Genomic DNA, 139,882 nt, shown 5'->3' on the forward strand with positions numbered 1-139,882 from the left:
AACTCCAGCCCACCGCCCTGCATGAGACCAAGTGGTATATATATTCCTTGGAAAGAGTCAGAGACTTTATATTTCAGTGCTAGCTCTAGCATGTCTGCCCATGTGAACCTGAGGAAATCACTTAGTTTGTGTTTTGTCGTCTGTAGGAAGATGGGGTGGGATGAGATGACCTTTGAGTTTCCTTCCATGGCTAGATCTAGCTTCCTGGGATTTGTAGGTAGAACTAGCTCTCTGGGGACAGGGCCTTTTTTTGGCCTCTTTTTGTATCCAGTACTTAAACGGTACCTGGCACATAGTAGGTGCTTAATAAATGTTTATTGAATGCCTTGAATGGATGAATAAATGAACTTCCCCCTCTCTTATGTTTCTGGTATTTATTGCTTACTTTCTAGACCCTAGCTTCCTAAACTGTGGTTTGTGACCCCATATGGGGTCTCATCACTGAATGTGGGGGTCACAAAATTATGATTATTATCAGTAAATGCTTATTTTACATACCTATATACTTGAGGTCATGTGAATATTTCTGGGGCAAAAAGGGGGCTTAAAAAAATGCCCTGCTCTAAACCATATTAGGAGCACATGATTATATTCCATTTGTTCTAATTAGAATTGAGCCTCCAAAGAAAACAAAATTCTAATCCAAACCACTGACTTCTTTGCTTGTCTCCCCAGTTCACTTAGTTGTGAATTGATTGTGGCTTCAATTAATGCTTGTGGCTTGAATTCTGTAGGTTGGCTTGGGCCCTAGGATTCTGATAACAGCCTCTGAACTCAGGATAATAAACATCTCCCTCCCGTTGGTCAGGTCTGCTTCCCACTGCATCTCTGACCAGCCTTGTCTGCTGCTCCCTGGATCAAATCCATCCTTCCAAGGCAAGAAGTGTTAATTAATGTTAGGAGTAGGGTGGCTGCAAGGTTTCCATTAATCAATTAGGTTTCCTTAGACTGTGGCAACCCTTGGGTCTACAGCAAGAATTGGAAAGCACAGGGCAAGGTGAATGGGGTGGTGGATGGGAAGCAGGGAGGACCAGGCTGGGGTAGGAGAGGGCGCCCCAGTGATGTGTCGCATAGGTATGAGATTCCAGAGAAGGAGCAGATGTTGCCTCGGTGCCAGGGAGCCCACCCAGAGGTTATACCAGGCCTAGAGAAGAATTTCAGGGTTTGGAGTGTCTCTCCTGACAGCTGGAAGGGTGATAGCAGAATCAGTCATGATAGTCAGTCCCATTAGGACCACTGTTTTTTAAATCAAAAAGTCTCCAATCTGCTCAGGCAGCTTAAGGCTAGAAAGGAAATGTAGTCCTGCCATAACAGCCTCTTTAGGATCTCTACCCATCTCCTGCCTTTCCCACTCCCAGGCTATGGAGACGAGCTAAGAGAAAAGCACATCTTCCCAAATTCAGTGGATCCAGTTCAATCACTAGTCCCCCCAAATCAACACATATTTATGACAGTACTGGTCCTAGGCACTCTGGGGGGAATGACAGGAAACTGAAGACCCAAAATCTGACCTCAGGGAGCTTTTGTTCTAGTGAGAGTAGACAGAACACTCACACAAAAACATCTCAAGGGCCCTTAAAAAGCTGCCTATAATCAAGTGCCAATTAATGTTAACTGTGTTCCTACTTTAAGCAAATCTGACATAAGAAATGCAGAATTTTCAAGCGAGATTAACTGTGCAAGGGGTGGAGGGAGGAAAGGAGGGAAGAATTCTTCACTTTACAGAACGATTCACCCCAGGGTTCCTTTAAATAGCAAAATTTTCTAGTACATTTATAACATAGGTTAATTGATTAAAAATTTTAATGGACCCACTAGGGTATAAAGCTGATGGGACATAGAAAAAAAGGAGAGATCATTCTGGCGGGGTTAATCAGGGAGAGCTTCCTGGAGAAGGAAACTTTCAAAAAGATATTTCTCCCTGTTGTCAAGTCAGTTGGTCAATAAGCATTATTAAGCACCTCCTGTGTGTGCCAGGCCATGGGCTAAACCCTGAGATGCAAAGAAATGCAAAAGGCTGTCCCTGCCTTCAAAGAACTCACAGACTGTTAAATTTTTATTCTTGCCCTGGGCCTGACTTATTTGAAGAAACAGGCAATTTGGAATGAGGGCATCTGCAGCAAATTTTATCAGGCATAAGGTAGGTTAATATTGGCAGCTCCTTCTCCCCCTTTCCCTTTCTTCCCAGTATGGAAATTTCCTCTTTAGAAAGGCCATTCTGTAACTCTCAGTCTTGGAGAGTTACCAAGGGCACTGGGAGACTAACTGGCTTGCCCCTTGTCTTAGAGTTAGGGGGTGTCAGAAGCAGGATTTGAACTTCTGTCATAAAGACTTGGCATTAGGCACTAGGTCATATGACCTTCAATGCTGGGAGAAAGTTGAACCACTCTGTGATTTCTGGTACCCTTTATCAAGTCCAACCCTACTCATTAATTATCTGTGGCTCCTCTGTGCTTCCAGACTCCTCAGCTTAGCACCCCAAATCCTTCACAGTCTGACTCCAGCCTCTCTTTCCAAGCTTATCAAACATTACCACCCTTGATACATATTACATTTCAGCCAGACTGGTCTAGTGCTCTTCCATGAACTTAGCCATCTTTGTCCCACCCATGTGCCTTTACACTGATGGTCTCTGGTTCCTGAAATATGTTCCTTTTTTAGTTATATCTCATAGAATATCTAACTTTCTTTGAGTTTCTCTATTCATGGACCATTTCATGGGCAGCTTTTACTGACTCTGGTTGTTAGTGCTTTTTTCCTCCTCTTCCTTTTCCTATCAATCTATTTAGCTATCTACTTATTTATCTATCTTTTACCTATCTTCTATCTACATATCTATTCATCTGTCAACATATTTTCTATCTACATATCTACTCATCTACCCACCTACTTTCTATCTACATACTTATTCATCTTTCAATCTATTTTCTATCTACTATCTCTGTTTATTCATCCATCCACCTATCCATTCATTCATCCATCTATCTATCTATCAATCTATCTATTGATCTGTCTTTCTCTATTTATATATTTATATGGCCTCTCCCCCTAGTATTTAGCAAAATCTTTGGGGACACGAGGGATTTTCATTTGTCTTTGTGGCTTCAGGACCTAGCACAATTCCTTCCCCATAGTATCAGGTGCTTATACATGCTTGTTAAACTAATCTGACTTGTTGCCAACAGACAGTCTAAGAATTGTGTGATGGTTAGTAACTCTGATATAAATTAGTTGGGATGCACCATGTGTGATACAGGAGTCCTCTTTGAGAGTGGCTAGTGATGCCCTTTGCCTATCCCTCATTTGGATCAATATTTATGCAGGGAGTTCATTACTGACTGGGAAGGTTTTGATAAGATACTCATGATCTCCTCATTCACCCCTCTTTGCACCCTTTGTACCCAGATCTCCTTCAGAAGCCTTGGTTAGTTGGTATGAATACCTCTAAGTTATGCACACCATTTTTCTGGAAGCCTGATTGATTGATGACTGTATTCATCACGTACAAATCTCTTCACTCTCCATTAGACACTAGATTCAAATCCAGAATCTCTGATTTGGAAGGGACCTTAACTAGTATCTTAAGAATGGGTTAGCTCGTTAACCAGAACCCAAGGTGAAAGTAGACAGAGTAGGCTTGTCAGTATATTGGAGAAATAAAGCACAGGAAATAATCAGAGAACAATAGAATAATAGAACAATAGGATAAGAATGATTTTGCTCTCAGCAAAGCATTTGACAGACTCTCATGTTCTTCTTATGGGAAAGATGTAGACTAGGAAAAAAAGGCAAATAAATAGACTCAGAACCACTTGAATAGCCAAACCTAAAGAGCAGTCATTAACAGTCCCATGCTACCTTGGAAGTTGGTATTTAATGGAGTGCTCCAGGATTTAACCTGCTCCTCTGCTTCTCAATATTTTCATCAATACCTGGACATAAAAGGATGGCTTGCTTATCAGATTTTCAGATGACACAAATCTGAGAGGGATAGCTAACACACTGGCTGACAGTCAGGATTTTAAAAAGATCTTCACAGAACCAAACCATGATAAAATGCAATAGGGACAAAGTACATAATCTTATATTTATAGCTTCACAAGGAGCAGATGAAAGAGATAGCAGAATGGCTAGATAGCAGTTTAACCTGAAAAAGATCGGGGGGTTTTAGTGGACTACAAGCCTGAAATGTGACTTGAAACCCCAAAAAGGTAATACAGTCTCAGGTTAGATGGAGAGAAGCCTGGTGTCCAGCATCAGAAATGTGCAAGTCTTGACAGACTTTGCCCTGGATAGATCATGTGAGGGATATTGGCTTTACGTATGGTTCGAGCATTTTAGAAAGGGCAGATGAGCTGGGAAACATCAGTCCGGATGATGAAAATATTTGGAGGGCTGTCATGTGGACAAAGGATTTGGTTCATTCTATTTCACTCCAGCGGATGGAACTTACCACTGCTAGGTGACATTATGGATGCAGCGCTGGACCTGGAGTCAGGAAGATTTAAGAGTTCAAATCCAACTTCAGACATTTACTAGCTGTGTGGCCCACGCAAGTCATTTAACTCTTGTCTGCCTGAGTTTACTCATCTGTAAAATGGGAACAATAATAACAAAAGTCTCCCTATCTTCCTTAGTTATTGTGAGGCTCAAATGAGATATTTGTAAAGTGCTAGGTAAACCTTAAAACATTTGCTGTTATTAAGTAAGAGCAATGGATAAAAGTTTCAAGGAGATAAATTGGGTTCTTATAGTAGGAGAAATTTCCCAAAAGATCTGTGTCCAGAATCAACGGGTGTTTCTTTGAAGGCAGGCTTCCTCTCACTAGAGGTATTAAGTTGAGGCTAGACAACTACTTGTCAGGTATCATGTAGACTTGTACAGGACAGTCTTAAGATATTGACTGAGGACCCTTCCAAATCTAGAATTGTGTGATTATGACTCCAATGTTTTTATCATTGGGTTTTGGGAGAAGGGAATAGGAGTAGGAAAGAAATCTTCATGAAGGAAGTGAGAATGGAGATTTTTGACATAGAGGAGTCAAAAGTGGAAACCTAACAAACTCTGCTCCCTCGCTTTCAGGTTAGGCTGTCTGGGCAGCTCCTGATCAACCTTAAAGCACATAGAGACAGTCAAAGACTAGGGACCCTCCAAGAATTCAGAGTGACTCAGGGCTGTGACACACAAGATCATCATACAATTCCATTCAGTTCAGTTCAGTTCAACAAATAGGTGATCATCAAGTGACTGCTACATGCCAGGCACTGTATTTGGGACTTGGGATACAAAGATAAAGAGAAAAAGTCTTGCCCTCTGAGGGCTTACATTCTGTTAAAAGGGAGAATGAATAAATGTATACAAAGTATTTGAATTGGGGAAGGGAAGGGAAGCAGTAACAACTCAGGGAAAAGACTTTTTCAAGGTATTTGAGCTAGCTTTAATGGGATTCAGGGGCTTGGAGAGGAAGGGATAACGGGAAAGATCATCCATTAAAGGACTATGCCCAAAGGCTTGGAAGATATGGGCTGCCATGTCATCTAGAGAATATAGCAAGTTAGTCAATTTTACTGAAATATAGAGTATGTAAAGGGAGTATGTAAAGGGAATTAATTTGGAATCATCATGGGAAAAGATATGAACCAATTAGTCAAATCCATTAAATGCCAAAGAGGAAAGTTTGCATTTTATTATAGCGGCAAAAGGAAGCTATTGATGCTCCTTGAGCAAAGGAGTATCATGGTTTAATTTGCACTTTTGCAATATTAATTCGTCAGCTATGTGGAGGATGGACTGAAACAGCGAGAGAGTAGAGGCAAGGAGATCAATGAGGAAGCTATTGAATATAAGTAAGAAATGATGAAAGCTCAAATTATGGTGATTGTAGTAGGGATGTTGAGGAAAAATCAACAGAGTTTGGCAATTAGATATGACAATAGGGTGAAATAAATGGAAGAGTCGATGGTGACTCTTTGATTATGACCTAAAAGACTGAAAAGATTGTGATATTCTAGACAGGAATAGACAAGTTAGGAAGAGGAGCAGGTTTTGGGGGAAAAGATAATGAGTTTTAATTCAGACATGGTGAGTTTGAGATGCTTATGGATTATTCAGGTGAAGATTTGGAGGTAGGATTTAGGAGAGTGATATCAACTAAATACATAGATTTAACAATCAGATGCATAAAGATGGTTGTTGAATCTCATGGGGAATAATGAGACTTAGAGAGAGAGAGAAGAAAAGAGAGTCCATGTCAGATCTCTAGGGCATGTCCATACTTGGTGGGGTAATGATGTCTCTTTCCCAAAGAGGAAGCTGAGTAATAGACACTAGGAGGGTCAAAGAACCCCCGTGGGGCAGGGGAGTGCAGAGAGAGAGAGAGAGAGAGAGAGAGAGAGAGAGAGAGAGAGAGAAGAAATTCTGATTTCAGTCCATGTTTAGGTGACATAGTGTCTTTTAGTACATTACTAGAGCCACACATAATCCCCAAGTAGACTTGGAGTTCCCCAAGGTCAGGCTCTTTATGGTAGTATAGTTCAATTTAGAACTGGGCATATAATAATCACAAAGCCAGCACTTGTTGATGAATCAATAAGTCCAGTTGCAGATCTCTGCCCCCATCCCCACTGAGCCACCCACCCAGGTCATGGAAGCAGCAGCCTCCACATTTGATGGCATCGGTGGGGCGTGGTGCTGATAATTGGCTGCTCAATGATTTTATGTCTGTCTAAGCATTTCTCCTTGTGGGTGGATGTGTTATGTCTGTGTGAATGAGTCTTTCAGAAATGAATACATAACACAGGGGAATGGCTAATAATACATTGTCTTTTACGTCTTTGTCAGGGAGGATGCCCCAGCTCAGGAAGTCACATCCCAGCATCTCAGGAGAGAGATGCGGGGCAGAAAGCAGTAAGAAATGGCCGAGGTTCCTTGGAGGCTCACTCATTGACCTCCTACTTGGCAATGAGGAGATGAAGTCTGAGACTCTTCTTGGAGTCTGCTTCATAAAAAAAGCAACTTCCATCAGTGTGAATGTGTAGCTAAAAGCTTGGACTCTCAGAATTGTAGCTAACTTGCTCCATGACCTTGGATAGGCTCCCTAATTTTTCTGAAACTGCCTTTCCTTGCCAGCTTTCGTGTGTGTCAGTAACATTACCATTCCCCCTTGACACCTAGGCTAAAACTACATGGATCTCACATCTGACGCCTCCTCCTCCTCCTCCACTCCCCCATTCTGCCAATCACTGTCAATTCTCCTTCATGCGATCTCTCTGACCCTTTTCCTTTTCATATCTGCCACCCAGCTCCATATCCTCATTGCTCATAAGCCAGCCTCTAGCATCTTTCACAGCTCCCAGTGCCATCCATCTGGAGTACTGCAGGCGTATTTATCTTTTTGGAAATGTGCTTTTCATCATGTTACTCCTGTCCCTAAGAATCCCCCTATTCATTCCTGCCTCTGGGTCATTGTTTATACGTTTCCTTCGTCCATAAATGCCATCCTCCTCTTAAGCTGTATAGTGGAAAGATCTCAAAATTTGGAGATTGAAGCCCTGGGTTCAAATCTCCCATTTTCTACTTACTATTTGGGTAAGCTGAGGCACATTGTGTTTTGTCTCTGGGCTTTAATTTCCCACATCTGTAAAACCAGGGGGTTGGATTATATGATTTCCATGGTCTATTTTGGCTCTGAGTCAACGATCTTCTACTCTTAAAATTTTAACCATCCCTCAAGGCTTGTTCAAAGTTTCGCCTACGTCCTTCACCACGAAGCTTCTCTTGACTTTCCCAGCAGGTTTCTTTAGCACTTTGAGTCTGAACCATACAACTTAGTCCTTAATTACCATATTGGTACAAATATAGGCCTGCTTTGAATATAGGTCACATTAAGAGCTATAACTAGCACAGGGTGAATAGGGCTTTGCCTAGGTTGCCAACATGGGGGAGGGTACATTTCCTCCTCACATCAACCCATCCCTGCACATCTCCTTGTGGCCCTCTAGTGGCACATTGTGGACCACTTTGGAACTTTTACTCTTAGGGTCCTTTCCCTGAGATCCCCCTCTCCTGGGAGCCTACTCTCCGTTTTAACAAGCTCCGTGATTTGGCTGCCCCCAAGTTGGTTCAGCTGTGCCAGCAGTGGATTGCTTTCTGTGCCAGTACTATATTACCCCGCTTACACTACTACCTCAATTGAATTTAGGCACAGTCAAGGCTGATTTATGGCTCTGGACATATCCCTAAAGTAGAATCTCATATATCATAGCCCAAAGGTCATGTAGCCCATCTTACTCCCTCATTGGGTGAGGGAGGAGTAAATGATTTGTTTAGGATTACATATGCAACCCTATTTTAAAATAGGGATTAATAGATAAATGATCAACTGAAAATAGTTATATTTTATGTAACTTTTATATAATTTTATTTTATATAAATTTTACATAATAGTTATATAGAAAATAAATCTCTGCTTGCAGTGATATGGGGAAAATAGGGGCTGAGATATTTATCCCTAGTTTCTAGATGAGAAAACAATACCATTAATATTTACTGAGGGCCTTTTATGGGCCCTTTTCTGAGTAGGAGAAAATGGGAAAATTCACTCTCCTTGTTGATTTCTCAATGAGGAACCCCTTCTACAACACAAGCTGTCACTGGCTCAGTGACAAAGCCGTGTAGAAAGCTGCCTCGGCCACTGAGAGTCTCAGTGCTCAAAGGTCATACAATCCATGTCTATCAATGGCAGAATCTGAACCCAGCTCTTTCTGACTTCATTACCTCTGTATCTGTATACTTCTTCTACTAAATTATTATTATATGAGTATGTATGTGTGTATGAATATATATGTACACACATGTATTTTACATATCATTATATATGTATATATTTACACACACATATATGCATCCATATATATATATATGCATTTATTAAGCACTCACTATTTGCCAGGCACTATGCTACATATTAGGGATACAAACATAAAATGAAAATGATTCATTCACTCAAGGCATCTGTCAGAGGAAATAATCTGTTATATATAAGCAGATACAAATGTATACAAAGTAGTTATAATGTAATTTTGGGAGAGTATACATATATGTGTATATGATATATATACACACACATACACACGGTGTCCTAAAAATCTTAGTGCAATTTTAAGCTATTAAACCTACACTAATACTTTTGAAACACCCTGTATTTACGCAGACAGACAGATACGCAGACAAAGAATTAGATTGATTGCTAGATGATTGCTAGATTGAGGGCCATATAGATGATTGATAGATTATAGGTGGGCAGTTGATAGCTAGGGAGTTGGATAAACAAGTAGCTATGGTGAAATTGGGCAGGTGGGTTTCTGAGGAGAGCCCACCCCAGCTGGGACTGGTTGATAGCTGGGCAGTCAGATAAACAAATAGCTATGGTGAAATTGGGCAGGTGGGTTTCTGAGGAGAGCCCACCCCAGCTGGGACTGATTGATAGACTGAGGACCATACAGATAGATGATTGATAGATTATAGGTGGGCAGTTGATAGCTGGGCAGTCAGATAAACAAATAGCTATGGTGAAATTGGGCAGGTGGGTTTCTGAGGGGAGCTCACCCCAGCTGGGACTGAAGGGAGGAGGGGTCCCAGGCCTTGAGGTAGCAGTGTTGCTGCTGGCAGGCATTAGCATCACACTCCATGCTCTGCTCTGTCTCTTCCCCAGGGAGGTTAGAGATAGGCAAACAAAAGCCAATCGGAATGCATGGGCCACTCTCGGGTTTGCACAAGCCAGATGCTGTAGGAACATGTAGGCCACATTCAGCCCAGTACAGTTTATCCTGCCTCATGTTCCTCTCATTGTTTCCTTCTGTGATGTTTGTCCCTCTAATCAGACTCTGTCTGTGCTCGACGAGGGCAGGAAGGGTGATTTTTCCCTCTCTTGTCAGCCCGGTTCCCTGTCCAGGTACAAGCACGTAGGAGATGTTCAGTAAATACTAATGGGGTTGTTTTCTTATCTAGAAAAAAGGATCAAAGCCTGAGCTTCTGCACTCCTGACACTGAGATGGTGGGAATACTTAGGAAAACCAGCTTCAGAACAGAGAGAGGGGTAGAATTATAAGAATAATGGTATTTTGGTCGGTCCTGCCTTTCATAGACGTAGGGACTTATGATGAACAAATCCCATCTGCCCATGCAGACCAGCAATTGCTCTCTAGCATAAAGTCTGGAGAGTTCCCTGGAGCACGGAGGGCCCAAGATCACGTGGCTGATTTGTTTCCGAGGTGGGCCATCGCCTGGGGCACGTACTCTGAGGCTGGCTCCACATCTAGTAACTGTCCTGTCTCTGGGTAATAACAGCATTAAAAGTAACGACAACAGCTGATGTTTCTGTTTTTCTTTGAGATTTACATAGAAAGAGAGAGCCGGTCTCGTAATCAAGAGCTCTCGGGTCATGTTCCATCCCTGGCATCTACTGACTTGGACAAATCAATTAACCACTCAGAGATGTGGGCAGATTTCTAAGACTATAAAGCCTGTGGAAGGTGCTGGTCGGCTTCGGTGAAGAGAAAATCCTCTTCGGGGAGTTTCTTATAGGAATCAATTAATCAAGAAACAACAGCACCTAATGTAGCACTTTGCTAACTGCTAGGGATACAAAAAGAGGCAAAAGAAAGTTCCTTCCTCAAGGAATTTATAATCTAATAGAGGAATGAAGTCACGGCACTTCCAAGTACTTCCCATTCATGGTCTCATTTGATCCCCACAACAACCCCAAGAGTCTAGTATAATGGAAGGAAAGATGGTCTCTGACCTAGAATGAACTGGGTTTACATCCTGCCTCTTGTCCATATAGGGTGTGGGATCTTGGACAAGTCACTTAGCTTCTCAATGATCTAGACGATTCTCTGAAACTATAAAATATTGAGAAGATGGTGACTTGCATTGGCTCTCTCTGGGAGCTCCCTGTACAGTGAAATCAAAGATGGAGCTAATGTGATTTAGCTGAGTTTCCACAAATCGAATATTCTTTCCAGCATACATATGAGCTTGATTCTCATTACTCAGGACTATCGATCAGGACCAATGACATGAGAGAATCTCAAAACATCTTGATTTTGCAGTTCCTAGCAGTACCTTACAGCAGAACAAGGAGACTTTGAGAGACACTGAAAGGATCTGGTCTGCACTACCTTCTCCTGTTTTCTACTGCAGCATCCTGAGAGGGAAGGGAGACGCATAGGAAGCATTAGGAATGCCGTCCAAAGTGCTCTCAAAAATGTAAATGTTGGTTGACAAGGCAGGATTTTAATGGAAAGGTTAGCTTATCTTCCCTTCTGGGATTCCTGATTGAGCTTTCCCAGAGTGGGATGGCAAATCACTTTCTCCCAAATGTACAAGGGGATTATTGCAAGGGAAGCCTGGACATATGGTAGATACCTTGAAAATCCTTGATGATGGATTGATTTAAATGGACCCACATATATGGGAGCATGAGAGCTTTTGGCTGGCTATAAAGTATTCACTAAATTTCAGAGTCCTTGAAGCTTATTTCAAGGAATTTCAGGATGAGGATTCCTCATTCTGCAGATTAAGACCACTCTGAGCCAGAAATGGAACAGGGATGGAACCTGTTATTTCATTTACATAGGGAACTCCTGGATAGGGATACCTCCTCTACTGATGCTCGTTCTCACCTTCTTTGCAATGTATAGTCTCAGAGAGTTGCCTAGAACATTGAAAGAGCCACACTACCACTATGTAACAGTGACAGGACTTGAATTTGGGGGCTTCCAGACTCTGAAATCAGCTACTAGGTAGAGTAATGATAATGACATGACATTTGTAGAGAGCTTTGAAATTTCCAAAGCGCTTTTAAATACATTATATCAAAATGGATATTTTAAGATGTAGGAACAATTGCAGTTCCAAATTAGCTTCCCCCTAACGGTGCTCTCCATGTTCTTCTTTCACAACAAATCTCTAGACAAGAATCTTGTGGGCAGGCTATGGTAAGCCCAGCCAGCTGTTTCCTTTTATACTTTAGTAGAACCCTTCACATCTCTAGCAGTGACAACTGTGTCTCCAGTTTTGGCCATTCCTTGTCCTACTAACCCCCTAGTATCATAAAGTCTGGAGAAAGAATCCTTTTCTTGTTACTTCCTGCTCATATTTCCAGATCTTTCTTTTGATTCCCTTCCTTCCTCAACAGTCTCTTTTAGTCAAGCCATCCTGGTACTAACAGAAGGGGGAGATTTTCTTCCCCTGTCTTCCTCTCACCTCCTCCCTTCTCCCTGAATGCCTAGTTAGGCTTCTCAGCTGACCATATGGCTTGGATCAAATGAGAGCCAGAGGTATTCCTTCCAGAGGTATTCCAGATGGAGTACCAAACACCAGCCCTGCTATTGTCTATAGGATCATCTAGATCATAGGGTATATATTGTGCCTCTACTTCTGTGTTTCCTCCAACCCCATCCTCCACTATGTGACCTACTGATGTAACCCAAAGAGTCATGAGTCTTGTCATTGGTTCTGCTTCTGGTTCTCCATCTATTCTATAGCCAAACTTTTATATATTGTCTGTCAGTGAGTGCGTCTTGCCCTTTCTATTTATGTCTTTAACAATAACGTTGTGTCCATTCCACTTTTAAAAAGATTTTACTCTTTAGTCTATCATCGATACTAACTGTAGTAGAAAAGAAGTGACTCAGACAGTCCAGGGTGCATAGTGCTTGGCACATAGTAAGCACGTAATAAATGCTTTTTTTTCATTTTCATTCATTCATTCTCTCCTGATCCTTGTGAGGCAGTGAAGTAGAGGGCAAGAGATATTAGTGGAGCAAGGTTCAGATCCTGACTTTTAAACTTCTTCTCCAAGTTCCTTTGGAGAAGAGCCTCAGTTTCTTCACTTAGAAGAATGGCAGGGTCAGACCAAATGGCTTTTAAGGGCTCTAAATCTTTGATTCTGTGATCTAACCATCCCGTCACTCTTGTTCAGCACACAGATTATGATCTTTTTGTATTTATATTTCTTACTCCTTTCCCCTGCCAGCATTCGCAGATACTTCAGGATCCTGTTAACACACTAGCATCTCAGGTCTGTGAACTTTTCAGTTACCATGACTTCCATCTACTTCAACTTGCACCGTAGAGCTTATCATTATTTTCAAGATGCTAAAATTCTAAAGAACGCCCTCTGACCACAATTACTTGTTCTTCCCTTCCTCTCCCTCCCTTTCACTCAGACATTTTCTTTGCCTTCTTCATTTATCTTTAGTTCCCAGTTCCTCCCTATTCTCTTGTTCATTAATACGTCTCTGGCTGCACTAGCTTTTCTTTCCAGCAATTTCAATGATTCATTCTCCTTTAGACTTGGATCCCTTGCCCCCTTGACTTTCAACTATTCTAGCTAAATCTTATTAATACCTACCACTTGCCTCAGCTTACTCTCCAATGAAGTAGAACATCACCATAAGAAATTACAAAAAACACTTAAAAGAAGCCTTTCACAAATTTATGCTTTCTGACCTCATCTGGAACCTCACTGCTGTGTGGCAATCCTTTCATCCCTTATTTACTCTATAATATTCATCACAGTAATTCTCCCATACACTGACCTTTTCCCTTAAGACCCCAGCTTTCCATTCTTTCAGTTTCCCCAGATGATCCGCCCTCTCTTTACTGAGAAGATTGAGACCACTTCAAGGGACCTCTCTTAATCTTTTCTTTCTATGATAATAAACCACTCTATTCTTACCCATTTTTTCTTCTTCTTCAGTCTTAGAGGATGAGGTGGGTTTTTTGCTTCCTGAGGCTAATCCCTATATCCTTTCTATCCCCTACAACATAGAATATAAAATTTTGGGGGTTAGAGATCGTTTCATCCTTTTCCATTGTATTCCTAGCACCTAATAGGGTACCTGGCACACAATAGGTACTTAGTAAATACTTATTGATTGATGGAAGTGATCACCCCACCTCCTATTGGAAAAACTCTTTACTCCTTAGAGCAACACAATCTACTTTTTGGAAAACTGTCATGGTTAGAAAACTTTCTTTTTGATCAATATTTGACTTTCCTTTGGTGTTCAATGTTCTGATCCCCATACTTTTCTCTTTGTTTCTATGGCCCTAAAATATCTTTTCTCTATCACTCTATTTTTCTATCACTCCTCCTGCTCCTTCAGTGAAGATGATCCAAGAATTCTATTATTGTTGCCTCCTTGTCCTTTTTTAAAAACAGGAAACCAGAAAATTTAACCTTTTTTTCCCCTAATCCTTTTTAAAAATAGAATTTTATTTTTCCAAATACATGTGGAGGTAGTTTTCAATTTTGTGTTCTCAATTTTTCCCTCCCTCCCTTCCTTTAACTCCCTTTCCCCCAAGTTAGCAAGCAATCTTATAAAGGTTAAATGTGTGCAATCCTTTTAAACATATTTCCATTATTTGTCATGTTGTGTAAGAAAAATCAAACCCAAAGAGGGAAAACCTACCAGAAAGAAAACAAACAAAAAAGGTAAAAATACTGTGCTTCCATCCACATTCAGGCTTCATAGTTCTTTTTCTGGATGAAATTGGTGGTTTCCATCCCAAGTTTATTGGCGTTTCCTTGAATCACCTCATGGTTGAAAAGAGCCAAGTCCATCACAGTTGATCATCACATAATCTTTCTGTTACTGTGTATGATGTTCTCCTAGTTCTGCTCTTTGTCCTTTTAAAGATCATAGGATTTAGAGCTGGGATAGACCTTAGCTATTAACACCCATTGGCTTGGACCCCCTCATTTTACAGAGGAGAAAACTGAGACCCAGATAGGCAGACTTCTCCAAAGTCATACAGCTAGTAAATAGCAGAGCCAGATTCTAATCCAGACTCTGACTCCAAATTCAGTGTTCTTTTCACGACCCTACATTGCACCATTCTTTCTCTCCATTCAGCTTTGGTGATCTCATTCATTGTCATGGTTTAAATTATCACCTTTCTGCAGATCACTTCCAAATCTATGCCTTTCTACCCAACAATCCTCATAGAACTCCAGTCTAATATTTTGATACCCTCTGGTCTTCACCTGAGTATTTTATGGGCATCTCAAAATTATCATCTCCAACAGAATATCTTCCCCCTGAAATCTACTATTCTTCCTCACTTCTTTCTCCCTTTTTTGCCAGTGTCATCATCACCCTCCTCCCAGGCCCATGGGTTTAGAACCTTGAAGTCACCTTTTGAGTCTTCCCTCTTCTTCCTTCCTATAAACCATTATGTGCTTACGTCCTATCCATTCTACTTTAATATCTCAATATGTCCCCTCTTTGAAATTTCTACTGCAGATTCGAACTACTATAACCATGAATTCAGTTCTTTATCACCTCCTGCCTTAGAAACTAGGACGCTGACTTCCCTGACTCTAGTTACTTCCTTCTCCAATCCACATTGCTTTCCTGGTAATCTTCCTAATGTACTGTTCTGTTCACGTCTTTTATCCACTCAGAACTTTTACTGGCTTCCCATTGCCAACTGGTTTATATATCCTTATCTTGTCATTTCAATCTCTATAATATATTTCCAATCTCCTTCTCCATTTTTCTCATATTATTTAACATGTACAAAGACATTTCAGACTTATTATATACAAAACGAATTAATTTTCTTTCCCCCAAAATCCATCCTTTTATCTAGCTTCTTTCTTTCTGCCCAGGGTACCACCATTTTTCTGGTCTCCCAGATTCATAACCTAGCTGTTATTCTAGCATCCTAGATTTGAAACAAAAATGGATATAAATACAATGTGTCCAGTTCAGCAGCATGGGGAACCCTCATGAAGATACTGTGCTCTAGTGAAAGACATAAGACTTATATGAATGACAATAACAACAATAATAATAGCTAACTTTATATAGTACTTTAAGGTTTGTAATGTATTTTTCAGTATCTCTGTGGGATATGTGTTATTATTATACCTATTTTACAGAAGTGGAAATTAAGGCTGAGAAAGATTAAATGGTTTACATAGGGTTTCACAGCTATTAAGTGTCTGAGGAAGGATTCACACTCAGACCTTCCTGATTCTAAATCTGCTCCTCAATACTCAACTGTGTAGAATCCAATAATAAACGATGGATTTCACTCCAGGATATGGAAAGTTGGAAAAAGGAGCAATTACTATGGACTAGTCGGGGAAGCTTTCATAGTGAAGCTGAACTGGGAACTAAATCCTGATTGATGACTAGGATTTGCTTAGGTAGGGAAGAGAAAGAAGGATACTTTGGGGGATTTTGGAGGGGGAAATGGTAGGCGAAATAGTTGTGGCTCCTAAGCTGCTCCTTACAATGGAAGAACAGGAGCTATATAGAATTGAGGAGCCTGCTTGTAGCTTGTAATGGTATGGCCTCTCACCTTCCTAAACTTTGTTCCTTGCCATTAGCCATCTCTGACTATCTGGCATTTTGGGAATCTAATTCCCATTACTCCTGCCCCAGATCAAAGTCACTTGTAGGATCCATTCCCTGTCTAGGCCTTCCCAGGATGGGAGCACAGAGCAGATCCTAGGAGAGTCACACAGACTGAATATCCAGAGAAAGCATTGCTGCAGGTGAATAAAGATTGCCATTAAGGGCTGTGGCTACAGGGTCAATAAACAATTCACCCTGTGTTCCCAGTGAATTGTTGACATCAATTGCTTTCTGTTTATTCTTGAAACTATACAAATCCTGGGTACTTCGAGTTCTTCAGATATAGAAACCTTTCCTATAACCTTCTTTTGGAGATGGGACTTCCTATCATGCTTTAGTCCATGGTGAAGAGGGTGCTAGAGAAAGGGAGAAGGAGACAGAGATGACAATCCCTTTTACAAATTCACATATTCAGGAAGCTGGCTTCTGTATACTTTTTATAAGTGATGTTTTTGAATGTTAATTTGGAGGGGTTAAAGAACCAGGATCTTCTAGGAGAGAGGAAAAGAGTTCTCAAGAAATTCAGTTCAGCAAATAGTCACCATGAGTGTACTATTTGTCTAGAACTATACTGGGCTTTTACAAAGACAAAATTAGATCATTCCCTCTCCTCAAAAAGCTCACATTCCAATAGTGAATCCCAGCAAGTAATTCAAGGTAGAGATGTAGAATTTCAGGAGAAAGAGATCATTGGCTGCTAAAGACATCATGTGGAAGGCAGCTCTGAACTATGCCTTAAAGAAAGCTATGGAGTCCAAGAGTAATTAAGGGAACAGAGAATGTTGGCAACATGGGGGATCATCTGGGCAAACATAACCAGGGGAATCAGAATAAAAACGAGAGGGGTGTGTGTGTGTGTGTGTGTGTGTGTGTGTGTGTGTGTGTGTGTGTGTGAAAGAGAGAGAGAGAGACAGAGACAGAGAGAAACAGACACAGAGAAAAGGAGTGCAGAGAAATAGATGATGCAGAGAGAATGGGAGAGAGGCAGACAGAAAGACAGACAGAGAAACAAAGAAAAAGACAGAGAAAGTGACAGAAAGAGAGACAGAAAAAGACAGAAAGGGACAGAGAAAGCAAGCAAGACAGAAAGACAGAGACAGATAAATACAGAGAGAAAGAGATAGACAGACAGACATACACACTGAGGGAAGAAGGGAGGAGGCTAATACTGTAAAAAGACAGGAAGATAGTCTCATTGTATACATCAGAATTGGAAGCTACCTCAGAAGTGATAGGATGATTCATTTAGAAAAAGGAAAGGAAAGTTTACCCTCTCATCCACATTTTAGAAAGGGTTTTTTTCTTATAGGTAGAGAGTTGAATCCAGGTCCTCTGATTCCCAATCTATTTCTTTTCATCTAGTCCAATACGTGAACAAGAATCCTGTGGTTAAAAACCTCAAGTGGTTATCCAGACTAAACTTGAACACATGCAGTGACAGGTGATTCACTACCCCAGAGGCAGCCCATTACAATTCTGGAAATTTTCTCTCTAGGTAGCCACAAGATGACAAGAGGAAGACAGTTGAGAAGCTCCCTAGTCCCACTCATCCCAGATCAAGAATTCCCCCAACAAAATTCCTCCCACACCAATAATCCCCAATCTGACTTCCTATAACTTGCCATTGTGCCTGTTTCTATCCTCTGCAACCAAACTTGAATCTAATTCTCCTCCCATGTGACAGTACTTCAAAGGCAGCTCTAACATCCCTCCCATCATTTTCCCAAGTTTTCTTTTTCCAAAGCTAAACAGCCTTAGTCCTTTCAGTTTTCACATGGCCTAGTTTCTGGTCCCCTCACCATCTTTGCCACCCTCATCTGCACAAGCTCCAGTTTTTCAGTTCCATTCTTAAAATATTGTGCCTAGAACTGAACATGTACTCCAGATCTGGGGGAAAGAGAAGGCTGAGTATCCCAGGGGGCCATTTTGCCCGAGCCAAAAGGAATTCTTCTTCGTAGAATCTTTGAATTTCAGAATTAGAATGGATGCAAACCCCTTACCTGAAATATGAACCGCATCTATAGCATTTCTGACAAATAGTCAGACTTTCTCAGTAAACTTTGGAGTCAAGAAAGCATCCTCTAGCTTGAGGATGGAAAAGGAACTGGGGCAATGAGAATGTGAATCCAGACATCTCAGAGAGTCTGGGAGAGTTAGGCTGTCCAATTCTTTGATGTCCTAAGAGAAACTAAGCGGACCTAAGATTGTATTTTTTGGGTAAAATTTTATTGCTGTTTTCTGTTGTTTTATTCTGTTGATTGTTTTTATGTCCCAATCTAACCATATATTATTTCCCTCTGCCCATTGAACTGTGTCTTATATTACTATGTCTGAAATGATAGGTGACTTTTGATCCAAAGAGGAAGGAAGTGTATTTCATGATTCTCCTGGACCAAAACTGCTCATTACAATTAATGAGACTTCAGTTTCCTTTCAGTCTTGTTTTAGCTTACATTATTGTCAGTCTTGTGTATCCTGGGCTCTGGTTCTGCTTATTTCAGTCTATATCGGTCCACAAAAGATTTCTGGACTCTGTGAACTTCCTCTCCTTACTTTTTCCTAGCAGTCCTCTAGGATGGATGTAGCTTCTAGCATTTAGTAAGCACTTATTATATGTCAAACACTTCCCAAAGACTTCTAGAAGAAGTAAATAATGCACTGGAAATAGTAGACTAGACAGAAGGAACATAGTATTTCAGAGGTCTATTTTATAAAGCCATGCATTTTCCTCCTCCTACTTTCTTGCTAGGTTTCATCATGTCTGGTTATTCCTCCATGCCCAATTACATTGAATTGTAAGCACAAAGTCTGCTGAGTTTCCAGCTACCCCCTCACCTAGAAGGTGATGAGTAGGGAGAAGATGAGACACAGCTTGCCTTCAAGTAGCATTCCCATCACCTTTAAAATCAAGTCCACCTTTTTTAGCCCCATAGTTTCTTAAACTCCGGGTTGCGATCCTGTACTTGAATGTGAGGGCTCACAAAATTATGATTTATTATCAGTAAATGCTTAATTTGCATACCTGTTTTATATACCTATATACCTAAGGTCATGTAAAAATTTCCCTTGTGAAAAGGGATACCAAGTGGAAAAAGTTTAAAAATCCCTGTTTTAGCCTAACATTCAAAGCTTTGTAAATACTTATTCATTCTCTTAGTTAGTGGCTATTTATTAAGCATCTGCCAAGAATAAGGCACTATACCAGGTGCAGCACAGGATGTAAAGTTTTAAAGGACAATTTTTAATCTCAGGGGGTATAGAATCTGATCTTTTGGACATAACTTACTTCTCCAGCCCTATGTTCCAACACTTCTAGGGATATACTTTAATGTTCATCAAATGAACTACAAGGCACCTTAGGGAATCATTTAGCAAATCTATTTATTTCACAGATGAAGAAAACAACACAGAGAACAATGATTTACTCAAGGCACATTATTTCTTCCTTTTTATAGCATCCTTCCTGAAATTTTGAATCCAAGATTGAGGAGGGAAGAAGAAGGGGAGAGGATCAGGCTTTTTTGTGTGTTGGGGGGGTACATCATAGTTATTATTCTGCTTTTGTTTTTCCAACGTGCAGCCCAATAACTTTGGTCTCAGTGGAGTCATATACCTGGGAATCCATGTGATTCTGAATCAGAGTTCTCTACCTGAGTTATAAATAGAACTCCAAATGATTGGCCAGGGAGGTAGGGGTGGGATGAGTGGAGCACTCACACTGATGGAAGCGGGGCCATTCATCAGCTCTGGAAGTGGAGGTGACTACAGCTAAAGGGCTGCTGGGGGCTCCTAGTAGAGGGGGCAGTGGTAGAATGGGTCATTCTGAATGAAAATAGAGACTGGAGCACTGGTGAAGGGGAGGGGGAGAATGAGGATATGATTTCCCTTTTTTCCCACCACAAATTAGTGAAACAGGGCTCTTGCTAGACAGGAACACAGAGTTTTGAAATTACCTCGTCAGGAGACTGGGAGATAAATGGAAGAAAGCCTCATACTCTTATCTGCTTCCTCCCTCTGCCATTGACCTTCTGTCCCCCTTCCCATTAAAGCTGTGTAGGAAGCCCCTTGACTCTGGCTTCACTCCCATCTCTGAACTGTGCTCAAACATTCTCTCTAACAGGCAGCCAGATCCAGGGCTCTGCCCCAGAGACTCTGCCCCAGAAAATATCCAATGGAAGGAGATCATATGGGCTTGCCACATTCTTCTAGATAGCAGTTTTGTTCATAGCAGAATGAGACAGCTAAAGCTTATGTCCACGTATTTTGTTTCTCTGTGTGTCCATCTTTAGAATAGGAAGTGATTTTAGAGAGTATCTGCTCCAAATATTTCATTTGATGGAAGAGGAAACTAAGACTGAGAAAGGGAAGCCCTTAGCTTAGTCATACAGCTAACGAGCTTCAGAGTTGAGATTCTAATGTAAAATCTAATGCTTTTCCCACAAAACAATCATCTACTTCCTTTTTGCACTTATCTGTCAATGACATGATGTTATATAATAGATAGAGAACATGATCTCAGTTCAAGTCTTATTCTTGATGCATATTATCTCTGTGATCATGGTTATTAAATGTTATAGAACAGCCAGTCTGTATTAGTGGCAAGTTTCTATATCAGTGATTGCACCACACAAGTGAAATAAATCATGGGTCTGGACCAAAAATTTCTTCATTCATTCATTCCTCATGGTCTTCCCAATCTGAGGCAGCTAGGTAGCACAAAAAAATAGCCTACTACACCTGAACTCCGGAAGATCCAAGTTCAAACCCAATCTCAGGTACTTGCTAGCTAGGTGACTCTGGGCATGTCACTTAATCTCTGTTTCTTAATCTCTGTTTCTTAATCTCTTAACCTCTGCTACTTAATCCCATCAAATGTTGATAATAATAGCACATATCCTAGGGTAGTGCTGTGAGCATCAAATGAGATGCCTTTTAAAAAGTTGCTTGAAAATGTTAAAACAGCATATAAATGCAATTATTATTAAAATGCTTAAACTTCCCCTTATTTTCTCTCCTTGACTTCTCAGACTGACTCTGATTCAGTCACCCAAATCATTCCAACATACTCCAGATAATTGTTTGTAAGTTTATTCAAAAATTCAATTCAAAGAGGATTTATCAGGCATGTAATATGTTCAAGGACCTGTATTAGAAGTTAGAGGTACAAAGATAAACATAAATCCATTCTTTTCTTCAAGCTTAGATTTTTACAGAAACTACAGAAACTAGACACAGAGCAGGAAGCTCATTAATTTACAAGCATTTATTAAATACCTTCTATGTAACAAAACAACAATGTGTCAGATGCTGTTCTAGGTACTAAAAATACAAAGATAAAAGGGATGTTGTCTCTGTCCTCAAGATGCTTATAGTTTATAAGGAAAATAATGTACACAAAATAAGTACAAATGGCTGGAAGGTGTATTAGTCAAGGGATCAGGCTCAGAAAAAGTTTCATGTAAATGGTGGAGACTTGGAGTAGCAAGTAAAGGATTCTAAGAGGCAGAAGTAAGGAGGAAGGTATAACAACAGCTGGTGCAAAGACATGGAATCAGGAGATGGAGCTTGTGAGAAGAACATCCAAAAAACCAGTTAGATTGAAATGTACAGAGCATAATGAGCAGAGAGAAGGGCTAAAGCCAGGCAAGGATGGCTTAAAAGCCAAATCAAAGAGTTTATATTTGATGCTGGAGACTATAGGGAGCTGCTGGTTTTTTTTTTTAAATAGGGTGATGCAGTAGTTATCAACCTTTTTGGACTCTGCACCCATTTATTAATTGTTGACCCCAAAGAGCTTTTGTCTATGTAGGTTATATTTACTATTGGTTACCACACTGGAAATTGAAGTGTTATTATGAAAATAATAGGTTTGACCACACAGATTCCCTAAAAGGGTCTCAAGTTCCTCCCAGAATCTCTGATGCAGTGCGACATGATGAGACTTGCATTTGAGGAAAATCATTTTGTTAGTGAGAAGAGACTTGAGGAAGGGCCGCCGATTGAAAAACCATTGCAATAATCCAGGTAGTGGGTGATGAGGGCCTGAACATCAGTGATGACAATGAAGAGTGGGAAAGAAACAAATAACAAGGATGTTATGGAATAAGAACTGCCAAGAGTTGGCAATTGATTAATTAGTGAATATGCAGAGTCAAAGATTATACTGCGTTATAAGTCTGGGAGATGGTGTAGGGCATGTAGATCTAAGACTCATCTGCATAAAGTTGATCATTAAATTCATGGAAGCTAATGAGGCCATCAAGGAAGAAAGTATAGGGAAAGGAGGGAATAGGGCTCAGGGCAGAGCCCTTGAACGTAACTTCCTTTAGAGAACACAATTTGGATGATGAACCAGCAAATAAGACTGAAAAGGATCTGTCAGAAAGGTAGAAGGAAAACCTTCTTCAGCAGTGAGACAGACTGTATCACAAAAATTCAGAGAGGAAGATAGTTGAAAGTTCTGAATGTGTTGGAGAGAAATTAAGCAGGATGAAGATTGAGAAAAGATTTATCAGATTTGACAGTTAAGAACACTGGGAACTTTGGAGAGGCTGGTTTCAGTTGAACGATGAGGTCAGAAGCCAAAATGAAAAGAGCTGAGACCAAAAGAACAGAAGGTAGAGGCACTGATTGTATATGGTCTTCTCGGAGCATCTCCCCATAAAAGGGAGAAAGTTATGAGATGATAGTGTAGGGCCTAGTAAAGTGGTTTGTTTTTTTTTGTTTTTGAGGCAATCGGGGTTAAGTGATTTGCTGAGGTTCACACAGATAGTAATTGTGTGAGGCTGAGACTCAGGTCCTCCTGACTCAAGGGCCAGTACTCTATCCACTGTACTCCAGGTGACCCAAGTAGAGCTGTTGTAAGGATAGGGAACACTTGACCATGTTTATAAGCATCAGGGAAAGAACCACAAACCAGGAAAAGATAAAGATTAGAAAATGGATGTTAATCTGCTAGTAAAGACAGGCAAAGATAGAACCAAGAATACAGAGAGGAATTGGCTTTAGCAAGGAGAAATCCTCACCATCAGAGAATGTTGTAAAAAAGACAACAGAGGACAATGTGATGGAGTTTTGAGATGAGAAAAAAGAGAGAGCTTGAGACTTTATGAGGCAACTCCTGAAGAGGGAAATTATTCTTGGTCAGAGAGATCAAGAAGTAATGAGGGTTCCTTGCATAGAAACTTGAGAGTGTGGTATGAAGAGTAAGAGGGATTAGGGTGCCATGGGCTTTGTGAGAAATAAGACCCCTACTGTGGGCATACTTCAGAGCCATTCTTAGGCTAGCATCAGCTTGAGTTGGCCCACTGGTGTATACTCCCGTGAGAATGTTCCTAGGTATCATCTATATGTATTTCTATCCTATCAGATTTGGAACTCCATACTATTGGAATCCACATCTCACCAACACCATGGGGGATCCTGCACATTGGAACTTGTTCTCTCTCTCTCTCTCTCTCTCTCTCTCTCTCTCTCTCTCTCTCTCTCTCTCTCTCTCTCTCTCTCAGATGCTATTAAAAGGAATCTGATGTTTGAAATCTTGTGTTGGATTTTTTTAAACAGAGATATTGATCATAATGTCTGGAGGAACTTTAAGAGATCATTTAGCCCAACCCCTCCATTTTACTGAAATAAAAAGAAAGGGGTAATATCTGGCCCAAGGTAATAAGTACCAGAGCTAGCATTCAAACCCAAGTCCCTGGGCTTCATATATAGTGCACTTTCCACTGTACTCCATTCCTTCTACAGCAGCTAAACAAACATTAATGTCATCTCCAAATACAAGGTAGTATATAATTAAGTACTAAATTGGGTGGTTCAGACAATAACTACTGTAGGAGGCCAATGATGAAATAAAATAAATAGCTTTATTGAGGTGCCAAACCCTAACCCATCCCCCTAATCAGAGACACCAGCATTTCTGCATCTTCCTCCTCTTTCTCTTTAGAATCACAGATTCTCAGAGTTGAGAGTGAAGCCATTTAAGGCCAAACCATACCAAAACCACAGATGTGATTTATTGTGGGGAAATAGGAAAAGACACAGTTCTTGTCCCTGAGGAGCTCCCAGTCTAGCTGAAGAGACACAGTGTGCACATATGAAGCAGACGCTGAATCTCGGGCATTGTAACCGTAATGATAACTGACATTTATGTAACACCGTGAAGTTTGCCCAGCATTTTACATATATTATCTCATTTGATCTTCACAAGAGGTATTGCTATACCTATTAAGTTATATAACAGATAATGTGTTCGACCTTTTACATAAATGAGGAGACTGATGCTCTTGCTCACACAACTAGTAAGTGATGAAGATGGGTTTTGAACTCAGGTCTTTTCTAATTTTTATCTCCAATGCTCTGCTATCTCAATTCTTTACAGGTTCATTTGGGGGACAGAACTGATGTAATAAAAAGAACAATATTTATATAATCCTTTTCAGTGTACAAAATGCTTTCTTCATAGAAACTAGCAGGGTAAAACAGGAAAAACCATGGATTTGGAGTCAAGGGACCTGGATTTGAATCCTGACTCTATTGCTTATTTGTTGTGTGACCTCAGCCTAGTAACTTCCCTTTTCCGAGTGCCGGTTTCCCTGTCTAGAAAGCTGGACTAGATTATTGGCAAGGATGCTCAAAACTAATTGCTAAATCCTGTGAAATCTGTGAGGTAGGTAATATAAATACTACCATTATCTTCATTTTATAGGTAAAGAAAACTGAAGCCCAGAGTCTCCTACCTAGCAAATGTAGAACTGTGAATTAAACAAAACAAACAAACAAACAAAAACTCCTGACTTCCAGCTGAATATAAAATTCACTTGTGCTAGATCAATCTTTTTCTACTCAAGGGAGTTGTTGTATCTCAGGGGGATATGTGAGTTGAATATATGATTCACATCTGAATTATATAATAACAACCTTATTCTAACTATTCAGATCTAATGAAATTGTGAACCTTTCACTCAGAAAAGCTAACCAGCTTTACATGGATCTTACTTATAGCCTTTGTGAGCCTGAAGGTAAAAATTTGGTTCTGGACCACACGGCTGAATAAACTGAGTTAAAGCCATTTATTCTCTTGGCCTAGCCAAGTTAAGGTAAGGAACTCAGAACTTTAATTTCTATCCCTGTGACTGATCCTTAGCCTTCCCTATGGCCTCTTTTCTCGGTGCCCAAGGGGTTTGTTAAGCCCTGGGTAAGAGGAAGGGGGAAGGGGTCCTGTGGAGTGATGATGAGTAGCATGACCATTAGAATGCAAGCTCATTGCAAATTACAACTGTTTCATTCTTAGTATTTGTATCTCCAGTGCCTGATATAATCACTAGCATGTAGCAGGTATTTAATAAATACTTTTAAATTCATTGATAGAGATGTTACTATTATAGATTTAGAACTAGAAGGTATCTTTGAGGGTAACTAATCCAATCCCTTCACTTTCTTGTTGAGGAAAGTGAGAGTCCACAGGGGAACTTTACCTAACCAAGGTCATATAAGGTAATAAGTGACAGAGGTAGGTGTTGAGTCTAAGACCTCACTCTCCAATCTTGTGCTTTCTTTCATACACCTGTTCTTCTTACCTGGAGCCATTGTGCCCACTGGTTGACTACTTCTCCCCTACATTGCCTCTAGTCTCCATTTTCAGTCTTCCTCTTAACCTACAGCTTTCTTGTCCATCTGTTTTCAGTAGCTACTTGAATAAAGCATGTGGAAAAGTAAAGTTTATAGTCTGCACAGAACATTAGTCTCAGCTTATGGATCAGAAATTTATATTTATATTTAGAAAGGAAAGCTCTAGTTTATTTCCCTTGTTTTACAGATGAGGCAGTTTAAATATCTTGTCTAAGGTCACACAGATAGGAAGAGGCTGTCAAAATTTCATCTGGTTTTCCCTTCACTACACCACATTGCTATCCTTAGCAAGCGTAGTGTTTAAATTGGGCAGACATTCATAAAAATCCCCCAGTGCCTAACACCTGACAGATTTTCCTCCCACCCAGGATTTCCCTTAATTATCGTGTACATTTACAAGTGTGTGTCTTATGTGCAGTGGAGTGCTAGTGTTTACATATGAGTGCATGCAAGTATGTATTTAATTTTCCTTTAGTTAGTGGAAAGTATCCTGGATTTGGAATCAAGGCACTCGGGTTTAAGATTCATTCCTCCTACTTACTACCCACTTTAGGCAAGATACAAACTCCCTGGACTCTGGCTTCCTAATCTGTTCAAAGAATGGATTGGACAAGAGGATTTCTAAGGACCTTTTCACCTCCAAATCTCTGCTCCTGTGAACTTCTAATTAATAGATGATTCTTTCTATCCTTATTAAGACTCCCTGTCTTCTTCACACATTTTGCGTGTGTGTGTGTGTGTGTGTGTGTGTGTGTGTGTGTATGTGTGTGTTGAATATATGTGGGTTAAGAGAGTGTGTGAGCTAAAGCTGAATTTCTCAGCCTAGGTGAGTTTCTCTCTCCTTTCTCCAAAATTTGTTACTCTTTGGATCTTCTTCAGGCTGTTTGTGGAAGGAGTGAGAATTGGTCTTAGTTAGCAATCTCAGAAGTGACCTTCAGGCCTTTGAATGAGGCTAGAAGCTTCCTCTCCTTTCTTGTTCCTCCAAAACCTCAGGACCTTTCACTTGAGCCAGATCCAGAAATGTTTGGAGTCACAGATTAAAATGTCACTCTTATTTTTCATCTATTCACTACCTCCTCCCCTCTCTCCCTGGTCTCCAAGCCTATGTCCTCCCTGTTGGACCCTGCGCATGTGGGGACTGAGACAGGCCACCTGCCGACCTGCCTGCCTGGAAGACAATTTCTTGTCCTGGGCTCGGGGTTGGCACCAGGAGCCTGGATATCCACAACCCAGCTGGTGTCTCATGCTGTTTCAGGGACCCGAGGAGGAAGGATGGTGACCTGTCAGCTCTGTCTGTCTTTTCCACAGAAAGTCGATGAGCACATTGTGACCTGAATACCACAGTGAGGGGCAGGGGTTGTCTGATTTTGTCCAGAGTATGAACACGTCCCAGCCTCAGAACCCTGTTTATGGTGGGATCAGCTCAAATGGACCCATCTATGTGTCCAGGCCCTTTCCTGTCGAGATCAGTTATATGTACTCATTTCACTCTCCAGGGAAGAATCTAAAGGAAATAGAAATCCAAAGTACTGTGGGGTCAGGATGAGGAGGGAGAGGGAAAGGAGGAACATTTGACTAAGTATCTGGCTTTCTGATAATTTCCTGGTATTCCATGAATCTTTGAGATTCCTCCCCTGGGGTCTTAATTTCTCCATATGTAATAATGGGTAGTCATTGTGCTTGATTAATTTCAAAACATCTGGAGATTGGGCACTGCTAACCCCAGAACATGGCGCCTTTTCTTTCATCCTGGGAGAGAGATCTATATATTGGCAAGTAGACAAAGATCTGCTTTCCTGGAAATTGCTCGGCTTTCTTTTCCCCATCTTTTCTCTTCTAAGCAAGACTAGCTCTTTTGCATAAGCAGAAAAGGTGGGTGCTTATTTTGCATAATCTAATAGAGACACTATTTCATGACTCAAAATCTCTGTTTCTCTCTATCTCTCTCTCTCTGTCTCTCTTCTGTCTCTCTTCCTTTCTCTCTCTTTCTCTCTCTCTCCCTCTCTTCTCTCTCCCTCTGTCCCTCTCTTCAACTCCATTTCTGTCTATCTGTCTCTGTCTGTCTACTGTTTCTCTCTCTCTCTCTCTCTCTCTCTCTCTCTCTCTCTCTCTCTCACACACACACACACACACACACACACACACACACACACACACCTTCTGTCATGGTGCCTGAATCATCATCACTAGAAAGTCATTCCTTTGGCTCTTGAAGGCTTTTCAGCCTCCAGAAAGCAGATGACTTTAGGAGGAGGCAAACCATAAGCCATTATCATCCATCGATCCTTTAGGTCCCAGCTTCTTTAACTAGTTCGTAACCTCATATGGTATTTCATAATTGAATGTGAGGATCATATAATTTTTATTTATTATCAGTAAATGTTTGATTAGTATACTTATTTCATATACCCATGTACTCAAGGTCATGTAAAAATTTCTTGAGCAAAAAATGGGTCTTGAGTAGAAAAAGTTTAAGAAACCTTACTTTAGGGCATTACTTGACAACTAGATGAACATGTTGCAGGCAGCAAACTGAAACTGAATGTGTATATATATATATACATATATATATATATGTATATATACACATACACATACATATATATGTATATATGTACATATACATATATAAAATATGTATCTGTATATATAATAAGTAAAGATCAAGATAATTGATTTCATTGATCTAGGGAACTCTCTGATGAGGGGACTCTTTTTTACCAATTCAATTTGACACTTTCTCTGCAATTTGCAACTTTAAAAAGTTGCCAGAACATGGAGTGATTAAAGTCATTTGTTCAGGCTCACACAACTCGTATGTGTCTGAAGGAGTACTTGAACTTAGATTTTCCTAGCTTTATCCTCTGTGACATTCTGCCTCTTTTACACAAGTTTATAATGTTTTAAGGCATACAAACTGTTTTATATGAATTTCCTCATTCATCCCTCATAATAGACTTATGACATTGAGTTGTGCAAGGTTTTTATCCCAATTTTATTAGGTAAGGAAGCTAAATTCAATGAGTCTAAGTGGCTAGTTTGTCAAGCAAGAAATCCTTTCTCCAAATTTAAAACTTTTTCTACCAAGTTGCAAATTGAAGACAGAACACCAGAAAGTCAACCACCCCAACCCCCACCTCTCTGGAAGGAAGTAAAAGAAAAACTTGGTGGGCTTCTTGATTTCCCAGCTCTGTTCAGAACTATTACACGTGCTGAGCTTTGTGTGCTGTCCGCGGTGCTGAAACAGTGGTTGGTTAGTAAATACCTGAGCAGGCTTGCCTCCCATCCAGGGAAAGTTGTATTTGTTGAGGAAAAAGATTGTGAGATGTTCACAGGAACTGACAGCAACTCACTAAATCTTGGTTTGTTCAGTCCTGTGCTAAGATTTCTTAACAGTTAATGAATGCTTTTAGATGAAGTCAAGAAACCCTGCTGACTGGGTTCACTTCAAATTCATACTGTCTCACCTGAAATGGGCCTTTACTACTGTGCAGTAATCCCTTTATTCATTACCAACAGATTCTCCATCACACTCCCCACAGTGACTATTCCTGGTCCTTTCTCTCAGGCTCCTAAATCCTCCCCACTCTTCTCTCACTTTCAGCAGATAACCTTGCTCTCAATTTACTAAGAAGACTGAGGCTATCTGTTGTAAGCATCCTCGTTTCACATCCATACATGATGATCTCTCTATGTCTTTACTTGTCCTTTCCTCTTTTATTCTATTCTCAGGGAATGAAGTGGTTTTCCTCACCAATTCTAATGCATCTTCCTAAAACCTTGATTCTCCTTTCTCCTTTCTATTCTGAGAGTATGTTCCATTCATCATCACCCTTAACCCATCTTCAGTTTCTCCCTCTATACTCAGTCCTTCCCTGCTGCCTATAAACATGGTCAGATCTTCTCTAAGATTTAAAAATATATCATTGACCTTATTATCCCCTCCAACTATTGTTTTATATCTCTTGTATCGTTCACTGCCAGTCTCCTAGAAAAGGTTACTTTAAATTGCAGTGTCTAGTTCCTTAGAATCCATTCACTTCTTGTACTTTTTGAACCCATTACTCTACTGAAACTGTTTCTCTCTAAGGTTTTTTTTTTTTTGGGTATTAAATACAATGGAATTTTCTCTGTCCTTATCTTCCTTGACCTTTCTGTAGTACTTGACCATTGCTTCTCCTGGACACTTTCTCCTCTCTCTGTTTCCTTTACTCCTGGTTCTCCTTGTACCTTTTTGATCTTGCTTTCTCAGTGTCTTTCAATAGTTTTTCATCCTCCTCCTAATCTTTAAATGTGAGTGCTCCCTGAGAGTCTGTTATATTTTTTCCATTTTCCCAATCTCATCTGTTCTTATCTGGGTTCAATTGCTACCTCTATAAGATGACTTTCAAGATCTAGATCAAGATCTTCTGAATTCTAATCTATAATCTCATCTATAGCTGACTACTGGATATTTTCACCTGAGTGAATTGCCTCATTGTCAGATTCAACATTTCACAAACTCATCACCCTTCCAGAAATCTCAAAATTTATCTTTCTTTTTTCACTTGCATTGTCACCACCCTAGGTCAAGCCAGCATCATCTCTAGCTTGGATTGTTGTATGAGCTTCTCTGTGCTCTCCCAACATCCAGTCTCTCCCCAGACTGTTTTTCACAAAGGTTGCCAAACTAGCCATTCTCTTGCTCGAAATTCTAAGGTAGCTCCTTATTGCTTACATTAATACAAATTCCTTAGTTTGTAATTTAATTCCCTTTACAATATGGATCCAATTTGTCTTTCGAGCCTTATTACACATTACCCACATCTATAAATGCTACTTTCTAGACACATCAAGTTACTGGATGATAATGGATAAAAACAGATAAGAGCTATAAAGTACTTACTATGTGAACTATGCTAAGTGCTTTACAATTATCTCACTTCACCCTTAAAACAATCTTTTGAGGTTCTTTACATCCTCAGCATCTAGTGTGATATTTTATATGTATAATAGGAGCTGTTGAATTGAATTGGAAATTTTCATAGGCCAGAGTGCTCCCAGTGGTTTCTTAGAATCCATATTACTAAGCCTCTCTCTCTCTCTCTCTCATGTTGTATTCCCCACTTATTCCCAATTCCTCTTCTCTGGTCAGATATCTCTTCTATCCCCTGAACCTCACATACTTATCCTTTACCTTTAAGTCTTTGTTTATTCTGCCTTCCCTTTCTAGTATGTTCACTCTCCTATTCTCTATATTCACCTATCCAAATTCCTTCTGTTCTGTAAGATCCAACTAAATCACATGTCCATGAAGTTTACTGATTACCTAGTGATTTTTCCCTCCCATGAGCTCAACATCTTTACCATTCATCTGAAAACTGATCATCTCTTACCTTGTGACAATCCCTAGATTATTTCATTCTTTTGTTGTTTCGTTTTTCAGATGTGCTAATATTATCTTAACTTATTTATAATCTCCATGGGAAGAGGGACTAGGATTCCTTTAGCTTTTTATTCAAAACAGGGTTTTACATATAATAGAAAATAATAAATATTGATATGTTGATCAGATTTTTTTGGAGAAATGGTAAGCAATTGTTTTTTTTTTCTCTCTTCCTCAAAAATCTGAACATAAGACCCTTGGGGAAGACCCACAACTCTGCTCAGCAGTTGTGGCTCCACCTCCACCCCCAGTCTTTTTATCCATTCTTTAAAAATGCTGTCTTCAGCAGCAGCAGTGACAGCAGTAATACAAGTATGCTCACCCCGTGCAAAGCATATAAATTGTCACTTGGTGACCTGACTTGAATAGGTTTGAATAGAGCTATCCCATCTAGGAGTCTCTAATAATTTCTGTGAGGTGCAGGGAGCATTTGTATGGTCCTGCCTGTGTGGTGACTCATGGACTGTGCGGGAATCCTGACAGACATCCTCTGGGAGGGTAATGGTACCCGTGCATCAGCGTGCTAACCACGTTGTTTGTAAACCATCACAGGCACCCCAGCTGGGGCTAAAAATAACCCCATGGGCATTTGAGCCTCTTCATCAAAAACATTATGTGCGATGCTAGAAAATGGGTATTTTTGCATCATGTAATTTGGTTTTATGAAGACCACGAAATGCAAACATTCTCCTATTAATTACTGTATCGACTTTACTCTGTAATTGAGGGATCTGGAGCTGGGGAAAACAGAGAAACAGGATGGAGTAGCGGCCCTGCCAAATCCTGCCTGCTCTTCCTTTTTCTCTCCTTCTCTCTCCCTCCCATCCTCCCCGTTTCTCTCTCTCCCTTCCTCCCTTTGCTCCTATGTTGCTTTTCTTTCTTCTTCTCTTCCTTTCTTTCTCTTTCATGTTAATTTTAGAAGCTACCTTAATACTTTTTCTGTACTAGAGTTACGTAGATATCACAAGGCATATGTGTGGTAGCTTCTCTGAAACCTGCATTGTGGCAATGATTCTGTCTGGGATAATATAGAAAACAATCTCTCTCTCTCTCTCTCTCTCTCTCCTCTCTCTCTCTCTCTCTCTCTCTCTCTGTCTCTCTGTCTCAATTCTGTCTCTCTTTTTCTTTGTCTCTATCTCTCCCTCTGTCTCTTTCTCCCTCTCTTTCACTTAGTCTTTCTGTCTCTATTTTTGTTTCTCTCTGTCTCTCTCCGATTATTTCCCCCCTCTCCCTGTCTCTCTGTCTATCTCTCTCATTTTCTTTCTCTTTTTCCTTCTCTCTTCCTTTCTCTGTATATCTATCTATAATGTTTTGATTTGTACTGTGTGTTTGCCTTTATGTTTTGTGGATTTCTGTACACATACATATGCACTCATGTATGTATATGTGTTCTTATTGCTATATGTATGTCATCATGTTTTTTTGTATGTGGGTATGCATGAATGTCTAGTGTTTGTATGTCCCTATGTTGTATTTGAGCATATGTGTATATATTTGTATGCAATCATGTTTATGTTCCTGTTTGATGTATCTATATATTTGGGCTTATGGATGTTTGCGATTGTCTCTGTAAGTGTGTATGAGTATATGCATACGTCTGAACATGCTAGCACATCCTTTTGTATGTATTTATAGACCAGCATGTGATATTAGGGGGCTTCTTGTGGGCTGAGAACATTGCTTTGGGGTTTGCATCTCACTGACAAAAGAAGTGGGCTATGATCTTTGAATGGAGCAGAGGGGAAGTTGAGGAGAGAGAGCATTGTGGTAAAGTGGCAAGATCACTTGACTGAACAGATCAGGAGACCAGGCTGCTGTTCACAGAAGCACAGAATTTAGAATTAGAAGGGATCAGGGTTTTGCTTCTCTATCTTTCTAATTTTTTTTTCATTGTTGGGGGATTTGAAAATAGATTTTTGTTAACTAAAAAAGTAGAAAATGTAAAAACAATCTTAATAAATTTTTTTAAAAATTGAAAGGGACCCCAGAAGCCACTTAGTCTAATCCATCTCCGAAGAGGAATGTCATCTACATCTTGGCTCTGCCGATAGCTTAGTGCCAGAGCGCTGTCCCTTGAGATGGATGGAAGACTGGGTTCACAGCCCATTCTGATGTTTCCCTCCTGCCTGTGTGACCTTGTCTAAGTTATTTAATGTTCCTGGACTTCAATTTTCTCAACTGTCAAATGAGAGCTTTGGGTTGTACGGCTTCAAGACTTTTTCTAGCTCTGGATTTCAGATCCTGTGAACTATTTTCCTTCTGGGTTGCCTAAATTAGGGTGAGAGACAATGTGGCATAGCAGATACAGCTATCTGTATCTGTGGGTCTGGCCCTATGACTTACTACTTGTGAGACCCCAGGCAAATCACTGAATTCCCTAATCCACAGTTTCCTCATTTGTAAAACAAGGAAGGAGACTAGATGCTTTCTGAGGTCTCTTGCAGCTTCAAATCTCGGTTCCCATAATGTATGACCTTGAACAGCTTATTTCTTCTTTAGCTTCCTCATCTTTAGTATGAATAAATTGGACCAAATGATGTCCAAGTTCCTTTTCTAATTCTAATTCTAAGATTACCTCATATTATAAAGATGAGATTCAGGGGACCATAGGATCATAGATTTACAATGATAAGAGATCTATGAAGGCATTTGGTCCAACCCATTCATTTTACAAATGAGGAGACTAAGGCACATTGTGGTTTAATGATTTGTACAAAGTCATGCACATGTTAAGTAATGAAGGTAGGATTTGAACTTAAATCTTTTGGTTTGAAACCTATTTCTCTTTCTCAAGATTAAATTCTATAGTTTGTCTGAAGATCCTAAGCAGCACAAAGCTTGGCTTTATTTTCTGCAACCCCAGAATCTAACAAAAGATTGACAGCTATGAGCTTTATAAATGTTTAGTGAATTAAATTGAATTTTCCTTATTGGAGACTGATTCTGTTTTCTAGCTGTTAAAGAATTTTGTATACTTCCTTCTTCCCCTCCTCCAATACTTCCATTCCAGTGGTGGGAGCCTGTGGGTGAGGACTGGATCATGTCAGACTTTTTATATTTGCTGATTTATTTTCCCAGATTATTGAATTATTTTTTATAGGAAGTGGTTATCTGGAAGAGAGGAGGAAAACAGTGGAGAATGCAGGTGAAATAAAATAAAAGATATCAATAATTTTCTTAAGGAGACATATAAAATAGCATCTGAGATTCTGACTTAAAAATCAGTAATTGGAAAGAAACGTCTATGGGCCGGTTATTATTATTAGTATGTGCCAGGCATTATGCTAAGTGTCAGGGATACAAAAAAAGTCAGAACTGTGACCTCAAGAAGCTCACATTCTAATGGTGGGAAAAAACCTCTGCCAATAACTGTACATATAAGATATATGCGGAGTAAGTGGAAGGTGATCTCAGAAGGAAAGGCACTAGCTTAGAAGGAGCAGGAAGACTTAGAGGGGCAGCCTCCAGAAGATGAAACTCAACTAGGAATTGAAATCGAAGGAATCCAATAGGCAGAGGTGAAAAAAGTTCTCATTCACACATGGGAAATGTAAAGATGGAGCCTAGGGAGTTGGAACATCTTGTGGGAGCAACAACAAATAGGTGAGCATAGCTGGAGCATAGAATATGTGGAGGTGAATAAGGTACAAGAAGACTGGAAAGGTAGGAACGGACCAGGTTGTGAAGGGCTTAAAATGACAAACAGAAGGTTTAATATCTGATAGTAGAGATAATAAAGAGGCAGTGGAATGGATCGAGTTAAGGAAGAAGGGGATGACATGATCAGACTTGAACTGGTAGAAAATCACTGACAACTGAGTGGAAGGTAGACTGGAGTAGGAAGAGACTAGAGGTAATAAAGCCCCCCCAGAAGGTTATTACAATCGTCCAGGTGTGAGATGACGAAGGACTGGTTTTAGAAGCAGCCATATTATATGTTCTCTGTTCCTCATTCCCTCCTCCTACTATTGTGAGATGAAAAGGTATAGAAAACCGAACACTAGAAGTCTGGGGTTTTGCCCAACTTTGAGGATGGTGGGTGGGGTGGTGGGAGGACTTTATGTGTGTCCAGTTCCTTTCAGGGTCAGAGGTGCAGATTCTTGCTGGTTCTTCTCCAAAGTTCCTTTTTTCCTTTCTTCCTTAGTAACAGGGAGATTAAAGATGGCTGAAAGGTTATTTTTTTAGGGGGAAAGACATATTAATTTCTCTCAGGCTGAATACCTTTATATGCTATTGTGTAACTGTCCAAATTAATAGCATGAGGAAACTGCACCATCATTTCATGCCCTTCACAGCGGGGTCCTGGCCCAGAGCCACCTCGCCCTGGCAGAATCTCTAGGGCACGGTCGGGCAAGCCAAGATGCACATGGTTAGAAGTCAGTGCTTTGCCTCCCAGGTGCCCTCTCCTCACTGGGACTTGGAAGGAGCAGCATATGTCCGTGTCTGCTGGACCCAGGAGCTAGCACTTCTGACTATAAACAGGATGCTAAGAAAGCCAAGACCTATGTCTGCTTAACCAGCGTGCTTTGTGACTTTGATTAAACTACTTAATCTCTGTGCTCCTCCTCCAACATTGGCTAATAATCCATGACCATAGTCGTGGTTTTGGGTATTATAGACAAATTAGTTGAAGATAGGCTCTGTAAATGTTTTGAACTTTTGTGGTACAATGGAAAGAGCAATGGCATAGATTCAAATCTGGGTCTTCCACTTACCCGAGTAAGTGCTTTTTCCTCTATTAAGAATATAGCAAAATATAAGTGGTTATTCATAATATGAGGTCAGTCTGCAACACAGGGAGATTGCAGAGTTCTTTTCACTGATATTTGACCAAAAGTATCTCCCCTACTGATGGCCAAAATTTTCCATCAGTGCTTCATAATTCAAAGAATGGTAGGATTACTGTGCAGCAGCTTTTTAAAATATAATTTTATTTTTCCCCAGTTACATGTCAAGAAAATTTTCAGCATTCATTTTTCAAGGGTTTTAAGTTCCAAATTTTTCTCCCCTCTCCTTTTCTGAAGATATTAAACAATTTGATATAGTGTAGACATGTTATATGCTTGAGAGGTCATTATCCAATCTCTACTTAAACACTTAAAATAACAGGGAACTCATTACCTGACACAGAAGCTTGTTGTATATCTCTTTTGCAAAGTCACAGCATTTCAGAACTAGCTGGGACCTAAGATAATACAATTGTAAGAGACCTTTGAAGTTATCTACTCCAATTCTCCATTTTATAGGTAAGTAGATGAGTAAACTGAGGGACAGAGAGGTTTAAGTGATAACAGGTAATTAAGTGGAAGAGTTAGGATTTGAATCCATGTCTTGTGATTCTAAATTAACTTTCCTCTTATTAGCATGCAGCAACAGAAATCACTTAGCCTGACCTATACCTGGACAGAGAGACCTCATCTATAGCATTCCTCTCTAATTATTCAATCATAACTTGAAAGCTTCTAATGATTTGAAGTTCATTTTCTTCAGAATCAGCCCACACCAAATTTGGACACCTCCAAATGTTAAGACAGTTTTCTTTTTTCTGACATCAAGCTTAAATCTACTTTTCTCTACCTTCCATCTTTATGGTTCTGCCCTCTGGGGCCATGTAGTACAAGTCTGAATTTTCTTTCATATCACAGCCCTACTTATACTTGATTATGACTATCTTGTCCCCTCTGTGTCTTCTCTTCTTCAGTGCTTTCTTGCACTGAATCAGAATCTCTATACTCAGGCCCCAACCCCCTTTAGTACATTAGGTTTCCTTGTATCCCAGAGCCTCTGAACCTGTCAAAGTGTTATATCAACTCTACTGCCCCAAGAGTCTCATCTCCCCTCCCTTAAACCCACCCAGGGTCTTCCTGGAAGAATGACGGAATTCCATCACAGGACACAAAACCTGTCCCTCTGTTTTGTTTGTATTGAGCTCATTGGATTCCCCACAATGACCCTGCCTGACCTCCTAATGTGCTCCTGCCCATTTGGGGTTATTGTTCTCTGAGATGTTTCCTGCCCCAATAACCTATGTACAAGTTGAATTTACCAATCCAAATTTCATCTCATTGGAATTCAGCCAATTTTACCCTAGCATGACCTTTATAGATCCTAATTTTTTTTATCCTACATATTAGATGTTTAATTGACTTTGTGTCTATAGATCCTAATTTTTTTATCCTACATATTAGATGTTTAATTGACTTTGTGTCAAGTACAAATTAGAAAATCCTAGTATATGTATAGTCATCTAAATTATGGATAAGAAGGTTGAACAGACCTGGACCAGGGACAGAGCCTTGAAATACCCCACTAGAGACTTACTTCCAAGTCAGCTCTGCCTCGAGGCTGTTCCATCTAAGTCTTTAGTATATTTTTATTCCACTTCACCCTTTTGATCTAGGGTGGGATGACATGGCCCCAGGATCCTTAGCATCTTCTCCCTCGGCCAAATGAGCTTTTTATTTACCAGCACAACTCTGAGAATATGCTGCTCAGAACAGAGATACTGTGCTCTTATACTGCCTTCATTTTTTTGGCATGTGCCTTTCCATAGTCCAGCCGACATTCAAAGAAATCCTAAATTGTATTTTTTTCACGTGAAAAACTGACAAACCAGGTCTTCTTAGATCAGTCATGAGGATGATGCAGTGGAAAGAATGCTAAACTAAGATCTAGAACTACTATTACTGATGTGACTTTGGAGCACTTAATCCCCCTGGGTTTTGTCCCCTACTCTCTCAAATGCAGATGATCTCTAAGGTAAAAGAGAATAGTGACAGATTGCAGAACTTGGATTCTGGGTGATCTGTCTTCATAGCCTTACTTACTACTTACTAATTATGAATTTCCTTCAGTCACTTTCCTCTGGATTTTTTCCAGTTTGTCAATTCCCCATGCCAGATTAAGTGCAAGTCACTTAATCCTTCTGTACCCCATTTCTTCTTCTGTAAAATGAAGCCATTAGACTCAGTGATCACTAAGGTTTTTTCCCCCGGCTCTAAATCTATTATCTATTTTGTACTTATCTGATTTTTTTGTCCTCACTAATTTGCTATGTAATCCTGACCAAGTTAATTTAGAACTGTTTCCTTATCTATTAGATCAAACTAGAAAATGCTAATATTTTTTCCTGATCTATAATTTAGGATTATGTCCTGCCGCATACCACTAAACCCATCTCCAAATTAGATATTGATCATTTAATCAACATTCTGTGGGTATGGCTGTTCCAGCAACTCTGATTCCACCTTGCTCTACTGTTATGCAGCCTACCATTCTCCATATTGTCCATAAGGCTGTCAAAGCATCATAGAAGTCTAGAGCTGGGACCTCAAATGTCCAACCCCTACCTGAAGCATGTATCCCTTAAATATCATCCCTAATAGCTGACTATCCAGCTTTACCTCAAAGACTTCCACTGATGAAGAATGCACTCAGCTGAGCCAATCTGGGCAGCTATCACTATTAGATTCTTCTTTCTTATGTGTGTGAAATCTTCTTCTTGGCATCTTTTATCCCCATTGGCCCTAGTTCAATCTTCTTGGATCAAACAGAACATGTCGGTTCTACATGACCACCCTAAAGTGACTTGAAAGCATAGGTCATGGAGTCTTTAGCTTTCTTATTTCCAACATTAACATTCCAGATTTTATCAGTGAATCCTCTTATTATGAATTTCCTTCAGTCACTTTCCTCTGGATTTTTTCCAGTTTGTCAATTCCCCATGCCAGAATTACAATCGATACCATGGTTAGGTTTTAACCAAGGTAAGTATGCAGAATCTCACCTCCCTTCCTCTAGATGTCAAACTTGGGTTAATGAAACCTAAGATTGTATGAAGGTTTTGCTTTGCTGCCTCATGTGGGTGATTCACTGACCTTTCAATCCTTTGCAACACCTACGTCTTTATCACACTAACTGCTTTCTAGACATGTCTTGTCCATCTTGTATTTGTGCAAGTGATTTTCCTTTAACTCAAGTTCAAGACTTTTCATTTCTTCCTATTAAATTTCATCTAAAGTCCTCTTCTGATGTTTTATTATAGCATGGATTCTGGAAGATTAAGCTGTGAACATTCTTGCCAAACTGGAAGGAAGCAGCTAGATCGTGTAGTAGATAGGGTGCTGGGTCCAGAGTCTATCCTCAGCTAGCTTTGTGACCAAGGGCAAGCCACTTAACCTCTGTAAACTGAGGATAATAATAGCACCTACTTCCCTGGGATGATGTGAGACTCAAATGAGATAATAATTGTAAAATATTTAGCATACAATAAGTACTACAGAAATGTTAATTATTGTTATTCTGGATATGTTAATGAACTTTTTTTCTGAGGATTAGCCTAGCTAAGTTTAGAAATACTTACAACTCGAAGGGTAGCCATCAAATCTTGAATTATTTTGGCTGTATCAATTCATAAAGCCATCCACGAACTCTAGAGGGACTGCAGTCTGCATCAGTAAGAGGGAGCACCTGTATCAGTTAAATTGCCAATCTTTGATGTATTCGATTAAACTTCATCTTTTTGGATTCAGCCCATTTCCCAATCTATCAAAGTCTTTTCAAATTCTGATTCTTTTACCCAACATATTTGCAACTTCACTAAACTTCATTTCATCTACAACTTTGAAAAACTCTCCATCTACACTATTATCCAAATCATTGATGAGAATATTAAATAGACTTGGGCCAAGGCTAGAGCCCTGTAGCTCTCCACCAGAGACCTCTCTGTAAGTTAATGTCACGTGATTAATGACCATTCTTTAGGTCCAGTTGTCTTACCCGTTCGGAATTCACATAACTGTGAAATCATATAGTTTGTAACTTTTTATCCTGCTCAAGTATTTGAAAGATTTTTGCCAAATTTTTGCTGAAATCAGGGTATACGATATCTGTGACATTTCCCTGACCTAAGGAAATGAAGTTGATATGGAGTGAGTTGTCCCTAATGAACCCCTAGTGCATTGTGGTGATCACTGCATCCATTTCTAAGGCTCACAAATATCCCATTCATAATCCGTTTGAGACATTTTACCAGCCATTTACCAGGATAGAACTCACTGTTCTACCAATCAGGAAGCATTTATTAAGTGCTTTCTAAGTGCCAGACATTGTCCTAGGTCCCTTTGGTTTACAAATAAAGTAAAATGCTTCCTGCCATCAAGGAATTTTTATTCTATTAGAATGTAGACTTTAATATACTCTGAGGACTTTTGAAAATGGCTGCCATCAATCACAGATTTAGAGCAAGAAGGGAACTTAGAAATTATTTAGTCTTATTTCCCAATTTTACAGATAATGAAACTATGTCCCAGAGAAGTTAAAGCACCTAGTTCAAGACCATATGTCTTCACATTCTAGGTACAATGCTCATTCTATTAAACTACCTTCTTTCTAGTTGGTTCCTACTCACTAGTACCTTCCCTCTGAAACTACTTCCCATTTAGAGCATGTATCTTGTACACATGTAAGTGTTTGCTTATAGTCCCTCTCATTATCAGTAAGCTTTGAGGGCAGGGACTGTGATTTTGCCCATCTTTATAGTCCCAGTGCTTAGCACAGGTCTGGCACATAGTAGGTACTTAATAAGTGCTTGTTGACTAACTTCTATGGAATATCTTCTGTGCTACTTGATACCTCAGAAATAGTGATTCTGCAGTTTTATCCAAGTTTTTCTGGTTCGGAAACTCCATGGTCTGTTATCAATGGCTCACTTGCCAGTAGTTTAGATGATCTGTTGGCCGGTTTTTATTACAGCCTTCCCTTTTTGAGAATCATTCACAAGGGAGAATTCATTGAAATGGAGACAGTGATCACTGCAATGCACCAGGGGTTCATTAGTACCGACTCATTCCATATCTTGATCTGGAATGGAGCATAGAGGCCAACTAATCATTTCACAGATGAGAAAACCAAGGCCCAGGGAATTGAAGGGAATTACCCAAATTCACGTAGGTAGTGAGAATAAGACCTGGGATTTGAGCCCGAGTTCTCTGGCTGTAGAATCGATACTCTCCACCACATCACTCCAACAAACATTCTCCTTGACAGATGAAAGAGTGACTCTCTCAAATGCTTTTCTAAAAGTGAGACACACAATGTCTGCAACATTTGCCCAACCTACGAGGCTACTTACCTATCACTGAAGTAAATAAAATTAATTTGACTTGACTTCTATTTTTGTGCTTATTTTTTTTGTAGTGGCAAAGAAATGGCTTCTAATTTAACCTATACTAGTTCCCACTGATTGCCCTAAGTGCTCACAAGCCATCTGTTTAATCATTTCTAGAATCTTGCTTGGGACCAGTGTCAAATTCACCAACCTATAATTTCTGTAATTCCCCTTCTACCCTTTTAGAAAATTGAAACATTTGTTCATCTCTAGTTGGATATGTCCCTTGCTCCCCATAATTCTTCAGAGATTACTGAAAGTGGTTCAGAGTTCACATTTGCAAATGTTTTCATTTTTTCTAGGATGCAATTTCTTTGACTTATTGAGAGAAGCTGGTTGAACTTTTAGTACCTCATCATCTATCTTACAGTCGGATTTTCCCTCAGTTTTATTTGCTCTGCCCCTTCCTAATCAGAAGAGTCTTTTTCTTGATAAGGGAACATGAAGTAGGGCAGGGGAAATGAAGGTTGAACAGTTCCTCTTTTTCAGCATCACTGTTAACATTATCATGCCCTGAGTAGTGTTAGAACCAGCTCCAACTGGATACACTTATTAAACTTTCAGTGTGAGCACTTGGACACCTCAGAAATCAGCAAATGCCACAAATCAAGACTTGCTTTATTGCTGCGTTGATTGTCCAGATTTAAAGAGATGGTAGGAAAATGTTAATACAGTATATTCAAAGTGTGTCTTTCTGTACATTCTTTTTAAGCAAGTTGTTAAACATTTCCCAGAACAATGCTGATTGTATCTGCCTCCGAGCAGTGTTCTCTGTTGTTTTTCTCCTTTTTATTAATAATAACTCAATTTATGTAGCACTTAAAATTGAGTAAATCACATCTCTCTCAATCATCCTTTGAGGTATATGATTCAAGTATTACTTCCATTTTACAGATAAGGAAAGTATGGTGTAGAAAGGTTAAGGACTTGCCTGTGATCACATAGCTAGAAGCATCAAAGCTGGGACTGTGTCCCCTTCTTCCCATCGCTGTGCTGGTTATTCCTAGAATTTTTTTATTTCCTAAACCATCCTGTACTTTACTCTGTGCTTTGTGCCTCTCCCTGTTCCATACTACTCTTGACTTTGCCCTGGGTTACATGCACCTTCTTCCATTTTATATACATTCCAAGTTAAATCGAATCTCCTTGGAGCGCTCCCTTTGTTGTCACATCTCAGTGGCTTTCTTCTGTTATTGCTCAGCAGGCTCAGTCTCCATGTGCTGTCTTTCCTATGGGTAAGCATTGCCCTCTCCAGATTGATAATTTAAAATTATGTCCACTTAACTGATTTCACACACATATACACAATCTCTCCCACCTGCGTAGAGAGGAGGAAAGTATTTCACTGGAAGGACCAATTTTGCAATGAGAACCTTGGGCAAGGGCATGAAAGAAGCACTCAGAAGGAGAGAGAAAAAACATAAAAAAGAGTCTTCAGGTATATTCCTGATCTGTGGTAGAGCACTCCGAGCTTATATTGGTCCAGTCAGCAGAATCAGATACACTGTGCTTTGGTTCTTTTGGTCCAACCAACCATTCAGGGTTGATTAAGGCAGAATCTACCTAAGGCATGTGAGGTGTTAGCTAACAGCCAGACCATATCTTGACTGACTTCTGTGCAGCAGAAACATGGCAGTGTCAACTGGACTGACTGGACTTTAAGGAACAGCCCTCTCCTCACCCCTTCCTGCTCTCTCTCCTATTTGCTCTTTCTCCAGTCCCTGCCTATGGACATCCTGTCCTCCTGGACCTTTCTCTGGGATTGGGAGCCTTGCATCTTTGAATACCCTGATATTTGACCTGATTTCCCTGTTGGTTGGGGCTGGGGTACCCAGAAATCTTTTGGGGAAGTGGCTGCCCAGTTGGGCCCCAGGGGGCCCACTTGAATCAACTGACAGTTGCAGTGTCATCCAAGTTCATGGAGGCTGTTTGGGTTAGACACTTAGTGCTGAAGTAGAAGCAAAGGGCACCGAGGGTAATAACCAGCCTAAGCCTTCACTTGTTCATATGATGATTGATGTCATAAACACCCACCCTGGGAACAGCACCCCTGGAGAAGAAGGGTCTCTGGAACCTTTGCCCACTTTCCCTTAAGTGAACTAACCCTTTCTTTCTTAGTGTCATGATTATCCTTTTCAGTTATCCCCTCCTTCCCCTGAACCCTAACTTGTACCCACCCTGAATCCCAAGCCAACCTGTCTTCTCCTGGCAATGAACACAAGACATGTTTATCCTTATCTCCAAGGGCTTTTATGTCTTTTGTTTAATCTGTCCCTTCTGCTTCTCCATATCTGTATCCTGCAAGGGACCAACTCAAGTGCTTCCTTCCCTCATCCTGCTCTCCCAGCTGCACTGAACATTGTCCCCTTCAAGTGCTGCAGCTCTCAGACCCTAAAGCCCTCATTCTAACAGCTGCTGTTTAATAAGGATGGGACTGGACTTCAGATTTCTTTGGTAAGGAATGACCCTTACCAATAAAAATTACTACTATCCCTGCAGCTTCTAGTCTTGAGATAGTTGCCTAGAAAACTGAGAGTTTAAATGGTTTTCCCAGGAACATACAACTAGCACGTATCACAGCTGGACCTTGAATCAGGTGGGTCTTGAATGTATCAAAAGTTGACTTTTCCAACTCTGAAGCCAACTTTCTATCTATTAAAGCAGGCTACTCTCTTATTTAATGTGGTTTTATAATTTTTTGTGTCTGTAACTTTCTTCTGGAGGGCAAGAGCCTCCTCTTCTCTCGTCTATTTATACAACGCTAGCACAGAACTGGGCACACAGTCCCTAGGCAACAAAGACTGGTTGATATGAGTGGAATTCATTCATTCACATATAAATACGTTCTATATTGGACACCCTACAAATTGTTCACCAAATTTGGTCAGGAAGCATGGAGTCTCCTGGGGGTTTCCTGTTCTAAAAGCCATTCATGGAGTGAGATGATTTTTCCACATTGCCTGCTCTCTCTCCCAGATGTCCCTGTTTGTTTATTTTCACACTGATTTTCTCTCTGTGGAGAGACAGACATAGCCAGTAAGGGGTCCTGTCAGCTTGGGATTGAGGGAGAAAACTGCTTTTCACTTGTACTTAATTAGGTACCTGTCTTATCTAAACTTGGAATCACAACCAGCCTAGCACAGAATTCTTCTGAGAGCAGGTACTTATTAAATTTTTTTGGATCTAATCTAATTGAATCGAATCGAATCGAACCGAATTGAATTGAAAGGTCTCCTGAAAGGGTAAGATTTAAGATTTGAGGAAATGGTAGAGTAGGATGCCCACAGTCAAGGTGAAGGCTTCTGTGATTTTCCTCCCCCTCTCATCTGCCTTGTTGATGTCTCTATTTCTATATTTCTTTATGTTTCACCCATAATTCTCTTGGTATTTTTCTCTACCTGTCTATTTCTGTCCTTTTTTTTAAAGTGAATTGCCTTGTTGTCTCTCTCACTCTCTTCTCTCTCTCTCTCTCTCTCTCTCTCTCTCTCTCTCTCTCTCTCTCTCTCTCCCCCCCCCCAGTTGTCTGAACAGCTCTGTCTTGGGGTTGCTCCCTAAGTGACCTATCTCCCACTTTCTGCACAGGTTTTACTGGGACCTGACCATGCTGCTTCTGATGGTGGGGAACCTGATTATCATCCCTGTGGGTATCACCTTCTTCAAGGATGAAAATACAACACCTTGGATTGTCTTCAATGTGGTCTCAGACACTTTCTTCCTCATTGACCTTGTCCTCAACTTCCGGACAGGCATTGTTGTGGAGGACAATACGGAGATAATACTGGACCCTCAAAGGATCAAAATGAAATACCTGAAGAGTTGGTTTGTGGTGGACTTCATCTCCTCCATCCCTGTGGACTACATCTTCCTTATTGTGGAGACACGCATAGACTCTGAGTTCTATAAGACGGCGCGGGCTCTGCGCATTGTCCGATTCACCAAGATCCTGAGTCTCCTTCGCCTCTTGCGCCTTTCTCGCCTCATCCGCTACATCCACCAGTGGGAGGAGGTGAGTCAGGGCCACCATATGGCTGTCCCCAGCCAACAGAATGAGCATTAAAGGGTTATAAGGAAAGGAAATAATGGGAGAATGTAAACTATCAGAATAAGACATACTGATTTTTATTTTTTTTCTCCTTCCTTCATTGGCTTTGAAATCACAGTACATAGATACCTGTTTAACCACAAGCAAGTCATTAGCTTTCAGTCTGACTTGGAGTGTCTAAGGGTAAGGACCTTCAGCACCTTCCTTTGGACAGCTCCGACACCTATCAGCACAGGAGATAGGAAAGATGAAGGGAGATCATTATCCCACAAGTGGAAATAAAAATACAATGTATGTTTTCCATGTGATCTGGCATCCAGGGAGGCCATTTCTCTATTCATTATGACCATATTGCCTCTTTTCACAAAGATCATTCCATTTAATCTTTATAACAGATTGTTTTCTCTTTTTTTTAATAATGAAGAAACTGAGGTTGGTTTATTTGTCCAATGTCACACATGTCACCAAGGTCTTCTGATATCCTTAGGATCAGACTTTCGTAGATTTAGAACTAGAAGGGACCTTGATGGCCATCTAATCCGATCCCCTCATTTTACAAACCAATCAATCAATCAAGAAACATTTACACCTATTCTGTGCCAGGCTCTGTGATAGACACTAAATGAGGAATCTGTGATTCTGTGACATCAAGTGACACTGTGATGACAAATAGCACCAGAGTTACCCAGGTAGAGACAGAGGTGAGATCTGAACCCAGATGCTCTGCCTCCCAAACCAATGATCTTTTCCCTGTGCCAAGTCTACTAAGAAAATACTAATAATCTATATTATTTATATAACATTTTATGGCTTACAAAGCATTTTACATTTATTATTTCATTTGATCCTTGCAACAACCTTGAGAAGAAAAGCCAGTAACTCCTTTTTATTGATAAGAAAAGTGATATCGAGAGAAGTTAATTGGTTTATCCAAAGTCAAATATCTGAGGTAGGATTTAAACTCAGCTCTTTCTGGCTTCAGGTCTAACACTATATCTACTATGTCACTTAGCTGGCCCTTCAAAAAGAAATGGCTAAGTAAAAAAGCATATAGATGTCTTTATTCATTCCTTTGCTTGATTGTCTTTGGACAATTAATCAGTAGACCCTTAGGGTCTGGTACCAGCAGTTCTCTCTTTCCTGTTAGAATAATGAAAATGCCCAAGATAATTAAGAGTGGCAGAGCATGGTACAAGCTGCCCATGCCTCTGGCTAAATTAGTAAACCAGAAAGAAAGGATGCAAAGGTTGAAGACATATTTCCTTCACCTTTGAGCCCTTGCTGATCAGAATGGCTTATTTGCTGCTGTAAAGAAGTAGTTGTTATCTATCTCTGTGAGAATGTGAGATGGTGAAGCATATTCTTGCATTTTCACAGGGTCCACAAGTCACATAAAGGGAATAATGGTACTCTCTGGGGTCTCTTATATAAATATCTCCTTACCATTATTACCCCATATTGCTTACTCTTGTCCTTACCATTATCCTCTGGACACTCTCTCCCATTCTATTCCTTATCTTATATTTCCAATCTTTTTTCCTTCCTAATTCTTTCCTCATCTTTCTAGCTTATCTCCCCACTTTTCTGTTTCTACCTCTCTCTCTGTCTTTTTCTATCTCACTCTCTCCATATATCTATCTATCCTCCTCCCACACACACACTCTGCTCCTTTGGGTTCCCCAAACAGATAAATGAATAATTGATGTTGTCACTCATGGAGGCGACACCTCATAGAGGCCCAACCCCTCCACGGTCAAGTGTTGAAGGGCTCAGCTTCCAGTTGCACCACTATCATGTACGGGACATGGTCACAGAATGTGCAAGCTAGAAAAAACCATAGAAGTCACATGATCTGATCTCATTTTTAGGTGATAAGATTGAAGTCTAGAGACATTAAATGACTTACTCAAATTCATACAGCCATTAAGTGTTAAACTTGAACCCAGGTCTTCTAATTGCAAAGTTAGCAATCTTTCCACTATATCATACTGTCTTCTTATTTATCTACACCTCCCACCCATCCTTCACTTTTCTGATTAATCTTACTTATATGATCATGAGAAAAGGTCAGAGGGAATGCAGTACAGTGCTCTCATTCAGAGATCCTGAATTATGTCGCCCTGAATAAATCAGCTGTCACTAAGAACCAGTAAGTCCTTCTAATGAAGCTCCCTGTCTCCCTCTATCAGCACCCACCCTTCCTCCCCTTCTCATCTTCTACAATTTCCATCTTCTAGTCCTTCTTTCATTTCCAGAGGAGTCTTAGGTGTTTTGTCCTGTAGTAACAGAGTGAATTAATAGCAGAGTTGGAACTCAAAGCGATGTCTTTTGTTTCATATGTGGGAATAGTTGAGAGTGGGGAGAGGGAACATGTGTGCAGTGTTACCTGTGAGGATTGACCCTCAGGAAGAGGGTTTCTGGGCTCCTGTGGGATGAGACTGGTTATTGATGTAGAAAAGAAAGTCTTTGTCTTTGTGAGATGAGGGATTAATGGGCAAATGAATAAATGAATGAATGAAAGAGCAGTATATTAAGCACTTACTCTGTGCCAAGCATTGTGCTAAACACTAGAGAAACTGATAGAAAAGTAAGATATTTCCTGCTTTTAAGGACTTCACATTCTACATATAGGAGATGTTCACTTCAGGGAAAATGAAAGAATCCAATTTCCAAAGGGTTCAGCTTTGAGGAAGATGACAACACCCAAGAGTGCATTTTTAGAGTACATTGAAAGGTTGGGCACCACCTGGGGGCCCGAAGGACAATGACAGCCCAGATGGCAGGGCTCAGTGGTCCTCTGTATTACTGGAAGGATTGAGGTTGGTTATTTCATGCTCAGCCAAGTGGCAGTAGTTGCTGTGCTGCTCAGCAAGATGGAGAGGACTTGGCTAGAAGAAATTAGCCTATTACCACCTGAAAGGGAGGTTACAAGGACCTGAGGGTTGGAGTGGAGCAAGGGTTCCCTCTCACACAGATGGGGATGGGGAGTGAGTCTAAATGTTCAGTAAGATGGGGAAAAGAAGAAAGGAGTGTTCGAAGGATGTTTAGGAGATGAGTACTCCATTGAGAAAGCAACTGTGGGTCAACTGAATTTTGATAAAGAAGAGAAAGCCAATATGTATAATATACAATATACTAACACAGATACATGTGCCTGTGTATAAACATAATATTTGATTGCGTGTATATTCCTGTGCCATAGAGTTCTTTTATACTGCCTCTTAGGACTACCATGAAGTTGACCTTGTATTTTTAACTGCAAGCCAGGAAAGTGGACAGTTCTGGCAGGTCTGCCATATTGGAAAAGTTTCAAGCATAGGCCAGTGACAGTCCATCTGCTGTCCCAAGCCTGGATAACTGTAGAGTTGTGCATCACCCATGGGCTAGTCACTTGGTGGTGGAGCCTGTTTCAGAGCAGCACATGAAACAAAGGAAAATTTAGAATGTAATCTCACAGCATCTCAGAGATGGAAGGACCTTAAGAACAAAGCATTGCAACCTGCATCTCTTTAATGTACCTGACAACAGGTCACCCAGCTTTGCTCGAAGACTTCTAGTGAAGGGAAGCTCACTACTCCCTGAGGCAGCCCTTTCCACTTCTGGGTAGTTCTAATTCAGAAGTTCTTCATCTTTTTTTTGTTTCATTTGTCCTTTGAGAAAGTCTTGTGAATTCTTTGTCTCCTTTCTCAGAATAATGTCTTAAATGTTCAAAATGCATAGTCAAATAAAAAAGGCCAGTAAAGTTGAAATATAGTTATCAATTTTTTTAAGTTTATGGACCCCAGATTAAAGACTCTTCTCCTAATTTCTAGGAAGTTCTTCTTAACCTCAGTCCCCATGACATCCTATTTTTTCTTGCAATGATAATAACAGATAAGCACCAAAGTGGGGAAACTTATTAAGAATTTCATGATTTTTAGGCTATCTATAAACATGAACTTAGCTTTTGATCTTCTAAATATGAGATCTGTACATGGTGGTCAGTGAGGTCACAGATCACCAGAAGACCTAAATCCCATGTATGTTGATGTTCTCACCATAAACAAAATACGACAAAATAAGAAGTCACTGCTAAATTGAAATATGGCTCCCAGGTTCTCCTTGGAAAGACAAATGAAAAAGTTGGATAAATTGGATTTATTAAAAGGCAAAAAAGAAATATGATTTCCTGGGACCTTTGGTCATCTTGTATTTGCAGGGCTCATGCTAAGCATTTGCAAAAAAAAAACACCCAAAAAGCAGACCATGAAAATAACTACAGTTGTGAATAAAAAAAGTTTTAATAAAAAAAAGAAAAGAACTACAGTTGATATGCAACATCTATTACAGAGGATGAGGAAGTGGAGAAGTTCTATAAAGGACTTAATAGAACCCTCCAAATTAAATCATTGTTATGTTTTAATACTCAGTGACTTCAGTGAAAAAGTGGCTATAAGGGAAGATAGCACAAAAAAAAGTTGAAAAATATGGTTTGGCAATAAGAAACAAAAGAGGCCAAGAGCCCAAAGACTATTAGATTAAATGAAAGACTTGTATGATGAATTTTTTTCTTTATAAGAGTCATGTTGCACTGGATTTTGAAAACACCAGAAAAATCACAACAAAAAGAAATCAATTCTATTTCTACAGACAAAAATGACTGATTACTGATTGATTTTCAAAGCACTTATCTGTGATCTCTTAGACTATCACCTTGTTAAAGCAAAGATAAATCAATACTAAAAGAAAAAATAAAAATGAGAGGCCATAATGCCAAATTAGGGCAACTATGACTTGGCCATCAAGATGTTAGGAAATGGATAAAAGAATAAATACTAACAGACATTTCCTAAGGATATTTATCTGTATAAATCAACACAATGAGGAGAGCCAAAAGTCCTGGATACCATCTGAGCCAATTCATGAAGGAAGTCCTTAATAAATGGCAGCCAAGAGCTAGAATAGATTAGATTAAAATATAAATTGATTTATATAATTTCATGGACAGTGATGGTGGGAGTTTATTGCTTTATTAAACAGTGAAAAGCATTTCCCAGCTAGCTCCCAAACTTGTCCACAGAACTCATCTTCATCTTTCTCATCTACCTTTCATAGGAAACTTGACCCAGCCCTGGGACCCTGGGTTCTGAGAGGTGACTTTCACCTTATTTTACAAAGAACTAAGCCTTTTTCCTATGAAACTTCCAACTATACTGCTAAATACCTATTGTCGCTCAACTTTCTGAATTCCCTTTTATGTGTTGTCTTTTCCTTTTAAAATATAGACTTCTTAAGGGAAGGGACTATTTTGTTTGCTTGTGTTGATATTCCCAGTGCTGGGCCCAGTGCCTGGCCCATGCCAGGCCTGAATGATGGACAGGTAGGTGGTACAGTAGAAAGAGTGCCAGGCCTGGGGTTAGAAATATTAGAGTTCAAATTTGGCCTCAAATAATGTTTTAGTTATATGACCCTGAGCAAGTCACTTAACATAGTTTGTCTCATGCAAAATGAGCTAAAGAAGAAAATGGCAAACTGTTCCCCGGCCTTTGCCAAGAAAACCCTAAAAGAGGTCAGAAAGAGTCAACCGTGACTGAAATGTCTGAACAAAGAAACCCTTAATAAATTATATTAGCATTCAAGTTTGCAGAAAACTTGCTGAGAGATCTATCTAATCAAAATCTTCCTAAGGGCCTTTAAATTGCAAGAAGAGCCAAGAGACAGAAAATGGAAAAGCTCTCTATGGATTTGTATAACTCTCTTTCTTCATCAATAACTATAACCACCACTTTTAGACTCCTGATTTTGCTTTTACGGGAAGAAGAGGCAGGAGGGAGAATACTAAAGGTTTATAAAGTGGCCTTATCTTGGACCTCATTATTCCCCTAAATAGGTGATAATAACTGCTGTCCCAAATTTCCCCTTTTTAATCAATTTTTGAGAAAAAAATCTATACATGCATTGAAAATATCTTTAATGAAGGTAGATGAACGCTTCTTTGTAGCTATTCACAAATGATAGAACATAAAAGACTGAAAGGTATAGAGGGTGTGGGATTAAGCTGTATTCATTGTTTGTTGACTATTAAAAAGTATTTGATTTGGTAGGAAAAACAGGTCCCTTCGAGACTCTTGTCCAATAGAATAGTTCTCATGCATGTCAAAATCATACCAGATTCCTTATAAAATATAAAAGCATAGATAATGTTATTTAGCCACCTTCTGATTATAAATGTCAAGCAAGACATAAAACAGTGGACATCTTCCTATTATGTTTGCTCCAGTCACAGAGGATGGTTTGTCCAGAATCCAAATAGGAGAGGGATTCCCTCTTAATAACGAGGTCTTCCAGAAACCCTTGTGTGTTGATTGATCGACTACCATTGTTGGCTGATTTTATCAAGCCCTGGAACACTTTAATGTCTCTTAAATGAGATCCTTAGTAAGTCAAAAATAAGTTTAATTCTTCATAGAAGAAAAGTCAAGTGGATCTGAAGAAAGCCCGTTGTGCAGATTGACAACTCTTAGAGCTATTCTCCAGATCTCTTTGCAGCATCCAACTCTGTTGACCACTTTTTCCTCCTGGATATTTTCTCCTCTCTGCTTTTTTTATGAACTCTGCTTGTAATGGGCTGAAGCTCGAGTTGATGTACTGAGGTCCCAAGCACGTGAGGGAATTGGACGATATTCTATTAAGATATGCTTGGAGAAAGAATGGCCCCGCCCACTCTCTGTGCAAGTTTTGATGTGTTATATAGGAAATGATGTAGAGACGATTTTGGTGGGTGGAGAGAGAGAGGCAGGGAGACTGCTGGTTGGGTTCGTGTCACAACCGCTCTCACTTCCTATCGCCATCCCCCTTCACCTCTGCAAGGAATAAAGATCGAGGATTTTCCCTTAACCTGAATTCCTGACTCAGGCTGATTTTAAAATACGTGGTCATCACATCTACTCATCTTTGTTTTCTGCTTTTCTGTATAACTGTCTCTCTCACATCTCTTTTGCTGGATTCCATATCCCTTAATTTCCCTGAAGACTCTCTTCTGGGTCTTCTTCTCCTTTCTGTCTGTCCTCTCACTTGGTCATCTCGTTAGGTCCCATTAGTTAAAGATCATTTCTCTTCAAGTGATAAATGATTTCCAGATCTATTCCCTGCCACACATTCTATGGTCCATCACATTGACTTATTGGCTGTTTCTCACTCCATTTCTGATCACCATGCCTTTCCAATTGCTGTCCTCCAGATTTGAGATCCTCTTCTTCCCAAACTCCAACTCTTAGAATCCTGGCTTCCTTCAAGACTTAGCTTCTTACTCCAGGAAATCTTTGCTGGTTTCCCCAGCTACTATTGCCATCTCTTTGATATTTCCTGCCCTGCATTTATCTTTAATGTTCTGATTTATGTGTTATATCCCTAATTAGTAAGGAAGTTTCTTGCAGGACAGTGTCTGATTTTGTTTTTAGTTCATATCCTCATCATTTAGTGCAATGTCTGGCACATAGTAAGCATTTCATAAATGCTCTTGTTTGATTGGTTGGGTGATAAGGAAGCAGGAGAGGATGGACTCCAAAAACAGAACTCTCTTCTCCATACCATTTCCATGAAAGGACTAGGACTAGGCTCCCATTCTTTCCTGGGCAGAAATCCCAGAGCATGTATTATTATTGGGCTGAGGACAGAGATAGGAGACGTAATGACTGAGTGGGGAGCTCCCACAGCCAGGCAGTCTGGGTGGTGAAGGGCTTGGTTCTATAGCCTTGATAAGCCATTGGGTGCTACGGAAGCTACTCAAGTCTACTGGGACTGCACAGAATTGGCAAAACTATTTCCACACTCATTTAATCCAAAGATGAATGTGGTTCCTGTTGCAATTTCCCAGGAGGCTGAAGTTCTTTCTAAACATCCCCATTTTCTTCCTTCCTCTCCTATTTAAGATATCAGCATCTCCTCAGTCCTCAGAACCCAACCAGAAAGAATCGGCAATTTAGGTATGTTAGATATGGAATAAATATGAGAGACCCACTAATTGAATCCCCTTCATTTCATGCTGGAGGAACAGGAGATAAAGTTGTTAGACCAGGTAAAAAAGGACATGAACCAGGATTTAAACATAGTCTAAGCCAAAGGCTTTGCCCGCCATTCTTTGGAGTTAGAGGCTGCTCCGTTTCATTCATACCTCTCTTTTTCTTTAAGCCTGCTGCCTGAATGTTTTCCCTTCCTAAGCAGCTGGGCTGCAATTATTTCCCCAGAAATCATCCCAACAAGAATTCTAGGACCCTTGTGTTTTAACTCTTGGGGATTGGCCCAAATAATGGCAATAATTGATGTTTATATAGCAAAGGGATTTATAAATATTTCACTTGTTCCTCATACGATCCTGTAGATGCAAGGATTATACAATTGTTGCTATTCCCTTTTTACAGATGAGGAAACTGAGGCACAAGCCATTAAGCAACCTGCCTTTGGTCATATGGTCAGTGACTGACAGAGGCTAGGTTTAAGGCGACTGAAAGGCCAGAGCTTACTCTTACCCCCATACCACATTGCTGCTTGTCCCTTCCAGTTTGGACATTGGGGGATCCTGACGGGGATCCCCTCCTCGTAGCTCTCGGAGCCCTTCCAGCCGGGCCGGTTGTATCCCCCGCTTCCACTCTGGGGCTGAGCTTTCCTTGGCATTGAAGCCTGCTTTGGAGGCTATCACGTGGCCAGGAATTGCCGGCTCACTGCAGTCCAGGCCGATTACATCTATTGCTTCTCCCTTATCTCCTCAGCGGCCAGCCACTCTTTCCTCGGCGGAAATTACATTGCCCGAGCCTGGATTGCTCTTCACAGAGTTCCTTGTCACCTCGCGCTCTGCTGGGCGATGGCCAATCACTGCTGATGCTTCTGTGATTAGCGCCGGTGTCTCACAGAGCTGCTGCCCGGCCCTCGGGGAGGGAGAGAGGGCTTCCCCTGGCTCGCTCCCTGTTACCCCCATCTCATCTGCCCTAACTTCAGCCCTGCGAGGGGGAGGCTCGGCCCTCTTTGTCTGGGGCTCCTGGAACTCCTGGGTTCCCAGGCGCCCTCCTCTGCAGCCTGCCTCTGGCTATGGACTGACTGTGTGGTCTTAATTGAGTCCTTTTTTCTCCGTGGCTGTCTCCTACGCTATACAAATCTCTCAGGCTTCTAGCACCCTACAACTTTTTTTAGCTCTGATTTTGCTTATTTGTGAGGGAAGAAACTCTTCCTCATCGAAGATCAGCACCTGTTGTGAAAACTTAGTCCTTGAAAGTTGTCTGTGGTATTGAAGGGGTCACCCGGCCAGCATGTGTCAGGGGTAGGATTGGAACACAGTTCTTCTGAAGTTGAAGGCAGATTTTTCTGTTACACTATTCTGTCTCAAAATTCTATGATAATGTATGTAAAGGTACTCCACGCCCTACAGAAATGGCAGCCTGTTTGTGGGCCTGTAGGGAGAGTCAGGACCTATGGTTTCATGGGTGGAGGGAACTCCAGGTGAGAAAACTCTCTCCCCAGATATAATTTCACAACTTTTCTGCCATTTATAGCCCTAGAGGATTGTCTGCAATTCCCATAAGGCCTTGCTCTTTTGCAGAAATTATATAGTCAGTCAATAAATACTGATTAAGCACCTCCTGTGTACCAGGCACTGGGGGTACAGAGAGACAAAAGACCATCTTCATTCTCACAGAGCTCTCGGTCTCTTGTCGGGGACAAGGAGCAAACAGATCTGAACAAGAAGCTGTGTGCAGTATGCAGGTGGGCTCAAAATAGGAAATCATTACATGAGGGAAAATGCCAGAACTCAGAGGAACGGGGAACGGCTTCGGAACAAGACGGGTTTGGGCCAGAACTCGGGGGAAGCCGGGGAAGCCAGGAGAGGAAGATGAGAAGGGATAGTGTCCGTGGCAGGAGGGAACAGCCTGAGAAAGGCCCCGACTGGAGAAGGAGAAAGCAGAAAAGCAAGGAAGCCTGTTACTGGATGAGGGTACATACAAGTGGTGTGTGTGTGTGTGTGTGTAACATATGTCTCTGTCTGTGTATAGTGTGTCTGTTGTAGTATGTCTGTCTGCATATATAATGTGTGGTTTTGTATGTAGTATGTGTATGTGTAATGTGTGTGTTGTGTGTGTAGTATGTCTGTACATATGTAATATGTGTGTGTCAATTGGTGTTGTGTATATCTGTGTCTGTGTGCTCCTGAGTGTAATGAATGTGTATAGTTTGTGTGTTTGTAATATGTGTGTCTGTGTGTATGTAATGTGTCTATGTGTAGTATGTATATGTAGTATCTGTATATACAGTGTGTCTGTTTTTATGTGTGGTCTGTGTGTATGTGTATTTGTCGGTGTGTCTGTGTGTATTGTGTGCATTATGTGTATTTGTATGTATATATATATTTGTGTGTATAGTGTGTATGTGTCTGTGTGCTCCTGAGTGTAATGAGTGTGTGTGAGTGTGTGTGTGAGCTCCTGAGTGTCCTGTGCGTGTTAAGGTGTAAGAAGACCTGAAAGATAGGGGACCGTAGGCTCTGAAGGGTTCTGAAGGTGGAGCAGGGTTTGCATTTGATGCTGGGGGTGACCAGGAGCTTCTCTGGCTCATGAAGGAGGCGGAGAGCCTGGTGGAGCCTGTGCTCCAAGAGTGACTTTGGTGAGCGATGGGCCGAGTGACCATCAGACCCACAGCAGCCGTTGTAATAGTACCAGCAAGGTCAGCTCCGCCTTCCCTGGGGTTCATGGCTAAGAATAACAGGTAAGACTGGTCCCAGAGGTATTTGACTCTTGGAGACTAAAATTTCTTCAAGAACAAAAGAAATTGATTCCTAATGGTGAAATTTGGGGTCTTACCATTGCCATTTGGAGGCAGGGAGTCCAAAGAAATTTTGAAGGTGAATTTTGGGGTCTTATCGTAGAGATTGGGAGGCAGAGGTCCTTTCTGCTGTGCTTCAAGCTCCCCTCCTGGCACTGGGCATTCCATGGGGACCTCCAGCCTCAGGCCCTCGGCTTCTGCTTTTTCTGGTGTTTCTTCTACTGGGCTTTTTGGGAATTCCAAGGCACCTGAGCTCCTCCAGAAGCCAGCTTCTCTTGGAGCAGGGAGAATCATGGAACATTTCTGGGCTTGTCTCCCTCCCTTCCCCTCTCTTCCTCACACGCCGGGCACTCCCATCTTCCTCATCTCCCCTCTCCTCCCTGCTTCTTGCCCTCCCTCTGTCTTGGCGAGCTCTCTACACTCGGGATGCTCTGTGGTTGCCTGAGGTGGGCGTGGGAGGAGGATGGAGTCTGGGATCGCACTTGCTTCTCTCTCTTTGTTCTGGAGTGATCTAGGTCAGCTTCTTTCCTTCACTGCCTATCCCCAGCAAAGCTCCCTTTCCTCCCTCCAAGGGTGTGAGCTCGTTAGAGGCTATTAATGGAAACTGCCGATTGTCCCCCTTTGGAAGTTCCTGCCACCCTTCCCCAGCAGCCTCAGTCACCCTCGCCATTCTCTCCTTCTTCCTTGTGGTGTAGTGGAAGAGGTCCTTACACAGGGAATCAGGAGGCCTGGGGCTAGTCCAGACTCTGCCACTGACACCAAGGCTTGGGCCAGTCCTTCCCCTCACTACTTCAGTACACTCCTGGATTAATGGAGAGGATGGGGCTCACTGATCTCCAGGTCACTTCCCACTGCATCTCTAATGTCTTGCGATTTTTATCAATCAGTAGTGCCCATCTCAGCTGAGTAAGTGAAGAGATCTCATGCAGGATGGGAATTTGAATGAATTCCCTCCCTTGGGAATGAATATTTGTCTGTCGGTCTCAGGGATGGTTCTCTCTATCAGAAAAAGTCAGTTGACCCCTGAAAATCCAATCGATCAATCAAGAAACCTTTATTGCATGGCTACTACTTACCAGGTCCTGGGGATGACAAAACCAAACCAGTCACTTTCCCCTCACCCCCACCCTTGGTCCCAATAGCAACAAACCAAGATCCATGATTCCAAATAAGTCTTTGGGGATTAGAAACTGAAATTTCCAGCCCATTGAGTTCAGGACTCAGTGACACATTGTATGATCGAATTCAACAAATATAGATTACATTCTACTATTAATTATACACTAGGGCTTAAAAAATATCAAACTTGTGATTTTGGGGGGTGGGGAGCTCTCAGTGAGGGACTTCTTCTATCAGTTCAGGTTGGCATCTTTCCCACAATTCAGTGTTCGAGGGATGACTGGAGGACACTGAGAGGTTTAGGTGTCTTGCACAGGTTCAAATAGACAGGATGTGTCAGAGGCTAGCTCTCTCTCCACAATGTCATTCTATCACTGGATATCTCTAGAAGACAGAGCTAATCGTGGGCAGGAGAAAAAACAGATCAAAACTTTTAAGAGTTCAAAGGTCATCTAGTTCTCCCTATATCTGAATAGGAGTTTGTATGATATAATATTATAATATATAATAATTAATATTATTATATAAATATATATAATTAACAATTATTTAATATTGTTTCTATAATATCATCATCAGGTTGTTGTCCAGCCTCTGTTTGAAGACCTTCAGTGATGGGGAATTTTGTACTTATTGAGGCAATTTTTGGATGGCTGTCATTTTTAAGAGATTTGTCCTTTTTTCAAACTGAAAGTGGCATCCCTTTAACTTTCAGTGATCTGCATTCTGTCCTTTGGAACCATCCTGAATGAATCTGATCCTTTTTCCATATAACAAGTCTTGGGAGGCAGCATTGTCTTCTCTTTCCAAGCTAAATCGACTAGTTGCTTTAGTAGATACACTAAGGTTCCCAATTCCTCACTACCCTGTTTACCGTGCTGTTGCTATAGCCCAGACTTTCATCCTTCTCAACTCCAGCTCAGGAGCCAGCATTTCTACCAGGCTCAGAGAGTAGATCCTGGGACATGGATGGGACATAGAGTCTCCAAGCCGTTCTCTATGATATGAGTTTGCCACTCATCCCCACTTGTGTCTTGAAAGTGGTTTAATATTCTTTGTGTCTTAGCAGTGGATTGCAGTAGAAAGCCCCAGATTTGGTCCTTTTGCCCAAGCATGGGCAAGGCTCTTAAATTCTTGGTACTTTAGTTTCCTTATCTGTAAAAGGGAGCTAATGGTATTCATCTTATCTCACTGGGATTTCGTGAAACTCATTCTATAAAAAGTTATATTTGCCAACTAAATGAAAGTAGGTCTTGGGGGGAAAAATTGCTTTCTCTAGAGAGTTGGCTTAGGACCAGTTCAGGCATCAGGAACTCCAGCCATCTGTCTGAAGTTTGCAGAGGGGAAGGAAATGGGGTATAACTAGATAATGATCTTCAAAAGGAAAGCTGAACTTGAAGGGAATGGGCACGAGTTCCCTCCACTCCACACTTCCCAGGCGTAGCCTTTGCTTAAAGACTTCCAATGAAATGGAACATCCTGCTTCCTGAAGGAAGTCATTTCTAAATCTTTGGGATGGGTCTATCTCTTTAGAAATTTTCTGGACATCCAGCCTGAATATGCCTTTTTTGAAATTACCCTAGTTTCTGTGGTTAGACACTGAAATGCAAGAAGGGCTGGACATGGACAAAGGTCCATGTGATCAATAGGAGAACAGTTAGGGCAGTAAGGGGGCCTGGGTCCTCCTCTAGAAGTAGTTTTGCTGTGCTCGAAACTTTGTTTCTAGCCAATCAGAGAGATGTCTCCTATCTTAACCACCGCCATAAAAAGGAGGTTTTAATAAAGTACAAAGAACAGGGCAAATATTTGCCAAGTACAGCTGATACCCAAATGTCCTGGTGCCTGGATCCACAGTGGGGGTTGCCTGAGGGTTTGCATCTTCTCCTGGCAACAAGGAGCAATGTGCTCAGCAACGGTCCCTGGCATCCTGTTGGGAAATTGCTATGAGCATCTTCTGGTCAGCCTCACCAGAGATGTATTCTTCTTAAGCTCCCATCATCCCTGTCTTTGTCTTTCCTGGAAAGACCACCTCGATAACCTAGAATTGTCTCTGATGAGCAGAAATCTGCCTTCCCATCACACTCAGGCTCACCATCATCACCCTTACCTTTATCAGTGACAATATCATCATAATCAATAACTGTCAACACTTTGATCACTTCGATCATTTACTTTTCTCTATATTGTCTACCCCAATAAAAGGTGAGCTTTTTAAGGACAGGGACTGTATATTTATCTTTATTTGTATCCCTGGCATCTAGCACAATGTTGTCATGATTGTTCAGTAATTTTTTCAGAAATGTATGACTCTTTTTGGTCCCATTTTGGATTTTCTTGGTAAAGATACTGGAGCGGTTTGTCATTTCCTTCTCCAGCTCATTTTACAGATGAGGAAACTGAGGCAAACAGGATTAAGCGAACTTCTCAGGAATGCACAGCTAGTAAGCATTGGAGGCTGGATTTCAACTTATGAAGATGAACCTTCTTGATTCTAAGTCCAGTGTGCTAGCCACTGTACCACCTAGCTGTGCTACCCACTGTACCACCTAGTAGCTGCCCCGTCTAGCACAATACTTAATTTATTGATCCTGTCACTTTCACCACATCTGGATTTTTGTCTCCTCCATTGTTTTTGTCATCTTTAGTTTCTTATTCACTGGCTCTTTCCTTGACACCTACAAACATGGCCAAGGATCCTTCATTTGCTCCTGCTATCCCTTCAAGCTTTCACCTTTTACTTCTTTTCATGAACTCCTCAAAACTCTTAGGAGAGTCATCTACACTTATCGACTCTATCTTCTCACCTCCCACTCACTTCTCAACCCCTTGCAATCTGGTATATGGCCACTTCACTAAAACCACTCTCTCCAAGGTTACCAGCCACTTAGCCGCTAAATCCCGTGGACTTTTCTCAGCCTTGATCCTCCTTGATTTCTCTGCGGCTTTTGGCACTATTGATCACACCTTCCTCTTGGATATTAAAAGGCACTTGATTTCTATAACATTGCTTTCTTTTATACCTGTCTGAAAAGTCCTCAGTTAACTATGATGCATTATGATCAATGTCTCAGCCTTTAAGTGTGGAAGTAGCTAATAGCCATGTCCCAGCCCTTCTTTCTTCCCCGCATAAACTCTTTCAATGATCTCATCAGCTCCAATAGGTTTAAATATCATCCCTCAGCAGATGACTCCCAAATCAATACCCTAGCCCTCATCATCTTCCTCAGCTTCATTCCCCATTGTCAGCTGCCTACTGGAGGGATATTTCTTCCTAGAGATTTCTTAGGCATTTTAAACTCAATTTGTTCTTAAAAGAATTCTTTATCTTTTCCCTTTATATATATGTATAAAACATACATATTACATTTATATCTTTCTCTTAAGTCCCCCTATATCTGTTTTTAGCATAAGATTTTACTGATATCTTTGTTTTTACAAAACTTTATTTTCTATAGTGTCTCCTGTTCCTCCCAGACATCCCTTGTGATGCAAAAAAGAAAGAAAAAGAAAAAAAGAAATCATTGAAAACAACCATCATATAAAAAAGTCTACCGTTATATACAGTATTCCATACCCATGATTACCTTTGAAAAGAGTGGGAGAAGTTTTTCCTCATCTTTCTTTTGGGAGTTCCAGCTTGGTCATTGTAATTGTAAAACATTTAAATTGTTGTTGCTGCTGTTCTTTTCAGTTACATTGTTGTAGTTATGGTATGTAAAGTTTTCCTGAGTTTGCTTGTTTGACTTCTCATCCATACTTATGTCTTTCCATATTACTCTATAGTCATCATATTCTTTATTTCTTTTTTAAAATAAATTTCCATAGTTATATTTTGTTCTTACATTGACATGTTTTCTCCCAGTATCTTTCTGTTACCCCTTCCCAGAGTGCCATTTCCAAAATATTAGAGAATAAAAAAGAAAAAATGAAAAAAAGGAAAAGCAATCAACAAAATTAGTTAATATATCCAAAAAGTGAAAATACATACAGTATTCCATACCTGTGGACCTTTTGTCTCTGTAAAGGCTGTTTTTTTTTTTCAGATCTCTTTTTTGGGGCCATTAAATTCACTTTTGCTCATTTTCAAGTGGTTATTCTTTTTATTTATCTGATTGCTAATCAGTTGTAATTTTTGGCTTTATTTACTCTGCATCACTTTATGTAAGTCATTTTGTGTTCCTCTATCATTTATTAAAGTATAGTAAGATTATATTAATATACTATATACTTTCTTATTATATCAACATACTATATATAACTTGTTTAGCCATTCTCTAATGTAGGATTACGCTGATTTTCCAGTTTTTTTCCACCATAAAAAGTAATATCTTCTTTTATCATTTTGGGGATATATGTATTTAGCAGTAGATTTTCTGGGTCAAAGAGTATGGACATTTTAGTCCCTTATTGCATGATTCCAAAGTCATTTCCAGTTGGAAAAATCCACAGCTCTATCAACAATGCATTGGGTGATCAGCTTTCTACAGGTCCTGTGATATTGACTATTCTTATTTTTTGATCAATTTTCTGGCTGGGAAGTAAAACCTCAGAGCTGTTTTGATGAACATTTTTTGAATTAGTGGTTTGGAACACTCCATGTAGCTGCTAATATTGTGCCTTTCTTCTTTTGAGAATTATCCATGTCCTCTAATCACTTATCTATTAAATAGATTTTGGTATATTTCTGTAAATTGATTATATGTTTTGGATTATCAGGCCCTGGTCAGAGATATAGGATGCAAAGGTTTTCATCTCGGTGAACTGTTTTTTGCTTATCTTAATAGTATTAATGTCAGTTATGCAAAAGCTCTTTAATTTCATGTAATTAAAATTATCTTGTATTTCACATAATTTGATTACAATGTAATCGAAACCTCAACCCTAGATTATCCCACCATCTGCCTCCCTCACTCCTATTCGTGTGTTGCTGAATGGGCCGGGAGGAAATCATGGAACTCTGCTTACCGGGCAAACTACAAAGCTGTGTTAGCTGCCTGAGCTGGACCCTTACTGCTGCAAGAGAAACCTTCTATTCTTCCCTCACTGATTTATTATTCCAACTCTTATCTCTTTTTAAGCCTTTCATGGCATCCTTTGCTCATACCCTCCCAGCTGAGGACATATACTGAAAAATATTGAGAGTCCCTTTTTTTCTCCTTCTCATCCCATATCCTTCAGACATTTCCTCTCATTCTACTTCAGTCTTGATAAAGAAATGGCCCTTATCCTTACCGAAGCCAATATTGCTACCTGTACCTTTGATTCCAGTTTTCCTGACTTCTTTAGCAAATTTCCCTAACACCATTCCCATCCTTTTTCTTATTTTTAATCTATCTTTACCTTTGTCTTCTTTTCTACTTCCCACAAACATGCCTATATCTCCCTTCATTAAATCCTACTCTCTCCCCATTGTATCCTATCTCCTTCCCCTTAATGGCTAAATTTCTTCAGAAAGTTGTCCTCAGAGCTTTCATGTCTGTCCCTCTCCCTGGCAAATCTAATGACCTTTTATCAAACCTGTCTTTCTTAATCTCTTTGCAATATTTACATCATTGATTCCTTTTCCCTCCTGGAAATTATGTCTTCTCTAAGTTTTTATGCTTTTCTTCTCTTCTGATTCACCCACTATCAGATGATTCCTCAACTTACTTTGCTGGTTCTTCATCCATGTCCTGTCCTAACTGTGGGCATCTTCTCCAAAGCTCTTTCTGGACTCTTTCTCTATAAATCTGTCCTATCTTTTTAGTTGTCTCATCAGTTCCAATGAGCCTCTTCATAGAAGATGATTCCCAGATCTAGAGTTCCACCCCTAGTCTCTCTCCTGAGTTCCAATCCCTCAAAATCAACTGTTTCTTGGACGCCTCTAATTAGATGTCTAATGCTCACCCCAAATTTAATGAGTTTAAAGCACAATTCATTATCTTTCTTAAAACTCTCTCTTAGAAGCTTCCCTATGATTATCTAGGGTACCCCAGTTCTACCAGGCTTGGGACATTGTCATACTTCTCACTCTCATTAACCTTACAAATCCAATGTACTCCCCAAGCTCCTTCACAACAACTCTTATATATGGTTCCCTTCTTTCTCCTTATTCAACCAATCTTAGTTGCCTTAGTTCTGACCCCCAATACTTGTTGTGTCAACTGTTCCAATAATCAGCCAACTGGTCTGTATGCCTCAGTCTCTCCATTCTTCTGTCCAGCCTCGACTCAGCTCCCAATGTAATTTTTCTAAAGCATATGTCTGCCCATATCACCTCCTGACTTAAAGAGCTTTAGAGGCTTCCTATTACATCCGAGATCAAGTATAAACTCTTTTGTTTGGCATTCAAAGCTTTTCAAAACCAAACCTCTTCTTATCTTTATTTTCCTTTTCCTTTTCCTATGCTGTGTTCTAGTCCTTCAGGCTTACATCCTGGGGGTTATCCTGAACATTTCTTATGATATCCTGGACTCTTCATTCACTCTCTTACCATATCTTGGACTCAACACTCACTCTCTTACCATGTCCTGGACTCTACCTCTCAGTCTCCATATCCAATCTGTTGCTAAGACCTGCTGATTTCACCTTTGCAATATCTCTTAAATATGCCCTTTTCTCTTCTCTGACACTGCCACTCTTTTAGAACACCTGGATCACTAAAATAGTCTGATGGAGGGTGGGGTTTTGCCTCCCTCAGATCTTCCCCTACTTCAATCTATCCTCCATTCAGCTATTAGTGATTCTCCTAAAATGCAGGTCTGATCATGTCATCCCTCTATTCAGTAAACCCCACTGACTCCTCTGATTGCCTTCAGAATCAAATACAAAATCCTCTGTTTGACCTTCAAAGCCTTTCACAACCCAGCCCCACTCCCTTGCACCTTACTACCAGCCAGTTTCACTGTCCTCCTGCCTCTTCCACAAAGGAGACCCTTCATCTGTCAGCTCCAGGAATTTTCCCTGGCTGTCCTCCAGACTTTGAAAGCTCTTCCTCCTCATCTCCACCTCCCAACTAAAAATCCCTTCTTGTACAGGAAGCCTTTCTTAACCCTCTTAATTCTAGTCTGTTTAAAAAAAAACCTATTTCTTTCTTATCCCATATATAACTTGTTTTGTGTGTTTGCTTTTCTCTCACATTAAACCATGAGCCCTTTGAAGACAGATTTTTTTTGCCTCTATTTGCATCCCCAGTGCTTAGTATAGTGGCTGACATATAGTAAAACGCTTAATAAATCCTTAAGATGTCCTTATACATCTAGTCTTCAAGGTCAATGGTTTTAGCTTGAATGAACATGATGTTTTTGTTTTCTTTTCTTCTCTTCCAGATTTTCCTCCACTGAGTATAATCCAAATTTGTTCATTTCTCTTTTGCTTCTGGGGAGAAACTCTCTCTGTGCCATTAATTCTTTTTTCCCCTGATTTCTAATTGAGTTTTTTCATCTCTCTTTTGAGAATTGTAAATTCTGACATATATTTATTCCTAATGTCTTCTCTTATGAATTTCCTTTCTATTTTGAACCATTCTGAAATTTCTTGTTTTTTTTTATGCTTCCCTGGAATCCCACAGAATTCTGTTTTTTCATATATTGGTTCTCTTTTCCTTTGTTTCATAATATTTGTTAAGAGAGCTTTCTGATCTCTTTGAGGATTTAGTATTCATCATTCTAGCTGTAGGATCTTCTGTGTGGTTTGTCTGCTCATGCTCTGAATTTTTATGCAATTTTCTTCATCTTGAAATCTTTCATATTTTAGCCTTTTCCCTTAATATTTCCCCAACAGTTTATTTTTGGTCCTTCCTCCTGTGCTGGGTTGACAAATGCTTTCCGTCCCCTATCCCACACCCTTCCTGTAAAGTTGCCTCAAACTCTTTCTAAGCTATTAGACTTAGGCTTCATTGATCTTAGTCTTAGCTCCTTATTCTAAAGAAAACAGATTGACCTCAAGTGGCATAGTGGGTAGAGTGCTAGACTGGGAGTCAGGGAGACTTGAATTTAAATCCAGTCTCAGAAACTTACTAGAGGAGTGGTCCTGGGCAAGTCAGTTGGTCTTATTTTGCCTTAGTTTCCTTTGGCCTCCTCATGACCAACTCTTTCCTTCTTTATTCTTTGGATTGACTGTAGTTGCACAAAGCCCCTTGGGAGGGAGGGTCTCAGAATTAGCAGGGACTGGGGAAAGTGTCCAGCTTGACAGTTTTTTGGTATCCTTCTCTGTGTCCCTTGAGGGCAAAGGTACCTCTAACTTTCCATTCACCCAGGTTTGCAAAAGTCATCCTGGACTCTCCCCGTTCCTCAGCCTTTGTATCCAGTGGGTTTCCAAATCTTGCCAATTTTACACTATCATCTCTCTCCCTTCTTCCTTCTTCTTTCCCTCCCTCCCTCCCTTCCTCCTTCCTCCTCCTCCTATTCCTCTTCTTCTTCTTCTTCTTCTTCTTCTTCTTCTTCTTCTTCTTCTTCTTCTTCTTCTTCTCTCTTTTCTCTTTCTCAATAGTATAGTATTTTATTTTCCCAAATACATGTAAGGATAGTTTTCAACATTCATTTTTGTAAAACTTTTTGTTCCAAATTTTTTTATATCCCTCTCTTATCTCCCCATTCCCCAAGACCACAAGCAATGTGATATAGGTTAAATATGTACATTTTTTAAAAATCTGTTTCCATAGTTGTCATGTTGTACAAAAACAAAATCAGATCAAAAAGGAAAAAACAATGAATGAAAGAAAATGAAAAAACCAATCAAATAACAAAATCTCTTTTTCTTTATTTACATGGCCACCAGCCATCTCCTATCTGAATTATTGCAATAGCTTCTTCATTAGAAAAGGAAATAAACATTTACTATTTTCCAAGTGCTGTGGTAAATGTTTTACAAATGACATCCTATTTGATCCTTGTGATAACTTTGTGAAATGGGTGCTATATTATTCCCATTTTATTTTTGAGGAAATTGAGGGAGAGAGAGGTTAAATGACCTGCTTAGGATTGCATAGCTAATAAGTATATGAGACTGGATTTGAACTCAACTTTTCCTGACCCTAGGCCTTGTGCTTTATCCATTCTGCCACCTAACTGCCCATCTCCCTTCTTCGGTTCACACAGCTGCCAAAAGAGTCTCCCTCAAGCATGAAAGATAATGTTTCTTTCCCTTGCGAAAGAGCCTTCTGGGCTTCCCAATTGCTTCTAGATGGTACTACAGGTTCCTCAAGTTGGCATTTACAATCTGGCTCCAGCCTGCATTTCTAGGCCAGATATATATTATTCCCCTTTCTCACACTCTGAATTCCAGCTAAGCTGGCCTATTTGCTATTCCCTGAACTTAGCATCCCATTTTTGCCACCATGTTTTTGCACAAGCTGTCCTCTTCTCTTCTCTTCTCTTCTCTTTTCTTCTCTTCTCTTCTCTTCTCTTCTCTTCTCTTCTCTTCTCTTCTCTTCTCTTCTCTTCTCTTCTCTTCTCTTCTCTTCTCTTCTCTTTCTGCCTCTGTCTCTGTCTCTCTGTTTCTTTCTCTCCTCTCTCTCTCTTTCTCTCCTTCTCTCTCTCTCTCTCTCTCTCTCTCTCTCTCTCTCTCTCTCTGTCTCTCTCTCTGTCTCTCTCTCTCTCTCTGTCTGTTTCTCTTCACTCTCCCTTGCCTGAACCTCCACATTCTCGAATCCCCAGCTTCCTTTGGGCCTCATCCCATGTGCTTTATCCCACTGATCTTAGTTATTAGGATTTTTTCCTTTCTCAGTTTACCTTGTATTTGACTATCTGGTTACCTATTCTTACCCCCCCCCCCCAGCCTCCCCGGTCCCCTGGTAGAATGCAAGCACCTTGACCACAGATGTTCATGCTTAAATTTTTTATAAATGGAATTTGCTGAATCACCACCATTGTATCAACAGAAAAAACCATTCAGAAGCCCTGGGTTCAAATCCTGAATCAGTCTCTTATCAGCTCCGTGTCCACAGGCCAATCTCTTTTCCTGTCCAAACCTCACTTTCTTCATCTAGAAAATGAAATGGACATTTAGAAAACACTCTGCTCTTTGTTATAATCTTCATCACCTCCAACAAAACTGACATATTGGGAGATACCATGGATGGTGAAAAGAACCCTGGATTTGGAGTCAGAGACCTGGATTCAATCCTGGCCCTCTAACTTTTATCTACACAATTTTGAGAAGGTCCTTTGACTACTCTGGACTTCAGTTTCCTCCTCTGTAAAGCAAGGAAATTGGACCTAATGGTCCCTATGGTCCCTTCCACTCCTCAAATATAGGATACTCTGATACCTCCACAATCGATAGTTGATTTTCATAGTCCTTTTATACTCTCAGTACTTGATGCAGTGGATAACAGCACCTGGCCTGGAGCCAGAATAAGATGAGTCCAAATTATTTTTGTTTGATGCTGTTTGATGCTGGACAAGTCACTTAACCCAGTTTGTCTCAATTTCCTTATATGTAAAATCAGCCAGAGCAGGAAATGGCCAACTGCTCCAGTATCTTTGCTGAGAAAATCCCCAAAAGGGACACAAAGAGTCAGTCGTGATTGAAATGAGTGGACACCAAAACTACACGTAGGCTGGGGTAAATGTAAGAGAACAATGAGAGAAGCTCCCTACGATCAGACCACTGTACATGAACTAATGAAACCAGGCCCCAAGTTTAATCTCAGTTTCCCATTGTGAGAGCAGTTTGGAGAAGGGAGTGATTGAGGTGGGCTGGAAAGGTGTCCATGACCGTGCTTGGCTTTGAGCCCTGAATGACCCATCGGATAGGTACAGAGAAGAGGGGAGGGCATTCCAGGTACAGAGAGAGCTATGGGCAGAGGCTCAGGATGTGGCCGATGTATAGGGGAGGCAGTGAAGACACCGGCTTGGACAGTCAGGGGCAATTGTTAGGTTGAAAGAAAAAAGTTTGTATGGGAAAGATGGTGCTGGATTAGGAGGGCTTTGGATGTTGCGTGAGGGTTTTGAGAGTTCAGTAAAGTAGGGCAGGTAGGTGGGGCGGTGGATAGAGCACCAGCCCTGAAGTCAGGAGGGCCTGAGTTCAAATCTGGCCTCAGACACTTAACACTTCCTAGCTGTGTGACCTGGGCAAGTCGTTTAACCCCAATTACCTCAGTCAAAAAAAAAAAAAGACCTCTGTACAGTAGGCAAAGGGAAGCCAGTGTAGGTTCTTGAGCAGAGGAATGAAGATGAAGACTATTAGGAGGATTAATATGGCTGTTGAATTCAGCATCAGTTGGAGGTATGAGACATGAGAGCAGAAAGCCAGCCTCAAGTGAGGGACCAGTGTAACTATGCCCTAGTTTCCAGCTTCTGCCTCAGTTTACTTTTCCTCGATGTTGATTGCAGGCTCCCCAAGGGTCATTTAGTCCCTCTATCCCTCCCTGCGCCATCCCCATATACGCAGTAAGATTCTGTCTTCCTTTTAAAATTAGGGTGCCCAAAGCTGCTGATGTGTATGTGCCCATCACCAAGGGGAAGTGCTCCCCCAAGAAGACCTGGCGTCCTCCCCCTTGTGTGGGTTTAGGTTTGTCAGGTGTGAAGGGGTAACAGGCGTTGTGGAGAGACATCCAAGAGACAGGGGCCGGAGAGCCCGACTGGGGAAGGGTCCTTTCGAAAGGGCTCTTGGGAAAGCTGTCCCCCCCTTTCCCCTCTCTGTTCGGGGTCGGGCATTGTGGAGCATTCACCAGGAGCACCTGGCGCTTCCCCTGAAAACACTTGTAGAGGACATACAGATGGCTGCATTCTAATGACTGACTCATTGAGGGAGGCCAGAAATAGACAAAATGAATTATTTACGTCGGCGATAAGTGAGACCCGGAGCAAAATACCAGCCCCCCCTCCACGAGGACTTTGTGCTCGAGTCTCCTCTCCTCGGTCTCCCCTTGGCCATCGGTCCCTGTGGGGGAGTTCTGTAGTTATGCTTGTGTGTGTGTGTGTGTGTGTGTGTGAAGAGAGTCTTCTGGGACTCAGTTAATAGTTAAATCCACAGAGACAACATGGCAGAGTGGAAAGAGCACTAAATATGGAGTCAGAACTCCAGGATTCAGTCCTTCTTCTGAAACTAACTCTATGTCCATGAACTCATCATTTCATTCTTCTGTGCCTCAGTTTCCCTACTAGTAAAATGAGACGATTGGAGAAGAGATCCCTAAGGTTCCTTCTCTAAACCCTGTTTATCCGATCTCATATCGAGAGCAGGGGGATGAGGAGGATGTGCAGGGGGGAATGCTAATGTCTCCTGGGCTTTGAGCTAGCAAAAATAATTGGAAGCTCAGGAGAGGGGCAGGAGGGCTGCCCCATTCCTGCTCCTTCTCTTTTTCTGCCCGTGCGCTCCCAGGGGCTCGTTGAGGTGATGGTGGGGCTGACGGGACCCTGCTGCGCTGGAGTCACCAGCCCGGTCATTAAAATGCCTTCCCACGGTGCTTCACTGGAGCTCTGCCGCCTGTCCCTTTCCCCCACCCCAGGGGGTAGCAGCTGCCCTGGAAACCCCTGGAGCGGGCTCTCCTTTCCCAGCTCGGTAAGCGGTGGCTCTGAATCCGTCTGGACTCCCCGAGCTGTCCGTCCCCTCCCCATCTTGGAAGTCAGCAGATACACACTGCAGATGCCATCACCCAAGGGCACCTTTAATTAGATCATAGGGAGTGAGGCTCCTGGGCTCTCGGAATGCCACGGGCTTCCTCAGCATCTCCCTGCCACAGACCCTCCCCTCCTGCCAGTCATGGCTCCCTAGCTCCCTTGCCCCTAAGGGAGTCACCAGTCCAGCAGGTCCTTCGGGGACTGGACAACTGATGAATGGTCTTTGGAAACCATAGGCCAGACGTCTGAGACAAGGTCCCAGAGAAGCCTGCAGGGACTGGCAGCTTGACCTTTCCTAGAGAGAGGGAGGTGCAGGGACCTCAGGCTGGAGGTTTTGCCACCAGGGGATAGGCTAGAAGGATCATTTAAGGAAAGCACATTGTTCTGTTCTCCCTCTGTCCGGCAAGGCCCCTTGGGGGCTCTGGTCATTCTGTTGTAGTTGAAAGAACACAGATTGGGACTGGGGGTGAAGAGACCTCGGTTCATAACATTCTGAACCTAGAACTTGAGGGAACATCAACTCAGAGAACCTCTAGTCCAACGCTTTCATTTTCTTGTTCCACAAGTGGAAGTCCACACATCACTTGCCCAAGGTCACACAAAGCATGGGAGGAGGGATTCTGGTCCCTGTTCTGCTCCGGCTCTTTGGGTTATTTATGTTCAGTCCCTCCTCCTCCGTGAGCTTCAGTTTTCCCATCTGAGGAGGGGGTTGAGCTAGACCATATGTATATCGTTCCAGAGATACAAAAGATTTTGATTTGATTTTTAAAAATTGATTTCCCATTCATGAGATTACAGTATTTTGGGGTATCCTTGGAGCAGGGGGGACTCATTTTGACTATTAGTTTTGAAAATTTTATTTCCCTTTTATTTTTATGTGCACACAGAGTAATCTATAGAATTTGTTTTCTTTAAATCAATTAGGAGGTACAGGAAGGTTTACTGAGGACCAAGCAGAGGGGGACCTGGGAAGTCTGGGCTTTCAGGGAGTAGGTGAGCACTAAATGTCTGTGATTCTGTAAGTCCTCACTTGACCCAGGATCCTAAAGGACTAGAGGATCCTCATTAGGGGTGTGTGTGAGAGAGAGAGAGAGAGAGAGAGAGAGAGAGAGAGAGAGAGAGAGAGAGAGAGAGAGAGAGAGAGAGAGAGAGAGACAGAGACAGAGACACAGAGAGACAGAGACAGAGACAGACAGAGAGAGAGACAGAGACAGAGAGAGAGAAAGAGAGACAGAGACAGAGATAGAGACAGAGACAAAGACAGAGACACACAGAGAGAGACAGACAGGCAGGCAGGCAGAAAGAGACAGAGAGGAGTGAAAATGAAAGAGAGAGACAAAGAGACAGAGATACAAAAAGGGAGAGGAAGGGAAGGAGAGACAGAGAGGCAGAGACTGTCAGAGACAGAGATAGACAATCAGAGAGAGACAGAGAGATAGAAAGAGAGAGACAGAGAGAGAGAGAGTTAATCCCTCCTCGGGATGCCAGGGTCTAGGTGGTTTTGGAATTCAAGAACACAGCCAATTGCCAGTGCTCCATTGGAGGATTAGCAGCTCCCCTCCCAGCCAGCCCCCCAACACAAACACATATGCGTGCCTCAAGGCTGTTCTGCAGGTGAACCCCTCCAAGCTGCAATACTGTGTGACTGGTGCCCACACAGGCCCAGATGGGCCTCCTGCCTGTGCCCAGCTGCCTTCACAGTAGCCGGGGAAGCATTGCCAGCTTGCCAGGCTGGGCAGTGAGTAAAGGAGCTTAACAGTCTGACATCTCTACATCCTAGCCTTTGATGGCTTAGGGGCCTCCCGGGGGTACCTGACCCCCTCCTTCCCTCCTGGCCATCAGTCTGGCTTCAAAGGAAGTTTTATGTTGTTTTTCCCTCTGCATTGTCAGTTCAGGAGGGAGTGTGGGACTGGGGAGAAGTTAGGCGGCATTCTGGGGACTTGGAAAAGGGATGTATTGGAATGGTCCAAGGACCATCTTGGACCTGAGCCTTTCTGCAGCTCTTTAAATTGGGGGCAGCACCATCCTTCCAAGGGTCCTGCGAGAAAAGCAGGACAAGCACTGGGGCGGGTCACTGCACCCAGATGTCACTAGTGCAGGGGATTCTGGGGGCGGGGAACTTCCTCTACCAAAGTAGAGCTGCATCTTCTTTGCAATTTTTCCTGGGACACTGAGAGATGACCTGCCCCGAGTCACACAGGGTATATTCACAAACGTTTAACAACTGGCTCTTAAGCATCATTCACCAATTTCCCCATCACTTTTCTTAATTCTAAGCAATCAACAATATAGTAAGTCAAGCCCCAATTTAAACCATAGTTGTTGATTTCCAAGGCTCACATGACATTTTAACCGTCGGCTTTCCTTTTGAGCTGGCTCCAGCCAACCCCCGTAATAGCCAATATATGTCAGAAGGGGAATTCAAATCTGCATCATCCTGTTCTGAAGCCAGTTCTTTATCCATTATCCTTGCTGCAAGTACTATTTTCATCCCAATTTTATGAGGGAAGGAACTAAAACAGAAATGAAATAACTTGCTCAGGACCACGCAGAAAGCAAATGTGACCAGCCAGATTAACATTCGTATCTTTTGCCCCCAACACCGGTGCTCTGTTCACCCCTACCCAATACCTGATTTATTTTCTCCAAGTCCTTTACATAGAGAAATCCCTAGAGCCTTAACTCTGGAGAAGCCCTGAGTCCAGTGGGAAAGATGGGGCTGCTGCCCTCACAGAGGCTCCAGTTTGATGGGATGGGCAGGATATACACTGCACTTAAGAGCTCTTACATGGCACAAATTTGCATTAATCTGGATCAGTATAAAATGTGTGAGAGTGGGAGATGCTAGGAGCTACAACAAGGACTTTGCTCAGGATCCTTCATGTTTGTGTTTCCTGGCCCACCAGGAATTCCAGAAAGAGACCCTGTGTGGCAGCTCTCCACCCGCGAGCATCATCTGCTGTGTTTGCAGATGAATGCTGTAGACCTCTCTGTGCTGATATTAGAAATCCAGAGGGACGGTTGAAAGAAAGGACCTAGATGGCTGTATGGGCCAAGGTTCGACTTCAAAAATCTAAGTTCTGTGCCCTCACCACGCAGGGCCTGATATTAGTCACTCTATTCTGGGATGTTAGGACTCATTTGGATGGAAGGAAATAGGGAAGGGAAGGGTCTTCTTCTGAAGGAATGGAGGAGGCTGGAGGGAGTAGTGGAGGAACCACTGTAGGGAGAAGGAAGACAGACACTCAGCCCTCCTTCATCTAGAACGTAAGCTCTTTGAGGGCAGGGACTCTTTCATTTTTGTCATTTTATCTCCAATTTTCAAAAAGCAGGAGAGAAAAGTGTTTGTAAGCTATAGGGCAATGAGCTAGACTTCAATTCCTGGGGAAATACTAGAAGGATTATTAAAAGGATGGATGGTCAACATTTAGAAAGGGAAGCAGTGATTTCACAAAATCAGGATGGCTTTATCAAAAGTAGGTCATGCTAGATTTTACCTTTTTCCTTTTTGACAGGATTACTAAACTAGTAGGTGAGAAAAACTCTATTGATGTTTTTAACCTAAAATTTTAGAAAGGCTTTTGGTGATTCAATTCAAAAAACATTTATTAAGCACCTGTTATGTGTCAGGTACTGTGCTGAGTACTGAAAAGTATCTCAGATATTTGTGGAGATGATGGAGAGATGTGGACTGCCACAATTAGATGGATTCAGAAATTAATGGACCAGGCTCAAGAAGTAGTTCTTAAAAGTTCAATATTATAAATGTTTAATGTGTGTGGATGGGCTTGATCTATGTTTTTTGATGTGGATAAATGCATAGATGGCATTCTCATCAAATTTGAAGGTGACACAGAACTGAGAGGGGCAGCTAACACAGTGAATGATAGAGTCAGAAACCAAAAAATCCTTGCGCAGAGAAAATTGGACTTTACTCAAATTAGGTGAAATTTAATGGGCATAAATGTAAAGCCATTCACATGGGCACAAAAAATCAACTTCACAAGTGTAAGGTCAGAGGAAGCTAAATAGCAATTTGTCCTTAAAAACCCCCAACATCTGGGGGTTTTCATGCCGGCAAGTTTTAGGTGAGTCAGCTGTGCAGTGTGGCAATCCAAATAGCTGATGAGATCTTGGGCTACCTTAAGTAGGGATAAGCTTCTAGGAATAAGGAGAAGAGCATCTTACTGTACTTGGACTTCATCAGACCTCCTCTAGAATAGTGGGTTCAGTTCTTGGATCACCAATTTAAGAAGGACATTGACATTGAGGAGGACAGCCCAGAAGATGAAATACCTTCAGTTCATGTTATTTGAAAATCTGTTAGAGCAAGTGGAAAAGAAAGTTTGAAGGGAACCTGATGGCAGTTTTTAAATGTCTGAAGGATGGTCCTAAGAAGGAAAGGTCATTCTTGTTGTTTGAGCTCAAAAGGAAGAGTCAGTGTTGAGGCAGAAACTACAAAGAGGAAATTTAGGCTGAATGACCAGAAAAACACTTTAACAGTGAGAGCTGTCCAACAGTAGAATGAATGGTTTACATAGGAAGTGGTGGGTTTCCCCTCCTTGGAGATCTTCAATCAGCCGGAGCCTCTTCTTAGCCCTTTGTTAGATTTTTCAATGTGAGCATTTGTATCTTAGAAATCAGCAATGCTATCAATCAGGACTTGATTTATCGTTTTGTTGATTGTCTAGACAAAAGAAAATGATGGAGAAAATCAGACTGGATGACCACAAGTTGGGTATTTTAAAATAAGGATTCCTTTTGTTTCTGGTCTGGACTCAATGGGCTCTGCCATCCTTCCAGTTTTCAAGTGCTGTGATTCTGTAGTCACCGCATACCTCTGTGTCTCTGCAGTTAGCTGCAGTGCTCATTTGCAGACTTTCCCATGTTGCCTGGGGTGTATTCCTAAACCATTTTCATGTGTGTGTCTTGTCACCCTCATTGGATTCATAAAGACTACATCTCCTCCCTCTGAATCCCGCATCACTCAGCTCAGAGCCAAGCATTCAAGGCATCTCAAATGATATTACAGGGTGACTAACCGATGAAAACTTGGGGAAATTGGGAACTTACATCTAAAAAATTATATGTTTTTTACATAACCTTCATTTTTAAATATATTGCTTCTCCCCTCCAAAAAAAAGCCTTTGTAATCAAGAACAAACCACCAACATATTAAACAAGTCTGACATCCATAATCCCCTGCCTCTGCAGAAAATGGAAGGAAAGTGCATTTTCTCATTTGTCTTCAAGACAAATAGTCATTATAATTACACAATGTTTAGTTTACCTTTGTTGGGTGGGGGACATGGAAATCTCACTTCAATTAAAAACTCTGCTGAGAACCTTCAGAGAACCTATCCTGAGCTTCTATCTTTCCCATTTGTGTCAACCGGGAGAGTGATCACCTGCTACCTTGGGGCACAGGGCAATAAGAAGGAGCTGGAGGTGACAGGTGAAGTTCTATAGATCATGAACCCCTTTGTCCTTTTAACATCCAGGGAGAGGGAAGAAGAATTACAAGTTTTATTCTCCTATAGATCAAGAACTCTTCCCCTTCTTCCTTATTAGCATCTAGAGAGAGGAAAGAATTACAAGTTTTATTCTCCTAGAGATCAGGAACCCTTCCTCTTCTTCCTTATTAGCATCTAGAGAGAGGGAAGAAGAACTATGAGTTTTATTCTCCTAGAAATTAGGAACCCTTCCCCTTCTTCCTTGTTAGCATCTAAAAAGAGGGAAGAAGAACTATGGATTTAGGAACCCTTCCCCTTCTTCCTTGTTAGCATCTAGAGAAAGGAAAGAATGACAAGTTTTAGTCTCCTCAAGATCACGAACACTTCCCCTTCGTCCTTGTTAGTATCTAGGGAGAGGGAAGAAGAATTACAAGTTTTATTCCCCTAGAGATCATGAATCCTTCCCCTTCTTCCTTATTAGCATCTAGAGAGAGGAAAGAATTACAAGTTTTATTCTCCTAGAGATCAGGAACCCTTCCTCTTCTTCCTTATTAGCATCTAGAGAGAGGGAAGAAAAATTACAAGTTTTATTCTCTTAGTAGTCCTGAGCAAGTAATCCTCTTTTAATTATTTGCCCTTGTTGTCCATCATCAAGCACCTATTTAATGCCTAACCTTTGCCAGCCTTTGTGCCGGGTACCAGAATTAGAAAGACAAAATAACAACCCCTGCCCTCAAAGAGTTTACACTCTGATCTACTGTCCTCATCCGACAGAGGCCCCCAGGGGTCAAACAGCTGCCCCAAGTCACCCAGAGAGCTGAGTCGAGCGTGGCCCACTTGGGTTTCTGCCAGAGCCAGAGGGATAAGGGACTGGATGACACTTCAGGGCCCAGGGCTTAGAGGCCAGTGCCTCTCACCTGCATTGCCTGCATCTTCAGTCCCTCTTAAGCATGAAGGGGATAGAGGATGGAGTGGGGACAGCCTGAGCCACTTAAGGAATGGATTCGTTCCTGAAGTTTGTGATCTAATTAATGGGAGATTAAATTAAGTGAGAAGCACTCATTCCATTCCCTCTAGAACATTAACCCGTCCAGATGCTGGTGGGGATGTGCCGAGGAGCTGGGATGCATTACTTCAGGGCTTGCCATTAACTAGGTGAAGGGGGAAGGAGAGGGAGAGATGGAGGCAGGTAATTTATTTTAGACTGTCAGAACTGGAAGGGATCTCAGAGGCTATTTCATCCAACCCTACAGTTTTACAGAGCCAAGCGAGGCTCCTCAATCTTGAGGTGATTTAAGCAAGATCACACACCACATATCAGAGCCTGGGGAGCCGAGGCTGTAATCCAGCATTCCGGACTCCTGGCTTGACACTCTGGCCCATTTTCTCCAGGATTTTTAGCCCCAAAGGGAGTGGAGCTGAAAGTGGTTTCCCAAGCTCCACTGATGAGTTCCCCAGAACTGATCTCTCAAGGTCCCTTCTAGAGGACTTCCCAGCTCTGCATTCTAAAATGGGAAAAGCAGAAAAACTGGAGGTCCAGAGTGAAAAGAAAACTGGGGTGGAGCACCAAGCCATAGCTCCTCTCTCCAGAGCTTATGGCTCTTATTCTTTGCATAGGATCCTGCATCTCCAGCCTCTTTACCTTTGCAGTATGCTCGGAATGACCTCCCTCCTCAGCTCCACCTTAAGAGTCCTTGACTTCCTTTAAGATGCCTTCTACGAAAGCTCTTTCCCAGTTTCCTAAGTTGTTCGGGCCCTCGCCTCTCCCCCACCAAAGTTCCTCTCATCTGCTCCATGAGTATCCTGTATGCACAGTATCTCCCCCATCAGAGTGTAAGCTCCTTGAGGGCAGGGGTTTAGCAGTGCCCCATATTTATAAGTGCTTAATAAATGTCTGGTGACCGACTACTTTTCCTCTCTGCTCTCCCAGTGCCTAGCGAAATGCCCGGCACGCAGTAGTGATAAATAAATGCTTGTTGGCGGATTGAACTGGTCTTTATGGAGCATTCTGGGTGCCCAGCCCTGTGCTAGGTGCTGTGGGGAACACAAAGGAAGGAAAAGCACCTACCAACTCCTACTCACCTCCATCTCCAAGGACAGATGTCTTTTGTGTCCTCAACTGCTGAACTGGACACATAAGACTTATAAACTCTTCTTGTTTTGGTATATTTATAACATATATATATATACATACATAATATATACATATCATATAATATGTATATACATAATAATATATAGTGATAATATATACATATAACATGTATATACATAATAATATACATAGTAATAATATATACACATATAATAACAATACATATAATACAAATGCAGTTTCTGCTCTCAGAGAATAACAGTCTTATGCTGAGGGTTCAATTCGTAAATATGAATTGGAACAAGGAGAGGTTTGGGGCAGGAAGATAATTTAGAAGATTGCAATAATCTGGGCAGACGGTGGTGTGAGTCTGAGCTAATGGGATGCTCATGTGAGTAGAGGACAAGTACAGAAAATATTATAAGATTGGAAAGGCAAGATTAGGCAACTGATTGCAGTTGTGGAAGGAGAGTGAGGCTTCTAGAGCAGCCAGATTCTGAATTTGGAAGACCAGAAATAGGAAAGCTGGGTAGAAAGGTGGGTTTGGGAAGGGGGAAAGAAGATGCCTTTTTTTTGTTCTTGATGAGTCTGAAATGACTTTTTGTTCGTGTTGAGTAGTATGAAAATTATTAACATTTTCTCCATCACTTTCTTTTGTCTAGATGATCAACAAAGCAATAAGCCAAGTCCTGATTTATACTATTTGCTGATTTTTAAGGTATAAATGCTCACATTGAAAAACTTAACAACGGGCCAAGAGGTGGCTCCATGGCACTCTTGGGAGATGCCTTTCAAAGTCAACGTTTTGTGATTCGGCAATTTGTCAGAGAAGGCTTTTCAGAGGAAGTGGAAATTGAGCTGGGTCTTGAATTAGAAATAGGGGTGGGGAGAGAAGGGAAGGATAATATGAGGAAAGATTTAGAAGAAGTAATGAAGAGCATATGTTGGGGTTAGGGTATGGTATATATGTGAAGAGACAAAGGGGAGAATGGTAGGGAAAGCAACCTAGCTAGAGTGTGGGGACATTGTTTCCTATGACTGGCTGGGAGGTTCATAGTTTTCCAATTGATTCTAGCCTTCAAAGACCATTGATTCAAATTCCTCATTTTTACAGATGAGAAAAACTGAGTCCCATTGACTTTCAATGACTTGCCTTAGATTACACAGGTTAATTGGTTTTGGGGGCAGGATTTGAACCCAAGCCCTCTGATTCTAGAACCAGTGCCCTTCCCACTATATCCCATTGCCTCTCTAAATCACCTACTGCGATGTAAACCTTCCTTTTTATAGATGGGAAAATTGGGGCCAAAGAAGGGATGTCACTCTCACATGGTCACACAGGTAGTGGGAAAGCTGAGATTTGAACTCAGGTACTCTCACTTCAAATTCAGTATTCTTTCCTTGCAATACACTGAAATTTGGAGTAAAATCCTCAAAGGTAGGGACCATTTTGTTTCTGACTTTATGTCCCCAGAATATGACATATAGTAGTAGGTATTTAATAAATTTAATAAAATAAAATTTAATAAATTTTTAATGGAGTTACTGTGAACCCCCCTAGCCTATTGACGATGGTGGTGGTGAGGACTAGCAAGTAAATATAACGTTTTAAGGTTTGCAAAATGCTTTACATACATTATATGTTATATCTCCCTCCCAATAGTCTTGTGAGATAAATGTTATTTTTATCCCCATTTTAAAGAAGAGGAAATAGAGGCTGAAAGAAATTAAATGACTAAGGGCCATACAACTATGTCTGAGACAAGATGAGAATCAAGACTTGCTGATTTCAAACCTAGTACTCTATTTGCTGTGGTCCCTAGCTGCTTAGGGGATTTGGGAGCAGTGGAGAAGGTCAGAGACTGGGGGAAATTGAGGGACGAGGAAGAGAGAAAAGGACTGAGTGAAGTCTTCTGGAGAGAGCTAGGGTTTCTCCTTTCCAAGCTTCATTTGGTCTTGCAAGGCTGCTCACTCTGACTTATCTCCGGCAGCCCAGGGCAAACCATTCAGTCAGCCATATTTTCAGATGTTTGATGAGCACAGTTCAGATACATGATATGCCTGTAGACACAAGACACCCAGCCAGCTTCTCATCCTCCACTGCCTTGTGAACCTGTTTGTCCGGTTCTTGAAGAGGACCATTACATCAGGGCAGTAATGCCGTGATATGCCAGTGAATTGGATTTAAGAGAGGGAGGGTTTGGCAAGGTCACCTGCCTCACTTTCCCCTTCAGAGCCTTCCGAGTCACCTCCCTGAAGGACAAACAACAACCTCTGTGAGTAAAGTGGCCCACAAACTGGAACTGATCAATTAGAAAACGAATTTCTCCCTCCCTCCCTTCTTCCTTCCCTCTCTCCTTTCCTCTCTCCCTCTTTCCCTCCATCCTTCCCTCTCTCCCTCCCTTCCTTCCTTCTTCCTTTTCTTCTTTTCTTCCTTTCTTCCTTTCTTCCTTCCTTCCTTCCTTCCTTCCTTCCTTCCTTCCTTCCTTCCTTCCTTCCTTCCTTCTTTTCTTCCTTCCTTCCTTTCTCCATCCCTTCCTCATTCCTCAAAAGCTCCACCCAGGCAGACAGCAACAAGACAAGCTGAGGAGAGAGAGAGAGGAAAAGATTTCCAAGTCCTTCACTCTGGGTAGCACCACGGACAGAGATCACAGGGACTCAAACTTTCTCATTAACGTGACTGATCTCTGGCTGAAGGTCAAATTAGATTCCACAAATATTTATTGTGTGCAAGGCGGTGTAACAGGCACTGGGGAGAGAAGGCAAAAATGAAAAATCCCTGTCCTCAGGGATCCATTATGCTACTGGTGGGGTCATTGCTAAGGCAAGAAGAAGCCAATCTATCAAGCCATGTTGGCCCAGATATCTTGGGGATATCTTGGGAACAATGGATACATCGGAGGGTTAAAGCAACTTCTTGATGTGGCCAAGGCATGGACCTTCTGCCAAGCCATCTACCTTCACTGGGTCACAGGCTGATTCCCACACCTGGAGCTCTGCCAACAGAACAAAAATGACCCCTCATGAAATTATGGGGATTGGTCAACTTTTAATGCATTAATATGACCTTGGAAAAGTCACTGAAGTATGTCTGGGTCTCAGTTTCCTCATCTGAAAAGTGGGAACAGTAAAAACAACTCTATTCATGCCTTCTACTAAAGCTAGATAATGAGGCTGTGTTAGGACATATTTCTTATTTTCTTGTTTTTTAGTCAAGTTCAATTCTTTGTGACCCCATTTGGGTTTTCTTGGCAAAGATACTAGAGTGGTTTATCATTTCCTTCACCAGCTCATTTGACAGATGAGGAGATTGAGGCAAACAGAGTTAAGTGGCTTACCCAGGGTCACGTGGATAATAAATATCTGAGGTCATATTTGACCTTAGAAAGATGAGGCTTCCTGACCCCAGACTCAGTATTCTATGTATTGTACCACCTACCTGTTCCCAAGGATGAATGTAAAGTAGAGCATTTCCTCATTTCCTTTTACTTATTTCTGTCTATCCCCTCTTCTAATTCTCTTTTCTTAAAACTGATACTAAGAAAGGACTTTGGAATCTGAAATCTAGGGAGATCTTCAAACAGGTGTGGTTCCCAGGGAGATAAACAGAGTCATCGTAACCCTTCTTAGGACTGGGTAAAGCAATGTATCATGATCCCACAGACTCTCTGGGCTTAGACTCCCTATTGGCTTAGAAAACATTAACATTGTCTATGTTCTATCACTTTTCATTTATTTTGTTAACTATTTCCCAATTACAGTTAATTTGGTTCTTCCCCCACTTCTGTGTTAACAGCCTGCCAGAGCACTGTGTTGGAAACCTTTGGTGGGAGGGAAGTGTTGGAACCAGCGCCAACAGGCCTTCGGGAAACACTTTAAGTCAGGACTTTGTTTATTATTTTGTTGAATGTCCAGACTCGAGGTGATGGAGAAAATGTGAATAGTACTGATTCAATTTAAGGATAAACTTAAGTCTATTCTTCCCCCATTCCCCCTCCCCTAGCTTTTGTTAAACATTTATGGATGGTTGCAATGTTAGTTATTTAAAATCTGAATCACTGATTAGAATGGATTTCCCATAAAGGGATAATGTTCAAGGGGGGAAGCCTGATGGAGGAGGGGATGGGGATGAGCAAGGAATATGGGCTCAGAGAATCCATCAAACTCAGTTTATTTCCTTGTCATTAGTAGTTCTGGGAAAACCTATCTCTGGAAGGATTTTGAAACTAATGGCCAAAGGTCATTCATTCATTAATTCAATAAGAATCTATTAAAACCGTAAGCCTAGGACTGTGGTAAGTGCTAAAGATACAAACATCAATGAAATCATCCTTCCTGTTAAAGATTAGACATTCTGTTGAAGGAAGCCCCATAGACACATAACTAAATGTGAAATGCACACAAAATGAGTACAAAGAATTTTGGGAGAGGCGTTAATAACTGGGGAGCGTGTGTGTGTGTGTGTGTGTGTGTGTGTGTGTGTGTAAAAGCCTTATGTGTAAGATGGAGCTTGATATCCCAAGAGACAGAACTGAGGCTACGTTCTCTACAAAGGCATTGAGGGAGAATGACAAGTAATCCAGTTTAGCTAGAGTGTCCAGTGTGGAAAGGGGAGGGATGGCAATAAGTCTGGAGAAGTGGGCTGGAGTCGGCTCACAGAGGATTTTCAATGCTAAAATGAAAAGCTTGTATTTTATCCTAGAGCCAAGGTAACTTCTGGGATTTCTTAAGCAGAGAAGTGATATGGTTATACTTAAAGTGTAGGAAAATCCCTTTGGCAGCCGTGTAGAGAATGGATTGGAGCGAGGGCAGGCTTAAGAAGAGAGATCAATTAGGAGGCATTTGGAATAATTGAGGGGCTGAGGACCTGAATTAGGGCGATAGCTATGTCAGCAGAGAGAAGGGAATGGATTAAAGTCTCATGGAGTTTGGGGATTTCTTGTTAGCTAAGAAGACCTCTCCCTTCTTCCCCTTCCCTTCCCAGAAAGGAAGCTATATAACTACCATGGGCTCACTGGGGAACCAGGATCTCTGCTTTCAGTGTATTTTCCCTGGGACAGGGGCCAGAGGGAGAGAACAGGAGCAAGTGACTCGAGTGTCTGACCTATAACCACGTGTTTTGACTCTGCAATGGGACATCCTTTTCTTCTGACTCCCAGGAATGGGATTCTCAGCCAGGTATTCCTTTAGCTTGTCTCGGGTTATTAGGGAAGCCCAGGCTATTTCACTTTCCTTAACTGGAGTTACTCAACCTTAGCTCTCACAGGCACCTGTAAGGATGCTCATAGCTAACTGATGCTTACAAAGAAACACCGTCTTCATCACTGTAAATACCAATAAGACTGGGAACAGGAGCTTTGTCTCCTCCTTTTTCTGTCTCTCTCCTAGCACGGGTTAGGATCATGAGACCAAAAATTTAGGGGCAAAGGGACACTAGAGTTCATTTGTTCACCTGATGCAATCTCCTCCCTTTAAAAATGAGGAAAACGAGTCCCCAAGAAGGAACGTTATTTGCTCGTGGTCATATAAGGTGGTAAGTGGTGGATCCTCAGGCTCTGGATCCTAGCACAGAGCTAGGCATCCAGAAGGCACAGATACTTAAGGTTATCTTCTTGCAGTGTCCCCCATGCTCCATTCTCAGCCTCCTAGCCAGTTCTTGTCCTTGGGTCCTGAGTTTCTCATTAGAGATAGTTTGCTTTATCTGAGTCATTATGGTCCCTCTACTATGGTCACACCCATGGTATCTCCACGAGACTAATCTATTCCCTTCTCTCTACTTAAGTAGCTCCCATTCTAATTGATATCATACTGGGAGTGTGACTCCAAGCCTCTTCCTTCATTTTTCTTTCACTTTTCCTCCCCTTTCTCTGGGAACAATAAACCAACATACAATTCTTGGAAATGAATACTGCATGAACCAGGAGATCATTATATACGTCAATACCAAGACTAAATAATGACCAACTCTGATGGACATGGCTTTTCAACAATGAGATGATTCAGATCAGTCCCAATGATCTTGTGTTGGAGAGAACCATCTACACTCAGAGAGAGGACTGTGGGAACTAAGTGCGGTTCACAACATAAGCATTTTCACTCTTTTTGTTGTTGTTTGCTTGCATTTTGTTTTTTTTCTCATTTTTTCTTTCTGGTCCAATTTGATTTTTCTTGGGTAGCAAGATAATTGTATAAATATGTATGCACATATTGGATTTAACATATGTTTCTATCATGTTTAACATAAAAAGAGAAATGAGTATTGCATGTGGAAAGCACATGCCAGTATATTCCTCCTTGGCCATCATCATCATCATATATATGACATCTTCTTGATATGATTCTCTTGGTTTTTGTATATGTATAACTGGTGTATTGTAAGCTTTTAATGATTTCTTTTCTTGGTTGGGTGGATGGATGGATGGATGGATAAATGGATGGATGGATGGATGGATGGATGGATGGAGGAATAGAGGGATAGTTTGACACCTTGCTAGCAAACTGAGAGCTTCACCCTCCAGTGAGATTTGCTATGTTGAAATCCTCATTCTTCTTGCCTCCTCCTTCTTCCCCTTAGTCTGGGATGATGAGCAAGAGAACTTGACATAATATTGTCAGAGCCCGAGTTTCCTTCTCCATCATATTGGTTGTATGTGTCTGTCCCATTAGCATAACTGGAAATTCCTAACTTCCCATGTCTGTGAAAAACTTTCTTTTCTGTCCTTGTTTCCCCAATACCTTGTGCTAAACTTTTAAAGAAGATTTACAAGAAAGGGGAAGTTTGGATATTATCCTTAAATCTATGGGAGTTGATTAGCTGAGCTCTCCTTGATTCAACCAGTAGAATAACATAGTGTTGGAAAGGATCAGAGGCAACTAATCCGACATTTACCTGAAAAAGGAATCCCTATCGCCATGTCTGGTAAAGGGTCTAGATCCTTCTTAAAGTCTCATTATGTTCCAAGGCAGTTCATTCTACTTTGGGATAATTTTAATTGTTAGGATGTTATTCCTTATCTAAAGCTAAAATCTGGCTTAATGTTAGTGACTGCTCTCTAAAGTGACTTCCAAGTTATCTCATATGTATGTACATTTATGTGACACACATGGGTATATATGCATAACATATACATGCGGATGATACACATGTGTATGTATTAAATATATGCACATCTTTCTTATGTGTGATTGTTTTCATGTTTTGCTTTAGCTTGTGAGTTTCTTAAGGGCAGGGACTATTTTTAGCTTTCTTTGAGGATCAATCAGAGATCAGTACAGATGTCTTGTCTGGGAATTGGATTTAGGTGAGGCAGAGTTGCAGAAAATCATCAGCCTCAGTTTTCCTGAGTTATTGAAGTCCAGTGGCAGAGCAAAAGTCAAGATGATAGGAGATAGCCCAGATGCAGGGGGTGATCCCATTGCCCTCTAGGATAGAATAGACCCGGGAGTAGAGCCCATCAGATGGACAGGCTCCTTTTTAAGTTTTCTAAACTGTAATCAAATTCCAGATCCTCCTTTTCACTTGGGAGAAGTCCATCCTTTCTGTAGCTTTCCCTAACCTGAATGTCTTCTCCAGCCTCTGGAGAGATTAAATGTCATATGTCATGTCCAGGGCATTCAACTAGTAATCTCATCACCCTACAGGAAAATAGCCTGGGTTTGGGAGGGTTAGGGCATGATGCAGAGAATATTGACCTCTGAGTTCAAGTCCCAGCTCAGACATTTTTAGCTATTTGATTATGAATAAACTAGCTAATTTCTTTGAACCTCAGTTTTTGCTTTTGTGAAAGGGGGATAATACTAAATATCAGTTATTATATGGGAAACTCTTTGTAAAGTGTAAGATTCTCCAGATACGTAAACCATGATCCTTTGGTACCAAAGATGTTTCCATCATCTCATCAATATGGATCCTTCTCTGTCAATGTGGATTGCAAACCCATCCCTGCTTTCTCATCTGTATAATTTTTATCCATGTATTTACATAAAACCTTCTGTAGAAGGTTCCCCCAGAACCCTAGAGATCTTCCTCTGGGCTCATGCTTCCTTTGAGAATACTATTGTTGGACTATCTACAAGTTATCCTTCTCTCTACACAAGAAACTCAACTCATGTTCCATTATTACCAATGGTGAAAGGGGAAGATAAAAAACTTTGAGAGACAGTCTTTGTCCTTGTACAAAATATACTCTAGGAGGAGGATGTGTCACATGCATAATTTCCTCAAAAATTTCAAATACTGTGACCTCACTGACTTGGACATTTCCCCCAGGAGTGCAGATGGTGACCAATCCGTGCCTATCCATCCTGTGTAACTCTTGTCCACATCCTCCTACAAGTCTTCCACAGGGCTCCATTCAATATGGCAGCCTTTCCCCTTTCCCCTGATATCTTGAGAAACCAAGGGAACACTTGGCTGTCCCCCTGGCAGTCCTCTCTCTCACCAGCCCATTTTTCCTTCCTGTCATATACTTTCTTTACGCCTATTTTTGAAGTTTATCTTTGGTTGTATTTTGTAGCCTTACCAACATCCACTCTGAGCCTCTCTATTGATTGCCCTCATGTGACATTCATTTTTACCTCTTTGGAGTCTGTGACCTTCCACATAGCCATATAACAACACCAGGAGAATTGTGATATTAAAAAGATGAACTCTTGTTTCCATGGGAAGCTACACAAATAACTCTATCACAAAAATAGGACAAGATAAGTACATATAAAAGGTACAAAATGTTTTGTGATGATTGAGGAAGGAAGAGTAATTTCTGACTGGGGCCAACTTCCTGATGGCCATCAGGAAGTTCTATGGGAGAGATGATAATAGATGGTAAGGATTCTTTGGGCAGAGACATTGAGAAGGAGCATCATTCCAGGTATAGAAAACATGATAAGCAAAATCACAGCTAGATGGGAGATCATGGAACTGTGTACAAGGGATGATGAACAGTCCAGTTTGGTTGGAAAGTGGAGTGTGTTGTGAGAGGACTTTGTCCCATTCTGAATCCCTTCCAACAGTCAGTTCCATTCAGTTGGCCATTTAATTGTTTGTTCATGACCCCGTGCAGAATACTGTTGTTGTTATTCAGTAGTTTCGATCACGTCCGACTCTTGGTGACCCCAGTGGGGTTTTCTTGGCAAAGATACCGGCGTGGTTGGCCATTTCCTTCTCCGGCATGTCAAATGCTGGTCTAGCCCGAATTCTTTCTCCAACAAGAAGCAACCCTGACTGCTCAAAGCCCCCAGTGACCTTTCCCTTCTCTGATGGCCTGTGTCCGAATCACACGTTATTACCCTTGCCTTCTCTAAAAGGGGATAATATAAATATCTTGTTTCTTTTCTAAACCAGGAGTTCTTGAAGGGGAAGAAATAGGTCTTCCATCTGCCCCATTCCCAGCCCTGGGACTGGACTAACGGGACAGATCAGTAAACTGTTGGAAGCTGATGGATTTCTTGTGAGCAGTGGGGATTAACCAATCATGAAAGTTACACAATAAGACATCCTAATGGCTCACGTTTCCAGATGCTTTAAGATTTACAAAGCACCTTCCCTCACCAAGGAAGAGAAGAAGCAAGTTTTAAGGGGCTACTCTGTGCCACGCACTGTGCTAAGCACTTTTTATACTCATTAACTCATTTGATCCTCACAACAACTTGGAAGATCGGTGCCATTATTATTATTATTATCCCCATTTGAAGATTGAGGAAAATGAGAGATGTTAAGTGTCATTCAGCTTCTAATTACCTGAGGCTGGTGCTACATAACTGTATTTGAATCACAGCTTTACAGATGAGGAAACTGAGGTTTAGAAGGGTGAAGGTGGAAAGGTCTTTGGATCGGGAACAAGACATAAGTTTGAATCCTGGCTGTTACTTAACTACCTCTGTGATTCTAGGTTATGACTTACTCAAAGTCATATAGAGTAAGCATAGAAGGACACACTTACTGTGTGATCTGAGCAAGTCACTTAACATTTGTCTGCCTCAGTTTCCTCAGCTGTAAAATGGGGATAATAATAGAATCTACCTCACAGCATTGTTGTAAGAATCAAATGAGATGCTATTTGTAAAATGCTTAACACAGTATCTTGCATTTAGTAGCTATTCAATAAATGCTTGTTCCCCTTCTTCCCAAAACTTGAATGATGATGTCTCTCAATACTTCTGTTTCTCCTCTTCATACCAGTAATCTCTGGGGGATGAGAGTTGGAGGGGACCTTAGACTTTTCTCCCCTCATTTCACCCTTAAGGAAGCTGAGGCAAAGTGAGTTGAGTCGGATAACTAGAATGGTTTGTAACTCATTGTGACTTCAAAAACTGATCGTTCCGACGCCCCATGTCATCATGCTACAATTCCTGACTCATCTCCCTACAGCTTGACTCCATCTTCTTTCTTTTCCTCCTTCAAAGCAAGAAGGAAGGTCATATCCATTCCTTCTGTCCTCAACCTTTATTGACATTGCCTGATCCCTCACTCTCATTCCCTTGGACTGCCTGCTGGTCTGAGCATTGACAGACGCTTCCTTCCTCTGGCTCATCCAATATTGAAGCAAAGCTGTTTTTCTTTCCAAAGAGCCTTCATGATACTTTTTTCCCAGTTAAAATCAATTCCGTGAACATTTATTACCGATCCACTCTTTACAAGACTTAACTAGACATAAGGAATCCAAAGGGGGAAAACATCTTGAAAAATACAACTCTACTGTGGAGGAATTGTCGGGCTGGTTGGAAGGGAGGAATATGCCCCCATATCCATGGGGGGTATAAGGAAAGCTTCTTGAAAGAATTGATATTAAGCTGAAACTTGAAAGAAGCTAAGGAGTATGAGGAAGTGGAGGTCTTGAGGGTATTTACTAAGCCTTCCAGAAGACATTGTTCCAAGACAGGGAGATATAATGAATAGTTTGAGGGATAAAAAAGAGACTATTTTGGATGGAATATGAAAAGTATGAAAGGGAACCAAATACTTCCCCCATAATCATGGTCGTAGCATTAGAATTGAGAGTAAAAGAGAGGACCTAAGGGATCATCTAGTCTACCCTGATTCGATTTTACAGAAGAGTAAACTGAGGCCCAGAGAGAGAATGAGTTGCCTAATTTCACATACCTAGTAAGTACCAGAGGCCACAGCCCTATACTATATTATATATTAAGAAGGAAAAAGTATGTACAATGAGGCAACCTCATTTCTCATTTCATTAAGTGTAGGAAGGTAGGGAAAAGAATAAGCATGTATTAAGCACTTAAGATGTGCCAGTCACTGTGTTAAGCAGTTTATTAATATTATCTCATTTGATCCTTACAATAATCCTGTGAAATAATCCTATTTTTTTCTTTTTAAAAACAATTTATTAAATCTTTTTATTTTTAAACATATGCATGGAGCGCCAGCCCTGAATTCAGGAGGATCTGAGTTCAAATATGACCTCAGATACTTAACACTTCCTAACTGTGTGACCCTAAGCAAGTCACTTAACCCTAATCGCCAAAAAAAAAAAAAAAACCCACATGCATGGATAATTTTTCAACAATGACCCTTGCAAACCTTGTGTTCCAAATTCCCCTCCTTACCTCTTCCCTAGACGGCAAGTAATTCAATATATGTTAAACATGTGCAATTCTTTTATATATATTTCCACAGTTATTACACTGCACAAAAAGAAGATCAAAAAAGAAAAAAATTGAGAAAGACAATAAAATGCAAGCAAACACTACAAAAGAAGTGAAATACCATGTTGTGATCCACACTCAGTCCCCACGGTCCTCTCTCTGGGGGTAGATGGCTCTCTTCATCACAAGACCATTAGAACTGGCCTGGACCATCTCATTGTTGAAGAGATCCACATCCATCAGAATTGATCATCATATGGTCTTCTTGTTGCCATGTTCAATAATCTCCTGGTGCTGCTCATTTCACTCAACATCAGTTCATGTAAATCTCCCCAGGCCTTTCTGAAATCATCCTGCTGATTGTTTCTTATAGAACAATAATATTCCATAACATTCATATACGATAACTCACTCAGCCATTCTCCAACTGATGAGCTCAGTTTCTTGCTTAATTTCCAGTTTCTTGGGTGCTATTTTAAAATTCATTTTATAGTTGAGGAAACTGAGGCAGGCAGAGATTCAGTGATTTGCTCAGTCACACAGTATCTGATGCTGAATTTGAATTCAGTTCTTTTGGACTCCAGGAACAGCGCTCTCTCCACTGTATTGTCTAGCTTTCTAGAATTATCGACTTAGCAACTATGTGGAAAATGAATTAGCGAGGAGAGAGGTTGGATGTGGGCAGATCAATTAGGGAAAAGGAAAATGGGCTTCCGTTCCAGGAGCAGGAGTTATGATTCATTCATTCATTCATTGTATTAGAGCATGGTTTCTCCCTGATAATGTGATTTCTATGAAACTGGATGCTTTATATCAAGAGGGTTTTGCAAAAGTCCAAGGGGGAGGAAATGAGGTCCTGAAGTAAGGTGGCGACTATGTGAGACAAGAGAAGTGAATGGATAGGAGAGGTATTTGTGCAGATAGATTGACTGAGCTTTCGTTGTCAAGTGAATAGGGAGGGGAGTGTTGGAGATAATTCCTAAATTTGCAATCTAGGTAAAGGGGAGGACGATTGTGTCCCAGACAAAAAAAGGGAAGACAGGAAGAGGAGAAGGTGATTCAGGAGGAAACATGAGTTCTGTTTTAGGCTGTTGAGTTTGTGATGCTTATGGGATGCCTACATGGAGATATTTTCTCCACTAGCTGTCAAATCAATAGTCCTAAACCACACTGTTTAAGAAATGAGATGTTTACTCTGAGGTACCACTAGATTGGTTAAGATGACAGGAAAAGATAATGATGAATGTTGAGGGGAATGTGGGAAAATTGGGACACTGATACATTGTTAGTGGAGTTGTGAACTTATCCAACCATTCTGGAGAGCAGTCTGGAGCTATCCCCACAAAGATATCAAACTGTGCACATCCTTTCTACTGGACTTGTATCCTAAAGAGATCATAAAAGAGGGAAAGAAACTCACATGTACAAAAATGTTTGTGGCAATCCTTTTTGTAATGGCAAAAAACTGGAAATTGAGTGGATGCCCATCAATTGGGGAACGGTTGGGTAAATTGTGATATATGAATGTTATGGAATATTATTGTTCTGTAAGAAATGACCAGCAGGAGGAATACAGAGAGGCTTGGAGAGACACAGCAACTGATGGTAAGGGAAGTGAGTAGAAGCAACAAGAAGATTAAGCAATGATCAATTCTGACGGACGTGGCTCTTTTCAACAATGAAGTGATTCAGGCCAGTTCCAATGGTCATGTGATGGAGAGAGCCATCTGCACCCAGAGAGGGAACCATGGGAACTGAGTGGGGACCACAACATAGCATTTCACCATTTTTCTTGTTGTTTGCTTGCTTTTTGTTTTCTTTCTCATTTTTCTTTTTTGATCTGATTTTTCTTGTGCAACATGATAAATATGGAAAGATGTATAGAAGAATTTCACATTGTATTACTTGCCATCTAGGAGTTTTGCAGGAGTGAATGTTGAAAACTATCTTTGCATATATTTTTAAAATAAAAAGCTATTATTTAAAAAAGCAGAAAAGGAAATGAAATGCTCAGAACCTCATGACCTCTATTTTTCTCCTTACTACAATCCAATCTAAGGCTGTGGTCTCTGCTATTTAGAAAGTGTATGACCTTAAGCAATTCATTTCTCTGAGACTCAAGGAGAGGGATTGATGCTTAGAAAAGAGATCTATGGATTTGCAAGTCACCTACCTGCGATTTGAACTTACAGATGTTGGCTAGATCCCCAAAAGACAGGATCTAGAGAATGTCTAGAACAAATCCATGAAATATAGCGGAACATCAGGGCTGGGACTTGATGGTCCTATGATGGACCAATTGGACAGGTAGGAAGAGAAGCAAGAGAGCAGATAGTGCTAAGGACTGGAGATACAAATAGAAGAACTCACATTTGGTCCTTTTTGTTCCTTCATCTATAAAAAGAGACTGGGGATTTTAATCAGTGAGGTTTATTTCAGCTCTAAATCTGTGAAATTATGGTCCTATGGAAAATTTCGGGTTTCTTTGGTGTGGAAACTCCTCCATCAGGGCAGACCAAAGCCCATTTATAAACAGATCATTAAATGTCTGTTATTTCCCTATACCAATGAGCCATAGATCCAGCCCCCTTTTCCTCTCCTTAGCCTGGAGTTCATTTAATGACTGCTCATGATCACATAGCTAATAAGTATCAGAAATAGGCTTTAAACCCAGGTCTTCTTGGATCTGAAATGAGAACTCACCTTCTTGGACACACAGCAGACCCTTAATAATGCCTAATAAAATTGGGTGCTGAACCAGATCGAAAGCTTCTGCAAGCAGGAACTTGGGTTAATTTTTATTCAGGGACTCGTGCTCCTGTGAGTTCACCAATAATTTGCAAACAATATGAGAAAAGCCTTAAAAGTTGAAAAAGCTTGATGTATCTCTTCCCCTTGCTCCCCAGCACCCCATGCACAGAGACTCTGGGCTTCTATCTGGGGTGATAGAATCTGAGAGCTGGAAGGGACCATCTAGGTTGGGGGTTCTTGACTGGGGGTCCCTGGACCCCCGGGATAGATTTCAAGGGATCCATAAATTTGGAGGAGTTTGAGGGAGATCTCTAGTGAGGATCTATCTTGGTTCTGCCTCCCGGGATCCATAAATTTTGATGGGAAAAATTACATCTTTGTTTACATCTAACTGAAGTTTAGCATTTCATTTACTTTTAAAAAAATATTCTGAGAATATTATCTGAGAATTCTGAGAATCACAACAGATGCCAAAAAGATCCCCAATCCAAAGAACTCTTCCTGATCCTCAATTTTACAGAGGAGGAAACCTCTACCCAAAAAATAAGAATAGTAAGGGATACTCCAGAGATCGCACAGATTGTGATAGAAGAAGCAAAGCTCCCCCAGGTCTTCTGACTTTAAGCCCTCTAGGAGAGGAAAGAGTTGGAGCAAACCCATGTTTAGCCCTGGAAGGGGCTTTAGGGGCAATTTACTCCAATCTTCCATACCCGTTTTACAGATGAGGAAACTGAGATCCAGAAATGGGAAGTGATTTATCCAAAGTCACACGAGTGCTAAATGGTAGGAGAAGGACTTGAATTCAAGTACCCGAGCTGCAAGCTCAGCTGCCTTTGTCTCAATTATCTGGTCCCTGTCTCTTTGCTTGTAAACTCTTTAAGGATAAGGATCCTATGGGTTTTCTGTTTGAATCCCCGGCTCCAGCACAATGCCCAGGGCTCGGCCGATTCTCATGGAATTGAATCCTGGCTGAGGACTCTTAACTGGCCACCCTAAGTCCCAGGTCCTGACAGCTTCCTTCCCCGCCAGCCCCTGTCCCCCATCCACAGGCTGGGCAGAGCGGGCTGCAGTATATTTAGCCTTGGGAGAGCGCCCAGCCACCTCTGACAGCATCCCGAAGGCAAGGAGTTATTTTTAGAGAAACAAGCACAGCTGCTAACAAATATGTGTCCTTGTGTGACTGGCCCTGGGGCCCGGGGAGGGGAGATGAGGCGGGGAGGGGGGGACAGGTATCTTCCCACCTGTGCTTTGGGAAGAGGTGAGGGGATGCTGATGGAGTCAAACCCAGCCCTTCGGACCAGAGCAAGTTCCTGAACAATGTCCTCCACTGTCAAATGATGGACTATTAAGCACCTACTATGTGCAGGCAAGGTATAAAAGTGGGCAGCTTCTGAGGATGGAGGAACACTAAGGCTTCCCACGTTTGTGGGTCTGCCTCGGATTTCCCAGTCTCTGAAATCCCTCCTCCTTTGGATCTCAAACTAGCGTCCGGGTTCAAATCAGAGTTTTTTCCTGCTGTGTCGGAATGTTTATAAATTAGATGCAGATCACATAGAAATGAACAGTCCGTGTCCTGGGGGAGGGTCTGGCGGCCTTCCTGCCAGGGAGGGGAGGAGGAGCTGGCCAGGCCGGGCTTTAACCCCCTTCTTGTGACCCCCCTGCAGATCTTCCACATGACCTACGACCTGGCGAGCGCCGTGGTCCGGATCGTGAACCTCATCGGGATGATGCTCCTGCTCTGCCACTGGGACGGCTGCCTCCAGTTCCTGGTGCCCATGCTGCAGGACTTTCCCGGGGACTGCTGGGTGTCCCTCAACCGCATGGTGGTAAGTCGGGCCTTCCCGGCCAGAGAGCGTTTCTGGGGGCTTCTTCCTGGGGACGGGAGCCCGGCTCGCAGTCACGACATCACCAAGCTGTTTTAGGGGAGGAAGAGAACCCAGAGCCCTCTCTCTGCCTGAAAAAGGCTGGTATTCATCTAGAAATTTATAGGCATTCTCCCTCTGGATCCCGTGAGGTAGGTGCCATTATCAGATGAAGAAACCAAGGCTGAGGAGTTAAGTCACTCGCCTCCTGTCACCCAGCTAGGAAATGTCCAAGGCAAGATCTGAGCTCCGATTTTCCTGACTCCAGGTCCAGGCATTCTATCCACCGGGACACGTAGCTGCCTATGGAAGGGGGGGAACTCCCTTATAATCAGTGACACATTCAATCAATCAATCAATAAACATTTATTGCATTACACCGTCCCCAGCGAGCCGCCCTTTGCCCTGCTCTCTGAAGACATTCGATAAGGGCTGGCGACCTGTAGCCCGTCCCTTTTCGGCTCTGGAACATTGCTAATTATTAGGTTGCTTCAGTTTGCCTCTGGGATTTGGGTCCTTCCTTCTAGGGCCAAGCAGAATAAGGTGAGCCCCTCTTCCATATCCCTTTAAACCCTCAGCCGGATCCAAATAAAAATCCCCAGATCCTTCACAGGCTTCCTGGGACCTGGACTGAACTCCCCGGCAACTTCCTTTCACATTGTCCAGCTTATCAATCAGTGTGCTTCCTGCTGTGGCAATGGCCTTGCCGCCCCTTCTTTCGTGCACGTGGCATCTTCACGGAGCCCCATCCCTTTGAACCCTTCTGCCCTCCGAGCCCACAGCGGAGCCCGACGGTTCTAAAACCAGAAAGAAGCCTTAAGAGATCAGCCAGCCCCCAGCCCCTTATGTGACAGAGCAAGAAACTGAGGTTCAGCAAAGACGAGGGCCTTGTCCAGGGTCCTGAACCTGTGGCAACACGATTCCCTGATACGAAACCCAGAGCTCTCACTATTATATGTTGTTGGGCGTTGGGTCTTTTTTCCTCTGGATCTCTCTTTTGGGGGGTCCAGGATCCAAATCCAGGACCAGTTCAGGGCCACATCTACCTCTGGTCTCCGCAGACAACATTCACAGCTCCGCTCCCAAGGTGCCCAAGCCCAACACATCCCTGGCTGATAATAATAGGCTGGCCAAGCAGAGCCGGGACTAGGAACTATGATACCTCGGAGGGCTGTAGGTGGAGAATAATTGAATTATGACTGTAATGAGCTGGGGAAGGGGTACAGGGTGATTCTGTCCCTGCCCGGAGACCAACCCAAAGGGCTTGATGGAGAGAAGGCTCTTTAGGGGGTGTCAGCTTGGGGAGCACTGAGCCACAGGTCCCCGAGCGCAAGGATGGCAGTTGCCAAGGTGAAAAAGCTTCCCATCCCCAGATGGGACAAAGCCATGTTCCCGCCATGCTTATGCTGGAAAGATTTTATATTCTTCACCATACTCATTAGATTGTCATGGGACCCCTTAGAGTAGGGAATCTTCCTCCTGGGTTCCATCAACTTGTTTATTAAAATATTTTTGCTAATTACTGCCAAATAATTTGTTTCCTCAGTAATCCTTCGTGTTTTATTTTATGCATTTACATCCATTATTTGGAGAAGGGATCCATACAGGCTTCACCAGGCTTCCAAAGGGTCCTTGTCACAGAGGGAGCTGGAATGCGTTGACCCATTTCAAAGGGGAGATGATTGAGGCTTTAGAAAGGTCTGAGACTGGAGAACAAGCGTGGTGGAGTCTGGACCAGATACTGGAAGAGTTTCTGGTCTGGTGTTCGAAGCTTGATCACTCCAAGCTCCATTTTGATGCTGATGCTGATGATTTAAAATATAAATTTTGCCAGGAAAAAAAAAAGATAAATCATGAGTGTTTCAGAGACCCAGAGACTCCCTGAGGGTTCCTGGGAGCTTGGTGCTCTGAGCTGCATCTTCCATCCTGCCTTTAAGTGTGAATAAATTGGGGAGCCCATGAACCCCAACCCCAACCTTGCTTCACTACCAGGGAAAACCAGATTCCACTTGGCAAATTCCACTTTCCGGAGTCTCTGATTTGGTCTAAAGGCAAATCCCCTGTTCCAAGAGGGAGGAGAAAAACCTTTGAAAGATGGTGAAAAAGACCCGAGGCATATTCAGCATCAAACAGGCTCCTTACAAAACAGCCTTTTGATGAGCTAAGTGTAAATGAATCAGAAACATATGAATTGAATTTCCCCTGAATCCCCTTGAGGCTCTGGCAATTAAGAAAGGAAGCTGCTAGCCCTGGGGGACCAGGGGTTGGCTCGGCTTGGTGGGGACTGGGAGCAGCCCACCCTGGTGACCCAATACCACCTGTCTGCCTGATGGCGACCCCGGCGAGCCTGCGGCTGCCAGGAGAGCTGCCTCCTTCCTCAGGTCCAACCCAGACCCACTTAAATGGTCGTGAGCAAGTGACTTATGACCCCCCTCACTTGACCTCAGTTTCCCCATACGGCAAATGGACACATAGCCTGCCCCAGACACCTGCATTTTCGGCAGTGGTGATGGGCTTGGGGTTATCTACATCCTTTTACTTTGTTCTCCCCATGACCAAGATGCTGCATTTATTCAAAGTCAGTAAAGCACCTACTATGTGATATGGACCGTGATGGACACTATAGATGCAAAGATAAAAACGAAGAGGTTCTGCCCTCGAACAGTGAGGGCACATAGGTAAAACGTAAGACAGTCTGAGGAGGGAAGGTCTGCCAGCAAATGGCATTGAGGGTAGAGTCGGTGATCACCAGGTTCTAGTTTTAGAATGTTGAGACCAGCTCGTCCAACTCGCCTTACAAGGGCAGAACATAAACCTGGAAGAGGGAAGGGACGGTAAATGGCAGAGCCAAGATGTGAGTGAGGATGCGTCAGACTAGAATTGAGAATTAATGGATGCTCAGAATCAGGGACCAGTAGTTCTGGGGCTGGGACTGCTCTGACTCGGAGGTCAGTCTGTGCCAGAATTAAGAGTCAACCTTTAGCTGGGGAAGAGTCTCCGCATTAAAGCAAAGGACTCCCAGGAAAATCCGACACCGGAACCTTTGCCTCATTAATCTACTGAGCTAAAAGGCCACAAATGACACACAACAGCAAGAAAATTGGTCCCATTCAACTCCCATAAAGGAGCCATATAATGGCCCATGAGGCACAAAGGGGGATTCTAGTGGCAGAAAAGAAGCCAAATGAAAGGAAAGCTTTCTTTTCTGCCTATTTGGAAACTGTTTCCTAGAATCATTTATAGATTAATGGCCATTAATGAAGCAAATGAGAGATCTTGATACAGAGAGCTAAATGTGACATCACAGGTGCCATTGAGCCTTGGTCGGATGAAAGCCAGGGCCCGAGTACGGCATCCTCCCAAAGGAGCGTGGGTGCTACCTTGAAGTGCAAGGATAAATAAGGCACATTTGTCACAAATGCAGGGCCGAAGGGTCCCTCACAATCCATGGCTGTGGGAATCCTTTAGCATGGTTTCCACTAAGGGTAATCATGACTGATGAGTTGCTCCCCTTCTCAGCTGAGCTGGCTCCTTCCATGTCTCCATTAACTGGTCAACCCACTCGTGGGCTGGTCCTTCTGGTCCCTCAGTTACTTCACTGGTCCTTCTCCAGCCTTGGCCATTATGGCTAGCTCCATGACCTTGCTCCAAAGACCTTCACTACTGATCCGGGCTATTTCAAGGACCTCTGGTGACTTTTCAGCTTACAAGAATATAACCTGGTCAGTTCTATCTCTTAATACTGATTTATGATCAGGAAAAAAATAACAAAAAAAAAATGGGATTAATGCCTTCATGGAAGCATGGTGGCTGGGTGGGTAAATCTAGCTTGTGGCCACTCTTCTCCCACGTGGAAGCTCCTAGTTTTCCTTGTAGAAAAATCACCAGGACATGTATACATATGTTGTATTTAACTTATACTTTAACATATTTAACATGTATTGGTCAACCTGCCATCTGGGGGAGGGGTTGGGGGGAAAAAGGGGAAAAATTGGAACAAAAGGTTTTGCAATTGTCAATGCTGAAAAATTACCCATACATATATCTTGTAAATAAAAAATTATAATTTTTAAAAAGGGGGGAAAAAGAAAAATCACCAGGGAGCAGAGTAGGAGATGGTCCTTGCATATGCACTTTCTGGCCTGATTCGGCTTTCTTTGGACCACCAGAAAGTTCTGTATTATTCCCTTGTACCAGAGCTTCAGTCACACATGGCTGGTCATGTCTTGGATTAAAACCAGGCGGGAAAGACTGCAAATGCTCTGGAGTAGAGGGAAAGGCCAATCCAAGCTTCACTTTACTCACCTGCAATGCCAACTAACCAAGGAGAGTGGTTGGGAGGCTGCTCTTGGAAACTAGCAGAGCCTGGGGGCTGACCATCATTCCTCCTGCACCTTCCATCTCTCCAGTGCCATCCTTAATGCAATTTATCTAAAGGAATCCTTCATTAAACAGTACATTGTCATCTGACTTTGTCATGGGCCTCTGAATTACATACAACTATTCTTCAGAGACTGTTGTGCTTTATGACTTGAGCCCATAGCACATCATTGGAAGGCTACTGAAATAAAAAAGGTGGATCTTTCTCCACGAAGAAACTTGGGGTCATCACCATAAGGCCAGATATTTGGTGATGAATTTTTTCGCCACGGCAACCCTTCGATGAAATTCTAACTGAGGGTCGATTATTGCATAAATCTTGAAAGCCGAGGGGTGGGACAGGGTCTGGAGGTGAAATACCCAGCAAGGAGTATTTTGGTAGGGTCAAAGGAAAAAATAAACAGAAACCATGTTATGTCAAGAGCAACTGTATACCGTCGGATTAATGGAGGAATCGAATAAAGAGTTCCTGACAGATCACAAAGCTGATATAGCGAAATAAAGTTATACGTGCCTTGAGGAGACGGAGGATTGAGGAAAGGGAGCTTGACTTTCCCAATATCTGTAAAGCAGAGACAGCCAACAAATTCTTGACTCTCTTGGCTGATAATTTCATTCTTCAGAAGGTGGAGAAAGCAAAATGGGGAAGCACTATCCTTGAAGTGATTGTGAACAATGAGGACAAATTGACTGGTAAAACAGAACTGACAGGAACCTTGGGAGGCAGTGACCATGGGATATTGGAGTGAATTTGTGACTGATAATGAAGGGAACACCCTGAATACCCTAGACTTTGAGAGAGTGGATTTCACAGTTAGAGCTAAGAAAGGTCAAATTCCAATGACTGGCCTTGTCTTCCCTGGCGGGTATAATAGATGCTCCTTCCTTACCTTTTCCTTACCTTCAGTACCTTGGATTCTTTACCTCTTCCATGATTTTGCTCATCTTCTCCTCCCTAGTGAGCTTCCCTAGATCCCCCTACTCATTAATGCTCTCTGCACCTCACGTTGTTATGCTGTATATTTTTTGTTTACATGTTCTGTCTAGTAGAATGTAAGTTTGAGGGGAAGGACTTTTTCATTTATTTTTTGTCTCTGTACTCCCAGTGCCTCGCCGAGTGACTCGCCCATAGTAGGCAGTTAGTAAATGGTCACTGATTTGGATTGAACTAAAGCAGCTCTAAAGGAAAGAGAGTTATCCAAGAAAGGCATTTCCATATGGAGTCACACCCAATTCTAATATGGAAGAAAAAGAGAAGGCCCATGTAGCTGCACTGGGAGCTCATCCATAAACCCGTATGTTTGAAGGAAAACTCTAAAGCTAAAATCCATTATGACAATAGGCAATCACAAAATCATTATCACAATAGGCTTTATCATCAAAAGATAATAAGTCTTTTTTTAATAGGGGGCAAGAGAACATCTCCTGACTGACCACAGAGAAAAAGTGGAATGACTAAAGTATGATGCTGTTTTTCTTTTTCTCTATCAAGAATAACTTTCAGGCTAGCAAAGATGGGACGGGATTGAAGGTTTTCAGAGAATTGAAATATGAGATAAGGAAGGGGAAGAGAAGAAACAGCAGATGGTCCTTAGGCCTGAACAGAGTTAATCTTCAAGCACCCAAATTACCCTGAATGTTAGTGCTGAACTTCTGTCAGTGATATTTGAGGAATTGTGGAAGTGGGAAAGGTGCCCAAAGTTTGAATGAAAGCAAATATTGTTCCAGTTTTTGTTGTTCAGCTATTCCAGTGTCTGACTCTTCTGTGACACCATTTTGGCATTTTCTAAGCAAGGATGCTGGAGTGGCTTTGCCATTCCCCTCTGCAGCTCATTTTACAGACGAGAAAACCGAGGCAAACCGAGTGAAATGATTTGTCCAGAGCCAAACCATCAGTAAGTGTCTGAGGCCAGAGTTGAATTCAGGTCCTCCTGACTTTAGGCAGATATTTTAAAGGATAGGCCAGTGAACTCGACTTTAACTCCAGAAAAATTCTAGAGACTGATCAAGAGCAAATTGTTGCCTTTTAAAGATAATGTATACCTATCCAAAGAAGTCCATAGAGTCCAAAGATGCATCTTAGTAAGACTTTTGACCAGTTTATTATCATATTTCTGTGGATGAAATGGGAAGACGTGGACTGAATGCTAATAAGAAGTGGTTAAATCACCAGACCCAGAGAATGTTGATTGAAAGATTATCATCAGCTTGGAAGTCTTTAGTGGAGTGCCTCAAGGCTCTGTATTCCACCCCGGCTCTGTTCAATAGTTTAATAAATGACTCACTTTATATTAATTAAATTTAAAATTAATTTATATTAATAAATGACTTAAGTGAGCAAATATGTAGAAGACAGGGATATAGGAGACACTCCATTGCATGATAGAATTGGGGTCCAAAAAGATCTTGAGATGCTGGAACGATAAGTGGGCTAAAGATAATATGAAATTTAATACACATGATTCCATGGATTCAGCAAATAGCTGCAGCTACAGGATGGAGGAAATGGGTTAGAAAGCAGCTCATGTGAAAATGATTAAGGGCTCTGTGGACCATAGCTTAATAGGAGTCGGTCGTGGGATTCACCCTCTAGAAGAGACTGCATTAATGCAGGGAGGTACAGGGCAAGAGCAGGGGCGGGGATGGCCCTGCCTCTCTCTGTCCTGGTCAGGTCATTTATGGAGTTCTGTGTTCAGTTCAGGACACCAGCTGTTAGCGGGGATATTGAAACCTTGTCCAGAAGAGGGGAGAGACTGGAAATCATGCCCCCTGGAAGGAACTGGATGTTATATGGGAGGCAGGCTGCATAATTATTGCTTTTTGAGCATTTGAAGAACTGTTATAGAAACTGCCTTATGACCTTACTTAGCTTCAGAGGGCAAGGGAGTGACTCAGGAAGTGCCTAGAAAAAAGAGAATGTACATTTATTAATTATCAACTATGTGCTAAGCACTTTATAAATATACAGCATAAATATAAATATATGCTAAGCACTTTATGAATCTGTGGCAGCGAGGTGGTACGTGGGTACAGTGCTGGACCTGGAGTTTGGAAGGTCTGAGTTCAAATCCTACTTCAGACACTTACTAGCTGGGTGACCCTGGGCAAGTCACTTCACCCCTGCCAGTCACCTTGCAAATATTATCTCATTTGATCTTCACAGGAACTTGGAGGTAGGTGCCATTTATTATCCCCATTTTACAGTTGAGGAAATAAGGCAGACAAAAGTCAAGTGACTTACTCAGGATCACAGTTCATACGTGTCTGAGGCTGGATTTGACTCCCTACTCATCTCCACCTCCCAGAGCCCTCTCTTCCTTCAAGACACAACTCAAGTACCACATTCTACAGAATGTCTTCCACGATTCCTCCTTCCCTCTCCTTGCAGCTGCTACCTCATCTCCCTACCTTAATCTTACATTTATTCTCTTTATATTTCTTCTGTCTACCCCTAAATGTGCCCCATCCCGGCATCCAGATTGTAAACTTACAAATAAGAATGATCTCCTTCCCTAGTAGGAACTTTTTAAATGCATATTTATTGAATGATTGAAATCACAAAGAGGCAACTAGAACTGCCCCAAAAAGTAGCAGGACGTTGTTTCAGATTTTGGATGGCCACTTGTCAGGGAGGCTCCAGAGGGATGGACTAGATGACCTGGAGGTCCTTGTTTTCCAACTCTTAACAATCTGTGGCTCTGATTGAACAATGAGACGCAATGGATTTCAATTTGTAGGAGGATATTTAAAATCAATTTCCTGGAATATAAACTAAAAGATCAATGTCCTGGTGCATTACCTAGTTGATATTGATGACTTATAGATAATGACATAATCCCCTTTAAATCTGCAAGGGGGGCTTGTGATGTAATGATTTTCAGGCTGTCATTCAGCCTCCCCTCCGTCTGAGGTAGGAATTGCACATCGTTATCTACTTTTTGCAAAAGAGCAAATTGAGACTGAGTTTCCAGAGGCACAGAGCGAGTGAGATTTGAATCCAAGCCTTCTTGATATCGTTTCTGTGCCAGGAGGTCCAGGGAGTGCTACCAGGGCGGACTGAGCAAGCCCCTGGTCACTCAGGGAGGAGACCCGGCCAGAAGCCTTCCTCGGGTGACCGGCGAGCTGGGCTGGCCGCCGCCTTTCCGGAGGGATTGGCCCAGAAGTAGGTCTTGCTCCTGCCCGGTCTGCGAGTCTGTGATGGAAACCTCTGCTGGGAACAGACAATGTGGGGGAATGAAAGTGCAAAAATAAGTCATGGGACTGGCCCCATTTTGTGGTTCTGACTGAGCCAGAGGGAGCTTTGCCTCTTCCCGGGCACATGATCTCACTCGGGCAGCCGGGCTGGGACAGAACAGAAGTCTCTCGTCCTGCCATCATTACACGACAAACCACACGGTCCTTAAGACCCTTTCCTTCTCCCTTCCCAACTCCCCCCCCCCCCACACACACACACTCCTGGCCCTTTGGAAGATAATTGCTTCTCTTGTCATTTGAGAATTTGGTGACTTTTTAAGTCTTTATTGACTTTTATATTATTTATATTCATTGTAAAAGTCACTTTCCAATGGCTCTCCCCCTTTCCTTGTCCTCCGCCTGCCCACTCCCTCCCCACATAACGGACCCTGCTAGGTCTGTCTGAGGTGGCGTGGACAAGTGGGCCTCCCGGCCACCTCTGACGGGGCCTCCTGGCCAGGGAAATACTCGGTCCAGCTGGGCTCGGTCTCAGCCAGAGGAGGTTCCCGGCCCTGAGCGGCCGTCACTAACACAGGGCAGTTACCCCTCCCCACTGCAGCTCCCCAGCAGTTTCCATATGTTCCAGGTCGTCCTAGGAAGTTAACTGGGAATTTGGGGGGAAGCTTTGCAGAAGTCACACATGAGGACGCAAGGAAAGTTTAGAAAGTCGGAAATGCATAAAATAAATGTCTAGAATTGGGGAAGGGCAGCGCATTTTATCTTTTAGTGCCGTAATAATTTGGGCTACTTCCTGTTCCAAAGGGAGGGCCAACATGTTTTACATGGATTTTCCAGCTCCCCGGGGCCCGATATTCCCCATCCTCCTACTGGGGATAGAAAAGGATCTTTGGCAACAAGGAGGTAAATCTGGGACCCGCGTCCTGGTCAGACGGAGCTCACGGCTGGAATATGCGTCGGGAGGGTCCATGGAGTCCCAGCCCACCCCCTTCCCCCAGGGAGGAGGCAGAAGCCTTTAGGCTGTAGAAGTCTCAGCATCTCACCCGAGTTCTCAAACTTCCCGGATGTTTTTTAATGATAGCGTTTTATTTTCAAACCACACGCATGGGTAATTGTTCGGCATTGACCCCACAGCTGGTTTTATCCCTTTACGTTCCACAGGTTAACATATGTTGTATTTCTTTCCCTCTGCATCAGTCCCCATGACTTTTCCCGGGAGGTTTTGCGTAGTCTCCCTTTGGTTTGGCTCTGTTGCTCCAACCCTAACCCAAGCTGTCTGTCTGTCTGTCTGTCTGTCTATCCATCTGTCTGTCTGTCTGTCTGTCTGTCTGTCCGTCTGTCCGTCTGTCTGTCTGTCCGTCTGTCTGTCTCTCCGCCTGTCCGTCCGCCTGTCCGTCCGTCCGCCCGCCCGCCCGCCTGCAGAACGACTCGTGGGGGAAGCAGTACTCCTACGCCCTCTTCAAGGCCATGAGCCACATGCTCTGCATCGGCTACGGGAAGCAGGCGCCCATGGGCATGTCGGACGTCTGGCTCACCATGCTCAGCATGATCGTGGGCGCCACCTGCTACGCCATGTTCATCGGCCACGCGACCGCCCTCATCCAGTCGCTGGACTCCTCGAGGCGCCAGTACCAGGAGAAGGTAAGGGGGGGCTGGGCTCGGGGGGTCCCGGTCACTGGGGAGGAGAGGCGGTGGGGGCCGCCCGCTGCCCTGGAGCCCGGAGGACGGCGGGGATTAGCCCCATTTTTGCAAAGGTGATGGCTGGGAAAGGGGCTCTGGTCAGGGCGTCCTAAAGCGGGATTTATGTGCCCGCCTGCTTCCCTTCCTTCCGGCGGGGTTCGGTGGGACGCGGTGCCCAAGCAGTCTGGGGAAAATCTGGGGGACCCTCCCCGGCGGGCCAGGAGTCGGGCCCTCGCAAGTGTTTCCTAGACCTCCCCGGCCACGGCCGAGCTGCCCCACAGCCAAACAGTGAGCAGGGTGGGGCCTAGGACAGGATCTCGGGGTGGGGAGGGGGAGAGCAGGAACCATCCCCCCAGTGAGAACCACAAAGGACGAGTCCGGATTGTGGGAACTCGGGATCCCGAGCCAAGAAGTGAGGCCTGTGTCTGAAGGCAGAGGGTGTGGGGGCTAACCTGGTGTTAGATGAAGGTGACTGGAGGAGTGAAGGAAGCATGAAGGCCCAGGATGACCCAGACTGAGCCCCCTCCTCGGACACCGGGGGGGGGGCGGGGGAAGTGACGCTCTGCCAGGGCAGTGACATGGGGGGCGGGGGGTGAAGAAAAAGCTATGGGACCAAAAAGGGGGAAATCTGGTGACTGTGGGCGGGGGCTAAGGGGGAGCCTTCGGGCCGTGAGGGGCTGAGCCCGACGTGAGGCAGGGTCTCCGCGGGGGTGTGCCGGACCCCCGGACGTTCCACACGCACAAGTCCCTGCCTTGGGAGAGCCTGCGGCCTAACGCGGGGCGTGAGCAGCCTGCCGCGGCCTGACACAGGGCCACTAAGGCAGGGATGCTAGGAAGGGATGGGGGGGCGGAGACACAGCGGTCCTCGGCACGGGCGGTGGAGATCCCTGCGGGCCCAGGGCCGCTCTGGGGGCCAGAGGCAGTTCCTGCCCTCAGAGAGCTGCCGTGTAAGGGGGGTGGCGGCGGGCGAGCGGCCAGGAGCGAGACAGACCCGCCCGGATGGGGGGTCTCGGGAGAGGCCCTGGGAGGGAAGGGCCGGCCAGGAAAGGCTCCTCAACCAGGTCCCTTGGAACGGACCTTGAAGGAAGCCCACGGGGCATGAAGAGGGAGAGTGTGCAAATGGGAAAAGGAGGCCTGGGGGTGGGACACCTGGAGGTGAGCTCTGCCAGCCGAGCTCACAGAAGGGAGAAAAGGTATCGGAAATATTGGAAGAGACCCGATGGTGAAGGGCTTTCTGTCTGATCCTGGAGCTGGGAGGGGGTCAGGGATCGGAAAGGGAGGGACCCTGGAAGTCATCGATCCGAGCCTTTCATTTCACAGATAAGGAAACCCCTCCGGATGGTTAAGTGATGTCCAAAATCCTAGTTTGGAAGGTTTGGAAACAGAATTCAAACTCGGGCTCTTTGCCTTCAAGTCCCAGACTCCTTTGATCATAGCACCCCGACTCCAAGGCTGGAAGCCAGGTTAGAGCCGAGGCGCAGAGAGCCTTGCACACAAAGGGCCGTATTCGCAGATGTAAAGTCCTTCCTCCGTGAGGGGCCCCCATCCCTTCTGCCCCACCATGCCCTCTCCCCAAATGGAGGGACCGAGGCCGGGGAAAGCGCGGGCCCAGTAACAGGCGGCAGAGAAGGCCCCAGCTCTCTCAGCTGCCTCTCCAGAGGCCCGGGTGACTTTGTCTGCCCTGGCGGTGGCTGCATTAATATTCATGGCAAATTATTGCTCAGCTCCCTCCCCTTCCCTTGCTCAACCTTGACCTGCCCCAGCAGAATACGGAACAGCAGCCGAAGTCCTGCTGCTATAGAAGGAGGGACCCTGGTAGGGGCGGGGACCCCTCCTCAGCCCCTGTGGGCGGCCCCTCCTCAGCCCCTGTGGGCGGCCCCTCCTCAGCCCCTGTGGGCGGCCCCTCCTCAGCCCCTGTGGGCGGCCCCTCCTCAGCCCCTGTGTGCGGGGACCCATCCTCAGCCCCTGTGCGGGGACCCCTCCTCAGCCCCTGTGTGCGGCCCCTCCTCAGCCCCTGTGCGGGGACCCCTCCTCAGCCCCTGTGTGCGGCCCCTCCTCAGCCCCTGTGCGGGGACCCCTCCTCAGCCCCTGTGTGCGGCCCCTCCTCAGCCCCTGTGCGGGGACCCCTCCTCAGCCCCTGTGCGGGGACCCCTCCTCAGCCCTTGTGCGGGGACCCCTCCTCAGCCTCTGTGTGCGGCCCCTCCTCAGCCCCTGTGGGCGGCCCCTCCTCAGCCCCTGTGCGGGGACCCATCCTCAGCCCCTGTGCGGGGACCCCTCCTCAGCCCCTGTGTGCGGCCCCTCCTCAGCCCCTGTGCGGGGACCCCTCCTCAGCCCCTGTGCGGGGACCCCTCCTCAGCCCTTGTGCGGGGACCCCTCCTCAGCCTCTGTGTGCGGCCCCTCCTCAGCCCCTGTGGGCGGCCCCTCCTCAGCCCCTGTGCGGGGACCCATCCTCAGCCCCTGTGCGGGGACCCCTCCTCAGCCCCTGTGTGCGGCCCCTCCTCAGCCCCTGTGCGGGGACCCCTCCTCAGCCCCTGTGTGCGGCCCCTCCTCAGCCCCTGTGTGCGGCCCTCTTGTCCCAGCTACGTTTCCAGGAGACAGAAGTCAGAGCAGGGAGAGAGCCCTGTGGGAGGGGGCAGCCAGAGAAGCCGCCTTGGAAGGCAGAACTTGCTCAGGCAGGTCCTTGATAGGTTGAGGATGGGGCCGTCTGGTGTGCCCGTAGTGGGCTGAGAACGAGGTCATCCCGTGGGCCCTTGGGGGGTTGAGGATGGAGTTATTCAGTAGATTTTTGCGGGTTGAGAATGGGATCATCGGGTGGGCCCTTTCTGGGCTAAGGATGGGGTCACCTGGCAGGCCCTTGGGGGGTTGAGGATGGGATTATTCGTTAGATCCTTGGAGGGCTGAGGATGGGATCATCTGGAGGCCGTCTGGCTCTTGACCAGAGAGGAGGCTACTTGTAGGGTCTTTTCCTCCTGGTTCTTGGCACATGTAGGCTCTAGATAAATATTCACTCCCTTCCCTTCTCTTCTGCCCTCCTGCCGCATGGCCCACACCTGTTCGGGGGATGCCCTAAGCAGCCTTCAGCAAAACGTCTGTTAAAAGAAACCGCTTCTTATCCCACCAGTCTCCCAATGTCAATGACAAAGACCCTCTCAGACCACAGAGGCTCGTCTGTGACTGTTTGGGGGCCAGTCTGTGGCCAGGATCAGGGGACGCTGCTCAGAACCGGAGTCAGTCCGTGCAGGAATTGAGGGGGGCGGTCAGGCCGTGGCAAACTTCTGACGGTGTGAGGTTAGGTCCAAAATCCCTCTGTGACTGGGAGTGGGGAACCGTTAAATGGGCTAAGATCGAGGCTAGTCTGTGGTCCCTATAAAGGGTGTGGCGGGGTCCGCTCCAAAAGCTGGTTGTTAAATTTTCAGCGTCAACATTTACACCTAGAAATCAACAAGTACCAGGTATTTGACTCAGGCTTGGCTTATTGTTTTGTTGGTTGTCCAGATTTTAGACAAAATATTACTCTTAATGGTATGTTGTATGTCCACCCTTGCCCCAATATCTGATTGTCAAACATTTCCCAGCATTCCCCTGGGTAGGGGTCGGTCCGGCATTAGAAGTAGGGAGGGAGCGGGGGCGGCTCAGCTGGAGAAGGCTCTGTGCGAGGGGCAGGGACAGAGCTGTCATTTTCTGTGACATCATTTACCCCGAACAGGGCTCGTGCCCATGACCTTGGCCTTCTTAGCTCTGTGGGGGGAGGGTGGGGCGGTCTGGGGCGGCCGTCGGAGTGGGAGGGGCTGAGAGCCGCCGAGGGGACCCCCCCCAATGTCCCTGCGTCGTCCCCACCTCCGCAGCGTTCTCATGAGCATCCCGGACTCTCCCAGGCCGACCCCAAAGAGGGCACCAGCCGGGGCAGGGAGACTCGGCCCTGATTCCTTCTGGTGTCCGGCGGGGACCTGGCCAGAGAGAAGGCCGCGGGGCTGGCCCGGGGCTCCCGTCCGTGGCCAGGGGCTTTCTGTCTCGGAGCCTCGTGGGGAGAGCCGGGATCTGGGACAGGAGGACGCGGGCGGGACAGGACCCAGATAAGTCCTGGTTATAGAGCTGAGAACCGGCTGTGGGCCGCTGCTCTTGTAACGGTCACAATTAATTCTGGCAGTGCGGGTGTGACATCAGTGCGCCCTGCGGACAACACGCAGCTCCCTCTGCCGGGCCCCAGTTCGGCTCCGTGGCCTTCCTGGCTGCCCCTTCGGGGGGTCCGCTCTCCCACCGCACTCCTCATTCTGCCTCCACACAAGTGGCTGCCTCAGGGAACACAGAGACCCTCCAGGACCCCTCTGCAGCCCCGCCCCAACCCCCCAAAATCACCCCACCCCAGCCTCCCAAAATCACCCCGCCCTAGTCTCCCAAAATCACCCCACCCCAGCCCCCTGAAATCACCCCGCCCCAACCCCCCAAAATCACCCCGCCCTAGTCTCCCAAAATCACCCCACCCCAGCCCCCCGAAATCACCCCGCCCTAGTCTCCCAAAATCACCCCACCCCAGCCCCCCAAAATCACCCCGCCCTAGTCTCCCAAAATCACCCCACCCTAGCCCCCTGAAATCACCCCGTCCCAGCCCCCCGAAATCACCCCACCCCAGCCCCCTGAAATCACCCCGCCCCAACCCCCCAAAATCACCCCGCCCTAGTCTCCCAAAATCACCCCACCCCAGCCCCCCGAAATCACCCCGCCCTAGTCTCCCAAAATCACCCCACCCCAGCCCCCTGAAATCACCCCGTCCCAGCCCCCCGAAATCACCCCATCCCAGCCCCCTGAAATCACCCCGCCCTAGTCTCCAAAATCACCCCCCCCAGCCCCCCAAAATCACCCCGCCCTAGTCTCCCAAAATCACCCCACCCCAGCCCCCCGAAATCACCCCACCCCAGCCCCCCAAAATCACCCCACCCTAGTCTCCCGCCTCCTTTCCATTCTCTCCTTTGTCATCTCCCTCCTCGACCCTAAGGGAACGGCAGCTCCTGAAGGCAGGGACCGTTTGGGTTCTGCCTTTGTATCCACTGTTTGTTCCATGTTTGTCTAACGAACGAGAGAGTGAGTTCTTAGTTGGGCAGCGAGGAAGTAACAGACCCCGACGTTACAGCTGCGGCCATGGCGTCCGCGCTGGGACGAGGACCAACTTGAGAATTTATGGCGCTTTGCATGTGGGAGGAGACGGGCTCCTCAGGTGGAAGGGGACCAAGCAGACTCTCTCCCAAGGGGTCTCCATTTTCTTCCTTACCCACGAACTGCCTTTGGTGGAAGGGGACCCTGCAATGGTCCTTGACCCATGATCCCCGTTCATTCCCATGTCACTCTGGTTCTTTTCTCCTCTTTCCTCCTTTCTTCTCTTCTTTCTTTTCCTCTCCCCTCCTCTCTCTCTTCTCCTTTCCTCTCCTCTTTTCCTCTCTCCTCCTTTCTTCTCCTCTTCCATCCTTTCTTCTCTTCTCTCTTCTTCTCCTTTCTCCTCTTTTCCTCTTCTCTCTTCTTTCTTCTTCTCTTCTTTCCTTTCTCTTCTTCTCCCCTCTCCTTTCTTCTCCTCTCCATCCCTCTCTTCTCTCTTCTTTTCCTCTCTTCCTTTCTTCTCCTCTTTCTTCTTCTTCTTCTCCTTTCTCCTCCTTTCCTCTTCTCTCATCTCTCTTCTTCTCCCCTCTTCTCTCTTTTCTTCTCCTCTTCTTTCCTTTTTCTTCTTCTCCCCTCTCCTTTCTTCTCCTCTTCTCTCCTCCATCCCTCTCTTCTCTCTTCTTTTCCTCTTTCTTCCTTCTCACTTCTCCTTTTCCTCCTTTCCTCTTCTCTCTTCTCCTCCCCTCTCTCTCCTTTCTTCTCCTCTTCTCTCCTCCATCCCTCTCTTCTCTCTTCTTTTCCTCTCTCTTCCTTTTTTCTCACTTCTCCTCCTTTTCCTCCTTTCCTCTTCTCTCTTCTCCTCCCCTCTTCTCTCCTTTCTTCTCTCTTCTTTCCTCCATCCCTCTCTCTCTCTCTCTTCTTTTCCTCTCTCTTCCTTTCTTCTCTCTTTTCTTCTCTCTTCTTCTCCTTTCCTCTTCTCTCTTCTCCTCCTCTCTTCTCTCCTTTCTTCTCCTCTTCTCTCCTCCATCCCTTTCTTCTCTCTTCTTTTCCTCTCTCTTCCTTTCTTCTCACTTCTCCTCCTTTTCCTCCTTTCCTCTTCTCTCTTCTCTCCCCTCTTCTCTCCTTTCTTCTCCTCTTCTTTCCTCCATCCTCTCTTCTCTCTTCTTTTCCTCTCTCTTCCTTTCTTCTCCTCTTTCTTCTCTCTTCTTTCCTTTCTCTTCTCTCTTCTCCTCCTCTCTTCTCCTTTCTTCTTTTCCTCTTCTCTCCTCCATCCCTTTCTTCTCTCTTCTTTTCCTCTCTCTTCCTTTCTTCTCACTTCTCCTCCTTTTCCTCCTTTCCTCTTCTCTCTTCTCCTCCCCTCTTCTCTCCTTTCTTCTCCTCTTCTTTCCTCCATCCCTCTCTTCTCTCTTCTTTTCCTCTCTCTTCCTTTCTTCTCCTCTTTCTTCTCTCTTCTCTTTTCTTCTCTGTTTCTCTCTCCCACCTCCCTCATCCATCTCTCAGACCCGCCCCAGGGCTCCCCGCTCTCCCTTGGCTGCCCCCGTGACCTCTGCCCCCTCTCTCTCCGGCCCAGTACAAGCAGGTGGAACAGTACATGTCCTTCCACAAACTGCCCCCGGACACCCGCCAGCGCATCCACGACTACTACGAGCACCGCTACCAGGGCAAGATGTTTGACGAGGAGAGCATCCTGGGCGAGCTGAGCGAGCCGCTGCGGGAGGTGAGCCGGTCACGGAGGGAGGAGCGCTGGGAGGCAGGGGCCCGTGAGCCGCCCTCACCGACACTCCTTCCAGGGCCTACAAAGGGGAGGGGGTGGGGGGAGCTGCAGTCTCTGTTTCCCTGCGGGGCGCTCACTATTTCTCTCCCGTGTCTCCCCCTCCCCTCCTTCCCTCTCCCTTGCCTTCGCTGGCGCCCCCCTGGCCAACCCCCCGCCTGCTCCCTGACCTCTGGCCCGACCCCCTCCTCGCCTCTGACCGCGCAGGAGATTATCAACTTTAACTGCCGGAAGCTGGTGGCCTCCATGCCCCTCTTCGCCAACGCGGACCCCAACTTTGTGACGTCCATGCTGACGAAGCTGCGGTTCGAGGTCTTCCAGCCGGGCGACTACATCATCCGAGAGGGCACCATTGGCAAGAAGATGTACTTCATCCAGCACGGCGTGGTCAGCGTCCTCACCAAGGGCAACAAGGAGACCAAGCTGGCGGACGGCTCCTACTTCGGGGGTACGTGGGGCCGGTCCCTAGTGCGGGGCAGCCTTCGGGGAAGGGTTAGGACAACCCTCGGGGGTAGGGGCGGAGGGGGAGAAACGGGCAGTTACTGCCCAGCGCAGGGAGAGCCGAGGTAACCGGGGTCCCGTGAAGGCAGGGCCAGAGGGCAGAAATGGAAGGGGAGGAGGGCAGTGCCATCCTCTGGGTCAGACAGTATCAATACTCGCTATTTTTTAAATATTGTAACTCAATTGTATTTTTTCTTTTGTTTTTTCCCCTGAGGCACTTGGGGTTAAGTGACTTGCCCAGAGTCACACAGCCAGGAGATGTTAAGTGTCTGGGGGCAGATTTGAACTGGGGTCCTCCTGATTCCGGGCTGGTGCTCCATCCACTGAACCACCTAGAAATATTAATATTAATTTTCTATCCCTTCCACCTCTTCACTAACTATTGACTAAGAAAAAGAAAAACAGAATTCTTGTGAGCAAGTATGTCAAGCAAAAACCAAGCCCCTGCATTAGCCATGGCTGGAAATGTCTCATTCTGCACCGAGAGCCCAACTTCCCTTCCCTGTCGGGAGGTGGGCAGCCTGCTTCATCGCGGGTCTTCCGGCCTCACGGCTGCTCAGGATATTGCTTAGAATCAAATCGCTTTCTATTTGCAATATTGCTATTCTGTAAAATATTCACCCGGTTCTGCTCGCTTCCCCCCGCCTCGGTTCATACGCGACTTCCCAGTTTTCCCAAACCATCTTCGGTAATTTTATTTTTGACAGCACCGTAGTATTCCTTCAGATTCCCATATTCCTATACTTCGCTCAGCCGGTCCCCGTCGATGGGTCCCCCCGCAGATCCCAGTTCTCTGCCAGTTCCAAAAGAGCAAACACCAATATTTGCGTCCGTGTGGGTTCTTCTCCTCTTTCTTTGGTCCCTTTGCCTGGTGGAATCTCCGTGTCCGAGGAGATGCCCCATTAGTGACTTTCCGGGGACAATTACAAATTGCCTTCTGGAAACTGCCCCGATCCCCAGCTCTGCCCACCGCCCGCCGACGGGCCGGTTCTCCCTCCCGTGACGTCCTCCGGCTGGTCAGTGCATTAGTCTGAGTTCTTAAAACCCGGAGCCACAACCGAGGCTTCATGTAAAGTGCCCCGAACCAGAGCCGCTGACGGCCCTCGGCGCCCCTCGTCCAGCCGGATCGCCCATCTCCCCCTCTTTTGGCTTGCAGAGATATGTCTGCTGACCCGCGGGCGGCGCACGGCCAGCGTCCGGGCCGACACCTACTGCCGCTTGTACTCCTTGTCCGTGGACAACTTCAACGAGGTCCTGGAGGAATATCCCATGATGCGCCGGGCCTTTGAGACTGTGGCCTTGGACCGGCTGGACCGCATCGGTGAGTGGGGGCAGAAGGGAGTGGGGAGGGACGAGAGACTCTCACGGAAGACAGGGGAGAACGGGGGCCCGACCGGGATGGGGACTTGCCGCGGGTCCCGTACGGGAGGCAGGCCGGGCTTTGCCAGTTCCCGAGACGGAGCATTTGTCCCTAATTCTTCATGCCCCCCAGCTCTTTCCCTCTGCCCAGGGTCACCCATATGTCCCCCGTGTCCCTTCGTGCTGGCCCACCCAGTCTCGCCCCCTCCTCCCGAGGGCAGTCCCAGACGCTCACCCTTGCATACCCAGCTCCCGGGGCACCGGGGCCGGCTCCCGGGACACAAAACCTGCTGACCATCCCTCCTTCCCTCCTTCTGCTCCCTTCAGGCAAGAAAAACTCCATCCTTCTGCACAAAGTCCAACACGACCTCAACTCAGGAGTCTTTAACTACCAGGAGAACGAGATCATCCAACAGATCGTGCAGCACGACCGAGAAATGGCGCACTGCGCACACCACGTCCAGTCGGCCGCGGCCTCCACGCCCACGCCGGTCATCTGGACGCCCCTGATCCAGGCTCCGCTGCAGGCGGCCGCGGCCACCACCTCCGTGGCCATCGCCCTCACCCACCACCCGCGCCTCCCTGCCGCCATCTTCCGGCCCCCGACTGGGGCCGGCTCCGGGCTGGGCTCGCTGGCTCCCGGCCAGACCCCGAGGCACCTGAAGCGTCTCCACTCCCTGATCCCCTCTGCGCTGGGCTCCCCGGCCAGCACCCCGTCCCAGCTGGACACGCCGTCCTCGTCCTCCTTCCACATCCAGCAGCTGGCCGGCTTCTCGGCCCCGGCGGGGCTGAGCCCCTTCTCCTCGGCGAGCTCCCCGCCCGCCGGTCCCGGGCCGCCCGCTCCGGGGGCCTGCGGCTCTCCGCTGGAGACCGCCTCGGCGGCTCCCCCCACTCCGGCCGCCGCCGGCTTCGGCCACTTCCACAAGGCTTCGGGCGGCTCCCTCTCCTCCTCCGACTCCCCGTTGCTCACCCCCCTTCCCAGCCGCACCCGGTCCCCTCCCGGCACCCAAGTGCAGCCGTTGGCCGGGGCTGCGGGGGGCCTGGGCCTCCTGGAACACTTCCTGCCCCCTCCGGCCTCCGCCGGCTCGCCGTCCTCCAGCCCGGGGCAGCTGGTCCAACCTCCCGGAGCCTCCTCCCCAGCCTCCGTCCCACCAAGTGCATTAGGGATGTCGCCGATGCAGCCGGAGAGGCTGCCCTTTGCCATGGGGGCCTCCGGGGGGGTGTCCTCTATGGCCTTCACACCCAGAGGCCTCAGCCCCCCCAGTCAGAGCCCAGGCCCAGGGAGAACTTTCCAATGCGCCCCACCCCGGGCGTCGGGCTCCCACGGCTCCCTGCTCCTGCCCCCCGCCTCCAGCCCCCCGCCACAGATCCCCCAGCGCCGAGGAACCCCGCCTCTCGCCCCAGGCCGCCTCACACAGGACCTCAAGCTCATCTCAGCCTCTCAACCAGCCCTTCCTCAGGACGGGGCTCAGACGCTGCTGCGGGGCTCCCCTCACTCCTCAGGGGAGTCCGTGGCCGCCTTCCCACCTTTCCGGGGCGGGGGCGGGGGCTTTGGACCCCTCGGAAGGCCCTTTGGCACGGGCCCAGCCCAGAGGGTCACCTTGCCTCGGCAGACGTCCTCAGGTTCTTTGCCCCCACCCCCACCGTTGTTTGGGGCCGAAGCCGCCTCTCCGGGGGCCCCTCCCTGACTGCCGCCCCCCGGGGCCGAGAATCTACGGGGCTGGTGGGTGCCCCTGAGCCACCCGTCCGCTCCAAACTGCCTTCTAACCTATGAACTCGGGCTCTTGCTCTTGCCCCTGACCTTTCTTTTATGTTTCCCTTCTTTCTTCCTTCAGGTTTAACTGTGATTAGGAAAATAACAATAACAGTAATAATTATACTAACCCCCCACCCCGAAACCCTCTCCCACACTCACAGCCCGAGACAGGAAAGCTCCAGGCACTCCTAGGGCCGTACATTTGGGGGTCACTTGCTTTTATAGATTATTTTACCACTTGAGGAAAGGGGGGAGGGAGGGGCTGGGAGCCCCCGCGGGACTGCTGAGGAGTCGGGGCGGGGAGGGGGTCAGACACGTCCTGGGGAGCCAGACGGGGTCCAGGGTGGGAATGGCCCGGGGAAAACGTAGCCCCCTTCCTTGTTTTAGACCCGAGTGTCCACGGTCCCCGACCAGAGGGACCTGAGCTCCAGAGACTGAAGAGCGTCCCGCCCCCTCCCCAGCCTTCCCCCTGCCCTCCGCCCTCTGCGCCTCCCCGTGGGGAGGGGTCTGCTGGAGTCGGGGAGAGGGAGCTCCGCGCGGAGCGGGTCGGGGTCGGCCAGCCTAGCAATTTTCTACCACGAACCTATCGATATGTATATGTATGTATGTATGTATGAAGTGTACATGTAGAGCACCTAGCGCCTGTATAGCCATGTAGATACTGACAAAAACAGACACTTGCTGTAGTTCTAACCCAACAGTGCCTGGCAGCCCAGGCCATAGTGTACATAGGGCCCCCGGGCCCCCCGCCCAGCTTTGTACAGCCCCCTTCCCCAGAGCCGATGGCCCCAGGGCAGCACCCCTCCCCAGCCTCAGGGCAGGGAGACAGTGGTTACCTCCACCCACATCTCAGCAGGGACCCCTACCTAACCCCCCACTCCCCCGTCACTCGTGGAGCGCCCCCTCTTCGGGGAGTCGGATAATCTGGGTCTCAATCCCAGCTCTGCCGGTGACTCCCCGAAGGAAGGGGATGGGGTCCCTTCTTTCCCCTCCCCAAATGAGGGGATGGACTAGATGATCCCAAGGGTCTTCCCAGCTCCCAAATTCCAAGACTCTTCTCTCCAGGCCCTCTCTGCCCCAGTTTTATGGTGGGGAGTTGTTCTTGCCTGGGGACAGGGCTTCCAGCTGGATGGGCTTCAATGTCCTGCCTTGCTCCCCAGCAGCCCCCCGCCTGCCTGCCTCAATGAGGCAGAAACCCCCCAGCTAAAAGCACAGTGCCTCCCTGAGAGCGGAGGAATGGACAAAAAGCTGGAGGTCTGAGTGAGCCTTAAGGCCGGGGTCCCGGAGGGTTTCCTGCCCTGCCCGGGATCAGTCACCGCCCTAAATCCCAAGGAGCACGAAGTTGGAACTGTCCGGGGCTGGTGGTGCTGGGAAGGAGGCCTGCTGTCACCCGGAAGCCGAGGACGGACTCTTGGGGACACAAAATCTCCCCTGGCCGGTGGCTCCTCTCAAACGGCTTCCTTTCAATTCTTCACATGGCCTGTGTGCCCCCTCTGGGCTAGGTACTGGGGGACGTCACCCCATCCTCAGGAAACTCAGTGGTGATACCCAGAAAACTGGCGGGAAAGGCCAAGGGGAGCGGGAACACAGAAGCTGGGGGAGGGGGGTCCTGGGAGAAAAGGCCATTGTAGACTAGAAGGCTTCCAGGAAAGCGGGAGAGGAGGGGGCTTCAGCTGGCCTGTGAAAAGTGAAGCTGGGAGTGAGAAAGGGGGTTCCATATGGGGCAGAGGCAAGGGTGCAGTTAGGGAACCATGAGGAAACCCGATGGGGTGAGCTTTGGAGAACCCCCCACAGAAGCATGGATACGCAGGGTGGGCTTGGAAACTGGGGAGCTTCCCCCCGGGCAATCTGTTCTTGAGTCTGAATCCTGGATCGGAGAGTGTTAGAAGGAGAAGGAAACCTGGCCAACGTTCCAGGACGAGGACACAAGCACTGGCCCCAAGTCGTTGGAAGCGCTGATTAGCGGAAGGATCGGATCGGGGGTAGAATTGGGGTCTCTTGACTCCCTGTCCCAAAGGCAGCGGAGAGCCCTTGTGGTTCTGGAGCAGCAGAGGACAGCACAGACCTCCTTGCCCAGCCTCCAGTCCCGGTCTTCCCAAGGAGCCCAAGTGAGGAAGCCGCTCTCCCCGCCGGCGCTCCCGCCTCCCACCCTTAGGGAACCAGCCCGGGGGTCCTGCTCCCGGGGGCCGCTGTGGGGAGACTGTAGGTGCTTAATCAATGACTGACGGAGAAGAAACCAGCGCGGGGTGGGGGGCGTTTGCGGCTCTCCCCGTCCCGCGCTAAGTGAGTGTGTGAAGCAGCCTTTGCCCCAGAAATGGCCCCGAGACCTCCTACCTTATTAAGGTTCCTTATTCAGCCTCACCCCCAAGGGATCGGGACCGGGGAATTCTGGGTGAGAGAACTTGGACGTTTTAGTCACGAAGGAGAGAATGGGAGCCCGGGATGGACGGCGGAAGACTGGGAGAGAGAGCCTGGGAGCCCCGGGATGACCGGGGACTGTCTCAGAAGAAAGCCAGACCTTAGGTCAGAATCCCACCGACAGCCTGGCTTCCCATCGGGAGTTAGAGGGGCTTTGGAGGAGGGCTGGTCAACGAGGCTCCCCCCGTGTACATGAGTGCATCTGAAATGGGGGCATCCCTAGGATCCCGGGGGTCCTTGGGGGGGAGCGGCCAGGGAAGAAACACGGCGGGATGATGGGATGGGTGGAAGGGCCCCAGCCTCTCTAGGCCTTTAGCCGCATCCCCAACAATAACCTGTTCTGCGGAGGGGCCCAGTGAGGGAGGGAGTCTCCCTTGGCTCCGCTGGCCCGGAGGGCAGGGAAGGAGAGGTCGGGGGCTGCTGGGGGCGGGGCGGGGGGAAGGTCGGTCCTAGCCGGGCGCGACCCAACCCAGAGATCGTGGCTCCGGAAGCCTCCCCCTTCCTCGGACCCCGCTCCCCCTCCGAGCCCCAGGGCCGTGCCGGATGGAAAATCTGATTGGCCGGTTTGCTGTATGGTCAGGGACCTTTCCATGCAAAAAAAAAGAACAGTTTGCGGGGTGTGTGATCCCTGCCCCCCAGCACTGAGGGCTCAGCGGACTCTGCCTGGCTCCGGGGGGCTGAGTTAGGGGGCCCCAGGCCGGGCGGGAGGGGCTCCCAGGCCGGAGGAGAGGCTCAGCGCGGTCCGCCCCCCGGCTCGGTCCGCCTGGAAAGCGCGAGCTCTGCTCACCGGCAGGCTTCGGGCAAGCGGACCGAGCCCAGCGGGGGTTCGGGTGCTGATGCGGACCGAGGGTCCCGGGAGTTCCCTCCCAGCTCCGAGGTCGGGGGTCCGGCTGCGAGCTCCCGTTCCCACCCACGAACACCGAAGGGGGCTGTCTGCAGCCGCGCGAATAGGCTCTTAGAACGCCTTCAGCACCAGACAACAGATAAGGGGGGGTCTCAGGCGCAGGACCGGTCGCTCTGGGAAAGGTGGGGTTTTCTGGGGTGCGGGGGGGGAAGGGAGAGGGCTCGTTCCCAGTGCTCTCAAAACCGGGCCGCTGATGGAGGCTCCCGCGAACTCTGTCTACGAGCAGGGCGGGTGTCCCCAACGGGCAGGGCGGGAGAGAGAGCCGGAGAAGCAGCCGGTTGGACGGGGACTCGCCCCAGCCATGGGTCTCTTAAGCGTGCCGCCAAGGGGGCGAGGCGAGGCTCTCCCCCAGATCTGGTGGGACTGTGGGGGGCGGGTTCGGGGGGAGCCTCCAGGGCCACCTCTGGCCCCTGGCCCTCCCCTGGGGAGCGATCGGGGCTCCCACTCACCGAGGGCTTGTGGTGGAAAAGCTCGGGCTGGGGGAGGGGTGCCGTGGGGGCCCTGGACGCCCCATCTTCCTCACCCTCCCCCAGCCGCCCACTCACAACCCCAGGCGCCGTCCCTTCCCCCGCAGAGCTGGCCATTTTGGAATCTTCCACTTTTAAAAACAGAAAAACGGTGAATGCACCGGATTGTATATTTTATTTAAATAAAACAAAAACTTTCAGCAACCTCCTCTTACCCGGGGTCCTTTCTTGGAAGCAGGAGGTTGGGGGGAGGGGCTGGGCTGAGGATACGCAGGGGTGGGGCATTCGCTAGAGTCTGGAGCCAGGCTGTGGAGCGCTTCAAAGGCCAGACGGGAGAGAAGGGGGATCCCCGGGAGCTTGGGCAGCCTGGTGTGGTGGGCACGTGCCTGGCAGCTGCCAGGAATCTGGCTCCCGACAGAGGCTCTCCCCCAGTCGCCAAAGAGCCCTTAATTGCTAGCTCCAGTGACCTTTCCCCGGTCCTCCTCCTGCTGGGCCTTTCTGCAGATTTTCAGCTATGGATGCCCCGGGATACTCCCAGAGTCTGCTTCTAGGTCTGCTCCGCAGGTCCGTCCTTCTCCCACCCTGGAAGGGTGGGTGGTCTCCGAGCCTGAATCCCATCTCTCCTCCCCGCCCATCTCCGGGGCTGCTATGTTTGTTACCTTTCCACAGATACTTCTCAAAGCTTGCTATGTAGCTCCCATATTCCCCCGGGGCTCGAGTTCCACGTTCCCAGGGGGCTTTGGGACGCCTTCATCTATCCCGTCAGAACCTCCATCTCAACTTCTTCAAAACGGACCTCATTATTTCCTCCCACTCAGGCGCAGACCCTCATAACCCCCCATCTTTCCGTTCATCTACCTGATTCAAGTCTATTTCCAAATCATTCTCCACTCAGATATTACCTTAATCTTCCTAAAGCATAGGTTTAACCAGGTCTTCTCTCTATTAAAAAACAATCCATTGGTTCTTCCAGAATCTAATATAAAATCCTCTGCTTGGGTTTTTTAAGCTCTCATAAGCCGGGCCCTTCCCACCTTTCCAGTCTTCCTGACCGTAAGCCCCCCACTGTCCCACACACTCTGCAACCCCCTGCTCCTGCCTCCTGGTTGCTCCTCGCACACAGGGCCACAGGGCACTCGTCTTTTCACTAGTCTTTTCCTTTCCTCATCCCCAGGCCCAGAAATCTTTGCTTTCTCCTCCATGCTTCCTGGCTTTCTTCCAGCCTCAGCTCAAGCCCCACCTTCTGCAAGCAATCCTTCCCAGAACTCCTTAATCATAGTTCTGTCCCCCTGAGGTTATCTCCAAGTCATCCAGCTTTAAAGTACGCGGCTGCTTGTATCTCAAGAGTTAGGTTGTACTTGAGAGCAGAAACCTCCCCCTCCTCTGCAGCCCCAATGCTCAACGCAGCGCTTAGCGCATAGTAGGAGCTTCACGAACGCTGGCTGACTCCATCCTACACCTGCCCCTCCTTCCGACCTCCGCGTTTCTGCCAGTGGGACTATCCCCCCCCCCCCCAGTCACCCAAACTGAAAGCCGACTGTCGTATTTGAGAGACTCCCTTGTCTCACGTTGGACATCCTGTACCCGGCTCCTCCTTCCTCCCCCTCTTCCATTCACAGACCGGCACCTTGAGCTGTATCATGGCCTCCCTGAGACCATGGAAGTCGTCACCAGAGAACCGCTAAGTCTCCCAACTCCCCTTTCCGCGGTCCCCAGCAACCTCTCCGATCCACGCGTCTGACTGTATCCTCCTCCTTCCAAAATAGAAACCGTTCCCAGCTGCCTCTGGAAGAAATGTCCTAGCCTGGCACTTAAGGCCGCCACAGGCAGCCTCCCGGCGACCTTGCCCGCCTCGTTTCGGTCGGCTCGGGCAGGGCTGTATTGCTGGCTGCAGCTGCCGCGGCTTCGCCCGCTACCAGGATTTTGGAAACGGGTCCTCTCCCCACGAGGAGATGCATCCCATAAATCCAACTTTCAGAAGAATAAACTGGCATTTCCTTGGCTTTTAAAGCGGGCACATTTCCTCTGCTTATTTAAGCTTCACAACAATCCTGCGAGGCAGGTACTCCTGGCGCTGTTTCTCCCCATTTTACAGATGCCCAACGGGGAGGGTGAGTCGTCTCTGGTCACAGAGCTAGTTACCACTGACATGTTATGCTAATAATAATAATAGCAACAATAACATTAACAGTTTGCATTAATGCAGGGCTCACTTCTTGCCAGACACTGTGCTAAGCACTTGACAGTTATTATACTCATAATCTCCCCGGGAGGTATATCCCTATTTTACAAATAAAAAATTCAGACATGGATTAAGTGACTTGCTCCAGGGTCACACAGTTCATGTTTGAGGCCAGCTTTGAACTAGAGTCTCCATGACTCCACTAAGTCATACAATGGCTCAGCTCAAGTGCCATCTTCTCTGTGTAATTTTCCCGTACTTTCCCCACCCACTTTTTCTAGAGCATTTAATTTTCCCCAGAACACTTTATTAAAATGTATTACTTATTCTTGACATTCTTTTCTTTTTAAATTTTGAGTTCCAAATTCTGTCCTTCCCTCCCACCCTCTCCCTCTCCCACTGAGAAGACAATATCTCAATTTTACATGTGAAATCATGCAAAATATATTTCCATATTAGCCAGATTTTTTAAAAAAACAAGGAAAATGAAATAAGAAAATTATACTCTAATTTGCACTCAGAGTTCACCAGCTCTCTCTCTCTCTCTGGAAATAGATGGCATTTCTTCATCATAAGTCCTTTGAAATTATCCTGGATTATTGTATTGATCAGAGTATCTAAGTCTTTTAAAAATTTTTAATAAGAGATTATAATGTTCAAAATACATGTAAAGATAGTTTTCCAACATTCACTTTTGCAAAACCCCATGTTCCAAGTTTTCCTTCCTTCCTTCCCCCTCACCTCCTCCCCTAGACAAGCAAGTAATCCAATATAGGTTAAATATGTGCAATTCTTCTCTACATATTTCCACATTTATCATGCTGACAAGAAAAGACCAAAAAAGGGGGGAAAATGAGAGAGAGAGAAAAAAAGGGAGCAAACAACAACAAAAAATAGTGCAAATGCTATGTTGTGATCCGCACTCAGTCCCCACAGAACTCTCTGGGTGCAGATGGTTCTCTCCATTACAAGACCATTGGAACTGGCTTGAATCACCTCACTTGAAAAGAACCACGTCCATCAGAGTTGATCATCACGTAATTTTGTTGCCTCCGAGCACATTGTCCTCCTGGTTGAATAACTAAGTCTTTCATTCTTGATCATTATAACGTTGCTATTACTGTGCTCAGTGATCTCCCAGTTGTTCTCATTTTACTTTGCATCAGTTCATATAAGTCTTCCTAGGTTTTTTTTTATACATATACATATAGGTCTTTTTTTCTTTTTCTTTGACTTAGCGTAATGCCGGAGAAACTGAGGCAAGATAGACATCAGAGAGTTTTTAATAATTTATTTGAAAGGCAGAGATTTACTCGGACTAAATGGGTCCATGGTTTGGTCCCAGGGCTGAATGAGACTATCTTCTCCAAGAATCCAGCAAACAGGGAGTTCTCAATGACATAACACATACATGTGGCTCCATACACAGGAGTAGACTGAGGCAGGGGCAGAGTCAGAGTGCTAAGGGCAGGAATGGGACTCTGACAGGGTGGGGGAGGCACAGGGTGGGATTGGGAGAGGCATTCTGATAAGTAGGGAAGGGCTGGGGTCACGATGTCTAAGAGAGGTGTTTCTTTTTTGGATCATCATGATTAGGAGGGAGGGATGGTTTTGCAGGATTGAGCGGAATGATTAGAAACTGAGGCAGGACAATTTAGGGAAACTGAGGCAGAATAATTTAGGGAAACTGAGGTAGGACAATTTAGGGAAACTGAGACAGGACAATTTAGGGAAACTGAGGCAGGACAATTTAGGGAAACTGAGGCAGGGCAATTCAGGGAAACTGAGGCAGGACAATTTAGGGAAACTGAGGCAGAATAATTTAGGGAAACTGAGGTAGGACAATTTAGGGAAACTGAGTCAGGACACTAAAAGAGAACTGTGGCACACCACTAGCAGTGGTATTGCTGGATCAAAGTGTACATACAGTTTTATAGCCTTTGGGATATACTTCCATATTCTTCTCCAGAATGGTTGGACTAATTCATTTGTGTCCCAATTTTCCCTTGTCTCTTCCAGAGTTTGCCATTTCTGATAGACATGAAGTAGTACCTTAGAGTTATTTTAATTTGCATTAGGATTTTTTCATATGACTATAGATAGTTTTGGTTTTTTCTTCTGAAAATGACCTGTTCCTATCCTTTGACCATTTATCAACTGGGGAATGGTTCTTATTTTTATAAATTCAATTGAAATCCATACTCAGTATAAATTTGAGAAATGGGATCTTAACCTGAGAAACTAAACATTTAGTCTTGCTCCCTCCTTCGGTCCCATCATTCTTGGCTCCATATCATACTTGTTTTTAGCCAACAATAGGTCCTAGCCCAGACCTCACTTGGTCATTGTTTGGGCTCAGATTGACTCAGAGTGAATGTAAGGAGTAATGGTTGCTGTTTTAGCCAGAAACCCTCCTAGGACTGATTTTTTTTCCCCTAACTAAATAAAAGAGGCCATTCTTTGCCTCATTTCTTACCTAGCCTTAATCACTGATTGATTGGACAGTTTCCTCAGACAAACTGAGATCTGGAAAGACCTTAACTTAAGAAGGTCAAGGTCTCCCATTGCATGCAGAACCTAGTGGTTCTGACCTAGCTCTTACCACTGGGCTCAGATGGCTCTAGAGGAGACAGTAAGATGGGTGATTTTGCACAGCCCTCCCTCACTTAAGCCCAATTCACTTGTCTGCCCATCCTGGAAAACAGAAGGTTATGATATTTTTTGTCTTTATACTTCCTGGAGCGATGGAGGATGTGTGTGTGTGTGTATGTTTGTGAGTGTATATACTCACACACACACATATATATGCATATATATTATATAGAGAGATAGATATTATATCCATCATTTATTTGAACTTAATAAATTTTTTTAATGTTCAGTAAATGGATGACTGAACACTCTCACAGTTAAGCTTAGCTGGGCAGACCAGGATCCCAGCTCTCATTCCCATTTCTGTGTCTCCCATTGGTCTACGAGTGCTTTGAGAATTTTGTGGGCTTTCTGTAGCCCCTGTAGTTAACATGGCGCTTAGAGCATAGTGGGGGCTCCAGAAATTCCCCGCTGACTAACTGGCAATTGATGGTCTCTTCCTCAGGACACAGCAGACACGTGTCTCCTGCCCCCAGACGCACAAAGCTCGGTCGGGAGCCATTCCCGATTTCTGTTCCTCCGTCTACAAAAAGGATGGCCCAGAAAGGTTGGCATCCCCCCGTGTCAGTCACAGAGAAGTTAAATTTGACTCGAGACTGGGACATTTATTCCTGTTTCTGGCTTTTGGCAGCTTTTTGGAACCAAGTGGAGCCTAGAAAAGAGACAGATAAACAAAAGCAGAAGCAGAGACAGGGACAGAAACAGAGACCGAGAGATACAGAGAAAGACAGAAATAAAAACAGAGACAGACGGATGCAGAGAGATCAAAGGCAAAAGTGCCTGGTGTCTGCTCTCCTGGTAGGGCAATAGGAGTCCTGAGTTCTTCTCCTTCTAAGGAACTATTTTTGCTCATCACTTTTCCTTTCCCTCTCTGGACCTCAGTTTCCTCTTCTGCAAAATGGACCGATGGAATCAGTTAATCAACCGTTCTGCCATCTCAGGACCTCCATCAGTCCATCCGGTCATCAGGGAAAGAGAGAACTGATCTCTCTGACTTTGCCTCAAGACTAGACCATATTAGTCAAAGGAAGAAGAATAGGGGTTTTCCCTTAATTGTTGATGCACAAGAAACTCAGCAGTGACTTAAGTTAAAAAAAAAAAAAGGCATATTGAGGACAAACAGGAAAGCAGCTGCCCAAGTACGATACGTGGCCATCCATCAATTCACAGGAAAGAGTTTGTGTCGAATCACTGGCTCAATAGGAGTTGACAGTCTAGCTCGACTACCTCCAACAGCCCAAGTTTAAGCTGAATTGAAAAGTGATGCTCAGAGTGGAGAAAGCGATAGCCTCATTGTACCTGGTTCTGGTCCGAGGGCCGTATCCTGGGGAGGGTCTCATCCTCCTGGTAGGGGGTCCAGGGAAGGGTTTCTACAGCGGGGAGAAGATCGCTGTGTCCAAGCTGTCAATTAATAAACACCTAGAACAGCCAGGGGATGCCGTGAAGAGAAGGGGGCCTGAAATCAGCAACACCTGAATAGCCTCAGACATTAGCGGAAGGAGCAAGTCATTTAATCCTGTTTGCCTCAGTTTCCTCATCTGTAAAATGAGCTGAAGAAGGAAAGGATCCGGCTTCAGATACTTAATAGCTGTGTGACGCTGCACAAGTCATTGAACCCCAACTGCCTCCCCCCACAGAAGAAAAGGGCAAATCACTCCAGTGATTTTTTTTTTTTTTGCCAAGAAAACTCCCAATGGGGTCACAGAGCATCAGATACAATTGAAATGAATGATAAGCAACAACAAAGCAACGTGCTGGGCACTGTTAGGTCCTGGGAATAATAATAATAGTTATTATTATTACTATTAACATTAGTTAATGATACATAATTAATTATATATATAATAAATATATGTTAACATTATATTTAATGGCCCCATTATGGAAGGGACCAGAGAAGTGGGACAGTGGGCAGGAAACTGAAGTCCTGTAGAGACACAGAGTTGTTGCGTTTATTGTCACGACCGGCTGAAGGCAAACGTTGCAGCGAGAGAGGCAGATGAAGGAAACGAAACGGCCGATGGCCCTCCAAGCTCTTGGCCAGGAATGGAGGGCACCTAACATTTACCCAAGTATTTCAGTGCTCCCGAGATCCCCTCTATGTGGACACCCACATAATAACGTAGAACACAATTTGTCCACGCTTAACCTCTCGGTATGATCCTTGTCTGTGAATTCTGCCTTTGTCTGAGGCAGTTCTTGGCCTGAGAACGCGAACTGTTTTGTTGTTGGCTGTTGTTTATTTTTTAATATTTTAATAACCACTGTTGTTGTCCAGTCACATCTGATGCTTTGTGGCCCATTTGGGGTTTCCCTGACGAAGCTCCCAGAGTTGTTTCCTTTCTTCTCATTTTTCAGATGAGGAAACCGAGGCAAATAGGAATAAGTGACTTGCTCAGGGTCACATAAATGTCCAAGGCTGCATTTGAACTCAGGTCTTCCTTCAGACTTAGCACTCTCTTTACCACATCACCTAGTTTTCTTTGTAGTCTCATGGATTTTATCTGTGCCTTTAAAAGCATTTTGCCAAAAGGGCCATAGATGTTACCAGACTGCCAAAGGGACCCACGATTCTATAAAGATTAGTAGCTAAGTAATGACTATAGAATCTTTATGGCATCCAAAGCCCTTCTTAACCTGCTCTCTACTTTCAGTCTTCTCAATACCTTGCCTCTGCATGCTCAGCAATCTGGGGACGTTGTTGAGGTTCGGAAAGGGAGACCCCCAAAGTTTGGCGAGGTGTCTCGAAAGAATTTGCAGGCTTGAACCCATCTCCTAGTCAAGGGGCAAAGCTTTATTATTATTATTATTATTGCAATAGTAACGCCATTACAAAGCAGACTGAATAGTAAGGGAATTCAGAAGAGAAACCGAAATAAGGAGACATTGATCAATCGGAGATGTGTTAATCTCTGTGTTCTCACACTAGGAAGCAGTGGTCTCTGGGGTTTGGTTCTCTTGACCAGATTATTACTGACCAGATTACCAGTCAGCAATGAATGAAGGAGTGAATTAAGGTCTTATTCACTCTTGTCTCAGGAGTTTGATCTGTGGGAGTTTCCTGAGGCCAGAAGCTGCCTGACTAAGGACTGGTCAGAATCAGACTGTTTCCTGAGGCAGAAAATGAGAATCGCCGATTAGTTGCCAGAACAGAAACCCCCCCAAAATCAGGGGGCCCCAAAATCACATTATCTCAACATTCGTGTCCTGGCACTTCCTGTTATGGGACACTCCCCCTCCCGACTGCAGCCATTCCCATTGTCTCTCCCTCTTGTCTCCGGAATTCTCTCCCTTCTCATCTCCTCCACCTCCTTGGGCTTCCTTTGGGTCCCAACTAAAATCCCGTCTTCTACAGGAAGACTTCCCCCATCCTTCTTCATTCTACCCTGGCTCTATCATCTCCAGTCCACCCCATATATATCTCGTGTGTTCCTAATCACCAGCACTTAGCACCGTGTCTAGCACATAGTAGGTGCTTGATGGATGCTTTTTGATTGATCCTCATCTCTCACCTTCCAGTTCTCTGACAACCCCCCCCCAAATACACAATGTAGTGGACACATCTAGGACCCTGTCATCATGATATTTTTCTTCCTGGACGGGTTTTCCCCTCAACTCCCAAAGGGAGAGGGCGAGAGCACCCCTTCTCTTGCTACAACTGCACTCCGACATCCGGGTTTTTAAAAATTCTAAGCGAAAATATTTCTGGTTACGCTATGAATGGCAAGACATATTTAAAAGACATCACTACTCCCCTTAGGAAACCTAGAACATGGGGGTGGGGGGGAAGCATGGCGGAGCACATTTGGGTCAAGGAGATTGGAGCCGGATGCAAACTGTCAGAATGGACCCCCTCTCGACTAGACAGAGCTATCAGTCGGCAAGTTCGGGAGACTAACCCCAAGCCCGGCGCTGAGGCAGGTGTATGCGAGTGATGGAAGACTTCAATTATCTGGAGAGTGGCTGCTGAAGCTTTCTCTCTGCCAAAAGCAGAGCAGTTACTAATTTCCCCACTTGAACTAATGATAATTTCATCCTTCAAAAGGTGGAGGAAATAATCAGGGGAAATTCTATTCTGGAGCTGATTTTCACTGAGAGTGAGGGAACTTCACTGAGAGGGAAATGATGGGATCCTTGGGGGAAAGGGACCGTTCCATTTTAGGATTTGGAAGAGAGGAAACTGAACATGGCCATTCCTGAGCCCCAGGTTCCGGGAGAGCTCCTGAGAAAGAATAGAGAATTCTACCCGAGAAGGCCGCCCCGGGAGGGATGGGAATCTCTTGAGAACAACAGTCTGAAGACACAAATAGAAACCCTCCCGATGAGAAGGGAAAGGAGGATTGTCAGAAGGGACTGTGCAGGGATACACAGGCAACTTGACGACTGACTTAGATTTTTAAAAAGAGATTTGGGCAGCAAATGAAGGCTGGCTGAATGCAAAGCGCGGCTGGGATGTGCTGGAGTAGTACCAGAAGGGCTAAACTCAGGATGCTGAAGAAAGCTCGGGACAACAAAAGGGATGGGCTTTTGTTGCCATTGTTCTTTAAGTATATTGAGGGAAAGAGTGGGAATAAAGAAGAGAAAGGCCTGCTGCTTCAGATCCAGGGTGAGACAAAGAAGGCAGAACTACTCTACTCTTATTTTGTTTTTGTTTTTTTTCTGTCAAGAGAATGTGCTTGGAAGAGTTTAGGGCAGAATAAAAAAGACTCATAGAATGGCGAGACCAGCAGCAAGTAGGGAGGGATGGGAAGAGAGCATCTGGCTACTCTTGCCAAGTTCAAGTCACCGGGATGAGTTGAACAATGTCTTAGATACCGAAAATTGGTCTCGGAAGGATATAGGAAATAGGAGAGATGCTTCTTAACTGGAGGCCGGGACATACTGACTCAGCGTTCACAGAAAAGAGGAAAAGATTGATCAGCGAGCTCAATGTTGCTTCCTGGCAAAATTCTAGAATGATTTTAAAGGGATTATTAATGATTAACTAATAAAGGAACAATTAGTTCCCAAGTCAGCATGGACCCATCCATTATAGAGGTGGGGATGGAAGGGGCACAAGTTCAGGTGAGGATCTTGGAGAAAGGCCAGCCCGTGGCTGAGGATGAGAGGATTCAGAAGGAAGGGGAGTCAAGAGGAAGAGACAGAAAAGGTGAAATAATCCTGAGTTTGGGATCTATATCTGTGGTCAGAGCAATGGAACCAGAGAAGGGCTTTACTGGGTCTGGGATTGTGCTACCTCTGATCAATGTGAATCCTGTCCTGTTGATATTAATAACAACAACCAACCAGACCCTACTAAACACTTCTTGGGCCCTGCTTTTCTGGCTCTTCCAGAATCCTTCTCCCAAGAACTAGATTTTCAGAAATATGTCACCTTAAGTGGAGATCCTACTGAGATTTCTGGTTGCCCTAGGCTGGAGCTAGGATAAGGATGAGGATGATGATAGATAGACGGCTTTTATATCACACACTTTTGCAAAGCGCTTTACATATATTATTTAATGTGATCTTCACAGTAATCCTGGACGGGGGGAGTTGGATTATCCCCACTTTACACATGAGGAAACGACAGATGAAATAGACAAAAGTTATACGACATGTCCAGAGTCAAACAGCTAATTGAGTGTCCGAGGAAGGATTTGAATTCGGATCTCTGGACTTCAAACCAAGAGCTTGATTCCACGGTTTCCAGCTGCCTCAATTCAGTATGACTGCTGTGTAGCATTGTGTTCTGGTCGGCCTCCATCATGTTTACTGGGGGACAGTGGCAGGTGAGATAGGGTGGGATTAAAGGGGAAAGTGAAGAGTTGATGAATGAGGATGGTATTGCAAAAAATAGATGTTATGATTTCTTCAAGAAAACCCTTCTATCTTATTTGTGTGTGTACTTCCCTTTCTTCCAAATAAGGTCCCAAATCTAGCTAGTCTTTATGTATTGCTTTAAGGTTTGAAAAGTGCTTTTTACATCCTTTTATTCTTGCAATCACCTTGGGAAAAGAGATGCTATTCCTTCCATTTTACAGATGAGGATACTGAGTCCAACAGCCATTATGATTTACCCAGAGTTACACAGCTTGTAAATGACTGAGGCAAGGTTCAAACTTCCAGCAATCTAGAGGTTAGTTAGTCGAACCCCTTCATTTTACAGTCTGAAGCCCAGAGAGTTAGTTGCCTCGATCAAGTTCACACAGGTTAAATGAAGAGGGGTTTTGAACCCGGATCTTCCAACTCCACATGCTCCAAAGAGGACCCCAATACGGGGTTTCTTCTCTAGTATCTTGCCACTTCTGCCATAATCCAGGAGTTCCCTCTCTGGGAGGAGGGCTGGTCATCCAATCTCTGAGTGTTTCTAGGGCCCCGAATCTCCTTCCCTTCCCTCCCAAGGCTGCCTGTTCTGTTATCTTGGGATAGTCCCTACTCATCATTTCAACATTTACCAAACATAATATTTACTAAAAGTAACATTTACTAATCATAATATTTAATTATGTGCAAAACACTATGCTGGAATATAACCGTGCTACAACTATTCCCTTATAGCCTAATGATGGGAGTTGAGCCAGGGAAAAGGAGGAAGCTGGATGGATATGTATGAGTGATTGTGGTGCAAGGAAGGGGGAGATAAATGCAGAGGAGAGACCCCAGGGTTCTGGCTGTGCTTGGATCCCCTTCTGGGGAACAACTTGGGGGAGTCCTTGGCTTCTGACAGATCCATCTATAAGTTCCAATCCCTCTTTTGCAAATATCAGACCTTTTAGGGTTCATTCCTGCCATTCCCCTGCCTCTGCCTTGATTCCAATTTCTCCCCAACTCCCCTTCATCCTTGAATCTCTTAGCACTGTGGCAGTAGCTGCTGTTACAGCAATTTATTCAAGTGATCTGGCCTGAGCTGCTCCTGCTTCAGTGGCATAAATCAGAATAAATAACCATCAGGAGCTGTACTGATTCTACCTCCTGTTATTTTTTTCTCTGAATGCAAAAGGAAAGCAGCTGTTTTCCTGGATGCTCTGAGGGCACAAGGGAATCTGAGCTTTGGTTTGGGGGTGGGGAAAACCCTTCCATCATTTGACTCATGCTGAATCCCACCCTGCAGTGCCCAGACTCTGGGGAACCCTGTAAGGGCATCCCTGGTGGCTCATCCCTCCATTTTTCCCAGCTGAGGTTCAGTCACAGGCTTAAGGTGGGGACAAGAGAGAAGGGGAGGCCTCAGAGATGGAAAAACATTCTCAGGGAAAAAAAAGCCAAACAAAACCACGAGCTCTGAAGGGGGAAATCCCTCCCTCTCCTCCTCCCTCCATCGACCTCTCTAGCTCCCCAGCCGTTCCCCATCACTGAGCAGTCAGCGGATGCTATTACCATGGAAACAGGCCCAGGAGTCCCGTTGCTATGCTGGCTGCCACACAGACGCGTCCCCATGACAACTGCCCCTGGCGGCCTGGGTCAGGCCAATGCTTGCTTCTTGGAAGGTACACTTATATGCTGCTCTTAGGCTGAGGGCAGGGAGAGCTCTGGAGTTTAGAAAGAAGAGTAACAGCTAGAGAGGAGCCTTGCTTCCTGCCCCCTCCAGTGCTGTGTGAGGAGATAAAGTAGGGGGAGAGTAGTGGTGTGGGGAGGCCACGGAGTAATCTCACCCTCCTCCCTTCCCCCAGTTTACAGTGAGAACAGCTCTGAAACCCTCCTTGCAAGGAAGCCTCTTAGTATTCTCTTTGTGTCTGGAACTAGGACCCTGCCCTTTGAAGGTGTTGGCACTGCCAGGGAGAGGCAAGCCCGGGGAAAAGCAGAGAGTCTCAGCCCGGAGCTCAGTGGCTGGGCTGAGAAAAGTCAGAAAAATCCAGTCTCCCACCTGAATAGAGCAGTCTTTGGGGGACTGACTGGTTACTGCCTCTATGTCTATGGCTAGCTCATTCAAGAAACATTCTGCAGAATCACAGAACATTAATGATAAAATCTAGTCCCCCCCAACTTTAAACTGAGGTTCAGAGAAGGCAAGTCACCTACCAGGGTTGCACAGAGCAATGAATATCAGCGATTAGACCTGAATCCAGGTCTTCTGAAGCAAGTCTAGTGCTCTAAAATAGTGTCTACCATGTGTCATAACTGATCCCTTCAATAATTAAGACCATATGGTCATGAGTCAGTGAACTACTTGAGATCTGGAAGAATAGTAGGTGGAAGATCCCCTCCTCAGAATGTTGGAAGGCTCAAGGGACAGGATTTAAGAAGAAGAAGTGGATTGGGGATGGGGCCTTGGGTCCCCGCAGTGGTCAGCTTTGCTGGGCATCCCTAGGAAGCCATCCAAAGGACTCTGTCTTCCTCCTGATGTTTTCCTTTTTGTTTTTTTTCTAACTATGAACCTTGGCCCAAGTTAGCCTGTCTTCTGCCTCCTGCATATGTTCAACGTCTAAAAACCAGTATCTCTGATTCCTAATCACTTCCCTCGCTTCTCCTAGCATTGGCCTTGCATCAAGATGTTCCAGTCTGGCAACTGTCTCCTCTTTCCTTTCTCTTCTCCACATCTACTGGTTCCAAACAATAAAGCTGTATTTTCCAGAGCTTATTCACAAGGAAGAGGAGAAATCAATGATCACTTATTAAACATTTTCCATGTGCCAAGAATTGTGTTAAATGCTGGGGATACAAATTCGAGCAAAAAGAGATGCTATTTGTCCTCGAGGACATTTTAACAGAGAAGATGACACATAAAAGAAAAGTGAAGAGGTAGAGGAGAAACTGCTGAAGCAAAGGGCAAAGCCCAGAAAATGAGGGATGAGTGGGATGGATCCTTCCTGAAAATGCAGGTCCTGGGAAGAACTCGCCCATAGGAGAAAGGTGTTATGGGAGAGAAGAAAAAGGCAATTGAAGTAGGGTGATAAAGGCCAGAGAGAGCTCATTAAGATAATCTGTTTAGAATAGGAATAGAACCACACAATTTCTCTATGCTTTGGACCTCGCTCTTAGTGCCTGTTTCCCTGCTTCCTTTCCCCAAGTAACATTTACATCCAGGTCCCTTCTTCAGTCAATTCTAGATCTGGGACCTAGAACCGAGTAGTGGGTGATCAGGCTGCCAGATGGCATCTGGTTCTAGAACTGTGCCCAGATATGGGTCGGAGACATCCCACTGCCCTGGTGAGCAGCTCTGGGTCCTAGAGTGCCCTAGACAATCCTGTGTTTCTGTCCAGATTCCTTCTCCAATGTTCACACTCCTGATTCTGGGCAATTTCCCATCTCTAAAGCATCACATTCTATTCATACCAACTATGTACTCTTACATTGCTCTCTGAACTATTCTCAACTTAAGTTTGTCTTTGAAAAACAGGTATTCCATGGACTCTCACTAACAGCTGGACTTTTGTTTTGATGAGAGGCCTGCACACTTTCCCCAAGTTCTCACTCCATCCTACTCTCTTTGTCACCTCAGACCCCAGGATATTTCAGCTTGGCTCACGGATTACCTCCAAAGTTCACAAAGGCCTAAATGCCCTTATTCCTCTTTGCAGTTTTAGAGTTGGGGATCCCCAAGGAGGGAAGCACCGGTAGCATCTAGCAGGTTCCCTAAGAGACTGAAGCTTTTGGAGGTAGACTGGAGACTCCCAAGTTCAGAGATTCAGAAAAGGAAAATCGGCTCAGGAGGCATGAGATATTCATGAAAATAAAATTCTTTCTGTTCATTTATGAATTAATATTTTAAAAGGACATAGATATTTAAAAAGGACAAAAGGTTTAAGAACAGGAAAAAGGGGGTTAGAAAAAGCTTTCTGGAGCATATTGCACCTGAGCCGGTCTTGAAGGGAAGGAAGAACATTAACATCGAGTTGGGGGTATGGAGTGTGGGGGGGTGGGAATAAAGTCTGCAGATGGAAGGATCAGGACAAGAGGAGGAGAAGAGAGGGTCAGTAGCACTAAAGCAGAGAGAATGTGAAGGGGAGCCATAGATTTTAAGCCTGTAAAGAAAGGCTTGTCCGCAGGCCTTGAATGCAAGAATCAATTTATGCATCAGGCAACGAGGAGTTTTCTGGGTGGAGTAACCTGATTAGAGTAATGCATTTAGCATTTTTGGCAGTTGTGTGAAGATTATTTTGCAGAGAGAATGGCCTGGAGGCCAGAACCCCTAAGGATGGTGATCGCCTGCCTCGCCCTCCCCATTGCAGGGTTTCTGAACCTCAGGTGGTCCCCGTTCACAGACTCTTCTCCATCTCCCACCCCACTCCTTGCGCTGTGCTCTTCGGGACGCTCCCTTCTCAATCCTGCCACCTTCTCATATTCAGCGAGACCCGGCTCCCCCTGATAATGGCCGCTACAAACAGCTAGCACTTTGACAGTGCTTTAAGCATCACACAGCTCATTTTATGCTCAGAATGACCCCAGGAAGGAGGTGACTATAATAATTATTTTCACTCTACAGATGAGGAAATGGGGGCGGGGGTTACAGAATTTGCTCATGCTTGCCCAGCCAGGAAGCGTCTGGGGTGGATTTGAACTCAGTTCTTCTGGACGGCCGGACTAATGCTCTTGACCATGCTGACCGCCGGCTGCCTTTGCCCTCGAGGAGCTAGGTTCCACTGGCACGTGGAAGCAGGGTTCCTTCTGGGAGGGCAGGCTGGGCTGGGAGGGCCTCGAACATCCCTGGCTGGCGACGCCTTGGACTTGGCCCTTCCCCTGCCCAGGATGTTGGAACTGCTTGTTGGGGCCAGTCTGCTTTGCCCTGGCTGGCTCCCAGTTATCTCTCTTGGAGCACGATTGCCTCAGTGCTTCGCCTGTAAGACCCGCGTCCCCGTGACAGCTGAAGGTCAGGGGCCCCCGGAGGACACGGCTGGGAGCCGGCGCGAGTCCAAGGCTGATTCTCGTGCTGGGGGCGGGCTGGGCTCTGGAGCGCGCGGAAGTTGGGGGCGGCCGCCAGCCCAGGGCGAGGACCCTCCCGGAGGGGCGGCCATCCTCCCGGAGGGCTTTGGCCCCTGGCTTTGCTCCCTCCTCTTGGCGCTGTTTCCTGCCCTTTTCAGGTCAATCCTTGGGGTGTGAGTTAAAAATAACCACCTTACCCTCACCGGCTGGAAACTCTTAAATAGATCGCTGGGCAGAAGGCCCAGCTCGGACTCAAGGAATTCGGCCTCTCAAATGTCCGGTCCCTGAGGACTTCTCGGGGGTGGCTGCAGCCCAAAGGGCAGCCCCTGCCTCTTGCCCGTTCTTCGGCTCGCTGGAGCTCATGAGAGAGATCTGACGGTGACTGAGACACGCTGGATGTCCCCGGTGCCCGGGACTGACTCTTTAACCCTGAGAGGACTACAGGGACAGCTGGGCGGTGCGGTGGGTAGGGCACCTGCCCTGGAACCAGGAATCAAATCCGACCTCAGACACTTAGTAACCATGTGACCCTCATGTGAAGGATGAGCTGGACAAGGAAAGGGCCAGTATCTTTGCCGAGAAAATCCCAAATGGGGACATGGAGAGGCAATCATGGCTGAAACGACTCAACAACCTCACAATTATGAATTAAACTCAAATTAAATGAAAGGATCTTCCTTAATTTACGTTTCCTAAGTGATTATCCCAGCCTAGGCAGGATGCTCTCCTCACTGCTCTTGGTTCATCAGGTACATTCCATTTTTGCTCATGCTGTTCCTCCACCTAAAATGGACTTTCCTTTCCTTCCAGCTCCTTCCCAATCTTCCAGGTCCAGCTCGGACACATCATTTATAGACTGAACTCCAAATTCCAGAAGTTTGTTAAATCCAGTCTTGTTGCAAATCAATTAACAGCCATTTAAAAAAAGTCCTATATTAAGCACCTACTAAGTGTCAGGCACCATAAGTTCTGCAGATAAATAAAGTCGTAAAGGAAACTTTCACACAGTAAGTCTTAGCTTCCTGCCACCTCTTGCCCCCTCTCCCACTCGAATGTGAGCTCTGCAAGTCCAGAGACAGCAGAAGGGAGCACAAGGCTGGATACAGCAGGGGTAAGTAAAGATTTGTTGACTGACAGTAGCTTGTTAGGGAAGAGGTAACTATCGGCTCCCTGAAGGGAGGGACTTTAAAGTTTGTCTCTTTTTCTCACAGCACTTTTCTTAGCGCCTGACACATAGGAGACATTGAATAAATGCTTGCTGTATTGAGAAAGGTGGTGGAGTTTGGGAGAACATCGTCCGTGGACGTTTGATCATTGGCCAGTGTGACAACAGCAGAGTTTGGGATTTGGGGTGTTCACATATTCATTCTGCTCATCTGGATGAGCTTGAGCAGGTTTCTGCATCTGAAAAATGAAGAAGCTACAATAGGTAAATCCAATGTGTCTTTCAGTTCTTAAGGATACGATTCTGTGTTATTTAACATGAGTCTTGTGCAAAATGGGAATCCCAATGCTCTTACCTTACAGAGCTGTTGCAGACCTGTATGTACATTAAGGAAGGCTAATGGGAGAAACCATTATATCCTTAGTTCGGTTTCCACACACAGGGAGAATCAAGCTGTTCATCTTGCTAATGAAGTTCAAATGATTTCCTTTCCAAACATATTATCTTATACCTGTCAGTCACAGAATACATTTGTCCTTATCTCAGCCTCCCAAGATAGAGCTTCCTGCACTTTCTGAGCATCTTTGGGATTTCACTTTTTCTCCTGTTGTGTAAGTCTATAAGAATGGCCACGTTGGTTCAGGCAACTCGGGCTCCTCTAGGTGTCAGTGGCCTTGTAGGATGTATTGTGGTTGGGTCTGGCTGATATCCTCTTTAAAGAATAGCCAGGGATGTTTTCATTAGTGGATATTCATAACTTTTGTCATTCATCAATTTGATGAAAACTTTTTAGAACAATGTTCTCTTATTTTTCTTCTCCACACTAACCCTTTTCTACAGCAGAGGAAAAAAGTCTTGGTTTTGGAAATAGAGGAGCTCTTTTAATTTTTGACCGTGCTAGCCCTATGCCTTTACATTTATTTATTTAGCTCTTTATTTAGTTTTAAATTCTCTAGAATAATGGATTTGCCAAGGTTCTTGCCCACATGGACTTTCTTAAACACAGCCTTTCCTATTCTCAACCTCCATCTTAATATTTGGGGATTTGGTAAATGACTTTCCCTTATCAATGGCTTTCCTTTGCCACCAGCAGTAAATACAAAATCCTATGCTTGGCATTCAAAGCCCTCTGTGACCTCGCCCCCTTTCCAGTCTTCTCACACCTTATTGCCCAAGACACGAGCTTCCACAAACAAGCCACTTCATCTCAGTTCCAGGCATTCTCTCTGGTTGCCTGCCACATTTGCAATGCTCTCACTCCTCCACTCCAACTACTGATCTCCATGACTTTCAAGCCTCCACTAAATCCCACCTTCTCCAGAAGACTTTCCCCAACCCAATTCCAGTGCCTTCTTTTAATTATTTCTTGCTTATACTGTATAGTTTGCTTTGTACTTATCTTTTTGTATGTTGTTATATTGTAAGCTCCTTGAGAGCAGGGACTGACTTTTGTTTCTCTGCAGATTCTTAATGCTTGGATCATAGTAGGCACTTAATAGTTACTGAACTCATTGGATTGGGTTGAAATCCAATATATTATACATTTCAATCAAGTTCCTTCAGAGTGTTTGTCTTCCTGGGTCCAAAATTTCTATCTTTTTAGTTCTTTTGCTGTCATTAGCCTTTCTCCCTTCCCTTCTGAACTATGTCCTTCTCTGGATTTCCTCTAGTTCCCATAAACTTTCTCGAAATTTCAGCATATATTACACAAGATTCTAGGGGCCAATATACCACAATTTTCTCTATAAATAAGAAAAAAATTGGTGTAATTTCCAAAATTCTTCTCTCCTGGGGAATTTATAAAAAAATATTTTTTAATTCAGAAAATTGGTCTCTCTATGAAATTCTCTACTTTAGTTTCCTAAACTTTCCCAACTAAAACAAACAAACAAACAAAAAACAATCTTTCCTTTAATCTCACATTGAAGATTTTAGACAATAGCCTTTGGTGTGGCTCTTTCAAAGTCTAAATAGATTGCTAACACTGGCTCTTCCTATGGATATGCTTATTTATCTGTTGGAAGAGTTAGGGTGAATCAGTGAGGCATAATTTCCTATCCTTGATTTATATTATTGAACACAACAATTGCAGTTTTAGCTTGCTATTCTATATGCAAGTTCATTCAAGGACTAAATTAATCGTACAGGTGGAAATCCTTTGACCTGATCCCAATGGCTCTGTAATCTCTACTGTGCTTTAGTTCGGAGAGACACTGACTTAGTATGCTTAGCATTCTGGCATGGAAATTTTTTTGAACAACATTCTCTTGTTCTTCTTTCCCACCACTCACTCTTTTCTAAAGCAGAGTTCTTGGTTTTGGAAATAGAAGACCTTTGTTTAATTGTTGACTGTGCTAGCCCGTGAGCCTCTAAATTTATTTATCTAGCTCTAAATTCTCTTGGATAATGGCTTTATCCAGGTTCTGGTAACCATTTACCAAGGTTCTGAGACAGTATAGAGGTCCTTGATCTCTTTTGGTTTTCCAGTCACCTCAGTTCTGTCTCATGGATGCCTTTACAGGTACTTCAGATATATTTTCCTTGGTGTGGGTACTAAGTCACTGGGACCTCTCGGAATTTAGCTTGGAAGATCCCAAATACATAGTTCATCATTTTTCCAGCACGACAGAATTTACTCAATGGTTGAGGTCTGTTGGTATAGTCTTTGTGATTCTAGGGTTTCTTCTGTTGAAGAAGAGACATGATAGGTGCTTTTGAGTATTTAAAAGAGTATTATGAAAAAGGGATTAAGATTTGTTTTTCTTGAAGTTGTGAAACACATTTAGACTTGATGAAAGGAAGAAATTCCCCATGATGAGTTATCCTAGAGCAGAGTAGGCTGACTCAAGAAGTTATTTTCAAGTACAGGCTGGGCTTGCCATTTGACAGATTTATGCTAAAGGGATTCTTGTTAATAAGGCTTTTGTTGCACTAGATGGCTGCTAAGGTCCCTTCCAATTCTGAGATTCAGGGATACCTTAATGAAGCTTAAGGAGTAGGACTTAATTGTCAAACAGAAACTCTTCATAGTTTAGGTCCGAAATGAAAATGAAATTCTATATAGCTCAAGACAGCCCCTGAATTCTAGTATTTTTAAAAATATAAAGGGATCTCTGCTTTGCACATATTTGCTTACATGTAGTTAGATTGTAAACTCCTTGAGGGCAGGGCCTGAATTTTGTTTCTTTGGGATCTCTCATATTTGGAATATAGTAGGCATTTAATAAATATTTACTGAACTTATTGGATTAGATTGAAATCCAATATATTAAAAATTTCAGTCAGTTTCCTTCAGAGCATTTTCCTTCCTGGGCCAAAGAATTCCAACCTTTTTAGTTCTTTTGCAGTCATTAGTCTTCCTCCTTTCTCTTCAGAACCGTGTCCTCCTCTGGATTTCCATTTTGGTTCTTGAATGAAAAGAGTAACAAACAATCGCCTCAATAATGCAGTTCCCAGGACTCTACTGTGGAAGACTGACCAGGGCCCTGGAACAGCCCAGTGCCCAAGTCCATCCTGCTCCAGTCTGGCCAGGGAGCTCGCGATAACCATGTTGATGCCCCAGCTTCTGATGGGCTTTAAAAGGCACGGATTGCAAGGCAGTGATGGCAGCCCCATCGCAGCTCCTGTGTGTGGGGGTTTTGTCCTGTTACCAGTTGGGTCTTTTTCTCAGAAAAAGCATACACCTGTTTACATGGACTTCCATTGCTGGTCACCTTCCTCATTGTGGTCACTAGACTTCAAGCTTTCCTAGCCTCAGCCCCAGGGTTCCCACTATGATGCTCTCGGCCCCTGTCCAGGATTATCCCACCCTGACCCGCCCAACGCAGGCTTTGCTTTCTTTTAGGGGACTTGTTCTATTTACACCGATCCCGCCCTGTCCCTCTGATGCTCGGGAAGGGGCCTGGACATCTAGGGAACTAATCCTGAGTGGGTCAATTCCTGGTCACTGGAAACCAAAGGAAACGAGAGGAGTGTTGACCTAGAGCTGGGATCCTAGCTCTTCGTTCGTTAGATAAAGTGGGTTTCCAAAGGGGTGTTTTGCCCAAATCCCCAAGTAATCCGTGTCAGGAAGCCACCACGGGGACCCAGGTCCCTGGATTCTCCTCCAGGCTCTATCACACATTTCAGAGAGCCCAGGGTTAAATTCAAAAGGTGTAACGGGCCAGCGGCTGGTTTAGGGGCCACTTGTGTTCATGATTGAAAATAATGCAAAGAGCAAGAAATGGCGGCAGGATGCCCGAGGTAAGCGCTCTGGGTGTGGCAGCTCAAGGCCGCTCCTCGGGGGTCCCGGTGGAGTCTGACCGGATCTAACAAAACCTCTCCGTCCTTCCCTTCTCTCGGCCTCCCAGCGGCACACGGATGGTCAAGGCTGCCCTCTTGTGGTGGGCCGGACAACTAGTCAGGAAGGAGAGCTCCCGGTGCTCCCCTGGGAGTCAGCATCTCCCCGGCTCGGTCCGTGGGGCCCGAAGCACCAGCTCTGCCTTTGTGCCCCTCCCAGGCAGCGCGCACCTTTCAGATCCGGGTCAGACTCGGGCAGAATCTGTCGGCCGTCCCCCAACAAAGGGGTTGTGTCTGGCTTGGAGCTCGGGATGAAGCCGGCATCAAACAGCT

General features: G+C 44.5%; 1 protein-coding gene across 1 annotated transcript; it reads left to right on the forward strand.

Annotated features, from left to right (window-relative positions):
* Nucleotides 1-45,266: 45,266 nt before the first annotated feature.
* HCN4 (hyperpolarization activated cyclic nucleotide gated potassium channel 4) lies at nt 45,267-118,637 on the forward strand. Its single transcript, XM_051982331.1, has 7 exons — nt 45,267-45,668; nt 93,721-93,882; nt 103,912-104,130; nt 110,828-110,974; nt 111,236-111,476; nt 112,686-112,850; nt 113,216-118,637. Exons 1-7 carry the CDS (start codon nt 45,276-45,278, stop codon nt 114,574-114,576), a joined length of 2,688 nt encoding a protein of 895 aa, XP_051838291.1. The 5' UTR covers nt 45,267-45,275; the 3' UTR covers nt 114,577-118,637.
* The last annotated feature ends 21,245 nt before the right edge of the window (nt 118,638-139,882 follow it).

The sequence above is a fragment of the Antechinus flavipes genome, chromosome 2, assembly GCF_016432865.1.
Source record: "Antechinus flavipes isolate AdamAnt ecotype Samford, QLD, Australia chromosome 2, AdamAnt_v2, whole genome shotgun sequence".
NCBI classification, from domain to species: Eukaryota; Metazoa; Chordata; class Mammalia; order Dasyuromorphia; family Dasyuridae; genus Antechinus; species Antechinus flavipes.

What these genes read in the sequence shown, in the direction of transcription:
- HCN4 (XM_051982331.1), top strand. Translation starts at nt 45,276, where the DNA reads ATGGTGGGGAACCTGATTATCATCCCTGTGGGTATCACCTTCTTCAAG. An exon ending in GGACGGCTCCTACTTCGGGG is followed by an intron (nt 111,477 to 112,685) that starts GTACGTGGGGCC and finishes TTTGGCTTGCAG; the next exon opens with AGATATGTCTGCTGACCCGC. An exon ending in GGACCGGCTGGACCGCATCG is followed by an intron (nt 112,851 to 113,215) that starts GTGAGTGGGGGC and finishes TGCTCCCTTCAG; the next exon opens with GCAAGAAAAACTCCATCCTT.